General features: G+C 38.0%; 2 protein-coding genes, 1 non-coding gene and 1 pseudogene across 13 annotated transcripts; 2 read left to right on the top strand and 2 right to left on the bottom strand.

The window, feature by feature from the left end:
• Window positions 1–8,547: 8,547 nt before the first annotated feature.
• Window positions 8,548–17,402, bottom strand: MCTS1 (MCTS1 re-initiation and release factor). 2 transcript variants are annotated; one of them, XM_037055547.1, is made up of 6 exons: window positions 17,176–17,402; window positions 15,850–16,002; window positions 14,977–15,074; window positions 11,603–11,736; window positions 9,859–9,926; window positions 8,548–8,756 (listed from the first exon to the last, which is right to left on the bottom strand). In XM_037055547.1, the coding sequence occupies exons 1-6, from the start codon at window positions 17,184–17,186 to the stop codon at window positions 8,675–8,677; spliced, it is 546 nt and encodes a 181-aa protein (XP_036911442.1). In that variant the 5' UTR covers window positions 17,187–17,402; the 3' UTR covers window positions 8,548–8,674. The 2 variants fall into 2 exon arrangements, with proteins under 2 accessions (XP_036911442.1, XP_036911441.1); XM_037055546.1 differs by lacking the exon at window positions 17,176–17,402 and adding an exon at window positions 16,552–17,069.
• Window positions 17,403–36,581: 19,179 nt separating this feature from the next.
• CUL4B (cullin 4B) lies at window positions 36,582–87,874 on the top strand. Of its 10 annotated transcripts, none has more exons than XM_037055535.1 (22): window positions 36,582–36,654; window positions 50,228–50,770; window positions 52,866–52,981; window positions 65,566–65,669; window positions 66,168–66,237; window positions 67,027–67,100; window positions 67,993–68,155; window positions 68,303–68,392; window positions 68,693–68,775; window positions 69,415–69,482; window positions 70,669–70,787; window positions 71,557–71,749; window positions 72,496–72,600; window positions 73,098–73,208; window positions 73,643–73,728; window positions 74,382–74,444; window positions 74,831–74,938; window positions 76,549–76,662; window positions 77,323–77,428; window positions 78,568–78,740; window positions 82,311–82,463; window positions 85,669–87,874. In XM_037055535.1, exons 1-22 carry the CDS (start codon window positions 36,591–36,593, stop codon window positions 85,762–85,764), a joined length of 2,802 nt encoding a protein of 933 aa, XP_036911430.1. In that variant the 5' UTR covers window positions 36,582–36,590; the 3' UTR covers window positions 85,765–87,874. The 10 variants fall into 10 exon arrangements, with proteins under 10 accessions (XP_036911430.1, XP_036911433.1, XP_036911432.1 ...); XM_037055541.1 differs by lacking the exon at window positions 36,582–36,654 and adding an exon at window positions 43,204–43,602; XM_037055542.1 differs by lacking the exon at window positions 36,582–36,654 and adding an exon at window positions 43,334–43,602 and having other exon boundaries at window positions 50,433–50,770.
• Window positions 87,875–103,308: 15,434 nt separating this feature from the next.
• On the bottom strand, window positions 103,309–103,494 carry LOC118993288 (U2 spliceosomal RNA). The gene has a single exon (XR_005067830.1). It is a non-coding gene; the product is annotated as a U2 spliceosomal RNA (small nuclear RNA).
• Window positions 103,495–115,590: 12,096 nt separating this feature from the next.
• On the top strand, window positions 115,591–118,751 carry LOC118993278 (ATP synthase subunit C lysine N-methyltransferase-like; annotated as a pseudogene).
• Window positions 118,752–144,179: the final 25,428 nt, after the last annotated feature.

Raw genomic sequence — 144,179 nt, 5'->3', positions numbered from 1 at the left:
TTTGTGGCTTATTTGTGCCCAAAATCTTCTATTACAAAATCATAAGCACATAATTCTGTAACAACATCACACTCAAGCACACCATATGACATTTTAGGTGAAATGTTCAAATTCAAAACTATAAATCGCTACACCCATATTAATCTACCAACCACACTCAAACAGGCATCACTTCTGCCAAACACTGTATAATGTGAGCCCTGTTTAGTTTTAAAGCCGCATTGGTAGCCACATTAACAAATTAAAAAGACAGAGATGAAATTACTTACAGCATTATCTTTTATTTAACACAGTATATCCAAAGTATTGTTGTTTCAACATGTAATCAACAGAATACAGTTTATTCTTTTTTTAATTAAGTCTGTGAAACCCGTATGTATTTTACAGTTACAGCAAAAGGTCTAAACAATTCCATAAGTATGAGGACCCTACCCCATCCTCGGAGGACATATGAATGGGAGAAAACTTGGTTTCTAGAAGTCCCATTTATTTTTCTGGTTGTCTTGAATGCTATTGAAATTGCAACCTGACTTTTAATAGGTCACAGGCCATCTCCTTGCATGAGTTCAGTCATTGGATCTTCCTTATCAAAATTGAATCATTGGGCCCTGACTGGTGTGGCTCAGTGGACTGAGTGCTGGCCTGCAAACGAAAGAGTTGCTGGTTCGATTCCCAGTGTAAGGCACATGCCTGGGCTGTGAGCCAGGTCCCCCAGTAGGGGGCGCGCGAGAGGCAATCACAAGACGGTTCTTTCTCCCTCCCATCCCCTCTCTAAAAATAAACAAAGTTAAATAATTGGATCTGGAGCAAATTACACATTAGACCCCTTAGCTTTTTTTCTTAGATTATATCTGAATCAAACTGCTCCCGTCATTAATTTTAATACTCGCTAATCCTTCTCTCCATCTGTCTTTTGGATATATTTGTAGTCACAAAGCAGCTGCTAGTCCTTCCTTTGCACATTACATTCAACACTGTCATCTCTCCGGTTCTTAACTAACCCTTCCCCTCTATCCTTTTCTAAATGATCCAGCCATGGCTTCTGAATGCATAACCTCTAAAAAGTCAAAAATCACCTGACTTGAAGGTGACTAATAACAGAAAAGGTTCAGACCTCAGGACTGAGTCCAGTTTCAAAACTTACACCCTGCTGAAGAGGGAAACAAAAACAATCTCTCGGAAGGACAGACACTGTCCAAGCAACAACCCACTCTTACGCAATCACATCTCACACATATTTCCCACTGTGGAGCAGAGGCTTCATAACTTTATTTCTCTCCACTAACCCATAAACAAAGATAGTGATGCTACTGTAGGCTGAGGTTAACATTTTATGAAAAATGAGGGGAGACTGTCTGCAAAACAGGCCCTGCAGTCAGCAGAACTAAGTTCAAATCCCAACTCCGCCACTTATTAATGGGCATCTTCAGAAAAGTTGTATAACCTTCCTGGTGCCTTAGTTTCTTCATCTGTAAAATGAGAATTAAAATCTACCTCACAGACTCATCATAAAAATTAAGCAAGATACAGAAGTAGAACTTCTGCATATTGTAGGTTCCCTGCATATAACTCAGGGAATGTTATTTCTCTCTCCCTCTTACAAGTTTAACTACTACTTTAAACAGTTAAATATGTACCAATCCTTTTCATTAAATATCTTGATGGTAAAATATTAAAATATTGATGTGAATAACAGCTGGTATTGAATATTCAAATTCACAAGGGAATGCCTTAATTAACAGTTTCAGATAACATCTGAACATTTAATCTGTGCCATGTAATAAAATAGCTCTTCCTCAAACATCGTTTTTAATAAAGTAAATCTTTTTAAGGAAAAGTTAAGAAGTTGCTTTTAAGAACATTAACTTAGAACATGTTAAGTTCACAACAAATTAGACATCATGGGAGCAAAAATTGCCCAGATCGGTATGGTTTCTGTCCCCTCACACTTTAATCAAGATGTTTCTCTTTGTATTGGCAAAAAAAAAAAACACAAAAAACACTGGTTGAGTGAGACTCCTGCATCCCAAGTGAATGTACCTGGGCATTTAGTTCCTGAGAGAGCATTGGGATTGACAACACCCGGAAGCTAATGAGGCCAAGTGCCTTCTCTCAGACCTCTGCATTTGGAAGAAGTCAAATTACTCTGTGGACTCCTTTTAAAACATTTTACAAAACAAACATTTTAGCTTGTAAAACACAGCATAAGTACAGGATAAGTGTCCCAGTTTTTACTACATTTTAGCCCCTAACTATTTGTATTCTTACATGTGCTGCTGAAGCAAGCACAAGCCCCTACTATTTTTAAAACAGAACAAAGCATTGCAGTAAAAAATGTTTTCTGGTCATATGCTTTTTCAAAGCTATTGAAGAGATAGATATTAATTTGATGGATTAGAGATTGCTGTAATCCCACTAAATGAAGCTTTTTCTACCTCTATATTCAAATACTTTCCAGGTTGAACTTTGTTAAATATAAAATGCTTACACAAGCAAACTTTAGAACAGTCTTAGTCATGCAAAAGCATACTTTTTCCTCATCTTGGATAAGTCAACTCTAAAAAATCTGTTGAGAGCATACAGGACAAAAAGGACTTCCCCCATCGTTCTTACCTTGCCCAATCTAGTCCAGATGTGTAAGTGAACAGTGGGTTTTGTCTTTAAAACTGAATTTTTAGTGTGGCGGCATTAGAACTGATGAAAACAGTATCCACTGTAACAAGTATATATGAAATCTTTCAGTAAATTTTGTTAAAATGTCAATATGCAGAAATAAAAATTTCAAGCCCCACTGACAGGGAAGCAAAACTAGAAGAAAGTGTATGCACTTCTAAAGGTTTTCTCAGCCCTGGCTGGTGTAGCTCAGTGGATTGAGCACGGGCCTGCGAACCACACAATCGAGGTTCAATTCCCAGTCAGGGCACATGCCTGGGTTGCAGGCCAGTTCCCGGCAGGGGCGAGTTCCCAGCAGGGGATGCATGAGAAGCAACGATACATTGATGTTTCTCTTCCTCTCTCCTTCCCTTCCCCTCTAAAGATAAATAAATAAAACATTTTTTAAAAAAATAAAGGTTTTCTCAAATTTAAGCTCAGTCAAGGACTATTAATAGACAGTATTACTCTAACATGCAGTTTCATCACGAAATCATCTTACTGGTTTTCAAGTCTCCAAGCCTCAGGGCTTCATCATGCATCATTGGCTTAGAAGGACAACCCCGGGATTTAGGGACAAAGAGAGAAAGTATCCAACTTTGAAACAGAAGTTGGCAAGAATAAAAATAAATTCCATGACCTCAAAAGTCTCCCCAATAGCTTTCCCAAGGAAATTTGATTTGTTTTTCAGGCATATGCTTGGAGAAGTGGCACTTTCTCTAAGCAAGTGATTAGTTAAAACAAATGATTTATTGTTTAAAATCCAGTCTTTTCCAGTTATGCTTGTGAAAATCAGAAGATATTATTTCAACATAGAAAAAAGTTAATAGCTATCATTGGTAATCAAGTCTTATGATAAAATAAAATTAGAAGGAATGAAAAGTAAATCTTTGTATGTTTTAAATTTATGGGTATGGTAGAGTTATGAGCTTACAATGAGCTTGAAAGGAGTGAGGTAAATGACTATGCCTTACAAGTCCACTACGAGTAAATTCACATATGTGCTGAAATTAAAGTATTTTAAAATTGGAACAAGAAAAGCAATAAAATTATGGTGTGGAAATCATGATTTGTTTGACTTTTAAAATGCGATTTTTTAAAATGTGTAAGTACTTAGTTAACATTGCACAATAGTGAGAGGCATGTCATTCTCTGTAATAATTAGAGTTTTCAGTAGAAGCTATTTCACTAATTGATTTTTATTTCTCAAAGTGTTTAAGAATAAAATGTGGTGTTCTTTAATTTTTCACTAATCAGTACTAATTAGTACTAATTAGTTTATATGTTTTTATCAATTTTTCTTCCCCGTGACCTGTTCTAATGAATGTGATATTAGGAGAAAATTCCAGTAAGTCATTTCCCATATCTCTTTCCATACATAAATTATATTCTCCAAGGGGGCCAGCCTCTTCAACCAAGCAACCAGCCTGCCTAGTAGTCTCAACAGACTTAAAAACTGGTTTTCAATCTTGTTCATTCACTCCTGTTCTGATGGCATTATAGTCTTTTACAAGTACTTAATTAGTTTAAATACAATAGCAAACAAATCAGTGTTATAGTTCATTATAGCTATTTTTTCACCTGCTATGAAAAGTATGATAAAGTATACAAAGTATAAAAACATATAATACAAAGCATACATTTACATGTGTCAGTCTCCATGTTGACAGGCATCATTTCATCGGGAACTATTGCTAAGAATTGGACATTGAGAATACAATTATATTTAGTCTAATTTTTACTGCCTTAATATAGTTACAAACACACTAAACATAAGTGTTTTGAAGGACTTTAAAATATATATTGCAATGACCCAATTCTTAAAAGTTTTTGAATAACTTAAATAAGTTTCTGATTGCTTGAAACTTCAGAAGTGACAGTTATACTGACATAGGATGCATATGTTTTCATTTTTTCCTTTCATTATAAGTCAGTTTTAGTGGACATTCCCTTAGAAATTGGAACATTTTGAGTTTCCTGAAGTCTTGAGAGATATAGTCTCAACATTAAGGAACTTCGATAAACAAAGTTAACGCATTTACACTTTGTTTGGGTACACATTCATTTATGGTCCCATTAATATTCTCAAAATGAAAAAGTAAAATATTATAATTAAACACCTCTGCAAATTTAGTTATTTGGCATTCTTATATATAGTTTTCTGAAGTACTATGCTTAGAAATATTGTATCCTCAGTAGCTAATGTGTACATAGAGAGGGAACTTGGGTGGATATTATCTGACAAATGCTATGCCCTTGTATTTGGGGGTCTAGCAGATACCTCAAACTGAAATGGTTGTGACTACCCCTGGGATAAATCCAGCTGCCTGTTTTGGGTCCAGAATATTTTTTTTAAAGGAAAAATGCAGCTGCCAACAGAATACCAACAAACCTCGATAGTCTGCTTAGAAAACCATTGATCAGCCCTTTATATTAATGCACAATGGGACAACTGTCTGAGTTGGAATTGTGAAATATTGAAACTCTCCAAGGCATCTGGATTTGTTTTAACCTTCTGACATTGAATACAATTGAAAGATTTTATATTTGGTTTATGTGTAACTTGCAGATTTTGATGACTAAAATTAGAAAACTATTAGTAACTTCCTACTGACTTTATAAATTGGTATTGGTATTGGGCTACCACCACTACCCAGATTTTTTAACATGTAAATTTACTCAGTAGACTTGGAAAATCCTTAAAGGAAAGGGCTGCTTGTATATTATTCAACTTTGTGCCACATCACGTAGAACCTAGGACATATTCAATAAATGTCCATTGAGCTGAACTGACCTTGCCTAAGTAAAAGTGTGTCAGATATAAAGAAATGGCTAGACTGTAGGTTGACTTGACGTAAAATTAATTTTAAGACTAGAAATGAACCGAAGACACATTGCCTGAATGAAAACAGGGTCTCCCTATATTCCTATTCTCAGGAATATGGGTAAACTATATTTCCTTTAAGAAGAGTGCCTAAAGAGGCTTACATATCTGTTAGTTTAACCTATTTGAATTGGGTTCCCTGCGTGACCTACTGTTTAGAAACTGATAAGGCTCCCTAGTTTAACCGGATTAACACCCATGACCTGAGGACTCAAGCCCTGGGGAAGCCAGAAACAATACATATTTAGTCCACATCACCAAGGCAACGCAATGTCCCTCAGCACAATAGAAAAACAAGCACAGATGCTTATGTTGAATATTTAAAAAGTATTCCCTACACCCACCATAACAGTGGTTAGAAATAAGGATAAATTATTTCAGAAACCAAAGCAATAAAATATTTTAATTTCTCTAATATTTGTGTATGCTTTTTTTTTCATTACTAACACTCCATAGGCAATCTTGGTCAATTAAAATGATCTTAGCACCAGAAATAAAGTTTCAAAGTTTAGTTTTGACACAAATGACTCGTATCTTCTCTTTTTAAGAATACAAGGAGCTATAGGCCTCAAATACAGTCCCTCCTCCCCCAAATGGGGAGATCTCTGAATTTCACACTGGTAAATCAGCATAAAGTGAGGTTATCTGTTGAAGAAACCTATCCTGAGAGATAGTTTATAAATGTATTACTAATAACATTATTTATACTTGTATCCACCAGGCATAATAAAATATAACAATATGGAAGGCTATAAAATGTAACTTTCATAACAAAGGAACATATTCAACAGAGAACTTAAAAAGGATAGAGGAAATAAAATATTAGGGTGCCTCTCCAGGCTGGGAAACAGAGTATGGCAGACAAGAATTCTAATTGATGATGAAGCAAGAAAACCTCTCCAAACATTGCCCCAGCCCAGATGAAATACTTCCCCAAATTATCAACCTTCCTTCGCTTTTTGTTCACCCATGTTCACCAAGAAATTTCTAGTATACTAATTGTTTCCCCTTAGCAGACTTATCACTATAAATGAATACATCTACATTCTAACATGAGACTCTTCAAATCTTAACAAATTTCATTAGTGAGAAATCGTTTCTCACTCTGAGAGTCAGACCCTGGAACTATTACCTTCACCTGTGTTACACTTTGGGCGGCCCAGCTACAACAGCCAGCTAAATGCTCTCTCTCTCTTTTTACTGTCCCTCACCTTTCTCACCAACTTCTAACTGTAACACAGGTCACCACAATCTTGTAAGTGTCTTTATCCATCTGAAAAATAAAACCACATGTCACATATTCATAAACAACCAAGTAAAGATGTCTGAGATACTAGAATGGCAGCAAGATTACCAGGAAAAAAAGTCTATTATCACTGTATACATTCACAACTGCTCATATAACTCCCAAAACTGCTTACTGATTTTACTGAGGTAGGTCTATGGTCCTTCTATGCCACTTATGACAGGAGATACACATTCTTTGAAGAATACAATGGAGACCCAAATCTATAAGTTCAGGGCATCTATATACTTTCAAGAGAGAGAACTAAGTGAATGGAACCTGAATCTGACTAAGCTTATCTGTTTACAGACTAAACAAGGGGCAAAAAGACAAGTTAAATTACTTTATGGAGACCCAAATCTATAAGTTCAGGGCATCTATATACTTTCAAGAGAGAGAACTAAGTGAATGGAACCTGAATCTGACTAACCTTATCTGTTTACAGACTAGACAAGGGGCAAAAAGACAAGTTAAATTACTTTAGAGTGATATAATTGACAAAATCCGGAATGTCGGAGAAAATTCTGTAAGAGAAAACAACTTAATATCCTAAAGAGGAAGAGAAGGAGGGAGAGCTTACTAATTAAAAGAGATTTAGCCCTGGCTGGTGTGGATCAGTGGACTGAGCACTGGACTGTGAACCAAAGGGTCAAAGGGTCAATTCCCAGTCAGGGCACATGCCTGGGTTGTGGGCCAGGTCCCCAGCATGGCGTGTGCAAGAGGCAACCACACATTGATATTTCTCTCCCTCTCTTTCTCCTTCCCTTCCCCTCTCATTAAAAACAAATAATTTTTAGCCCTGGCTGGTGTAGCTCAGTGGATTGAGCACGGGCCTGCGAACCAGAGGATCGCCGTTCGATTCCCAGTCAGGGCACATGCCTGGGTTGCAGGCAGGTTCCCTGCAGGCCAACTCCCAGCAGGGGACGCACAAAAGGCAACCATACATTGATGTTTCTCTCCCTGTCTCCTTCCCCTCTAAAGATAAATGAATAAATAAAATCTTTAAAAAAAACAAATAATTTTTTTAAAAAGGAGATTTAAATAAATAACAATCAAATACAATAAATGGACTTTGTCTGGTACCTATTTCAAGCAAACCAAGTTAAAAGAGACAATCAAGTACATCTGCCACATATTTGGACACAGTCCAGATATTTGCTCATAGTTAAAAAATTAACTGTTTAGATGTGATAATGATATTGTGGTTATGTTTTTTATAATAAAGAACCAATTATGTTTTGAAGACATGTATTAAAGTAATTATGGATAAAATTATATATCTGAGATTTTACTCAAAATAATTAAAGAGCAGAGTAGGAAGGAATAAGTGAGATATAGATGAAATAAGACTGGCCATGAACTGAAGCTAGGTGATGGATACGGAAAAGGCACATTATACTATTCTTTCCATACTTTTGTATATGTCTGGAATTTTCTATAATGAAAAATTGAAAAACAACAGCAAACAAACAACACACACAAAAGAAAAGGGGCACTTCTAGGTGTCCTGGAGTAATGGGATAAAAATTCCCCAAAACTTGTCTGAATCTCTGGCGGGGCGGGGGGAGGGTCAGCCATATACTGACAAGTTATTTATCATTAGCCTAAAAAAGGACATGAAGCTGTCTTGAGTTTGGTTACTTACCAGATACCTTTTAATGTCCAAGTTTGTTACCCAATTTGAACTTGAGTTTAAGAAAAACTAAAATAATTTTTGAAGCTAACAGAATTTTAGCATCTGTTGAATTTATTCAGCATAATCACAGAGGCACTGTCTTCATGATGTCATATACAGACACAAACACAGATACAGCACAATATCCATATGAGACAAAGTGCATTCCTTCTGATGCTCATTTATATGTCTTCATATGCCACAGCCCATCATTTAAATAATGGATATTTTCAATGCCAATTCCTTTGTTGACCTTCTCACTATAGATGGAAAAAACACATAAAGATATTGTTATGCATTTTTATAGGCTTAGTCATGGTACATATAATTCAACGTGCATAGCTGTTTTGTAGTCATTGGGTTACATGTAGGGAATTTGTTTATATTACACTCATATTACTGTCTGCATTAAACTACATTACTCTGGGGCAGTTCATATCTTAAAGTGACTCTAGTGATGTAACTAGTGGATCTATAGAAACAGAGTAATAATGTGTCGCCATATCAGAACATCAAAGTGTTATAAGTAAGCCTCAAACAAAATTAATAGGAATAATGTGGTATTCAAATGAGTTTCAAAAATTTTAAATATATTGACTACATTTTGATAATGTGTCCTTAATAGTCCCTTAATTTTATATCACCAGGTCAAAATATAAGAAAAATGTTTTGTAGTGCCACAATGTGTCACCGTTTTAAAAATTAGGGGGTGGAAACCTAAGGGAGGTGGGGAGGGCTGGGAGGGGTGGTCTGGGATGGGAGTAAAAGGCAGGAAACTGTACTTGAACAACAATTAAAATAATTAATTAATAAAAATTAGTAGCAAATGCCCTGGCTGTTGTGGCTTGGAGGACTGAGTGCTGGCCTGCAAAAAGAAAGGTTTCCAGTTCCATTTCTGGCCAGGTCACATGCCTGGGTTGAAGGCCAGGTCCTCAGTTGGCAACCGATCAATGTTCCTCTCAGACATTGATCACAGATTGATGTTTCTTTCTCTTTCTCCCTTCATTTCCCTTTTTAAAAATAAATAAAATCTTTAAAAAATAGTAACAAATAAAAATTAGTAGCAAAACATCTTTTCCTCCACTCAATTTAAATCATACTAAATTAAAAATTCCTAAAATGCCCCATAAATATAAAACAGCTATACTGGCACACGGGGTTCTTTTCAGGGTGTTTAAGAAAGAATTAAAGCAATATGTTTCACTGGCTCCCTAAGTTCTAGGGAAAATCAGAAATACGGCTTCTGGGCTTACATATTTGTAAGATGTGGTTTGAATGTGAGCAAATTTCACCTGTAATTCTGATGCTTCCTGCGTAGGTTACTCATATCTCAAAAGCTAAGGGGGCTAACATGAGACTTACATATCTTCTGCAGACATCTTCATGACTCCAACACACAGAGCATGCTGTTTTCCTTCTGCCATGATGGCCTTAAAACACACAGTTAAGAACTATTTATCAAAATGCCTTGGAGAGGGGGTGTCAAATAGTGATCACATTACTAGTTAAGCCACTTTGAACCCATCTTATATCCCTGCCTACACCATCAACTCCTTGAGGGCAGGGACTTAGCAGAAATATATGGGCATACTGTGAATACTCTCAATAAATGCTAACTGAATGAATCTAATAATCATTCTTGGTTTTTAAGTCAAATGTTAATTCTATAACCCAACGCCAACAAAACCAGATTAAGTCATACAAAAAGGAAATAAAATTTCTTTCATATATTAAAAACTGTGAAATAAATATCCATTTTTCTAGTATTTTAATAACTGAATGGTGGTCTGATCTAAAAGATACAGGAAAACAATGATTATATCTCTCTTTAAGAGCCCAATGTTAATGTCAGCCTGTCTAGAACATTCAGAACATTCTTGGTTATCATTTGACACATCTAGAATGTTACAAAGTGCAGTACATATTTTTAAAAGTAAAGGTTCAAGGATACAGAGTAACTCTCTGTACTAGCTTTGCAACTTTAACAAGTCTACAATGGTTTTAAAATAAAAATTGTTTTAAAAGTAAAGGCTAGGTACTAGAAAAACTTTCCATTTAAAGGAACTTCAGAACTAAAAACTCACAACACTAAGAAAATTCATAAACCTTAAAAGGTAACCTATTTTTACAGAATACATTTCTCCACTGATTTTCAATTCATTCATTCAATATTCCACAAATGAATTTGAGTACCTCGTATGTGACCAGTATCTATGTCAGTACAAAATCTTCCTAAGATATAAACATACAGTTATATCCTAGCCCTTAGATATAACTGCCACAACAGAAGATAGCCTCCTTTTATGCACAGGACACATTCCTGAGCTCGTTCCAACGGCTTTCCACTCCACAGTGATTTCCCCATTCCTACCAAGTATGTTTGTTTGTTTTTTTCTAACCTTTAGGGAAATGGGCACTTTATGACAAATAAGATGGTCTCCTGTCCAAAGTGGTTGGCAAAAACCAACTTAATCTAGAATATAGCTGAAACAGCCCCATAGAAATGGAAATAATGCAGAATTGTTCAGCTATATCACGAGTTGAATAGATCACTAAGGATTATGTGGGACTTTTTAACATTTCTCTTTGAGAAATCATGTTCTGAGGCCCAAACAACCAACTTAAAATGAACTTTATAATAAAGATTTAGAATTGCCAACATTTCCCACTACTCACTCCTAACTCTCTACCCGGTACCCAAGTTCTTTTCCCTTTTGAGTGCTTTTACTCCAATGTATCTGGGTAAGTCACACATAAATGTAGCAAGCTGATGTCCAAAGAAGTTATCCAATCATATCAGATATATCCTCTCTATTAATAACCAAGAGTTTTACACTGTGTCCTGAATTTGATAACATTAGGTCCTAACTGGGCTGAAATGCACCTAGGACTCTTTGATTACTTGTTCTCATTAACTTCTAAGATAGGTCACAATTTAGCCTCAAGAAATGATGTTACTTCCCACATCTTCAAATATAATCAGAAAGGCATGAGACAATAGTGACAGTAACCTCCAAAAAAGTATATCTAATGTTCCTTTGGATCATAGATCTTTCACTAATAACATGAATACATTTTTTTCAGTGTTATAGCCTGACAAGGATACAACGATTGTATCTGCTGCAGCAGGGTAAAGTTTAGCTCCAGGAGAAGTTAAGCCTGGACACATGATATTTGCTCCACTCAGTACAAATTTGATGGCTCCTTTATCAACCTGCTGGTGTGGCAGGATAAAGGGATCTAGAAGAAAAGAAATACATTACATAAATTAGTAAGACTAATGATTCACCAGAACAAAAGGCAAAGAACATGAGTAAATATTTTCTAAAATTACAGTACTCTCACAGATGCAAAATAAAACCCAAATACCATCCTTTACTTATCAAATTAGTAAATATTTTAAGGAAAAGTTCTTTCCAGTGCTAGCAATAGCATAGGAAAACTGCCATTCCCATATACTGCAAGAAGGCTTAGAAGTGAATACAACCTTTCTGTAGGACAACTTGGCAACATGTATCAACAGCCTTGAAAAGTTTTAAACTCTCTGACTCAGTAATTCTACTTTTAAGACTTTATCCTAAGGGAAAAAAATGAAAGACATAATGATATATTTAGGTAGAGCGATATTCAATGCAGCACTAATATTTATAATATAAAAAAAGTGGAATCAACTTAAATGTCTAACAATAAAGTAAGAAGTAAATGACTTAAGGTATATCGACAATATCTATATACTAGAGCCATGTTTTTGAGGAACACATAATTATCCTGGGAAATGTTCATAATCTAATGTTAAGAAAAAACAATAAAAAATAACCAAAAATATCAGTGGTTTCTATGGGTCCGTCAAGGAGAAGGAGATAAATAGGTGAAGCATAGAAGATGTTTAGTGAAGTGAAACTATTCTGTATGATAGTTTAACAGTGAATATTATGCATTTGGTAAAACCCACAGAATGTACAACACAAAAAATGAACCCTAATGTAAACTATGGACTTTGGTTATTAATAATGTATCGATATTGGTTCATCAGTTGTAACAAATATATCACATCAATGCAAGATATTAGTAACAAGGGAATGGTGAGTATATGGGAACTCTTTGCTTTTTGCTCAGTTTTTCTGTAAACCTAAACCTGCTCTAAAACATATCTAATAATTTTTAAAAAAACTATAGACAGCCCAATTGAAAGAGCAAAAATATATACATTTACACAGACATACATAGCACAGGAAAGAATTGGATAGAAGTACACTGATATATTAACAATGGTCAACAATAGGTCAAGGGAATACAGGTGGTTTTATTTCTATATTTTCCAAATCTCTAGAATAAACACATATTCCTTTTGTAATCTTAAAAAATATTTTTGTATGTATGTGTATCTGCAAATAATTCATAACCTAACAATTAAAGGATCCCAGGAGGATTTAAAACAATGCCTGGGGGAAAAAACTTCTTAGGCCTCTCAGGGCTCTCCAGGAATACTGCCAATAACAATTGGTAAAATTTACTCACTTGAATGTTTTACCATTAGCCCTCCAACTCATCAGATAACACATAAGTCTTTTTCCCTACCAAGACTCCGAATTAATTTAAACAACTTACTGTTAAAGAGGAACCTGAATGAATACACTTAATATTCATAAGCCACAATTTGTTTTCTAGATTTCCATCCTCATTAATAGCTGCCTTTTAATAATAATGATGATGACAACAGTGGTACTAGTGGGCACTGTTTAAACAGCTACTACATTATTATAATGGCTATCATCTAGTGAGCACTTACAGTGTTGCAGGCATTGTGTCAGGTACAGTACATGACTATCTCATTTAATCCTCACAACTCTGGGAGACTTAATATACAACTATGTCCATTTTAAAAGATAAAGAAATAAGGTTTAAATTGATTGAATGATCTGACAAAAATGACATGCACTGGGAATTGAACCCAGGTCTGCGTAACTCCAAGTTCATGCTTTTAACCACCATATTATCCTGCTTCTTGTACAAGAATAACTTTAAGATGTTCTAAAAGGTTGGTTCCCAGAAAAAATACTACTAAAGAGGAACGTCTTTTTCTTCTAACTTATTAAGATAATACTTAACATATGGAATAACTGGGAAGAACAGTTCAATGAACACCTTGGACACTATGCACTTAGTTTCAACCATCGTCCATTAACACTTTGTTACATTTGCTTTATCCCCTTCTATTTAAACACACATATTTTTCCTGTACTATTTTAAATTTCAGACATAATGCTTCACCATAATGAGCACACACCACCTGAGAATAAAGTCATTCTCCTAGATAACCACAACAGTATTATCATGTCTACAAATTTAACAACATTTCTACAGTATCATACTATAACCAAACCATATGCTAATTTCCCTCCATAGTTCCAAGAAAGTCTTTATATCTTTTTTGACAGGGAGGAGGAGGGCTTGAATTTTGTTTTTTAAACCAGGATCCAAAGTAGATTCATGCAATACAATAGATTATTTTGTCTCTATTCTTTTAGTTGAGTAGGAATTAATGTCACTAAAATGTCTTAATGTCACCAAAATATTTTTATTTGCACCAGGACTCAGTTTCTGTCCATATCATGGTCTTCTAACTTCATGAAATCAATACTTAATCAAATAATCATAAATATTCCTATAGAAATATTAAAGTGTTTCACATCTTTCAAGACTTGCCTAACAGCTGTAGTGCTCCAAATCTCTACTTCAACAAGTAATTAAAAATGTATCTACTCTTACCAAAAATAAAACTCATTAAGTCACCAATATCACCTACAGAGCCCTCCAGTCACTCCCTGCCATTCTGACTCTTGGGTGGAAGGCCAGATAAACAGACTGGTTTGAGAAGCAGAAGTTCTACTTCACAGTTATAGGTTCTTGGGCACAGGGATTTTTTTCGTCCTTTGGATTTTCTTTTCTAATGTACTCAGTCTAACAACATGCATAAATGGGTACATAATAAACATTATTTTGTTTCATAACACCCGATACTCAACGGACAATAACTGACTTCCACACCCTTACATAGAATTATCTCTGGGAGGCAAATCTAGATATAAATTTAAAAGAATTGCTCACAACACGTGTCACAGTGTGTGAATATATACTTGTGCAATTAACTAACTGTTGTCTACTCTTCCAACTAGACTATTAGTTTCACAGGGACAGGGACCATGTTTTCCATCATATTCTGAGTACCTAGCTCAGTGCCTAGCACATATTAAGTTCAATATTTGTTGAATGAATGAATGAATGAATGAATGTTGTTTCTTGGGCTTTCAGGGATGCATGAGACAATCTGCATTTTTCAGATTTACCACAAAATAGGAATTCATTTTTTATATTCCATATTACCTAGTACTAATAAATAAGTTAATGACGATTTGTCATTTTCAGCTCCTTTTGGGTCTTTCCATATCCTCAAATACATTATTTTCTAACAAGACTTACATTTGTGAAGTAACCTTAGGGTTGGATAAAAAGGCCCTTCTCTTTGTCTAAAAAACAGTAACTCTCCATTTACTGTAAGGATCTCTATATGTTCATGGCTGTAAGACAAATGTCACAAAGTATCAAGTTAGATATTTCCTTTCAAAAATGAATATGCCAAATAGCCTTTAAATAATGTATAATATAAAACATGCATATACAGAGATACAGTAAGCTTTTTAAAAAATTTCATTAAAGCCGTGGCTGATACAGATCAGTGGATTGAGTGCTGGCCTGTGAACCAAAGGGTCCCCCCAGTTTGATTCCTAGTCAGGGCACATGCCTGGGTTGCAGGCCAGGTCTCCAGTGGGGGGCACACCAGATATTGTGACCACACATTGATGTTTTTCTCCCTCTGTTTCTCCCTCACTTCCCCTCTCTCAAAAGAAATAAATAAGTAAATTATTTTTGTAAAATAAAAAATTTCAATAAAGAGCCAGGCCCCCCAAAAAACCCTGTTTAAATGTATCATACTAGTCCAGTAAAGAAAAAAGAAAAAATCTGAGCTGCTACAATCAATTTTACTTTGTATGTTGTTATTTTCATTTCATTGTTACATAATTCAATAGAAGAAATCTCTAAAGTACAATGGAAAGAAATTAATTCTAAATAAAAACATTTAAGTCTGATAAAGCAATCAGTATATAAAGCCATTTTTAAGAAAGAGGAAAACATTTGAAAACAGAAATATTGCTTAATTTTACTTACTCTATCTACTTCCATAATCTATCAACAGTTATTGTGAAAATAGTTCCATTTATTATGAGTGCAGTCTAATTATATGATACTCAGCTACTTACTCTGAGCTTTACATAGAGAAAAATAAAGACTTACCATCGCACTATTTTGACAGGGTCTTTCTTAGGCATGATTTGATTAAGCCATGGTTCAATACCTGGAAATTGCTCTATCAGTTGGTTCTTAATACCCTTTATAACTGAGGTTTTCAACTGGATGCAGTTGGACACATTTTCTTTTTCATCAAATCTACCAAATTATTTTTGGAAGAAAAAAAGGCATTTCTAAGTAGACATATCAGAACAGCTAAAGGTAGTGTTTCCATTAGTCATCTATTCCCAAGCAAGAATTCAGATGCCTAAAATAATAATGAAATAAATTGTTTCTAAAAATACCATTTACCTTTTGTTCTGTCTTGCACAACCAATGTCTTACTACAATATTAAATAAAGTGTCATACATACACAATTAGCTGGGAGGGAGGATATGAGGCATATTTCACATTATAATCTGTAATCAGCTACACAAATGCCTTTTCTGGAAAATCTTATTCGTCCCTACCCAGGAAGAACAGGAAGAAACAGAGATTTGTTCCTATAACAAAACCTGTGTGGAAAACAAAAGCAAGTCAAAACAAAAGAGTTCTCAAGCTGTGAGATACAGAAGACCAACCCAAATATAACACAGAAAATCGGTCCCTGCTAGGCTATGCAATGTACTGAGATGTTTTTTAAGAGATGGTGATGATTTCTAAAGTCCCTACTCATTTTTGCTCAAAATGTCGTGAACGAAACCCACCTTCCTTTGCCCATGTTTCCCCTTTGCTTTTTGCGTCTACCAAATCTGCAAGGAAAACCTACTAGGTAGGTTCCCAAGGAATTTTTGTCTTCTTTACACTGAATAGCCAGCCTATGGGGCAATCACGCTGTTTTAATCTGGCAGCTAGGCAATAGGCTTGACAGCCCGCTTGCTTCCTGTCACCCAGACTCCTTCACTCCCATGACCCAGGAAGTCAAGCCTTCCCTTATTCAGTTCATAACTAATAAACATATGGCAGTGAGTGCAGGGTTCTCCTCTTAGGTAAAGAGGACATACCCCTAAATTACAGTGTAAGGATGTGATTGGTAGAACCCTAGAAATGGAGCTAGGATTGCGGGATCGGAGGCGAGCAAAAGAGAAAGAGGAGTAAAGATACAGAAAATAAAGGTGGTAGAGCCAAAACCCGACCGAGGATTAGGGATGGAAAGCTGAGAGAGGTGCTGCAAGTTGCAAGTGAGAGTATAGTAAGTACTACAGAAAACCTCGGGGAGTAAGGATGGCAGGGGTGGGGGAGAGAAAGAGGATCTTTGCTCTCGCCCTCTTCCCCACCCCCACCCCCACCCCCTTTGTGAGCAGCGGATGGAGGCCACAGCATGTCCTTACTTCTTGAACATGATCCAAGGTGAAGGGGGCGACGATAGGGAAGGGCCTGGAATGGGGAATAACTCGAATTATCAAAGATCCGACAGCTCCCCTTACACGAGGAAGGCCAGCACCGACAAACGGAGATGTAGTCCTCCGGAAAGAGAGACAGGCAGCCGCACTTTACGGTTCTCAGTGAAATTTGACTACTTCCGCTCCTCTGAACACGTCGGCGGTTTTGCTGGCCCTTTTTGGGCAACTGATTGCTCCCCAGAGTGGGTAGCTGAAAGGGCGGGACTTGAGAAGGAAGAAGAAATACAGTAATCATTCTAGATGCAGGAAGAGAAGAATGGAGGGGCGGAGGAATCAAAGTACTATTTATGGCATTGTCGTCATTACGGATTCCTCAAAGGATCAGCATTCTTTCGTGTTTCCTTGAAACCTACTATTCGCCTAAACAGTTTTTTAGTGCAAAGGATATTTGTTCTCTGAGACCACCGAATAGACTGGTGCTTACGGACCAGCATAAACTCAGGCTAACCTTCTATTCTCATGTAAATGTACCACTGGGCTTCTCAAGTGTAGCAAATAAAAACACAGGACATCCAGTTAAATATGAATTTTACACACACGCGGCGAAAAACTTGTTATCTGGATTTAATTAGGATAGCCTGTATTTCCAGCAACCATATTCACTGGCCATAATGAGTGCCCTCATAGAATTATTCTCCAGGTTGCCATCCCCTGCTTCACCCCAATACCTATTAAATAAGCTACAAATCAAGAGCGGCAATGTCCTTGACTGATAGAATGACCGGTAGTCCAGCAATGGAAGACTAATCTGATAGAAGAGATAACAGCTAAAGAAACAGATTTTGCCCATGTGTTGTTTTAGAAAAGAGAGCGAACCAAGGCTTTTCATCAGCAAACAATGCACAGAGGAATGTAAAACGGAAGCAGGCACTGTCCCCAGGTATTGGAGTACATGTGCCCTGATTTATAAAACAAACACAGCAGTCCCCCCAGGGAGCAAATACTCCACTCTCTATTGGAGGGATGGGCCTTGGAGCAATCACAACAAATGCTACTATGCATTTGAATTGTACAACTAACTCCCCTTGCCTTGATTCTATGGTATCAACAATCTTCTGATTGTAATTTAGCTTCCCAAGAAGATCTACTCACAAAGACTTTTCTATTTTTACAATCAGATCCAGTGTACAATTGTTTGTAAATTTATAAATTGACATTCTGGTTTACACATTGAGCTCCTCTGAACAACCTCATCATGACTATGCATTCCCATCATCAATCAACTCCCAGATCTTCAGAATGTTGAGTTTATCAGCATGCAAACCTGAAGCCCAGCCCCCAAACTGTGGTTAGTTGCTACAGTGTCAACCTTGTTGCCAAAGAGCTTTCCTCCCCAGAAAACTCTCACATCACCCTGGGAGCCTGCCACGTAACAATACATTATAACACCAATGAACAGTTGCTATTAAGCAGTTTAAAATGAGTGGAAATAGATCATTTGTTTTAGATCTATACATAACAAGATGTAACAGCTACTAGCTCAGGCAGAACTAACGCCCGCTTAAGTGTGGTTGGTAGGAGAATAATATGAGTGTAATAATTTATAGTTTTAATTTGAACATTTCACCTAAAATCTCATGGTGTGCTTGAGTGCAATGTTGTGTTATGAAATTACATACTTATGATTTTGTAATAAAAGACTTTATAATAAAAAAGGGGCTTATTTGTGGCAGACCCTGTAAATATTCCACTAGTAAAGAAAATTTTTCTGGTGGACCCCAAAATTACTAACACCTACATGGACTTCCTAATCTCTTAAACTTTTGGTTTGAGAAACCTATTTATTTTAAACTTATTAAAAAGTTTTATGCTGAATATTTGCCGTGTCAGAAATGACAACTACCTCTGAGCTACAAAAGGTGTAGCTCCGAGGATTGGGCATCGCCAGTTTGATTCCCATCAGGGTACATGCCTGGGTTGCAGGCCAGGTCACCTGTTGAGGGTGTGTGAGATGCAACCCAATAGTGTTTCTCTCCCTCTCTTCTCCCTCCCCCTCTCTCTAAAAATAAATAAATAAAATATTTTTTAAAGAAACAACAGCTAACTTTTAATTCTATAAAAATTAAATGATATCTGAACTATGACAAATTGCACATGCACAGGAACAGATATACAGTGCATGTACATAAATGTTTCTTAATTTACTCTTTTCCGATTACAGTTGACATTCAATAATATATTAATTTCAGGTTGTATACATACATATTTTAATCAACTTTCTTTTTTTCCTTTTTTTAAAACATTTTACTTATTTATTTTTAAAGAGACAGGAAGGGAGAGAGGGAGGGAGAAAGAGAAGGAGAGAAACATCAATGTGCGGTTACCTCTCACATGGCCCCCACTAGGGACCTGGCCCACAACACCGACATGTGCCCCAACTGGGAACAGAACCAGCGACCTTTGGGTTCACAACCAGTGCTCAATCCACTGAGCTACACCAGCCAGGGCTAATCCACTTTCATACACTCTGATAATCACATAAACTGAATCTGAATTATAACATATATCATTAGGTTATTAGTATTAATGAGGTATTGAACTCTATATGTGTGCATCATTACCTTCATTCATAACCTACCATCATAGACACATAAGTAGGGCCCACTTGTCACTACAATGTGTTTCTGATTTTGTGTTGTAAATGGTATCATCATAAAGTAGATTCTGGTTTTCCAAAGTTGTAATTGGGACTTTGCTCCTGCCAAAGAACTCATCAAATAAATCACCACTACAATAAACAATATGTCACAAAAGAAGAAATACCCATATTTTGTCATGCATAGTGCATACTGTTGGGAACAAGAAAAATGGCCTCAGCCCCAAGGAGCCTGAAACCTTAGCAGACACCCTGTAAGTTGATTGCCATCTGTTTAGTTTCAAAATTTCCCTTTCAGTTGAGTCAGACCCCACCCTTTTTCTCGAGTGTGGGCCCTGTAAGCCAATAATCTGCTTCTGTGCAAATGCTTGTTTGATGGCCTATATATAAGGACTTAGCTGTAAGCGCTAGGCGCGAATCCCAGACGAGCCCCCAGCGGGCACTGTGTCTCCGGACACTTTGAGGGATCGCCCCTGCGCAGGTTAAACTTGCCCAATAAATTAACATCTTTGAATCCCTGAAGGTCTCCAACATTTGTTCTCGCAGCTGGTGGATCAAACACATACCCTTGTTTTTGGCCCAAACTTTGAGGGAAAAAATATTTTGTTTTAATTTTTTATTTCAATTATTTATTTATTTTTATTTAGAAACAAAACTGATTATCATATTCCAGAGTATTTTCTTGCATATGGATATCATTATTGCTTTCTAGAGTTACACTTTTAACACATAAGCATAAATAAAAAATTAAAAATATTTATATAGATACAGAATTTGTACTACTCATGTATAATGTGCATCCTTATTTTTCCCTCAAAAATTTGGGCAAAAAGTGCTCATTATATGGCAAAATGTGGTACCTGAAAATAAACCATTTAAAAATTAAAATAATAAAGTTCATTTATCCATGCAATAAATAGTTATAAGGAACTTTATGTTTTAGACATACATGCTCTGTACCATAATTTGTACATAAGTGTTCTGTGCAATTTATTTTATGAGGGTCCTCGATGTACATGCAGCACAGATCACAGAAAACCAAAGTCTATAATTCATTTTATTAAAATAAGTAATGTAGCTAGAACAAGTAGTAAATATTTAATGATTGTATTTGCCTTAGAATTTTGAAGTCATTTTCATAGGATGATCTTGACATGAGGCTATAAAATGCTGCCCAAAGGGTTTGTAGTAAGGCATCTTCTTCATGGTAAGTTTCCTTGAGCAATAAGCATGACACCAAAACTTTTCAGGGTGTCCAGTGAAGAAAAGTTTCTTTAAGAGCTATACCACAGCTTTAAACTCTGCAAAAGCTGCTTTCACTGCAAGAAGGAATTGGGCAACCTCCAGACTCCTGCAGGGCCTCACATCTCTAAGAATCTACAGCCTGTGGAGTCTTCCATTAGGGTCACTTTTCCCACAAACTGTCAGCTTCACCCCTGCAGCTGGCTTCATATCCCCAAAAGGGCAAGACATAGCTAAGAATTACAGTGCTATCCACACCACCAATTACTCTGGGGAGCACAGGGGAGAAACTACATTGGCCCAGCCCCTTCCTGGATCCTTCCATACTGAGCAATATAAGGAACACCAATGCAACAGCAGCTCCCCACCTCTAGTCCCAAATACAGCTAAACTTGGAGAGTCCTGAGATCTCCCTCTCTCGTTTATCAGAAGACTATCAGTACCAACCATCTTGTCAAACTTGTGATAAGCCAAAGCCACTGTGCCTCACTCACATCCCTGTTTTCCTTTGTCATCACCCAAAATGTAAGCACCCAGTTCAACTAATTTGCTATGTGACCTTGAGCAAGTCACTTAATTCTGTGACTATCTTTAGGTCTATAAAATAAAGGCTCTACTTTATGAGATTATGAAGATTAAATGAGATAATATATGCAAAGCATTGCTGAGGTATATTGTAACTATTAAATTACTATTATTATTGTTGTTGCTATTGCTCTCCTCCAACTTCATTCTCATATTTCTCTGTGCTTCTTCTCCACCCTATCTGACAGCTCATTTCCACCCACCTCAGCTTCCAAGTGCTTCTGCTGTGCCTCCTGGACACCATGATTAATAAGCTCTCCTACCATCCTCTAACTCATCTCTTAATATGCACTGAATATGGCTTTCCCATGAGGATGGAACTTCTCTTACAACCCTTTCAAGTGAAAGCAATTTATACCTACACAATGCATGTACTGTAAAGTCAGGAGGCAAGGCAGGCATCTTCTTACAGCCACACTATAACTTCCAGATAATTCTTCTTCTGCCCTCAGGTAAAAACAATTAATTAATTAATTTTAAGACTGATTCTAGACACTTCTCCAAAGAAGACATACAGATGGTCAATAAGCATATGAAAACATGCTAAATGTCACTAACCATAGTGTATCACACCGGTCAAAATGGCCATAAGCAATAAATAAACAAATAATGAGTGAGGCTGGTGAGGCTGTGGAGAAAAGGGAACCCTAATGCACTGTTGGTGGGAATGCAGACTGGTGTAGCCACTACAGAAAACAGTATGGAATCTCCTCAAAAATATAAAAATGAAACTGCCTTATGACCTGGAAATCCCACTTCTGGGTATATATTCAAACAAACACAAAACACTAATTTGAAATAATATGAGTTATATGTACCCCTATGTTCCTTGCAGCATTATTTTCAATCACCAAGATATGGAAACAACCCAAGTGTCCACCAATAGACGAGTGGATAAAAAAGTGATGGTACACATATACAATGTAATATCACTTAGCCATAAAAAAGAATGAAATCTTACTATTTGCAACAGTATGGATGGACCTAGAGGGCATTATGCTCACTGAAATAAGTCAGTCACAGAAAGACAAATAGCATATGATTTCACTTGTATGTGGAATCTAAAGAACAATATAAATAAGCAAACACAATGGAAACAGACTTATGGACACAGAGAACAGAATGATAGTTGCCAAATTGTAGGGAGGTTCGGGGACTGGGTGAAAAGGGTGAAGGAATTAAGAATACAATGGGAAATTATGGAAACATAAAGTATAGCATTGGGATTATACTCAATAATATAATAAATATATACTGGAAATATTGGTGGGAATACCTTGTAAAGTGTATGATTGTCGAACCACTATGCTGTGTGCCTGAAACCAACACAAAATATTGAATGCAACTGTAATTGAAAAATAAAAGAGCCCTGGTCTGGTGGTTAAAGTAATTGAAGTGTCATCTTGTATACCAGAAGGTTGTGGATTCAGTCCCCTGTTGTGGCGTATACAAGAGGCAACTGACCAATGTTTCTGTCATGGTCCTCAGTTATTGATAACTCCATCCATTCATGTGCTCAAGTCCAAAATTGTAAGAATTTTCTTGACTCATCTCTTTCTTTCACACTCCACAAACAAGATATTGGCAAATCTTATTGACCCTTTAACATATATAAATAATTCAACCACTTCTAATTACCTCCACAGCTACCATCCTGGTTCAAGCCATCATCATCTCTTGCCTGAATTATTTCAATACCTCCAAGCTGGTCTTTTACCTCTTCCTCCCACCACAATCCATTCTCAACACATGCCAGATTTTCCTATTAAAAATGAAAATCAAATTAAAGTCTTCTCTGCTCAAACCTTTTTGATGGCTCCCCATGTCAACCAGAGTAAAACCATTATCTGTATAATAGTTTACATGATCTTTGTCTAGATCACTGTTACTCCTTGGACTTCACTTCCTACTCCCCCTCCTTGCCATTTCTTACTCTTCTCCAGTCACACTGACCTCCTTGTTCTTTTTATAAAACATCAGGCATGCACACACCTTAGCTTCTTTCTACTGGTTGTTCTACCTAGAAAGCTTTACCCCAAATCTCCACATGACCATTTCCCTCACCTCCTTCAGGCCTTTGCTTAAAGGTTACCCTCTTGATAAGATATTGCCCTACTCACCCCATTTAAAAATACCATCTCCACCTATCACTTTACTCAGTTCAATTTTTTCATAGCATACTATAAAATGTATCTGTTAAAAGAGACAATAACAATATGTACTGGAGAGGATATAGAGACACTGGAACCCTCATAAATTGCTGGTGGGAAAATAAAATGATACAATCTCTTTGAAAAACAATTTGGTTATATTTTGCTTGTTTGTTTTATTGATTAGGTTCCACTTATAGGTAAGATCATATGGTATTTGTATTTCATTTCCTGGCTTATTTCACTTAGCATAATGCTCTCCAGTTCCATCCATGCTGTAAAAAAGGGTAGGAGCTCCTTCTTTCTTTCTGCTGTGTAGTATTCCATTGTGTAAATGTATCACAGTTTTTTGATCCACTCATTTACTGATAGGCATCTAGGCTGCTTCCAGCACTTGGCTATTGTAAATTGTGCTGCCATGAACATTGGGGTGCATAGGTACTTTTGAATTGGTGTTTCAGGATTCTTAGCAAAATATAACCAGAGACATTGAAATAAAGAACAAACTGACAGTAACCAGAGGAGAGGAGGGAGGGGACATAATGGGGAAAAGAAGGGGAAGGGTCATCAAGGAACATGTATAAAGGACCCATGGACAAACCAAAGCAGGAAAGGATGGAGGGTGAGAGGTGGGGGTGGGTGGGGTGGGGGAAAGTGGGGGTGGGAAAATGGAGACAATTGTACTTGAACAACAATAAAAAATTATTTAAAAAATAGTTTGGCAGTTCTATGCAATATTAAACATAGAATTATCATATGACTCAGCAATTCCACTCCTCAGTATATACCCGAGAAATAAAAGTAAATGCCCATGAATGTTTATAACAGCATTATTTATGGTAGTTAAAAAGTATAAGCAATCAGCCCTTGCTGGTGTAGCTTAGTAGATTGGGTGCCCGCCTGCGAACCAAAGGGTCACTAGTTCAGTTGCCAGTCAGTATACATGCTTGGGTTGCAGGCCAGGTCCCCAGTAGGGGCACTGAGAGGTAACCACACATTGATGTTTCTCCCCCCTTTCTCCTTCCTACTCCCTCTATAAATAAATAAATAAATAAATAAATAAATAAATAAATAAAATATTTTTTAAAAACTACAGCCGGCCCTGGCCAGGTGGTTTAGTTGGCTTAGTCGGTTGGATTATTGTCATGACATACATCAATCAATGTTTCACACTCTCTCTCCCTTTCTCTCTCTTTAAAATCAATGAATAAAAAACATTAAATAAAAACAACTCAAATGGCCTTCAACTGAAGGTAAATTGGTAAACAAATTGGCATATCAATACAGTGAAATATTATTCAGCCATAAAAAAGGAATAAAGTACTACTGCATGTTACAACGTGGATGAGCCTTGAAATGTCAGGTGAAATAAAAGGAGCCAGACATAAAAGAGCTATATTGTATGAATCCATTTATATGGAATGTCCAGAATAGGCAAATACATAGGGACAGAAAGTAGATTAGTGGTTGCCAGGGGATGTAACGGCTAAGGAATACAGAGTTTCTTCTGTAGGTGGAAAAAATGTTCTAAAATTAGAATATGACAATGGTTCCATAACTCTGTGAATGTGCTAAAACCATTGAATTGTATGCTTTCAAAGGGTGAACTTCATAGTATGCACATTACTATTGAAAAGTAATTTCTGTCAATTATATCTGAAGAAATCTGTTATTAAGGGAATTTAACCAGAAAAAAAATCCTGTATGTTGATATTTTGGGTTGTTTTTCTGTTGTTAATTTTTAAAAATATATTATTTATTTATTACAGAGAGAGGAAGGGAAGGAGAAAGAGTGGGAGAGAAAATTGTACCAGCCACCTCAGAAACCATTTCACTTTCACTAGCTGGTCAAAAATTTCTCACTTTCCTTTCTAAAATAACTTCTATCTTGGTTTTATAGTAACCTTTTCCTTGCATTTATTTAAAGCTGTGTGTACTTTTACAAAATTTGTTATATTTAAAATTTCTCTTAATCTAGTTTTAGATGATCCCCTTGTAACCCATTGTTTTTATTAAAGTTTACTTGATGAAGAACACAATGACTATGTTGCATAAGCATTGTGTAATGCATTTTCCTCTATCCCTAATATTTTCCTTGAACTGTCACCTGGACCTTAAGTCTACATCAAACTAAAGTTTGCTATTTTTTTATTTATTTTTAGAAAGAGTGGGAGAGAAATATCAATGTGTGGTTGCCTCCCATGTGTCCCCCACCCGGGGACCTGGCCTGCAACCCAGGCATGTGCCCTGACTGGGAATCGAACCAGCAAACCCCCACTTCACAGGCCCGTGCTCAATCCACTGAGCCACACCAGCCAGAGCTTGTTTTTCCATTGTTAATTTTTTAATGCTATTCCCCTGTGATCAGAGAATGTTACTTATCTGATTTCTGCATTTGTGAAGAAAATATATTCCATGTTTGTACAGGGTAATTTCTTATATGTAATCAACCTTATTAATTAGTGTTATGAACTTCTCTATATCCTTACTTATTCACTTAATCTGTTGATTTCTGAGAGAAATATTTCACCTCAAATATGCCCGAAAGTCTGCTAGCAATCCTAATACTTACCTCTTGCCAATTTGTTCTGAACTCCTTTTCCACTTTTCCCAAACTTCCACAACCCTCCCCTGCTCCATCATATCCTACTTTATACATAGAAGAGAAGATTGGATTGGCCTCATCTGCCTGCTACCAAACATACAACTTAAAACTGTCTACCCCATCCCATTCAACTTTTCTTATTTGTATAGCTCTCCCTCTTTCTGAAACTGATCTCCCCACCTGACTTTTCAATTCCACAACTTTCACTTTCTTTTTTTTAATTTTGAGGATACATTTATCAAAGCTGGGGACAGTGAAACAAGGAAGGGCTTAGAATACAAGAAGCAACAAGAGAGCCTAGGTGGGGTTGCTTTGGCTCACTGAGAAGTCAGAGAAAAGGGGGCCTTGGAGACAGGTTCAGGGGGTTAGCCTGGGACCAGCTGGCAGTGCCAATTGCTCTCCTGGTTGCAAGCCTTGTGGGGTCCCTTAGAGTTTAGGAGATGCGTGCCTGTGGAGGAGGAAGAGAGGAAGGGAAAGGAGAGTAAGTGCTCCAAGGAGGGAGAGCACACCCTTTTCCACTTTCTCAGAAACATGGCCTTATAAATTTCTCTCTCTCTTTCTCCCCCCACCCAGCACTACCATCCCATTTTACCTCCTGATCTTTATCTGTATCTCTCTCAAGAGGTGAACTTTAATTCCCTTCTCTTTGAAACTGGGTTAGTTTTAATGCCTTGCAGCCCACCTGGGCCTTTTGGAGCACTCACTCTTGGACTTTTGAGGCACCATGTAAGTCTGCCTACTCTGAGTCTATCTTTCTGTGAGGAGACCTAAGCTAGCCATGTGGCGAGACTATCTGGAGAGAAAGATGCCCAACCTGTTCCCAATTTTCTATTTCATAGTAATTCAGGTCATCCTAAGGACCCAGATGTCATGAAGGAGAAACAAGCTATCCTTGATGTTCCTTATCTGAATTTCTGACCCAAATAATCATGAGACGTGATGCTGCTGATGATAATAAAAATAATAACAGTAACAATAATAGTATAGTTTGAAGTCATTAAATTTGGGAGATTGTGTACTATATAGAAATAAATAATTGGACATTAAAAAGAGCCTTCATGTTGCCAAATGTAATAAACACATTCTCATCACTATTTAACCTGTCAGCTGCGCTCTTGTCACAAGTAATCATTCCCTACTTTTGAAACATTCTCTTCTCTTTGTTTATCTGACACATGACTCTCCTGGCTTTTCCCAGACCTCTCTGAATACTTCTTACGCTCCTTTAATTCAACCACTAAATGTTAACATTCAACTTAGTTGTAGACTCTTCTCTCACTTTATAATCTCTCTTTAAGTGGTTTCATTCGTATCTGGGGCTTCAATTATCGCCTCTTGATATAGCTCACAAATTTATATCTCCAGCTTTTTTCTGAGTTCCAAACACTTTTTTATCCAAATGCCAGCTATACGTTTCCTTTTGGATGTCTCAAAAGCCCCTCATATTTAACATATTCAAAACAAAACTCTTCTTTTCCTCTTCCTCATAAAACCCTAAACAATAAATTGGTCCTCTTGCAACATTCTCTCTCTCTCAATGAATGGCACCATCACCCATCCACTTACAAAAGCCCGAGACCAGGCAGGCATTCTTGCTAAGTTCTCACATCATACACAAGCCATCCTGAAGCTGTATCAATTTTGTCAAGTAGATCTCTGTTAAAGTTTTCCTCTATCTCTATGTCTACCACTCTCACCACCTCTATGATATCTTCTTTTCTCACCAAGCATGTAGTTACAGCCATATAATTGAACTCCCTGCTTTGATTTTTGCCCCTCATCCACTATTTTTTTAAGATTTTATTTATTTATTTTTAGAGGGGAAGGGAAGGAGAGAGAGAGAGAAACATCAATGTATGGTTGCCTCTCGTGAGTCCCCTGCTGGGAACTGGCCTGCAACCCAGGCATGTGCCCTGACTGGGAATCGAACCACGATCCTTTGGTTCACAGGCCCACGCTCAATCCACTGAGCTACACCAGCCAAAGCTCATCCAATATTTTTTACAGTCTTTTCACTTTTAATCTTTTCACTAACTCCTATTGTATTTAGGATAGGGACATGAATCATTAATATAGCTTTTGAGGCCCTGCATAACCTGGCCTGTATCTACATCAGCTTCATCTCATAAAACTCTCCACTTGCTGACTGAGCTACAGCTGCACCAGCTCCCTTTCATCCCTCATGTGTACTGAGCTTCCTCCTGCCACAGGACCTTTGGACATGCTTTTCCCCTGCTTGGAATGTCTTTTCTCCCTCTTCACCTAGTTAACTCCAATGCATTCTTCAGATTTCTGGGGAGGTTTCATTTGCTCAGGGAACTTCCTTGACCTCTCATACCTTTGTGTACCACTCTTACAGAGCACTCATTATAGTTGCAATTTTTCATGTATTAGAACAAATATTTAAATGTTTGTCACCCTGACTAGACTGTAAACTTCAGGATGCAGGCACCAGGGTTGTTTTGCTTGCTATTGTACTCTACCTAACACAATGCCTAGCACATATTAGGTACTAAATATATGTTTTTGGAGCAAAGTAGGGGAGAAGGAAAGAATGGGAAAAGGAGAGAAGAGAGGAAGGAGAAAAAGAAGAGGAGGAGGAGGAATCTCCTTCCTCCATGATTAGTTATTTATAAATGTTTATTCTGTTTGTATTTCTAACAGACTTTGCTTCATATATATATATATATATATATATATATATATATTCTGTAATTCATGTTGTTATATGCATAAAGGGCCATGATTATTACGTTCTTAGTGGACTGCACCTTCTATCAATATTTAGTATCCCTTTGTCTCTTTTAATATTTTTAGCTCTGAATTCTGTTTTTGTCTGATTCAAATGGTGGGGTTTTTTGGGGTAGCATTTAGACAACTCAAAGTTTTACTATTTCTTTGCTTACCAGTATTTCTTATATTCCACATGTTCCTCTTTTTAAGTTTCATATTTTACTCTGGTATAATACCTACCTGAGTAATTTAAAGAGGTTCTGAATATGTCTGCAATGTGTTCTGAATTGCAGGAAAGTTAGAATCTGAAAATCAGAGTTTTGTTCTGGGTATTATTTCACTCACCCCCTTCCCCAGTCGCAGTCAATTGTTCTCTTTGTTCTTTTTGGTTCTTCTCTTTTATGTTGTATATTTTATCCAAATATTCCTGGTTATCATTTTTTGTCTATGCATGTGAGTGAATAAGGGACAAGATACATCAACAAAGATAGCTTGTGTGAGTTTATTCTGTAATTATGTGTCCCGAGATGGCCTGCTTCCTGAGCGGGAGAGCTTTGTGTACATGGGTTGCACGTGTTCACCTGTCAGGCTTCACTTTAAAGTGGATGGGTATGCAGGAGATGGAAAGGCCATTTCCTTCCACTCCCTGCAACTTGCCAAAACAGTTTTACTGTCGCAGTGAAGGACTCCGGTGTATTTCTCTCCTGACCAAAGTTCCTTCTCTTCTTTGGTTTTTTCATATATCATGGGGAAGGCCAAATTACACCAAGGTCTGCTCTTTTGTTTTCTAGGATCCTATACTCAGACTAGGAAATATTTGGTAGCAATAGCTCACTTTCTTTCGATGAAATTTTTGTCTTTAACCTTAGGGTGGGTTGGGGGAAGGATGAGAGAGCTAATCACAGTGGGGTCCAACTGGTTCTTTTCTGAATATGATTCTTCATTTGACCAGAGGGAGCCCCTTCCACCCCTACTCTTTGTATTTATTCATTCTGGGGTTTGATTTTCTCTAGTACTTTTCTCTTTCAGGTTTTGGGCTGGATGACTTCTCCTCTCTTATCAATATGATGGTATCTGATTTCTATACTCAAGGAATTAACTTTTTAAAAACTATTTTTATTTATTTATTTTCAGAGAGAGGATAAGGGAGGGAGAAAGAGGGGAGAGAATCACCAATGTGCAAGAGAAATGTCAGCTGGTTGCTTCTCACACACTCCCAACCAGGGACCTGGCCTGCAACCCAGGCATGTGCCCTGACTGGGAATCAAAAGGGCAACCTTTCAGTTCAGAGGCCGGCGCTCAATCCACTGAGCCACACCAGCCAGGGATCCTTAAGGAATTCATCTCAATTTCTGAACTACTGATAGTACATTTTTCTTTAATTAATTAATACTACTCTGGGTCCTTTTGCTATTCTGATGTTTTTTTCTTATTTTTTGTTTTTTCCCCACATATTTTTATTGTTGTTCCAGTATAATTGTCTCCATTTTCTCCCCACCACTTCCCCCCACCCTATTCTGATGTTTTAAGGAATTCAGGGAGGGGAGGATGGGAACAAAGTAACAAGCATTTAGGCTGTCATTTTGATCTAATCTGACCAAAGTCATTGAGGATGGGAACAAAGTAACAAGCATTTAGGCTGTCATTTTGATCTAATCTGACCAAAGTCATTTTCTTACGTCAATTTGCCTGAGGCAGGGAGAATGGCCAGAGCTTGCTCTGGGAGGCAAGTGGAAAGGGCTTCTTCCAGGGATGGCTTCTGATTACTCAGAACTTCCAAAGCAGGACCTTTAGGATTCAGAAATCTAGTATCTGCATACCTGTGCCTCTGAGAGAGTCAAGGCAGCAACTAGCAGGCACCACCCTGGAGCAGAAAAAAACTGTGAAAGAAAAAGTACCCTCTTGGGGTAAATTAATTAGAAAAAGGCACCCCTTTGGGTAGTCCAAGTATAAAAACATTCACCTTTCTCTGATGACAGTGGCATTCCTGCATTAGGGTACAAAGCTTGTTGACAAGCAAAATATAGACTAGATTTAATCCACCCCAACACACAGACAGACCCCTTCAGTCCATACACCCTTGTGCAGGACATATCCTGAAGAACCATATACAGTAAACAATAGCCTCTGCCAGTGTCAATTACAATGCCTGAGATAAGCCTCCACCCTCTGGGGCTTCTCCCAATTCCACACACAGGCCTAAGAGGTCATGCTTTCAAGCTCAGAGAAACTTTGCTCAAGTGAGCCTCCTATGACAGCAGTTTTTGCTCCTTGCCACCCACCCCCCCGAGAGATAGATCTCTGACCTCCCTGAACCCTTGCAGAGCCAACATTATAGACCAGCCCAGAGATCTTGCCTACAGCAACTGGCAAACTGTTGTTTTAAATACTAGGCCCTCCTCACTTCTAATAGAGCCACTCTCAGCACCAAGAGGAAAGGTCTTTAATGCAAATACCACCAACAGCCTGCTCTGAGACCATTAACCATCACTAGGTCTCTCCAACATTCATATACAGGAACTAGGGACAGACTACTGACCTCCCCTTCCAGCCCCAACAATCTACTCCCACTCACCTAACCTGAGTCATCAGCATATCTACCAGAGGTTATTCTTCTGCCAACCCTATAGCAGATGATAGATACACATATAGATATATAGATATGAATGTAGATATAGAAATATATGTGCCCTTCTCTAATACCATCTCCCAGAAAGTCCCTATATCAATAGTTTGCTTCATTGTCTTCTTGACTTGTTACTATGTTTACATGAATATATAAGGCAAATATATCTATTCATAATTTTAAAACCAAAATGGGAATTATTCAATACATATTGGGCTACAACTTATTTCACACTTAATGCATCATACACACCTTTCAGATGTACAATTCCATAACTTTCTTTTTAATGGCTGCATAGTGTTCCAATGCACAGTAGCATGATTAACTTAACACTCTCATCCAAGACTAACCAGTCCCAACCCCACTTAGCTTTCAAGATTAGACTGCCCTGGCTGGCGTAGCTCAGTGGATTGAGCTCGAGCCTGCGAACCACACAATCGCAGTTCAATTCCTAGTCAGGGCACATGCCTGGGTTGCAGGCCAGTTCCCAGCAGGGGACACACAAGAGGCAACTATACATTGATATTTCTCTCTTTCTCTCCTTCCCTTCCTCTATAAAGATAAATAAATAAAATCTTGAAAAAAAAGATTAGACAGGAGTTGGCTTGTTCAGGCTAGTAGGTTTACAGGTTATTTAGCCCTCTTGCCTTTTCCCTATTCTCTCTCCATATTCTCAGTAGAATTATAGCAGCTTTTGGATAAAGGGATCTAATTGTTTACATTACTGTGATAATTTTTGTTTTATTTTTCTCTGTGTGTTCACTACTTCGGGCCAAGTTTCCTTCCTTCAACATTGTTATGATTATGTATAAATAATTTCCTGGTGAGCCAGGTAGTATATTATGATTACATTTCCTTTCTTTTTTTAAAGATTTTATTTATTTATCTTTAGAAGGGAAGGGAAGGAGAAGGGAGAGAAATATCAATGTATGGTTGCTTCTCCTGTGTCCCCTGGAACTGGCCCCCACTGGGAACTGGCCTGCAACCCAGGCATGTGCCCTGACTGGGAATTGAACTGTGATCCTCTGCTTCTCAGACCCGCGCTCAATCCACTAAGCTATACCAGCCAGGACCAAAGTTTTTAATTTTAATTTAGCCTTATCTGTCAACAGATGGCCAAAAGGCACTGGATAGAAATCAGCAGCTATGAAAGAAGCCAGGACAGACAAGGACAAAAACAATATGATTTTACTCATACCTGGAATATAATACTAAAAAGTAAAAAAGGAACAAATGTAATACAACAAAAGCAAATTCACAGATACATACAGAATGGTGGTTACCAGAAGGGAATGGGGGTGGGGATGGGTGAAATGTGTAAAGGAGACCAAATACAGTTATGTGTTGTTAATTGTCAGCTTCAGAACCCATCAAACCCTGTATTCATTGCATTTTGATGAGAAAATGTTTCAGCACTCATTGTTTGCTCACTACTTGGCACCCCTCTCTCCTGATAAAACAGAGGTTGATGGTTCAGTTTCATGGTAGGTTGCAAACAGCTCAGTAGTCATTGGTCTCAGCACTTGTCATGAGTTCTGAAATGAATTAATGATGAGTATGAAGGTAACACTGTATATGCTAATGGATGGAAAGTAAACTTGGTGGTGAGCAGCAATAGAGCATACCATTTCATTTTCAGCCAGTGTGCCTCAAGAATTTTTAGAACATGCACTACCTGACTATTTAGTCAAGGGCACTGACCTCTTTTCCCTTAGATTGTTGAATAAAAAATGACAACAGCCAACACAACAATAGGTGTCCAGTGTGAATGAATCAAAATTATACCTATTTTTGTCAGATCGGCAAAAAATATATATTTTTGGTGTGCCACAAAACTTTAGTAATTTGTTTACATGTGTCATAAGGTGAAAAACGTTGAAAATCACTGGGATATACAGATATTGAATTATTATGTGTACACCTGAAATTTGTTATTAAACAGTGTTACCTAAATAATTAATTAACTAAAATCAGCATTCATTCCTTATGAAACCGTAAGTACAATGGAATAAAGAAAACTTTCTAAAGAGTATCAAAAAGCTATGAGCAAGTATCATAAACAAGTTATTTCCCATGGAATTCAGAAAAAAGGCACAAATGTCCTTCATAGTGTTTTAAAGGTTCTGAAATGTAATAAACCAAGAAAATGAAATAAGATGTATAAATCTAAAAGGAAGAAAGATGAAATGAGGAAAAAGTATAATTATTTGCAGATGGTATGATTATATGCATTGAGAATCCAAGAAATGCAATTTAAAAATTATTAAAACAAAAATATATGTAATGGACATCTGCTGTTTTAGTTTACAAAGTATTCCTTTCTTCCTGCTTCTGGTTATTGCACTCTTCTTCCCTTGGAGGTCTGCTCCTTCTTCACTTTCCTTTCAATGTAGTACTTGTAGGATGGGCAATGAGACTACCCTGCCCTATTCGCCATGTGTACACACACACACAAGCACACACACATACATGGCTGGACACCTAACCCCATGATAGGCTAATCATAATGTCATAATGTTAAGATGCCTGGTAAACACCATGGCCGCTTAGAGGGGGAGACATGTGACCCAGACCTTCCTTAGAATATTCCAAATCACAGATAAAGAAGTAGCTTTCTCTTCTCTTTGGATCTTGAAATGTAAGGACATGACTCCAGAACTCTTGGTAATCCTGTCTCTACCATGCGGAAGAATCTTAGAGAATGAAGCAAAGTAGAAAAGAGAGAAGTCAAGAAGAGAAATAAAGAGATGAGTGAAAGCCTAATTACTGTTTGAGTCTCTGGATTCTGGTCTGATTGAAATCTGCTTGGTCCTTCCCACTTATATAAATGAATAATCTCCATTTTCTTCTTAAGCTTGTTCAAGTTAGGTTTCTGTCACCTGCAAACAAGAGTCCTAACTGATATAAACTGGATGTAAGATAAATATACTGAATCTCATAGCCTTCTCTTTTTAAAAAAGATTATAGAGTAACTTCCTTTTATTTTATTTTCCAACATTTATTATAAAAAATTCAAACATAAAAGTTTAAAGAAATTTATAGCGAACACCAATATACCCACCAGTTAGATTTTACAGTTAACATTCTGTTATTATATTCCAATAGCTTTCTTCTAGCAATAACAAATAGAAGCAAGAAAAAACTATATCCCATTCACAACAGTGGAACATGATATGTGTAAAACACTAACCAGTGAGACATCTAAAGCTCCCATAAAATTCTGCGCTCAGTAGACAAAAGATCAGGAAAACAGCAGCCCAGGAAGACAGAAAATTTTAGGTAACTGATTTACTCTAGCCACTCACCATGGAAAAAAATGTGGCCCCATCCCTACTGACGCCAGAAATAGCCAAGTGGGAAGCCTAGACTTACACCCCTGGCAGTCTTCCATCTTCATTCCCATCCCCCAATTTCCTTCCCCCTCGTCCCTCAGCTGAGACTGGATGGTGGGGGGGAAGGCCTGAAACCCCACCCCTCCGGGCTCACGTGGTGTCACAGAGGGAGGGACTCCGCAGTGGTGTCAGGTAGGAATTGAGCCAGTCTTTGTACAGAACAACCTCGACTGACCTGCCTATGTCCCATAAGTGGTCTTATTAAAGCTAGAATAAACCAGACTTTGGAAAATGTACCTATTTCAGGTCATTTTAAGATTTATCTTTTGCTTTTGAGGCCAACCAGGCCCCCTGTTAAGCTGGTGGAGTTTCCCCTGAAGGGATTGGTCAGATCTACTGTCAATCATCCTTGAAAGGATTAAATATACAGAAAATCATGAGTAGAACTTCACGTGAAGAAAGGGCCCAAGCGTTGCTATGGTGATTATTGTTTACTGAAGCTCTTATTCTAAGCCCTTGGGCTATAGAGCTGACTGGAAGTAGAAGAACAGACAGCAATAAATCCTATTCCTCCTCCTGGGACGGTGAGTTAGGACCCCATTAGGGATGGTAATATACAGGGAGGGTATCCTTTAGGTACTTATTGATCTGCTTTGGGCCGACTCCAAGTGATGTCACATCTTTGGGCAATGTAGTTACACTCATTATTCCCAAACATTTAGAAAAGGTATATTAGAAGTTACGGCCTTTATTCACCTGAAATATGGAGGATTTAGAGAAAAGCATGCTAGAGCCATAGTGATCTGTACACAAAACCCTCCCAAACAAGGTGGTGACCACAAGAGGACCCTCAACAACCACAGCATTGTAGCCTGATGAAAAGGCCAAAATAGAAGACAATTAGAGACCTGGTTCAGATCAGAAGTGAGATTGTACTTTGGAGAACCCTCCAAATAAACTGGAGGACACTTTGAAGGGACACTATTTTTAGGCATTCAAGACTAAAAGAGCTACCAGTTAGATTCCCAGTGAGGGCACATGCTGAGTTGCTGGCTGAGTCCCCAGTAGGGGGTGCATGAGAGGCAACCACACATTGATGTTTCTCTCCCTCTTGTTTTCCCTCCCTTCCCCTCTCTAAAAGTAAATAAAATCTTTTTTTTAAAACTGCGTCAAAAATTAAAAAAAAGGACATGCCATACTTCCAGTTTAAGATGTTGGACTGAACAAATGTGTTTCCCCCCAAATTCACTTTAAAGGAAACAAGAAAAATATTAGAGCCATGACCATAAGGAATAACAGGGAAGGGTGTGATTAGTAAGCCAAAATTGTGAGGATTTTCTTGAAGATCTGAAAGAAATAGGATAAAATTGGTTAAGAAACCCGAGTCAATGAGTCTTTGACACCATACTGATTTGGGAAAGGGCTGCTTGTAAAAGTGAATTCTCTGTTTTCTAACATAGACTCCCAAAGACAGATGATGTCACAGTCATCTGGATCAGGGGATGAGACTGATGTTGAGGCTATGTCAGAAGACAATGGTGAGTCAATGAACTAATAAAACTTAGAGTTAAGTACAACTAATTTTTTTAAGTACAACTAATTTTAAGGACATGTCTAGGACGCTTGAGTAAATTATTAAGAAACTATTCCTAAGAAGATAAAGCATAACAAAACAATTAATAGAAAAATTAATAGCAATGTAGAAATAAATTTCTTGAGAGAGGATTATCATCAGGTGATGGTGGTCAAGAGGGCACTTCTTCTTTTCTTTGCTGTGGTTGTTTTATAGTGAGAATGAATTTGTGTAACATTTTGGCAAAAAACTTTAAAAGTTGATAATATTTAATGTTGCTAATGGTGTGGGCAATAAGCAGTCTTTCTGAAAGTAGGAGTGTATGTACATTTCTGAAGAGTAATATGGTAATCTATCAAAATTTTAAATATCTTCCTGTCGACCCAATACTACTTCTCCAAATATATCCTCAGAAATATTTTTACACATTCACAAAGATCTGTGTTACAGGATGTTTATTGCTTCATGATTATTGTAAGAGAAAAATGGAAATAACCAAATATCCAAAAATAGGGAAATGGTTAAAGAAAATGTGGTATATATTTACCATAAAATATTATGCAGCTCTTAAACAGAATGAAATAGATTTCTGTGTACTGTCATAGAAAGATCTCCAAAGACCTCCAGAGCATATTAAGTTTAAAAAGTAAATGATGGAGCTATGTGTACAGTAATGACAGCATTAAAAATACCAAAGCTTTCTGTCCTGGCTGGGGTGGCTCAGTGGACTGAGCGCCAGCCTGCAAACCAAAGGGTTTCTGGTTCAATTCCCAGTCAGGGCATGTGCCAGGGTTGCAGGCCAAGTCCCTGGTGGGGGCATGTGACAGGCAACCACACATTGATGTTTCTCTTCATCTCTTCTTTCCTCCCTTCCCATCTCTGTAAAAATAAATAAATACATAAAATCTTTTTTAAAATACCAATGCTTCCTATTAGTATATATACAAAATATATATGTACATATATACTAAGGAAGATGATGCACAAAACTTAACAGTGAAGGGACACATCTATGTTTTATCCTATATTCCTCTATATTGTTTTTATAGAAGAATGTGTATGTGTGTCATTTATATAAGTGAATAAAATGGAAAGATAACCATCAATAGAATGTAAATAGTGTATAGAACTTCTGCTAATAGTTGAAAAAAGGGGAAAAAAGAAATTCAGTCAGTCTAGCAAAAGTAAGGAAAGGGAAAAAAGAAACCACAATCAAGTGTGATGATTAGAATTTTTAAAGAACTGACAGGAATATGTACATCTATACATAGTATGCTATGTTGCCCTTAAAAATGGTGAGGTAGATCTATACATGAGTATACAGACTGGGAAAGCTGTCCATACTATGCCATTTAAAAAAGTAAATAAAATCACAGAACAATTCATATAATATGATCTATTTTTTAAACCAAAACTCTGTATCTTGCTAACTGTAATGAAAAAGGCCTTTAATTGCTAAGTTGTTAGCTGTGAGATTACCTTTGGGGAATGGGTTTTGGGGGGGCAATGAGTGGTGGAGATGCCATCTTATTCTGTAGTCAAAGCTTGTGGAGACCTGGACATATTTAAATGTACAGCTGATCATATTATTCCTTTTCCTGCTTGAAGCCCTTAATCCTGGATTGAGTCCAAACGGAAGCACTGCTTACAATTTTTACCTGGACCTGAACCCTACCTACCCTTCTGTCTTATCTCCCATCGCAACCCCCAGAGGCATACCACAAGGCAGTTACACCACACATCAGTCACACAGCATAATACTGCATTTGCTTAAATGGTATGTGATTTTTCTCATACCCTCATGTCTTTGTACACACCGTTTCCTTTTTCAAGTAACCCATAGATCTCCCAATCACACATCTTGATAATACTATACACTAAGTTCAGATTTGTATTATTATGCAAATATATATGCAAATTATAACTTTAAGCCCCCATCTTGTGGACCAAGGCAAGTCTATTCCACCAGGTTGGACAGTGCTTCCCCCAGCTCACTAGTAATCTCAAGGAACCCATAACCAATTCTTAAATGTTCCAAAAATCAGTCCTAGTTGTCTTTGCCATCCCTGCCAGCCATTCTTCCTCCAAACTGCTATGATCCAGGGTTTAACAGGTCACAACTGGCTTTTTAAACTTTTTAAAACTTTTTATTATATAATTTTAATACACACAAAAGAATATTTGTGACGTCATTTATGGAGTATAATAATAAAACAAATATCCATGAACACACCATCAGCTTAAGAGCTAGAACACTATCAATGCTTTTGAATCTACCTAAATTCTCCCCCTTTGCTTCCTCCAGAGCAATCCCCTATCCTGGATTTTGTGTTACTATTTACCTTCTTAATTTTTAAAAAGATTTATGTATTTATTTTTAGAGAGGGGGAGGGAGAAAGAGAGGACAAGAAACACCAACTTGTGCTTGCATTCATGTGCCCCCAAATGGGGACCTGGCCCACAACCCAGGCATGTGCCCTGACTGCGAATTGAACCGGCAACCCTTTGGTTCACAAGCTGGCACTCAATCCACTGAGCCACACCAGCCAGGGCTTCCCTTCTTAATTTTAATATTTTTACCATATACGGCCATAAACTTTCCTTATATTTGAGCTTTATGAGAGAGTTATTAAATTGTATGTGTCCTCCCATGATTTACTTCATGTTATATTATTTCTGTGATTTATGCATGTAGCTGGAATTCTGTTTTTTAAATATAATTTATTGATTATGCTTACAGTTGTCCCAATTTTTCTCCCTTTACCCTCTTCCACACAGTACTACCATTCCCTCCAGCAGTCTCCCACTTAGTTCATGTCTATGGGTCATGCATATAAGTTTTTTGGCTACTCCATTTCCTATACTGTTTTTAACACTGCCCTGTTTATTTTGTAGCCACCATCTATGCTTCATATTCCTTGTACCTTTTCCCCCAGTCTCCTCCTCCCTCCTCCCAGCTGATGACCCTCCAAATGACCTCCATATCTATGATTCTTTCCTGTTCTGCTTATTTGCGTAGTTTGTTATTTGGATTCAATTATTGATAGTTGTGAATTTATTGCCATTTTAATGTTCATCATTTTGGTCTTCTTTTTCTTATATAATTCCCTTTATCATTTCATATAGTAAGGGCTTGGTGATGATGAACTCCTTTAACTTGACCTTATTTGAGAAGCACTTGATCTGTCCTTCCATTCTAAATGAAAGCTTTGCTGGATAGAGTAATCTAGGCTTTAGGCCCTTGATTTTCGTCACTTTGGATACTTCTTGCCAGTCCCTTCTTGCCCACAGTTTCTTTTGAGAAATCAGCTGAAAGTTTTATGGGAACTCCTTTGTAGGCAGCTATCTGCTTTTCTCTTGTTGTTTTTAAGATTCTCTCTTTATCTATAACCTTTGCCATTTTAATCATGATGTGTCTTGGTGTGGGCCTGTTTGTGTCCCTCTTGTTTGGGACTTTTTGTCCTTCCTGAACTTCTATGCCTATTTCATTCACTAAATCAGGGAAGTTTTCTTTCATTATTTTTTCAGGTAAGTGTTCAAGTTCTTGCTCTTCCTCTTCTCCTGGCATCCCTATGATTCCGATGTTGGTGCATTTAAAGATGTCCCTGAAGCTCATTCACCTGTCCTTGTGTTTTTTTTAATTATTTTTCTTCTTGCTGTTCTGATTGAATGCTTTTTTTCTTCTTTTTGTTCCAAATCATTGATTTGATTCCCAGTTTCATTTCCTCTACTGTTAGTTTCCTATAGATTTTTTTTTTTCTGCTGCAGTACCCAATGATTTTCTGGAGCATCCTAATAACCAGTCTTTTGAACACTACACCTGATAGGCTGCTTATCTCCATTTTGTTTACTCCTTTATCTGGAGTTTTTTCTGTTCTTTCATTTGGGCCATATTTCTTTTCTCCTCATTTTGGCAGCCTCCCCATGTTTGTTTCTATGTATTAAGTAGAGCTGCTTTGACTCCCTTAGTAGCACTGCCTATTGTAGAAAAGTGCACCTGTAAGTTGTATGGGGTGGAGCCTTAGGTAATCACCAGGGCAGAGCAACCCATGTTGCGGCTCTGTGACTCTGCGTGGGGGAGGGCTTAGACAGGGGACAATGCCACTGCCTGGCCTCTGGAGTTTTATCTAGGAGGAAGCTGTCTCCTGGCACTGTCCCCATTGCCAGTCACATCACTTTCTCTCTGTATGCCACTGGTGTCCTTCCAGCTGTTGCCCTGGTGCTAAATCACAGAGGGGATGCATCTGTGTGAGTCCTAAGTCCACTTTGGGCCCTTTAAGAGGAATCCCTTGAGAATTCCAAAGTTTCTTCTGCTACCCCAACCCCCATTGATTTTTATAGCCAGAAGTTATGTGGACTTACCTTCCTGGTGCTGGAACCCTAGGCTGTGTGATCTGGTCTGGGGCTGGGATCCTGCACCCCTGAGCTATCCCTCCCAATTTAGATGTGGGACAGCCTGCTCCACATCTCCATACCCCTCCACCCTCTGCACCTCTCCATGCCTCCACCCTTCCTACCTGTCTGGATGAATGTGGCTTAAATTCTTAGTTGTCGGAATTCCATACAGCTCAATTTTCTGACAAATCTGGGTGATATTTGTTTTGTAGTCTTGCTATAGTTGTGTGAGGAGGGAAGGCATGTTTAACTATGTCTCCATCTTCTGGAATTCATTTTTTAATGCTGGGTAATATTTTGTTGTGTGAATTTATCATGATTTATTTAGGCATTCTATCAAAGAATATTCTCTTGTCATTCTTTGTAGAATCAAAGGTGATGCAGTCTAGGAACAGAAAATTCTTAGCATGTTTTGAATTTTTTCTCCTTTGTGTTTCGTTATATTTTTAATAATTTAAATATTCTTTATTTGTACCACCACTAGACATTCTCCATATCTCTATTTTTACCTCTTACTATGTTCAAGGGCAAGGGTCAGCCTTTTTGTTTCTATAAAGGACTAGATAGGAAATATTTTTGGCCTTGTGCCTTCAGGTCTCTGGCAACTACTGAACTCTGTTGTTTTAGCACAAAAACAGCCACAGACAATATATGGATGAATGAGGATGGCAGTGTTCCAGTAAAATATCCTTTATCAAAACAGGCAACTGGCTGGATTTAGTCTAGTGGCCATCATTTTCCAAAACCTGCTGTCATTCATCTGCATTCCTATAGCATTGTTCAATCTTGTGATCATAGGAGTATTTCTCTTTTTTTTTTATACAGAGAAAGAAGAATGGTGTTGGAGAAAAATTCTCTTTGAAAGTGGCCACACATTTTTTTAAAGATTTTATTTATTTATCTTTAGAGGGGAAGGGAAGGAGAGAAATATCAATGTATGGTTGCCTCTTATGCATCCCCCACCGGGAACTGGCCCCTGTGGGGAACTTGCCTGCAACCCAGGCCTATGCCCTGACTGGGAATCGAACCATGATCGTCTGGTTCGCAGGCCCATGCTCAATCCACTGAGCTACACCAGCCAGGGCAGGAGTATTTCTATTATCCCATTTTTTCCCCATTGTCTTATTTCCAATGCTTCATCAGGCCCTCCCACCTTTGTGATTCTGAGCTCCTATATACAAGGATAAGCCCAACTGTAAGTCTAATTCCTGAACTAATGTGGATCGAAGCAAGAATTACTACCAGTAGCCACAGCTCCAACAGCAAGTAAGGTATAGGAGTAAGGCCTCATGTTATGAGGCCTAGGAAGTGCTTTATGGCAGTGATTTTCAACCTGTGTGCCGCAAGAATTCTTAAAACATGTAGTACCTATTTAGTCAGAGCACTGACCTGTTTTCCCTTAGATTATCAAATTTAAAAAAAAAATGACAACAGCCAATACAACCATAGCCATCTAGTATGAATGCTCCGTCTTGAACCATAAATATACAGGTCATATAATAGAGTTGCACTTTATTGGTCATGTTACATAAGGTTGCATCTGATTGGTTAATTCTTGGCACCAGAAGTCTTTATATACAAGTATAGGCACCTGATTTTTTTAAGTCACTTTAGAGCAAAAAGAGTAGGTAATAACTATTATTACTGCTTTTTGTAAATCAAACAAAATTATACCTGTTCTTTGTAGATTAGCAAAATAATATAATTTTTGTGTGCTGCAGAATTTTAGTAATTAGTTTATGTGTGCCATGAGACAAAAAAATGTTGAAAATCGCTGCTTTACGGGATTTGAGATTGGGATGCTGTCTTGATTTCCTTCCTTAGCACTCCAGAGTTTCTGGTTAGGAATAAAACTATTCCCTGAGAACTAGTCTTGCAATTTCCTGAATATGCTTTATTCTCTCTCACCTTAAGGATTTAAATGTGCTCCTTTTTCCTCCTCTTTGTGCCCCCTGCTCCCTCCTACTCCCTTTACATGGCTAATTCTCACTTACACTCAGGAATTTAAGTTGAATCACTCTTTCTGGAAGCTCTTCTTAACTTCCCACCCTCGCCCTTCCTCCACCCTTCCTTCCTACAGCACCTTATCCTCCTGGGCTGTTCAGGTATCTCTCTGTGTTCCTCTAGCAACCTTTTATCTCGGTCCTATAATTGTCTTCCTCACCAACTAGGCCAGTTGAGAACTGTTTGAGGGCAAAGGTTGTCTTTGTATACTCAGTGACTGGATCATAACGGGCCCTATGGCAAGGTTTATTCAGTGTTTGCCTGGATTTGGCTAGCAGGAGCTGGTTTCTACTTCCGGTGAAGATCAGCTACTGGCTGAGGGTCCAGCCAGAGAACAAACGGATTCACTAGAGCCAAATTGCCATTGTCTCCTTGAATGTACCCTGCTTGCTGCTGTGTCCTGTCTGCTTAATGATAGCCTGAACCAAATCCAAGCTTGGCCTCCTTCTGGACACTGTGATTTGGCTAACCTCAATAAAGAAGTTAGTTTTACTATTTCTCATATTTTCTTCTGGTAAGTGGGACTCTGAATGTCTTTTCATAACTTGTCTATTACTTGAGATTATGTTATAGCATGTCTCTTTACTACATTGTAAACTATGGGAAATTACTGTATTTGGAATTAGAAAAAAAGTAGGTTTGGTTTAACTCTGTGGACTTTGTGATTTTGACAAGTCATTTTGATCTCCTTCCCTGAGCCTGTTTCTCATCTGTGAAATGGGGATGGCTCTGACGTATCTCACACTGTGGCTATGAGGACAGAATAAGATTGCATGTAAAAGTGCCCTGAAAAGCTATAAAATCAATTGCAAATGGAATTTTGTGTTAGCTTTGTATTCTAGCACCGCCATGCCTTGCCCCAAGTAGTTAGTTGCTCAATACATTTTTGTTGAATGACCAAATGAACTGGCAAGAGAAATAATGCTATTGGTGGGAATAAAGAACATTTAATGAAATCAGGAAACACAGATGACTTGGCAATAGAAACATCCATATGGTGAATGATAATTCAGAAGTTGGGCATTTATGAATAGTTCCAACTAAACCTACATTCCTAATGTCTGCTCTTTTTTGCTTATTAAAATTATTTAAGTTTTTAACATGATTTCTTAGATAAAATAAGTAGTTAAATTTGGCTATACTTTAAATATTTAGTTCACAAAGCCGGCCCGGCCCCAGGCAATACTGGGAGGTCAGCAAAAATGTCCTCTGTGAAACCTTTCCTCCTTTGATGGTAACTTTACACCCCCAAATGCACCCCCCCCCATTGCAAAGCCTATTCCTGTTCTGTTTACCTCCATGCACTTTGTATTTTATTATTCTTAGTTCCCAAGAACCATTCACTTTAAAGACAGTCTGGCTAATGTGCACTTGAAAAAAAGAATTCCTAGAGAAAAGGGCTATTTTATTTTTTTCCTCTCTTTTTTATGGTTCAAGGAAGCTATTTTTTAATCAAAAGGAATTAACAATTGCAATTTCAGGCACTAAAAGGAGTACAAAGGCTTATCAGCCCCATTCAAATCACAATGGTACCTACTTCACCTACAGTTGTGGTCTCAACCCTGGAGGTATGTAGAAACATCCAGAGAACTTAAGAATACTGAAAGCTGAGACCCTAACTCACAGAGATTCTGCTTTAGTTGGACTAGGTTCAAACCTGAGCAAAGGGGTTTTTTTGTAAAAGCTACCCAGACAATTCTGTTGTGCAGTCAGAGTGGGGAACCATGGATTTAACCCTACATTGGCCCTTCCCTGACTGGTGTGGCTTGGTTGGGCTTCCTCCCACAAAGCACATGCCAGGATTGCAGGCTCAGTCTCAGGTTGGGGTGCTTACAAGAGACAACCAATCAATGCTTCTCACATCGATGATTCTCTCCCTTTTTTTCTCTCTCCCTTCCCTTCTCTCTAAAACTAAATAAAAAACAAACCTACAATGGTCTTGCTCTTGAGAAAAAGAAAAGCTGAATATGCCATTTGAAGAATAAACCCAAAAGCATGGTGAGGGTGGAAGGACTGTGAGAGTCATTGATAAAGTGAACAGAAGGATAAAAATAGGCCCAGCAATTCCATAATAAGCAAGTGCTTGGCAGCACCAAAAGAAGTAATATACGGGGCTGATTCAGTTCCCCACACCCAACCCCCCAAGGCAAATGGCCTGGCCCTGTTAGTCTTTAAATCTGCTTTCCAGATGGTTCAGGGTATGACAGTAGATAAAATCTCTGAGCGACAGAGCTATGTCCAAATGGTTGTTGATATACCTGAGTCAGTAATTCTTCAGTAGATAAGATAATTTTACATAGAAGATAAATGACTTTGTTACAAATGAGATCTGTTATTTGCATTTTACTGAGCACTGTGGGTTCAGCATTTGTGACTAACTTGCTTGTTTTATAGAACAACTCCAGGATGGGCAAAGCGTGAGTTCACATTGTACAGCTGGATAATCTTTGCTTAAGCTCTGGCCTCCTCAGTGATCCCATAGCAGCACCTTGCTATTGATAACAAAGCGATCATTATGATATAACATTTCAAATCACTGCTAGGTTTGCCTTTGCTGTATTTCCCTGCTTCAAAGGTGGTCTTTCAGGAAAGTGGATAGAGAACATGGGCCACATTTTATCCAGCAGTTTTTATTTTTTCTTGACACATTCTTAAAACAAAGTGTGCTGCAGAAACATCTTTGGTATTTTGAGCAAGCAGTGTCTCCTATTTTTAGGGAAAATTGCACCCACAGATAACAAGACTTGGGGGGTGTCTATCTATTGACAAGCCTCTGCTCTGGGATGTCTGGAGAAAAATCAAGCGTAGGGGAAACCCTTTGATCAAAAAAAGGGAAACAAGTTACATTCTTCCCCTTTAGAGAAATGCCTACAGAAATAAGGGAGTGGAATTTAGAAACACTAGTCCTCATTGTTTGTATTTCTTCCTTTATGCATATATTTACCCTTATAAATACCTACAGATTCATTTATTTACTTGATTAAAAGGCCAATCATAACTATACCTCACTTGGAAACATTGTAAAGTTTAGTGTTTCTAATGTATGAATTGAAATCACAAGATGAAAGATTCTAATACAGTATATAGAGTATGTGTTAAGTATCCAATCTGATTTAGTCTAATAATGGCCATAATTCTATAGTGTCCTACACTGCATGTCTTGATTATTGTGGTTTCAGTGACTTCGACCTTGAAAAATGTATTTTTATGTTGAGAATGTGTTTAATGTTTGCGTGTATAAAAATATGTTTATGTTCTAGCTAGTCCCAATTGGTTGCTTCTTGATGTAAATGACATTTTACAAAGCAATATGGGAGGTTTTTCATCTTGTAAATTGGCCCAAGGGGCCAAGAAGTCACACAGTTATGGTCCTCACATGTCATATGATATTTAAGCTGGTGTGTGCCACAAAATGTAAATGTTAAATTTTAAAAATCACTATTAAAATCATATATTCATATTAAGATATGCTATTTAGTGAGGACTGACCTGGCACAAAGTAAAATGGGGTTGTAAAATATCAAAAGGAAGATCATTAAACATTTATACACATATATACATATTTCCACAAAACTCACTTGAGGATGTTTTGTAGAAAACTTAAATCGTAGATTGTACTGGGCCATCAAAAGTGAGCTAGAGCCCAAGAACCAAGGGTCTTTTAGAACTAACAAGTCTCAGTAGAATGAAGGGTTTAGATAACCATGTCATCAGATTTGGGGCTATTATTACTAGAATGTAGTTGAATATTAACAGGACTTGGCTATCCCTTATGTTACTTACAAAAGTTTATCTTTTTATGGCAAAGCATCACCATCCTGTTACACTAATATTTGTAATTCCAAAAATAGCTAGCATTCCCATACATCATTCTAAAGAATATAATTCATGAATTAGAATTGGGCCCACATTTTCTTTTGAAAAGTCCTTGGTTAAAGTGCAAATCCTCCTAGAAGAGGTACCATTATCAGCTGGCCCATCCATACACCCTTCTTAGGAATATAACTACATGCATTAGAACAACCTTGTTCATAACCCTGAAAAATTGGCCAGTTAATCCTTCTTTATAAAGATATGGCATTATTTTATTCTTATTCAATGAAATATTCAACTCAGTATTTACTCTGCATTTACACAGTTGTTCAGCATCTTGTGAAAATGTGAGACACAATAAAAGAGGGTTTAATGTTTTAGGATACCTTCCTTGGTCTTACGAGCTTACAGACTCATATTAGGCAGCAAGGATAATACGCTACAACCAAACAGGCAGGAATCCATCTGCCCCCTTTTCAGGTCTCTATCTCCATTTTTTGTGTCCCTGGAGCCTAAGTACCACTACAGCCTTGCTCTCAGCAGGCTCATCAAACAGCACAAAGCTGATAGAGTCCTAAGATGGCACCTCCTCTAGGAGGATTTGCACTTTAACCAAGGAACTTTCAAGACAAAAAAAACAAAGTGAGCCTGTGTAAATAAAGTTAGAAAATTGGTTTATTCTTAGGGTTCTAACTGGTATATGTCAAGGTAGGATACAAACTGCTTTTACTCCACCTACAATCCTGTCATTCCCTTGCTTTTATTTTATTTCCTTTTTTACTAAATTTATTGGGGTGATACTATTTAACAAAATTATACAGGTTTCAAGCGCACAATTCCACAATGCGTCATCTGTACACTGTACGGTGTGTTCACCACCCCAAGTCAAGGTTCCGTACATCACCATTTATACTCTGGTTTCTCATCAGACTGTACAAATCTTTTGCCTTTCACACCCCCACTTTGAAAAGTTCAGCTTACTTGCTGGTTTCCATGTCGCCTACCCTAGCCTACAAGGTAGACTAAAAATCTTGGCTTTTTGTGCCAGATACTCTTGAACCTCATCTTCCGTATTTTCAACAAGACATCCTACTTTTCCTATGGAAAGGCCCACTGCACCTTCCAAATTTCTATAAACAGGCCAAGCCCTTTCAAAACTCTCTGTTTCCACTGCTCAGAATGCCTTTTACCCCCTCTCCTCTTTTTGGTTATTCTCCCTTTGAGACCCAGCATAAACTTCAATTCCTCTGTGAAACTCTATTACAAAATTCTCCCAAATTTCTTGTTTCACCTCTTTCCACAGCACTTTGTACATCTGTTAATAGTACTGTTATGGAAGTTAGTTTTGAAACTATCTTCCCCCACTGGCTTTTCAATGGCGGGGACCTGGGGTAGTTTGTGGCATATGTCTTTCAATACATCCTCGTTCAATGTTTCTATGGTTAGAATGGTCAACAGGTTGGCAAATTTAGGTTTTTTTTATTGTTGTTCAATTACAGTTGTCCCTCTTTTTCCCATTGCTCTGCCCTGCCAGTGTTCCCTGCACCCCCTTCCAATGACCTCGAGTTAAATACAAACTCCCAACAGGAAGTTTACAAGGTTTATTGTTGCTAATTTAACCAGATTTAGGTTTGTTCTCATGAGAAATCCATTTTAAAATTTTGGCTCATGTAATATGTTGGTAGAAAACATTGACTTTTGGCAATATCCTCCTGAAATTTATTCTTTGAGACAGTGTATGAGCCGAGATTTGGTAAAATAAGTGGCGTTTAGTATATAAACTACTAGGTTAATGACTGATGGGGTGGGGGGTTGGTCCTGGGAATTGTGTTGTAGGTGTGTGTGTGTTGGGGGGGGGGTGTTACCTTCCTGTTTCTTGGCCTTAGAATGCACCCTTAACTCTAGCTATCTTAGAAAATGCTCCTGGTAGGAAATTAAAAGGGTCTGTATCTGCATTACTGAGGAAGGGATCAAAATTCAGGCCCTATTCAGTCTTGGGTCATTGGTGTCCTTGACATAAAAGAGAAGCAATTTATAGCTCAACCGAATCAAAAACTGTTTTTTCTTTCTATATAAACTGTTTCTTTTCCTTTCCTATCTTAACCTCATGATATTCCTCCCTAGCAGTACACAGAATGGCATGATTATGTTTTTCTCCACTTGGGGGGTTACTCCCTCCTTGGCCTTGCTACCCCTCCTTATTCCTTTATCTTTCAAAGTTTCTATTCTCCCTTACTTTTTACTTCCTCCCTTCCTCCATCCCTCTCTCCCTCCTCCCCTATTTTCCCAGCTAGCTCACCCCACCCCTCACCGTCACCACCTTCCCTCCCCTTCAGGCTCCTTCCCGCTCCATCTCTCACCACCTTTCCCCCCCACCCCCCCCCCCTCTATCCTCCCCCCCCCCGCCCCCGCTGGCCTCGCGTTCAGAAAGCTCCAATCAGGGGCTCCGAAGGTGTCTCGGAGGCCCGTCCCTCCTCCCGGTCCACTTCTCTTACCCCCTTTTCCCCCCTCCCCCCCAGTCCTGCGGACCTGGGGGCTTCAGGATCTGGGCGCTATGAAAAGTGTCTCCTCAGTCACTTCCGGTAAGGGACCTGCGGCGCGAAGCTTCCCGCGGGACCGTAAAGGAGGGGGTGGGAGTTATCCATGGGATGGGGGAGGACAGCACTGCCTGAGAAGGGGGCGCCAGACCAAGAGCAGAGAGCAAGCGGGAGCCCCAGAGCCAGACCATCTCAGGCGCCTCTGCCGCCGCTTTCCCGCCGCCTCGCAGTCAACCAGCTCCCCGCCCCCCTGGATCCCGCAGTGCTTTTCTCCACCCCCCTCCCACCCCCGTCAGATACCGCCCCGCCCTCGCTGCCGCGTGACCGGAAGTGGCGCCATCTTTAGCTTCTTGTGCTATTGACAATAACAAGCCTTGGCTCTCTTCCCCCCTCCCCCCAGCCACGGCTTCTCCCCTCCCAAACAGAGGGAGAAAAGGAGGAGGAGCCGCAGCCTCACAGACTCACTGAGTCGCTCCAGCTGAAAGGGGGGAGAGAGACCGAAAAGCAGGAAAGGGGGACGGCACGGCCGTTTACCTGTCTGCCTTCTCATTCGTTCTCCCCCCTTGTTCTGCTCACTCCTGGTGTTAGCCTATCCGCCTTCCCAAACCCTCCCATTCCCCCGGTGTAGCCCCCCCTTCACTTTCCTTCTCGTCCTCTGTGTTTCTCCTCTCTTTCTTCCCTTCCCCTTCGAGCATTGCCACCTTCTCTCCTACACACACGCAGACATATAAACGTAGGTTTTTGATGCTCCTCTGCCTGTTGACCCCGCTATTTTCATGTTTCCAACAGGTTTTTCTTCCCCCAATCCCTCAGCTGCTGCTGCTGCTCAGGAGGTCAGATCTGCCACTGATGGTAATACCAGCACCACTCCGCCCACCTCTGCCAAGAAGAGAAAGTTAAACAGCAGCAGCAGTAGCAGCAGTAACAGTAGTAACGAGAGAGAAGACTTTGATTCCACCTCTCCCTCCACTTCCACTCCTCCTTTACAACCTAGGGATTCGGCATCCCCTTCAACCTCGTCTTTCTGCGTGGGGGTTTCGTTGGCTGCTTCCAGCCACGTACCGATACAGAAGAAGCTGCGTTTTGAAGACACCCTGGAGTTTGTAGGGTTTGATGCGAAGATGGCTGAGGAATCCTCCTCTTCCTCCTCCTCATCTTCACCAACTGCTGCAACATCTCAGCAGCAGCAACTTAAAAATAAGAGTATACTAATCTCTTCTGTGGCTTCGGTGCATCACGCAAACGGCCTGGCTAAATCTTCTACCACCGTCTCTAGCTTTGCAAACAGCAAGCCTGGCTCTGCTAAGAAGTTAGTGATCAAGAACTTTAAAGGTAACCAAAGCCAAAATCCATAATCACCTACTAAGGATTTGACACTTGAGCAGTCACGTGCTCTATTTATGTTAATTTATTAAACAGTATAGAGGTGGCCTAATGTGTTATGCATAATCAATGAGGTGGAGGGAGGTCCTTTTTGGGGTGGAGGGTTCATTTTCCGGGGGTGGTTGGTATCCTTGTGCTGAAGCATACAGCGGGTGTTTCTATGCAGGCTTTTGAGGTCTGTCTCAGCCTATTGTATCTAATCTGTTACTCTTTACAACATTGACAATCGGTATGAGTGACCCGGATTTTACAGGTGAGAAATTTCTATTCTAAAGAGCTTTATTTATTTCAGGTGCATAGTTAGTCTTGGCACTGCTGGGATTTTTATTTTTGTGCTCCAGTAGGCCACATTCTCCAATCCCTAAAAATGCAGGTAGCAGTGATGATCTTTTCATGCTCAAAGATGTATAATGTTGAATACTATGTTCTTGAAACTCATTGTGAAAACAATATTTGGAGAAAAATATTTATGAGCTCTGCATTTCTTTCCAAAGGTAGGGTTTGGAAGTGAAAAATACTGTGTATACACAGAAGTAGTAACTCTGTGTGGCACTAGTGTAAAGATTACTACATCTATATTTTACCATTAAAATGGGTTTTAAAGTACTGACTACATCTTTTCAGAAAATTTGTTCGTTCTTGTGTTTGAGATATGTGATTGAGAGAACTATGGATGCAACATTTTACATTGATACAAATATAAAATGAGCAATTTAAAAAATGTCAACTTGAGCTGAATTACTTTATGTCTGTTGACTGTGTTTCCAGTTTTCTGACTGACTTTTTCAACACTCTTAACTGGCAGGTAATAGATGCTAAACTGTTTGTTAAGTGGGGAAGTAAATGAATGAACTGAAGTAACATTTACCAGATTAAGTGCCTTGTGACTAAATGTCAGTAATGAGAAAATTAGCTTTTCCATGCTTGTGTTTTCGATATAAGTGTGGAAACCAGGAATATGCTTTATTTTGTCTCAAGCAGAGGGTTATAGTGTTGCTTATTTTTAACCTTTTCTTTTCTCTATTACTCTTTTCCCATTCCCAGGCACTCAAGAGTGTTGTAATCTTCTTGATTTAATAGTAGACCTTTCTGAAGTAAATATAAGTTGTAATTGACTAATGTGTTCACTATTTCACTTAAAATATATAAATTTGATATCTGAGAATTTTTAAACAGATGCTCTATGATCCTAATTGCATTTGCATACTGGTTTTGGAGATTTTGTTAGGATTTTTTGTCTCCCTCATAAACTAAACAGTCATTATTAAGGCATTTGGATGTTTTAATTAAACAGAATACTCATTGCTGGTAAAGGAAATTTAAAGCCATTCTGAAAGTATTACATAGGTTCTGGAGTCATTTGGGTGTTTTAATATTTAAAAAAATTCCCTGTGCTCATAGATGTAGTTTAAATTCAAACCTGAATTAAAAATGGTTCTCTCCATTTCTATAGATGCTGCATAACTGTGGGAGTCAAAGAGACTTGGGTTAGAATCCTGATTTTGCCACTGACTGGCTGTGGTGACCTTGGGCAAACTTTACTAAATGAATCTTCCAGCCTCAGTTTTCTCAGTTGCCAAATAGGGATAATAATAACTTGCTCAGGGCACTATTAAGAAAATTAAGATGTTTGTAAAGTACCTTGTACATAATAGGTACTTAATATTATTTTAAATCTCAGGTACAAAATTCATGTTGACTGACTTGAGTTTTACACATGATGGAATAAGATCAGAATTGCTATTTTTCATCTTCCATTCTTGAATTTTTATTTTTTGAAGCAATAAAATCAATAGGAGAGGAAAAAAACCCTTACCTTCCATTTTAATAGGTGAGTCAAAATGACTAATACAGTATTCTGGCATTTTAATTTTACCCTCTCTATTATGCCTAAATAAAGTAGTTACTTTAATATTTAAGGAGAACAATTATAAAGATCATAATTTACCCTTAAAAAGTAGTAATATTATTATTGTATTTTTGGACCCTTCTGTTGCTCTGTTCTACATATTATTCTGATATCGACCTTTTACATCCTATGTAGATAAGCCTAAATTACCAGAAAACTACACAGATGAGACATGGCAGAAACTGAAGGAAGCAGTGGAAGCTATCCAGAATAGTACTTCAATTAAGTACAATTTAGAAGAACTCTATCAGGTATGTACTAATGTGGATAACCAGATTTGGTCTGCATAAATGGAGGTGGATATATATGGTTTTTACTTTCTTCTTTAACATTTTTTACATTTTTAAATATTTTTCAATTACAGTCTACACTTAATATTATTTTGTATTAGTTTCAGGTATATACATAGTGGTTAGGCTGTCATATACTTTACAAGATGATCCCGGATCAGGGTTCTTATGTCGTCTTTTGGTTCTCTAATTACAATTTCTTGATTCATTTATGCACACTTTAATAAACTATGGGTACAGTCATATTGGTATAAATTGGGCTTATCTTGGATCCTTCTGATTAGGATTTACAATTTGGAGTACTTTGGCATAATAGGGGTTTTACCTATGCCTCAATCCCAAAGATGATTTTGGATGACGTATTCTGTTGTGGTACTTCTTGCTAAGTTGTGTTACTTACCTACAAGAAAGGCCTCAAGAAATGCAACTATTTAGAAATGGGACTAATAGTCTTGTGACTATTAGCCTTTTGCCACTTCTTTTTCTTTTTATGTTCATCTTACCTCCTGGGCTACGAGACACACCTTAGCCAAAAAATGAGCTGCAGGTTGTAACCCAGCAACTTGGTGTGAGGTTCAGTTTTGTTTCTTTTGCTTAACAAATGGGCCTATACTTAAACTGTTTAATTTAAATATACTATTAAGGACAATTACTGATTTACACTTCTTGCTACCAAGAAGTATATTTTACCCTACTATATATTTTTAAAGACTTTATTTATTTAATTTTTAGAGAAGGGAAGGGAGAGAGGGAGAGAAACATCAATATGTGGTTGCCTCTTGCGTGCCCCCTACTGGGGACCTGGCCCACAACCCAGGCATGTGCCCTAGATTGGGAATCAAACCAGTGACCCTTTGATTGGCAGGCAGACACTCAACCACTGAGCCAATCCAGCCAGGTCTATCTTACTGTATTTTTGACACAAGCAATTCAAGAAGTTACTTTCCTTTATTGCATCTGCAGTTTCACATAAAAAAATATCTCGGAGTCCGGTAGGATGCTTTTTTTTAAGTCCTTACCAAAACCAAGGATATGTTTATTGGTTTTAGAGAGAGAGGAAGGGAGGAGAGAGTGAGAGAGAAACATCAATCAGTTGCCTCCCATATGCTCCCCTACTGGGGATGGAACCTGCGACCTAGGTATGTGCCCTGGCCAGGAATTGAACCTTCAACCCTTTGGTACATGAGGACAATGCTCCAGTCAGCTGAACCACCCTGCCAGGGCAGTAGCTTGAGTTTTCGTATTAATAAGTACCTTGTAAGAATTTATGTTGTTCACTTTATCAGAATTCGTAGTTTTCATCTGTTTTAGTTGTGAGGTAGTATGGTGATGGACATACCTTGAATTAGAAGTAAGAAGACAGAGGTTTGTGATCTAGTTTTGACTACTCTTACCCTTTGGATCTTGGGCAAGGAACGAAACCTTCCTCAGCTTCAGATTTCTCCTCTGTAAAATAGAGGAGAGGATCCCTGTCCCATTTACCTCATGGGGTTGCTTATGAGAATAAGATAAAATGTGAAAAACACCTTGATGCACTGTGATACAGAAATATAAGTCACTTTGTCATAAACCACAGTGTGGCTTTTTCATTTGTAATTTGTTAATTGAGGTCACCAGTTTCTGTTGCTGTAAAAATTAAATGAGTCAATGCACACAAAACACTCAGAACAATGCCCAACATGGTAATATTGCTGTGTAATACCACAAGCATTACAATGTTAATGATATCATAAGTATAATGCTGTGTCAGGTAGAAGTAGTACCTAAGCTATTACTTCAGGATAAACACACCTCACTTGGCTACGTTGGTATATTACATGGCTCCCAAGTTGTACAATAATAAAAGTAGAATTACAGAATTAGACTTGGAAAGGCCTTAAGAGATCACGTGGTCCAATATCTTTGTATTGTGTGCATGGCAGCCTACAAAAATTCATTTTATATTATCTAATTTAAGCATTATAGAAACTCTTTTTGAAGTAGATAGGGTAGTAATTATTATCCATATTCTACCAGTGATGAAACTGAATTGCAAGGAAGTTAAATAATGTGCCTAGAGGCATATATCACCAGAGTAGTGAACTCAAACTAAGATGCCCAAGTTTCTAATTCAGTGCTTTTTCTCTACCATGCTGCCTCACTAATATACCACAGCACTTCAAATGCTTCTGTAGCACAGTGTTTAAAGGAAATAGTTTTGCTTAAGGAGAAAAAAACGTCATCAAAGAAGGTTATTTTTTATTTGTGCATACATAGAATGTTTATTTGAATATACTGTGTATAGTATCTTTTCTAAAAGTTTTTATTTATTTTTAGAGAGGGGGGAAGTGAGAGAGAAAGAGAGGGAGAGAAACATCAATGTGTGGTTGCCTCTCACGTGCCCACTACTGGGGACCTGGCCTGCAACCCAGGCATGTGCCCTCCCTGACTGGGAATCAAATGGATCACCCTTTGGTTCCCAGGCCAATGCTCAATCCACTGAGCCACACCAGCCAGGATTGTGTACAGTATCTTTAATTTTAATAATGCATTGCTTTGTGTAGTTCATATTTATGATGTATGGATTGTGGTGGTTGTTTTACCTTGAATATTTTCTTAGAGCTTCAGGATTAAAAATATTTTTCCTGATAAATTGATTCTGTCAAATCCATTTATGTTTCAAGTGCTCATAACTTATCTTTTTTCCTAGTTTTTCTTTTTTGTATTTTAGAAATATTACCTGCTGTTGCTTAATTGCATTTATGTAGCCTAAAATCAGCATTATAACTTTTCAACATTTGCATTTTACATAGTAATTTACTACTTCTGCAATAATAAATTCAAAAGCATTTGTGTCTAGCTCTTTTGTTGTTTTTTATCATAATTTATAAATACTCTTTTTGGATTCTCAGAAAGATTAGTTTGAGATGTTCAAGTTCAAAAACAAGGATAAAAGGATAAAGGGGGTAAAATTACTTCATACCATCTGGATTTCAGGTGTGTGATTTTGACTGGCTGAAATGTAATTTAATAATACTCTCCTAAAATTGAAACACTATACAAGTATGTAGTATACCAAAAAAAAGTTCTTTAAACCTCTCATTTTCCATCTGAGCCTCTCTTTGTCCCTAATGTAGCCACTTATTTGGCATATATTTACGCAGAACTTTTTTTCTGTGTATGCAAAACCATTTTACTTTAAAGCTTATGCATGAAAGTCCTTAGTGTGGATTGCACGCACTGCTTCCTGAGTTTTTAATTTCTGGAAAAGAATATGCTCTTATGAGTGCATTTGCAGTAAGCAAAGATTGTCTTTTAAAAGTGGTTTTTAAATGAGAATTCTACCTGAGTATAAAAATTATCTTTCACTGACAACCTTGAACCCTGCAAGAATGAGGCAGTGGTTAATATTGTTTTGGTTTGGATTTTTTTCTTTGTTTGTTTTTAATCATCTACAGATAGGAGTATGGTTAAATGCACTGCTTTTGAGGTGATAAGCCTACTTTAGATTACAGATATGACACTCATACTTCCCTGAGCCTTGGTTTCCATATTTGAAAAAGGGGGAAAACTAAAAGAGCCTATATGCAAGGGTTGTTTAATAATAAATACTGAAAAAAAGTACTTACTACAGTGCCTGCTATATATACTGGTATCATTGATGATGATGATGATAAATATATAAGTCTGTTTTAAATATAACTTTATCTTAGATTGCATTTTATGATGCAATTCTAAAGCCACACATGTTTTCAAATTCTAAATCCACGCTGAGGCAGAACAGCTGGCTGCTACATAGCTTACATTATAAATATGTATTGGTGGACACCATTAGCCAAATTGGAAAAATAATAGGAAAGGAGAGGAGCTCTCTAGGAACAGTGTCCCCTCTGCACTTTCTGAAGAACATATCTTGGCCATGGCAGGGTGGCTTGGTTGGTTGGAGCACTGTCTTGTGCACTGATAGGTTGCAAGTTTAGGTAGCATGTTTGTTCTCCATCAGAGCATGTGCAGGAAGCAACTGATTGATATTTCTCTCGGGCATGAATGTTTCTTTCTCTCTCTCTAAAATTAATGTAAATGTCCTTGGGTGAGGATAAAAATGGATCTTGTTTTTACATGTGGTAGCTTAATAATTAAAATTTTGGTATTGGCATGTGACTTTTTTACTAAGTAATCTTTTTATTAAAAAAATTTTATTTTTCAATATTTTAAAATTATATTTTATTGATTGTTGCTATTACAGTTGTCCCTATTCCCCCCACCCTTTTCTGTAACTACCCATTTGTACTTCTTAATCCCCTGGTCTCTTTACCTATTCCCCTATACCCCATCTGACAGCCATCAAAATGCTCTTCATATCAGTGATTTTGTGTCTGTTCTTGTTTGCTTTGTTTTTTAGATGCAGTTGTTGATAGGTATGTATTTATTGCCATCTTTCTGTTCATAGTTGTGATCTTTTTCTTAAATAAGTCCTTTAAATATGTCTTAACATTTCATATAATAATGGCTTGGTGAGGTGATGATGAACTCCTTTAGTTTTTTCTTCTCTGGGGTCTCTTTATGTGCCCTTCAATTTTAGATGATAGCTTTGCTGGGTAAAGCAATATTGCCTGTGGTTCCCTGCTTTTCAAGACTTTGAGTATTTCTTGCCAATCTTTGTCTAGCCTGCAAAGTTTCTTTTGAGAAATCACTGACAGTCTTACAGGGATTCCCCTGAAGGTAACTAAGTGCTTTTCTCATGCTGCCTTTAGATTCTTTATCTTTAACCTTTGGCACATTAATGTGTCTTGGAGTGGGCCTCTTTGCATCCATCCTGTTTGGAACTCTCTCTGTGCTTCCTGGACTTGCATGTCGATTTCCTTCACCAATTAGGGAAGTTTTCCTTCATTATGTTTTCAAATAGTTTTCCAATTTTTTACCCTTTCTATTTTCCTTCTGGCACCCCTATGATGCAGATGTTGGAATGCCTGAAGTCATCCCATCCCACAGGCTGCTTACACTATCCTTGTATTCTTGGATTCTTTTCTCTTCTTGTTCTGATTGGTTGTTCTTGGCTTCTTTATGTCTCAAATCATTGATTTGATTCTTGGCTTCATCCCCTCTATTATGAGATCCTTCCAGAAAATCAAATGAATTCCAACAAGTACTGTTCCCAATTAGACCAGTTAAAAGCAGCACTCCATGAAAAGCACCCAGAATTAGTCAACAGAAAATAATCTTTTATCAGGATAATGCAAGACCGTGTGTTTCTTTGGTGGTCAGGCAAAAACTGTTAGAGGTGGCTGGGAAGTTGTGATTCATCTGCCATATTCCCCAGGCATTGCACCTTCAGATTTCCATTTATTTCGTCTTTACAAAATTCTTTCAATGAAAAAATTTTAGTTTCCTGGAGAACTTCAAAAGGTACCTGGAACAGTTCTTTGCTCAAAAAGATAAAAAGTTTTGGGAAGGTGGAATTATGAAGTTGCCTGAAAGATGACAGAAGGTAGTGGAACAAAATGGTGAATATGCTGTTAAATGAAGTTATTGATGAAAGTGAAAAATGTACCTTTTCACTGCGATTTCAACATGAGTCTCAGCTTCTTGCCTTCCTCTCTGAACAACATGAGCTTCAGCACATACTCCAGCTTCTCCACAAGCTACCAGACCCTGGGCTTGCTGCACTTGCCCAGCCATCATGTCTGGCCGACCAGCAGTGTGTCTAGCATCTATGCAGGCACCAGGGTCTCAGGCTCCCATATCTCAGTGTCCCACTCCACCAGTGTGCAGGGCAGGTGGGGATCTGGGGGCCTGGCTGCAGGGATGGCCAGGGGTCTGATGGGCATAGGGGGCATCCAGAGTGAGAAGGAGACCATGCAATGCCTAAATGACTGCCTGGCCTCTTACCTGGAGAGAGTGAGAAGTATGGAGGCCGATAATCAGAGACCAGAGAGTAAAATCTTGAAACATCTAGAGAAGAAGGTCAGGTCATTCTCAGGTCATTCTCTGACCTATTCTCCAGGTCAGAGAATAGGGGCATTATTTCAAGATCATCATGGTCCTGAGGGCTCAGATCTTTGCAAATTCCATGGACAGTGCCCGCATCATTCTGCTGATTGACAATGCCTGTCCTGCTGCTGATGACCTCAGAGTCAAGTACGAGATGGAGTTGGCTGTGGGCCAGTCTGGAGGATGACATCAATGGGCTTCAAAAGGTCATTGATGACGCCAGTATCACTTGGCTGCAGCCGGAGGCAGAGATCAAGGCTCTCAAGGAGGAGCTGCTTTTCATGAAGAAGAAAAAAGAAAGGAAGTAAATGGTCCACAAAATCAAATTGCCAGCTCTGGGTTGACTATGTAGTTGGATGCCCCCAAATCTCAGGACCTCAGCAAAATTATGGTGGGCATCCAGGCCCAGTATGATGAGCTGACTCAGAAGAACTTCAAGGAGCTAGACAAGTACTGGTCCCATCAGACTGAGGAGAGCACCATAGTGGTCACCTCACAGACCACTGAGATAGGCACTGCTGAGATGACACTCATGGACCTAAAACATATGATCCATTCTTTGGAGATTGACCTGGATTCAATGATAAATCTGAAGGTCAGAATGGAGAACAGCCTGAGGGAGGTGGAAAAGCACTATGCCATGGAGATGGAACGACTCAATGAGATCCTGCTGCATCTGGAGTCAGAGCTGGCCCAGACCTGGGCAGAGGGGCAGTTCCAGGCCCAGGAGTATGAGGCCCTGCTGAACATCAAGGTCAAGCTGGAGGCTGAGGTTGCCACCTACCACAGCCTACTGGAAGAAGGGGAAGACTTCAATCTTGCCGATGCCCTGGACAAGAACCACTCTTTACAAACCATCCAGAAGACCATGACCTACAAGACTGGACAGCAGAATGGTGTCTGAGGTCAACGACACCAGTTTTGAGGCATTAAAGGCAGCAGAAGTGGGGCATCCCTTGGCAGGGCAGAAAGCCAATAAAAAGTTCAGAGTTCATTTTTAAAAAAATGTATCTTTGCCCTGGCTGGTGTAGCTCAGTGGATTGAGTGCAGGCCTGCGAACCACACGATCACGGTTCGATTCCCAGTCAGGGCACATGCCTGGGTTGCAGGCCAGTTCCCAGTGGGGGACTCATGAGAGGCAACCATACATTGTTATTTCTCTCCTTCTCTCCTTCCCTTCCTCTCTAAAGATAAATAAATTAAAAATCTTTAAAAAATGTATCTTTTATTTTTACTTTAAAACCAAATTAATTTTTTGGCCAACTCGGTATTTTCTTTTCCAAGCAAACATGTTTTTGGTGTGACGTGTGGATTTTGGAGGAGCGGGACTAGAATTTGGAGGAATAAGGGTCAAAACCTTGTTACAGTACTCTTCTTTTATACTTGATTACCTTCAAAAAGGACTTAAGATAACATTTTTACCAGTAATCATTGTGAGCTTAAGTGAAAAGATAATTTTTAAGGGACTTTTATAACTCTATAATCTGTTTAATATAAATAGTTGCTGGTGAACTGAGGTTAGTTTTGTAATAATTATACTAGATCAAACTCCCAAGGATTTCCATAGTTTTAGTGAAATGTAAAATAATTAGTAAACTTCTAAAAGGGCATTTCAAAGGTTTTTTTGTAAAGTATATTTTATTGATTATGCTATTATAGCTGTCCCATTTTTCCCCTTTGTTCCCTTCCGCCCTCCTACCCACCAGCATTCCCTGTCCCCTCAGTTCATGTCCATGGGTCCTACTTATAAGTTCTTTGGCTTTTCCATTTCCTATACTGTTCTTAACCTCCCCCTGTCTATTTCGTACATACCAATTATACTTCTTATTCCCTGTACCTTTTCCCTCATTACCCCCTTGCCCTCCCCACTGATAACCTTCCATGTGATCTCCATTTCTGTGATTCTGTTCTTGTTCTAGTAGTTTGCTTAGTTTTTGTTTTTGTTTTTATGTTCAGTTGTTGATAGTTGTGAGTTTGTTCTCATTTTATTGTTCATAGTTTTGATCATCTCCTTTTTCTTAGATAAGTCCCTTTAACATTTCATATAATAAGGGTTTGGTGATGATAAACTCCTTTAACTTGACTTTATCTGAGAAGCACTTCATCTGCCCTTCCATTCTAAATAATAGCTTTGCTGGATAGAGTCATCTTGGCTGTACATCTTTGCCTTTCATGATTTTGAATACTTCTTTCCAGCCCCTTCTTGCCTACAAGGTTTCTTTGGAGAAATCATCTGATAGTCTGATGGGAAGTCCTCTGTAGGTAACTGTCTCCTTTTCTCTTTCTGCTTTAAAATTCTGTCCTAATCTTTCATCTTGGCTAATGTAATTATGATGTGCCTTGGTGTGTGCTTCCTTGGGCCCATCTTCTTTGGGACTCTGAGCTTCCTGTATTCCCTGAACGTCTATTTCCTTTGCCAGATCGGGGAAGTTTACCATCATTATTTTTTCAAGTAAGTTGAAAAATTTTGATTTCTTGCTCTTTCTCTTCTGGCACCCCTATGATTCAGGTCTTGGAATGTTTAAAGTTGTCTTGGAGGTTCCTGAGCTTCTCCTTATTTTTTGAATTGTTTCTTCATTCTGTTCTGGTTAAATGTTTACTTCTTCCTTCTGCCCCAAATTGTTGATTTGAGTCCCAGTTTCCTTCCCTTCATTGTTGGTTCCCCGTGTATTTTTCTTTATTTCACTTTTCATAGCCTTCGCCTTTTCCTGTATTTTGTGACTATACTCAGCCATTTCTGTGAGCATCCTGATTACCAGTGTTTTGAACTCTGCATCTGATAGGTTGGCTATCTCTTTGTCACTTAGTTCTTTTTCTCGAGTTTTGATCTGTCCATTCATTTGGGTAATATTTATTTGTCTTGGCACACCAGTCTGGATGAATATTTCTTCTTTAACTCCTTGGTTGTTGGACTTCCATACAGTTCCAATTTTCTGGCAGTTCTGGTTGGTTTTTGTTTTTGAATTTGTTGTCCTTCTTTTTGGTTGTGCAAGGAGGCAATGTTTATCTACCTACCTACGCCTCCATCTTGGCCGGAAGTCTCAAAGGTCTTGAAGTAAAATAGAACTCATCTCAAACTTCTAAGTAGTGGTTTACCTTGCTTATTCATATTTCTATCCCAGCACCCAACAGGATGCAGAGTACATAGTAAACATTCAATCCTTGTTGAATCAGTGACTGCTTATTGTATGCAAAGCTGGACAGAAGCCATGGGCATATAGAAATCACTTAGTTCTTATCCCTAAGGTGCTTATATTGTAGTAGGTTCATGAAATTAATTAGTAGTTTGTGACTAGCAGTTTTTGAAGAAATAAAATAGAAAATATCAGAGTACATCACACATAGAAATGATTAAGTGTAATTTCATGAAAATTTTTTTGAATTACATACATTTACTTTATGTACAATGGATTATGACACAAAATGTATTTTTTCCTGTGGCTCCTCAAAAATATTTAGAAGCCAGTGTTTCAGGAACACATGACTGCCCCAAACAAACCTTGCTTAAAAGTGAGGAGAGTGTAGGTCACAGGGTATATAGAAGGTAATAAACAGACATGAAACTAAAATGGTAAGATTTAGGCCTTGAATGTCAGGCTAAAGTAAAAAATGTGGTGTGTGAAGGGAAATTAAAAGGGCTTTATTGGGCAAGGTAAGTTTTTAAGCATTTTGAATACTTAATACGTTTACCTGGTTCAAAGACCAAAAAGTATTATAGAATGTATAGTGGAAAGTTCCACTTCTACCCCATCCTCCAACTCCCACCTAGTTTCCCTCTCCACAAACATTACTAGATGGAGGGTATCTTTCCAGAGATGCTTTATGTATGTGAAATCAACTGTGTGTGTTTTTATTTATTTTTTATTTTTTAAAACTTTTTATTTATTTATCTTTAGAGGGGAAGGGAAGGAGAGAGGGAGAGAAACACCAGTGCATGGTTGCCTCTTGTGTGTCCCCTGCTGGGAACTGGCCTGCAACCCAGGCATGTGCCCCGACTGGGAATCAAACCGCGACCCTTCGGTTCGCAGGCCTGCGCTCAATCCACTGAGCTACACCAGCCAGGGCTGTGTGTGTTTTTATTAATTTTCTTTTTTTTTTTACGTAAATGATAGTAGGCCATGAACCATACTACAAAGTTCAGTTCTTTGTATTTTTTATACCTATTAGGGAATTTCTCCATATGGTACTTGAAGAGATTGATGGAAGGTTGTTGAGAAAGGGAATTACTAGATCTCATCTATATGTTAGGCATTCAAGGCTAAATTAGAGAAGCAAAGTGTTCTCTTTCAAATTGACTTTCAAATTTCAGTTTAGATTTTCCTACCTTACTTGCCTCTAACATCTTAAACCATCTTCCAGCTAAATACAGGTGAGGCAGTATGCATATAAGGCCCTGCTTACTTCTCTGTTTTTCACTAATCTCACCAGTTCTCTATCCATTTCCTTCTTGGTCTTTGGGAATTCACTTCTTTACCTCTGCTCAGGAAGCGTTTTCTAACCTGCCCCTCCCCTAAAAACTGGATTAGGGGCCTCACCTCTGTGCTTATCCCCATCACAGCACTTAGCACAGTGTATTATAGTTGTGTATTTTCTGGCCAGTTTTCTCCTTACACTATAAAAGCCTCTTCTTCTATATGCAGGACATGTTGCTACTTACACATGTGTTAGGTGTTTTTTGTGTGCATGTGGGTTTCTTTTTTTTTTTTTTAGTATTTACTATATTCACCAGGTTCAAAGCCCCAAAAGTATTAAAGAACATAAAGAGATTGGAGCACATGGTCTCTTTCTGTCACTGAGGAGAATTGAGAGACAGGATATATATACATAAAAGCATATAGTATTGGCTTAGTGACAAGTCGGTATGGTATGATTGGTGATAGGGCCAGGTGAGTCACTTGTTGGTGAGGCAATTAAGGAAAGTTTTATTAGGAGAAGTAGCACCTAGATAAGTGTTAAGGGAATATGGTATCTTGTGTGGGAAGGTAAATAGATATTTGTGTTGAACTACTATATGGGAAAAAGAGGAACACATCATGAGGGAATAGCGGAAGTACTGGAAGTGGGAAATGTGGAGAAGATGAAGTAGGAAGAGAGCTGAATCTAAGCAGGGAAATGAGAAAGAAGTGCTGAGAAAATGTGTCGTTCAAAAGGAACATCTAGATACAATGAGAAGACTACTATAGGAGGAAGGGGAGAGTCCACAGAGGACCAATATGAACATAAAGGAACATGAATAAATAAGACATCCTTTAGGCATTTGTAGCCTAACCCAAGGCCGCATGGAAAGTAGCCAGTGGAGACTCAGTCTCCTTATTCCTCCTTAGCTGCAGGATCTGGTGTTTCCTGGTGATGTGTAGTAACTCCTTTCCCCCAATGATGTAAGTGGTTTTCTTTAAGCTTTCTTTTCATTTGCTAATGCATTTATTGGACATGCATGCTGGCAATATGACTTGCAACCACATATTTATAAAATTCCACTCCAACCAACAGAACTTGGATGCTCCCTTAGAGTCAATTTTAATGGAATTTTTGCCTTCTGTTGTGGTAAGAAAGGAATCCTGGTGTTATACTTAAGTCATTATTGGAATTGTAGATTATATTAGAGCTCATCTAAAGAGTTTTACCATGGGTATTGTTTTAAACTTGAGAGTCTTTTTATATACATAACAAGAAACTCACTGAAATCTGAACTTTGTCCTTTTAGTATCTGAGTATAAAAGAAGACCAATTTAATTATTAGAATGAAGTAAAAATAGAGCCATTTCTTTTGTAATTAATGTTTATTCAGTTGCTCAAATTTTATTTTTTTAAAGATTTCATTTACTTGTTTTTGAGAGAGAAGGGAAGAGAGAGAGAAAGAGAGGGAGAGAAATATCAATGTGTGGTTATCTTTCATGTGCCCCTCCACTGAGAACCGAGCCCACAACCCAGGCATGTGCCCTGAATGGGAATCAAACCAGTGACCCTTTGGTTCGCAGGCCAGTGCTCAATCCACTGAGCCACACCAGTCAGGGCCTAGTTGTTCAAATTTAAAAACCTACATTTGTTGAAATATTTTAAAATTAAAATGTTGGAGAAAATTTTTAGTATACTTACATAATACTGCTAGCAGTAATTTCTGCATTGTTCTATTCAGGCAAACCAAAGTATAAATAAATTTTTATTAAATGGTAGTCAGACTGCTCCAACCCTTCTAATAAGCAATTGGTGAAATTATTTTTTAAACTCAAAATGGTTGTGAAATCAATGGATATTTTAAAGAATAAAACAGCATTTGTATGTAGCAGTTGTTTTAAGTCAAATGTCTTCATGGGCGGAACTTGGCTTGATTCCCCCTATTTTTAAGCTTTACAGCCATAATCAATATATTTATTTGTGTTTTTAGGTACAATACACTGATTATGAAAAATTCACCACCACATTTATATTGTTGTTTTACTTTTTTTTAGAATAGATGCACAATCCTTTCTAATAAGCTTATGTGGAGAAATATCAAAATAATGAGAACTTTAGGTAAATAAATGAGAACCTTCCCCCCATTCTTTTCTTAATCAAGTATGTGTTTAATCTTACAGGCTGTAGAAAATCTCTGTTCTTACAAGATATCTGCAAATTTATACAAACAGCTGAGACAGATTTGTGAAGATCACATCAAAGCGCAAATTCATCAGTTCAGAGAATATCCTTTTAAAAACAAAACATGTTGTATTTTATCTTCATCTCTCTTCCTATCCCTCACTATTTAATCAAATTTGAAATGGAATACCTGTGTTTTTAGATTTGTTATTTTAGTTTATTTTGCTTCTAGAGAAAAAAGAAACAAATTTTTGATTTTTCAGCTTTAAGTGGGGCCTAAATCTACTTTGTGGTATTAGTATAAATAAACTGTCCTTACATCTTTATCCTTTTTGCACTAACAAATTTCCATTTGAGGAAAGATAATCTAAGGAAATCATAAACTGAAGACACAGTTATGTCTAAGACTTGTTTTTAAGGGTATTTTTAGTGAGATCTAATTTCTTTGTAATTTAAGAAATGGCATTTGTCCTATAATTAAGTGCTATTTAGTTTCATTTATTAGGTAGGGTCTTCCATATTTAAGACAAATGTGTTCTTACATTGCATACCTATATTACTTGTACTAAGCACTTTTAAATATCCTTGACATACATCCCATGGATTCATTGGATAGTGTTCTTTTTCTGAAGAAGATTGATAGATGCTGGCAGAACCACTGTAGACAAATGGTAAGCTGGAAAAAGCTAAATATTGTAGTGACATAAATTTCTTTGAATACAGGAATGTTAATTTTAAAGGCTTTGCCATAGGGGCCTACCTCAACATCTGCTCTTGTTCTGAATTGGAAACTAATTTTGATTTAGTTTTCTGTTTTAAAATTGCAAGTTACAAGTACACAAGCATTTTAGAATGAGTCTCACCTCAGGATCATTTTTATTTTTGTCACACTTAACCAAAAAGTATTTATCTCATAAAAACAGTACTTGCTATCAGTCTTGATGGATATCCTGTGCAAAAGTAGATTACCTGTGAATATGCTTAATGGTCTTATATTTTAGCTTATTCACATCACCTTTTACTTTTTCCCTAATCTGGTGTTATTTTATATCTTATGTTCTGCAAATTAAAAATCTTAAAACCCACCCTCCCTCCCCAAACCCCATGAGTATAATTTAACACAGGTTTACCCTGAATACTGCTGCTGAGGAAGAAGCATTCTATGCATGTCCCCTTGATTTCCTGACTTTATTTTCAGTCACTTCTTAGGTTGCAAAGAAGTCATAGGGCCATTTTAAGTCTCCCTTTTCTGGAAACTACAAGGATTAAGACAATAGAGTCGTTTAATAAAAATGGTGTGAGCATGTTCTCAGATAGATCTGTTTATCTGTGTGTTTGATCCTAAGCTGTCTAGGATATATTCAAGCAAATCCTGAAATTTTATTCTTATTTTATTGAGAGCAAATATTTCAACTTCACAAAATATAAAAATTGCTTTCCTTTTTTTTTTATATTGGCAGATCATGATCAGGAGCATTTTTTTGTTTCTGGATAGAACTTACGTTCTTCAGAATTCAATGCTACCCTCCATTTGGTAAGGATGCTAGAAAAAAATACGCAAAGATCTGTTACAAATCATAGTTGAATCTTAATTTACACTAATTGAAGAGAGTAAGTGATACTGTGAATAATCTCCTAAAAACTCACATTTGGCTTCTAAACTTGTATTTTTACCCGTTTTACCTTCTTAATTATGTTTTACTTATGCTAATATTGGAAACAGCTAAAATTCCCCGAGCCTGTAATACCTTCTGAAGAAGTATTTTTTAAGGGAATTAAAGGTTGCTCTGAACTATTTATGAATGTGTATTATTTGTTGCTGATCAAGTGTTTGCTCATTATCTTTTAACATTAATATTATGAAAATTCCATGTATAAATGAAAATAGAATAGTGCTGTATAATGAGCTCTTCCCCCAGTCATGTACCTTGTTGCATCTGCCTATAGTGATTTTCAGAGTTTGCTGATTTTTGAATCCTAAAGCCAGATGCCAAATGACCAACTAAGCCCTCATTATAATTTTGAACTAATTTTGTCTCTTAATTTGACTGAGGAAAAAATTTATCAAAGAAGATCACAAAACTCAGTTATGGAAAAAAGACAGGAGTTTAGCTTTAGTTCTCATTAAAGGCAAAATGAGTTTCTCATGTATTTTAGTTTAATAATGTTATTTAAAATTAAATGTGTGGATTTTATCCATTTACGGTTGCTGCTTCAAAGCCTGAAGCCCTAATTAACATGGGGCTTAACAATATATATACATTGTATTAACAATATATATATATAAATGTATGAATATATATATATATCTAAATTAGCAATGATTAACTTAACATTAAGTTATATAAATGTATGTATATGTGTGTGTGTGTATATGTGTGTGTATGTGTATATATATATATTCTTTTTAATTTTTTTTATTTTAGGGACATGGGACTGGAGTTATTTAGGGCCCACATTATAAGTGATCAGAAAGTCCAAAATAAGACCATTGATGGCATTCTTCTGCTGATTGAAAGGGAAAGGAATGGCGAAGCAATTGATAGAAGTTTACTCCGAAGCCTCTTAAGCATGCTATCTGATTTGCAAGTAAGTTAACTTTTTCACTTATTACTACAGAGCTGATGGCTGTCCCTAGTTTGATGTGTAAAAACCAAATCCAGAGTGCTGTTCACATAGCGGGCATTCAATAAATAATGAATAAATGAGCTCCTTTGTCTTGTTTTCCCCTCCCAGATTTATCAGGATTCTTTTGAACAACGATTTTTGGAAGAAACTAACCGGCTTTATGCAGCCGAAGGCCAAAAATTAATGCAGGAAAGAGAGGTATTTAAAAATCATGATTAATAAATACACTGTGCCTCACAATTAGATCATACTTATAGAACATAAACTGCCCTTTTCATTTATCTTCCCAACATTGTGATACTTTTCTCTCATGTAGGTGCTTCTTTTCTCTCTCTTCTTAAAGGCCAAAATTCTGGATCATAAACTCTACCTATAATTTTACATATGAGTCAACCCTGTCACATTTGATAGGGCTGCTCCCAGGATTTTTTGGACTTGACATTTTCTGAATGATTTATGGGGAGGAAAACAATAATATAAAAAAAACTATCTTTATAGGTTCCTGAATATCTTCATCATGTTAACAAACGTCTAGAAGAAGAAGCAGACAGACTTATTACTTACTTAGATCAGACCACCCAGTAAGTATGACATGCTCTGCCTGATAGCCTTAACCTGTGTTGTTGACTCACTTAAGGCACTTTAGGCATAGGCATCCCTGAACATGTTAGTAACTGATTTCAGGTGTGATTTTTTAACAGTTGTTTTCATGACCCAAACTTCAAGGTGTTATCTTCCCTAGTTAATTAGATTTGATTAAGGATATGATTATTGGTTGTATTTGTGTGCTTATTATTGAAGCAGATGTTATCTTTAAAATCTTCAGGCCGATTAAAATTTAGTGGGTATTCATAGGACAAACTGTTTCTGTGCTTCCTTAAATATTACCAAACAAGGAGCTCCTGTAAACAGCATAGATAATTTCTGTACCTTTCAAATAAAAGCAGAGAAACTTGGAAAAACCCAGCCACATCAAGACCTTGGAAATATTTATTTCAAAATGTAAATCAGGTTTTTAAAAAATCAGGTTTTAAAAAAAATCAGTCTTTTCCTTCTTTTAGGCATAAAGTAGAGTAACTCTGAGCAGCGATAAATTTATACATAGGATAGGAATATTAAAATGAAAATAAAATGAGCTATTTGATTTTTCGTGCCCAGAAGAGGCTTTAAATTTTTGGCAAAGTCAAAACTCAATAATTCTAAACTTTTTTTCTTTGTAGGAAGTCATTAATTGCTACTGTAGAAAAACAACTTCTAGGTGAACACTTAACAGCAATTCTTCAGAAAGGTAATTGGCAATTTGTAAATCAGATGACTTTTAAAGTGGTAGCAGGAAACAGAAACAAATTTAAAGATTGCCCTTTTAAAAGCTTGATAGCATATGGTAGCTGCATTTCTAGGTATGGACACAACCCTTTTTTCCTATTCCTCACAGTAAACTTTCAAGAGGTGCCTCTTTCCTTAACTTAAAAGATACAGGAACTGAGATGAAAGGGGTCCACCAATACTGGTAAAAAAACTGGGCATTTGTGAATTCTTAATTTATAACATAGAGTAAGGAAAGGCATTCCTTTTTGCATTAAAGTGTTTTTGTTCATAGCGTATAAAACCAAGCACTTCTACCAAGCACTGTTAAGTTATCTTAGAGCATACCCAGCATTTGCTTTGGCAGTGCCGCAGGTAGGCAAACGTCTTACTTTTCTCTCTGATCATCTTTTTTTTTTTTTGTATGAAGTGGGTACATTTTAGAACTTTCATGCAGTTACGCTTTACTTCATTCTGAAAATCAAATACATTAGAACCTCATTTAAACTTGGCCTATTAAGGTATGGTTTTGATACACTACAGGCCATATACAATACTCTGAAATATAGCTGTATACTAATGCCAGATATAATATGTATACTGCACATATGAAGTATTTTTAATGTGCATTTATGTAAACCAGTTTTTATAAATTGTTTTATACATCTGATCTACCATGCTAAATGCTATAAGCCATTAAACAATTAATTTTATTTTTATTTTTATTTTAGGCTAAAGTTTCATTCGGAAAGGAGATTGTCTATTTTGATTTAATTCAGAGCAAATGTCTGTATTAAAGTTCACGGACTAGTCATAGTCTGCTCAGAACAGTATTGCAATAATAATTTAACTTAATTTTCATTAAAATATCTTACATTTCCCTGACTGGTGGGGATCAGTTGGTTGGGCTTTGTCCCTCAAAGTGAAAGGTTGTCAGTTTGATTCCCAGTCAGGGCACATGCCTGGGTTGTGGGTTTGGTCCCTGGTTGGGGCACATATGAGAGGCAACTAATAGATGTTTTTCTCTTGCATCAATGTCTCTCTCCCTCATTTTCCCTTCCCTTCTCTCTAAAAATAAATAAATAAAACATTTTTAAGAAGATAATATAATATTAACATAAGATATCTGATGTTTTTGTTTACATTTTTCAAAATGTTTCAAATTTCAGGTTTAAATAACCTTCTTGATGAAAACCGAATTCAAGATTTATCTCTTCTGTATCAGCTCTTCAGTAGAGTTCGAGGTGGAGTTCAGGTTCTCCTGCAACAGTGGATAGAGTACATTAAGGTATTAACAATTAACCGGTGATTTTTTCCTCTGTCATGGTTTATAATCTATACACCTAGAGTGTATATCAGCAAGCATTTCTTATTTATTAGAGCCAATTTTTTTTAAGTAATGGGAGTTTTGAGAACAGTCAGCATGAGAATGATAGCCATGTGGCAGATCAGCAATAAAACATTTACTTTTCTTGATATCTGCCATGATTTCTTAGCTCCAATGATTATGGCAGTGAATATGAAAAGGGCTTTTTAGGACCCCAAATTTCTTACCTTTCTTAAATTGTACACTGAAGCCAGACTATCATTTAAAAAAAATTAAAAGTAGGGAAAAGAGCCTGGAGGCTCTTTTATACCCTATTATGATATTGTATACCCAGTGGTCATCCCTTATTTCATGATACAAACAAATGGTGTCAGTCTGGGTGTTTTATAACTTCATTTTTTCTTTTCCTGACTTCAAAAACAGCTTTATGCCCTGGCTGGTGTGTGGCTCAGTGGATTGAATGCTGGCCTACAAACTGAAAGGTAGCCAGTTCGATTCCCAGTCAGGTCACTTGCCTGGGTTGCAGGCCAGGTCCCTGGTTTATGAGCCTGCAAGAAGCAACCAATTGATGTTTCTCTTCCTTTCTCCCTCCCTCCCTTCACTTCTCTTTGAAAAATAAAATCTTTTTTAAAAAGCAGCTTTGTTTATACCTACTTAAAATAAGATTTTAGGATTGTTTTCACTGTGGATAATTCAGTTCTAGTAAAAAGTGGTAATTTTTGTTGTTTAGGCATTTGGCAGCACTATTGTAATTAATCCTGAAAAAGATAAAACCATGGTTCAGGAATTGCTGGATTTTAAAGATAAGGTTGACCATATAATAGATATCTGTTTTCTGAAGAATGAAAAATTTATCAACGCCATGAAAGAAGCATTTGAAACATTCATTAACAAGAGACCAAACAAACCTGCTGAACTTATAGGTATTTTTCCAATCATTTAATGTTCTTCTTTTATTCATAAATCTTCAGGTTGTAGTGTATTAACACCATTCATTTGTTGTTGTTTAGCTGGTAGTTTCTAAGAACCTGGATGTAAGGAATAAGTCCTTGAAGGAAAAGAATGGCTCAGAGACAACCTGTTAGGACATAATGTTCTTTCATTATAAGACAGTACTTTGGACCCTATTTGCTTTTATTTGTAATATGCTTGAGATCTGTTTCATAAGCCCACAGCAATTTAGAGGTGGGGCTGTTTTTAGAGGCCCACAGTTAGGGGTACAAGAAAGGATAGCAGACACTATAGTTGCCAGTGAAAAAAGGAAAATGTCCAGGACAAAAACAAACCTCATAATCTGGGCCCATTTGGTATGGAGTCCTCTGTGAAAAAAAATGAAATTTCATTGGTCTGCTACTTTTACTTAGAATTTTTGCAAATTTTGCCCCCAACTCTGTAATGTATCTGGTTTGTTTTAATAAAAACATAGTGTTTAAATTGCTTACCATCACTGTAAAATAGACACTCTAGTGGAAAGTACAGTAGATCTGGAGCCAGAACACTTGAGTTTGAATTAAGGCTATGGTATTTATGAACTGTGACATTGTTTTTAAAAATGCATGTATACCTCTGAAGCATTGAAAAACTCAATATATCCTGTAATACTCCTGTAATACCCAGTACCTTATGGATACCCATGATCACTAAACAACAAACTTTCCCCCCATTTTAGCTAAATATGTAGATTCAAAACTTCGTGCTGGCAACAAAGAAGCTACGGATGAAGAACTTGAAAAAATGTTGGATAAAATTATGATCATATTTAGATTTATCTATGGTAAGTTTATTTTTGTTTTAAAGCAAAGCACTCAACAGATAAACTAGCAAGTATAATCTGCCTGGAGGAAGTATTATTTGGGAATTAATGTAAAATTCTGTTGGGGATATTTAAAATTTTATGAAGTTCCTTGCATTTAATTCATTGGCATACTTGAGGAATGTTATTTAATTTCCCTGTGTTTTGACTTTTTCATTATTAGGAGCCTTGAGTTTTGGTACTTGTTTTAAATTTAGAGTATTGATACTAAAGCTTACTGATTAACTAAAGCTATTCTTAAAAAAGTTTGTGCAGTCTTAATTCTTTGTAGGAAAGAACTTTAGAAATGTCTGATACAAATGTCTACCTCTGATGTTTCTTGCATTTAACAAACTTGAATAAATGTATAAATTTAAATAACTTGGAGTAATAGTGTGATTTATTAAATACTTCACAGCAGTTTGGTCAGAACTTTTTATTGAAATATTATAAGAGTTGTATTTTATTATTTAACATAGGCAAGGATGTTTTTGAGGCCTTCTATAAGAAAGATTTAGCCAAACGTCTGTTAGTTGGGAAGAGTGCATCTGTAGATGCTGAAAAATCAATGCTGTCCAAACTTAAACATGGTATGTTTGTCATTTTTTCTGCTCATTTTCTTCTTTGATTTCTAGGGGGAAATGTTAGCATAATTTTTACTGTTTTGTCATTCTCTGTTCATATGATGAAGATGTAAATTGAGTAAGCTCATGAGTTTTCCAGTCTGTTGTTGGAAAGGTACAAAGCTGTTGCAATTTTTAAAAAATAAAACATTGTTCTTGTTTTTATTACTTGTATAAAATTTCCCATTTGTTTTATGCCTAAATAGGAGATAGAGTCACTACAGGTTTAAAGAGTTTAATTCTCAGTTAGTGGGCATACACTTTGGGGTAGGGATTTTTCTATTATGAATAGTTACAGATCCTGTTTCATGCTAAAGTGAGTTTTATATTCATGTTTTCAATTTTAAATTCTTTGCTTTTAACAACTTTGAAATATTACTAATATATAAACATTTTAATAGAATGTGGAGCTGCTTTCACCAGCAAACTTGAAGGAATGTTTAAAGACATGGAACTTTCTAAAGACATCATGATTCAGTTCAAACAGGTAAAAGTGAGTTAAACTCTTACTAAATTCCTTGAACTTAAATATAGTTACTTATCTGCTGTGGTTTGTACTGAAAAGAATAAATAGAAACATGTTTTGTTGTAAATATGTCATAGCAATTTAAATGATATTCGTGGTAGAGAAAAAAATCACCAATGAAATATATGTGACCTACTTCAGTATTCTCAGTGTACACTCAAGATAACACCAAAATAGAAATAAAATGTATTGAGCTTAAGTCAGGACTAGAAAAGCTGCAGCTGGATAGTGAGAACAAGACTTTCTCTAGCATCTAATAATCACTGTTGAAGACTCTCATGTTCAAAGCTGGCAGTGGAGAGGGAGAGGTGACAGAGGGTTTGTGTAAGGCCTTTGGGGACATTGGCAATGAAAAGCTAGAGCCACAGTTTCACATGTTGTTAGAAGTGGTTTTGAAATATTTAAGAGCATAGATATGGTGACAGCAAACTAGATTTTCCTCTCAGGGTTTTAATAATGATGTCTTTACCACTAACTATATCACTACAGTGGGAAGTGAGAGTTGAAGGCTCAAGAGAAAGAGCAGGGTCAGTAGGATCATGTGTCCTACAGTAGCTACAGAATAGGGTTTATCTGCTTTGCCCTTTCCCCTTTTTCTTCCTTCCCCACTTCAGGTCATCCCCTGCAAACAGGCAGTGGAGCAAGTGAAAAACCGGAGACTTGGGCTGGCTGGTGGGGTGAGGAATGGGGGTTGCTGCAAGGTGTTCCAAGCCACATAGGGGTCTCCGAAGGTGGGGACTGCTGGCGGTATGGGGAAAACAATGGAGAGACAGTCTATAACTGCCCAGCTGTATGTGCAAAACTGCTTTAGTTGATAATGCCTCTAACGAGGTCACATGATCCTTGTGTGCCATTGTAACAAAATGTTAACCAATGCACTTTTGTAGTGCATTTAACATAGGCTTCATTTGTAATCCTTTAATAGTTGTCTTTTATTTTAGAGATGGTCAGTATTTGCATGGAATTTTAATGGGGAACTTCTGGAGTGGGTTGTTATCATGACATGACATGTATGAACTTTCAGTTTTAAGAACTCAGTATGTGTGTTTGATCTTAATTGTAGTATATGCAGAACCAGAATGTACCTGGGAATATTGAATTAACTGTGAATATCCTGACAATGGGTTACTGGCCAACATATGTGCCTATGGAAGTGCATTTACCGCCAGAGGTAAGAGTTGCTGCTTAGGACTTAAGTTTTAAGCATAGAAATACATGACACTTCTATTTTGCTTGTTATTGAAAAATAAGTACTTTTTTTAAAGTTTGTGTCAGTAAGCACACTGATACCAAGTGCTAATTGTTTTAATATTTCACTCTATTTATATATATATTTTAATATTTTATTATTTATTTATCTTTAGAGGGGAAGGGAAGGAGAGAGGAAGAGAAACATCAATGTATGGTTGCTTCTTGTGCATCCCCTGCTGGGAACTGGCCCCTGCCGGGAACTGGCCTGCAACCCAGGCATGTGCCCTGACTGGGAATTGAACCGCGATCATCTGGTTCGCAGGCCCGCACTCTGTTTATATTACTTTTATATCAGTATTCCCCAACCTTTTTGGCACCAGGGACCCATTTCGTGGAAGGCAATTTTTCCATGGATGGGACAGGGGATGGTTTCAGGATGATTCAAGTGCATTACACTTATTGTGCATTTTACTTATATTATTATCACATTGTAACATATAATGAGATGATTATACAACTCACCATAGTACAGAATCAGTGGGATTCTGCCCTGAGCTTGCTTTCCTGAAACTAAATGGTCCCATCTGGGGGTGATGGGAGACAGTGAATACCCTATGTGTGTTGCTTATGTCCAGTCTACTCTGTAATCTCGTTTTGGTTGTTGTCACTGCAGAAAACCCTGCTTCACAAAGATAGGAAGGTGGAAATGGAAGCAGGCTTTTCAGTGCTTTTGTGGCAGTCTCAGGATATTCTACCTTGACTTTAATCTAGAATTAATGGAGATGAAGCTTCACGCACCCACTGCTTACCTCCTGCTGTGCTGCCTGGTTCCTAACTGGCCACAAATCCATACCAGTCCATCGCCCAGGGGCTAGGGACCCTGTCTTACATTAATAATAGAGCATAGCTAAAGGTGCCAAGTTTTGGGGTTTAGGGCCAATATCCCCAACTCTTCTTTCAGTTCCCCAGATTGCACTCACCACTCTTTCCAGCTCTCAAAAAGTCTTGCCCATATGTCACCTGGAGGTTGGATTGCTGAGTGACGGGGTGCTTGAGTAAATCCATCCTAACTCCTTGGAGAAATTTCTGACTTAGGGCTGTAGATTAGAAAAGGGGTTAAGGCAACAGAAATAGACACTGAGAATCCTCCATGGAGGTAATCTTGGACATCCAGGGAGTAGACCTCCCTCATTACAAAGGAGAATGTAGAAACAGGAAGAAAAAAGCTGAGACAGAACTTTGGGAAGGGCTTGTATTGGGCAGGTGGTCAGAAAAGGAACCTGTGAAGGAAACCAGTGAAGAAGCAATAGTGAGATAAAGGAGCCAGCATGGTATAGAGGCACAAAAGGCATTAGAGGTGAATGTTTCAAAAGAGAAGATAATTAAATGTTGCAGAGAAAACAAGAGTGTGAAGACTGATAAATGCCATTAGATTTGGTAGTTGGGGGATCATTGCCTTATATCAGTTAGCAGTGGACCTACTGGATAGTCTAAAACATCCAGAAATTATTATACATGAGGTAAATCTAAAGAGTGGAGAATGTGTGAGATTGGAAACAGCTTAAATAAACTTTATTTTATTTTCTGTAGATGGTAAAACTTCAGGAGATTTTCAAGACATTTTACCTAGGCAAACATAGTGGCAGGAAACTTCAGTGGCAGTCAACCCTAGGACACTGTGTGCTAAAGGCTGAATTTAAAGAAGTAAGTGAATGTTCCCCAAACTCAGTTTTTACCCTTGGATGTTGAGGTCATCCCTCTTAATTTGTTTATAAATGTATCCTTAAAATATGCGTGTCAAGGATAGCTTATCACAGTTTTGTGAGTATGATAAGAGTGGTTTTTTTTCCATATTTGATTTTACCCTGCCGCAAAACCAAAAGCAATAACCCTTTCTTCTCTTCTTCTCACCTGTGTATGCAAAATTCACTGCCACTTCTTGACAAGAAACTTCTTTTCTTGTTGTTGGGAGCTAGAGAATAGATTTCCTGCAGCTTTTCACGAATTACTTGAATCAAAAAAGTAAAAAATGCATTTGAAACAGTGATTTCTTGCTGCTCATGATAAATATCTGTAATGACCCATAAGGAGGCTAAGTTATTAATTTTCCTTACTTTATTGTTTAGTTTTAATGATAAGACTTTAAAAAAGGACCTGTAGAAAGGTCACCCAATCCTTCCTCCTGTTTTAGGTAGGATGATATGTAAGCGCTGCACTGAACATAATGGCTTTTCTGGATACTGTTAAGCCATGTGTCTAAGTCCATTAATTGAAAAAGGTGCTTTCCTGTAAGAGATTAGTTATTTGATTAATTTTTGATGTGTTTTTTTAAATGATGGCTAAACACTGCTATTTCTCCAACAGGGTAAAAAAGAACTCCAGGTCTCTCTTTTTCAAACACTGGTGCTGCTAATGTTTAATGAAGGAGAGGAGTTCAGTTTAGAAGAGATCAAGCAGGCTACCGGAATAGGTTTGTACTGACTCAGTTGATTAGCAAGTATTATTCAGTGTCCACCTATGTGCACTCCACAAGGTTCAGAGCTCAGGCAGGGGGTGGATGCAAAGGAATAATCCTGTTCCTCAGCACTCAGAATATGACCACTGGGAAAGGGGGAAATGACACTTGAACTAATTTACAACTATTTAGTTCCAATCTGGTGCAGACTAGGAGTGTTAAGAATTTGGTGAAGCAAGAGATCACTGTAGATAGGTACAATTGGGAAAGCTTTCATAAATGGGGTGGAACTTGAGCTGGGCCTTAAAGTTTGAGTTAGGGACGAAAGCACATGCTGCAAGGGGAAATATTGTGAGAAAAAGCTTGGAAGTAGATATGAGCACAGTGTGGGCAGGAGTCATGAAGTGTTTAACTGCAGCACAGAATAGAGAGATAAAAATGTAGGTAAGATGGGTGGAGCATGATCATGGAGAACCTCACAAATCTAGCAAATGAAACCTACATGTAGGCTTGCAAGTGTTTGATGTAATGGAAGTGAATTATATGGACAACTTACCTGGACTTAGTAGACAATAGGGCAGCTTGAGGATGAAGAAGTTCCAGTCCAGAAACTAGTGGGGTAATTTGGGCATAAAGTGGTAAGAGGCTTGGACTAGGATGAGGCCATTGAGAATGGAGAAGAGGCATCTCTAAGGAAGCAGCAACTTACTAGATAACTGGAGAATAAAGGAGAAGGAAGAGTCAAAGGTGATTCCAGGATTTCTTTCCTAAATAGATTGGTAGCTTCACAGCTAATAGTTGGAAAGAGGACCCAGTTTTATGGGGAAGATTAATAAAATTTTGAATATACTGGAGTTGATGATAGTAAAAACAAACAGCCCGGTGGAGATATCCTTTAAATGTGGGACTGGAAAGAAGTGAGGTGTCATTTTTGAAGATTTGGTAGTTACCCTCATGGAATGATGATTGAAGTCTTTAAAGGATGACCAGGAGAAAACCCATTGGATAGAACAGAGAGGGAGTTGTCAGTAACCTTGGGATAAAAAGGAAACAATTTTAATTGCAGGATGGGGTAGAAGCTAGGCTGAGATTGAATGTAGCTGTTCATGTTGATAAGCTACTAATAAATGACTAAGCCATTATTTCTTCTTCAGAGGATGGCGAGTTAAGGAGAACACTGCAGTCTTTGGCCTGTGGCAAAGCTAGAGTTCTGGCAAAAAATCCAAAGGGCAAAGATATTGAAGATGGTGACAAGTTCATTTGTAATGATGATTTCAAACACAAACTCTTCAGGATAAAGATCAATCAAATTCAGATGAAAGAAACGGTATTTCTTTTGCATTCTCCTTTTCCTAATACACTGGGATTAAATGTGTTCATAATAAAAATTTATACAGAAAATTTTATAACACCACCACTAACATTAACGTTTTCTATGCCTATATCTAGCTCAGTGTATTTCAGTATTTGATTTTGTGATTTTTTTATGGAGAGATGCATATAGTTGGACCTAATACTCAATGTAGTTTTCTGTACTGCTTTTTTTGTTTAACATAAAACCTTTAGACTTTTCCCATGCCATCAAATATCTTTATAAAATGGCAGTTGGCCATAAAATATTCTTTTACATGTCTATTATAATTTATTTAACCAATGTACATTATTGGGCAATTAAATTAATAGCTTTTTAGTGTTGTAAATAAAGCTGTAATAAACCTCTTTAGACTTAAAATCTTAATCTCTGAGACTTCCCTTGTGATAAACTCATGGAAATAGATATTTTGGGTCAAAGAGTATGAATGTTTTTGGTCTTAATACATTATGTTATACTGTATTCCAGAAAGGCTGCACCAGTTTACACTCTGTCTAGCACAGGGGTGTCAAACTCATTTTCACCAAGGGCCACATCAGCCTCTCAGTTACCTTCGGAGGGCCGAATGTAATTTGAGGATTGTATAAATGTAACTGCTCTTTAACAGTTAAGAGAGAGCTCCACGCTGCCGCCAGGTAGAAGCAAGGTGTGGGCGGAAGAAACAAGGCAGAGGGGCAGATTCAGCCCACGGGCCTTGTGTTTGCCACCTGTGGTGTAGCAGTATGACAGCCTGTCTGAACAGTGCCCTTGCATCAGCACTCAAGATTGTATTTTCATTTTTAAATCTTTGCAAACTTGCTCAGTGAAAAATATGAGTGATTTAGTATTTCTTTGATTAACAGTGAAAATTTCGGTGTTTGCCTTTTGAATTCGTAACAGACGTTTATTAAGGAAACCAACAACCACAGCATTTCTTTTTTAAAAATATATTTTATTGATTATGCCATTACAGTTGTCCCATTCCCCCCTTCATTCCCCTCCACCCTGCACACCCCCCCACCATTCCCCCCCTTACTTTATGTCCATGTGTCACAAGTTCTTTAGCTTCTACATTTCCCATACTATTCTTGCCCTCCCCCCTGCCTATTTTCTACCTGTCGTCTATGCTACTTATTCTCTGTACCTTCTCCCCACTTCTCCTCCTCCCACTCCCCTGTTGCTAACCCTTCCTGTGATCTTCATTTCTATGGTTCTGCTCCTGATCTAGCTGTCCTCTTGGTTTGCTTTTTTTTTAGGTGTGGTTGTTAATAACTGTGAGTTGGCTGTCCTTTCACTGTTCATATTTTGTATCTTCTTTTCCTTAGATAACTCCCTTTAACATTTCATATGATAAGGGCTTGGGGATGATGAACTCCTTAAATTTGACCTTATCTGAGAAGCACTTTATCTGCCCTTCCATTCTAAATGAAAGTTTTGCTAGATAGAGCAATCTTGGATGTAGGTCTTTGGATTTCATGACTTGGAGTATTTCTTTCCAGCCCCTTCTTGCCTGTAAGGTCTCTTTTGAGAAGTCAGCTGACAGTCTGATGGGAACTCCTTTGTAGGTGACTGTCCCCTTATCTCTTGCTGCTTCTAGGATTCTCTCCTTCATTTTAATCTTGGCTAATGTAATGATGATGTGCCTTGGTGTGTTCCTTCTTGGGTCCAACTTCTTTGGGACTCTCTGAGCTTCCTGGATTTCCTGGAAGTGTATTTCCTTTGCCAGACTGGGGAAGTTCTCCTTTATTATTTGTTCAAATAAGTTTTCCACTCGTGGCTGTTCCTCTTCCCCTTCTGGTATTCCTATAATTTGGATGCTGGAATGGTTAAAGATGTCCTGAAGGTTCCTAAGCCTCTCCTCATTTTTTTGAATTCTTGTTTCTTCATTCTTTTCTGTTTGGTCATTTTTTTCTTCCTTCTGGTCTACTTCCTTGATTTGAGTCCCAGTTTCCTTTCCATCACTACTGGTTTCCTGTGCATTTCCCTTTATTTCAATTAGTTTAGCCTTCATTTGTTCCTCTAATTTGTGACTAAAATCAACCAGTTTTGTGAGCATCCTGATCACCAGTGTTTTGAACTGTGCATCTGATAGGTTGGCTATCTCTTGGTCACAAATACCCACCTGAGTATTAGAAGTATTGGCTCTGGGGCTTTGAGTTGTTCTTGAGCCGTAATGTTTTGGTCTGTTCATGCCTGTTACATATGAGGGGCGGAGCCTTAGGTGTTCACCACGGCGGGGGGACCCAGTTGCTGGGTTGTGATGCAGTATGTGGGGTCGGGGTCAGATAGGGGCAATGGCGTTTGTTCCGTTCTCTCTCTCAGATTTTGGTCCCTTCTGTTGCTTACCGCAATCAAATTGGCCCTTTTAGTCCTGGTTCCCATGTGTGGGGGCTTGTGCACCCTCCAGGACCCTGTGGGTCTTTCCAATTAACTCTTTGTGAGCCTGGGAGCTTCTCCCAGCACCTTGACCCCGAAAGTTTTTCCAATCAGTACCTTTAGGCTTTATTTCCTATCGCTGGGGCCCTGGTTTGCGCTGTCTCACTGCTCACTCCTTCGCCTGGTTTACTGGTCTAGCTGAATGGTTCATTGTTGTCGGACATCCGTACAGATCAATTTTCTGAGTTTTGGTTGCATTTTTGTTACTAAAACTTTGTTGTCTTTAAACTTGGTTGTGTGAGGAGGCACAGTGTTTCCACCTATGCCTCTGTCTTAGCCAGAGGTCAGCATTTCTTGAAACCAGTTGGTTTCAGTTCCAGCAGGTTTAATGCAAGGCTTGAGAAAAGGTTTTGGTGTGGGACAGAGGTCAGTATCTCAAACAAGTTCCTGTCTTGTTCACATTCACATCAAAGGTTATCGTATCCCTTAGAAGGTTACTGTGTTCTTTTGAAACAGTTCTGTATCAGAATGAAACTGCCGGCAAAAAGCTCAAACCATTCTTTTGATTTAGGTGCTAAAGATAAACATTTTTGCTTTAGCAATAACATTGGTAAACTGACCCCTAAACTCCAAAATTTTTTAGTCCTGCATGAATGTAAGCACTAACAGTGTGTATTTCTGATTTATATATTTAAAAAATTATTTTTGTAAAAATTTGACTGTGTGAGCTTAGCTAGTTGGTGCCATACTTTGAGTCAGAGGTCAGGGTCAATCATTTTAACAGAGAAGCTAATGTCATACAGAAATTTACTCAACTATCCCTGTGACACTTTTAGAAGAATTCAGGGGCAGAGTAAAAGAAAATGATAAATTCATTATCAACAGGTCTCTACTTCTAGAAAAGCAACTCCAAGGTGGTACTTTTCTGATAATTGTCATTACTTCATAGGTGCAGGGCAATGTAATTAGGACAGAAAGGAGTTATGTTTGTTGGGCTTTTCCTGTGATTTTCTGTATTTGTAACATTTCTTTAGATAATTCAGTGTATTTAACACATTAGCAGTGTGTCATGTTTCTAAAATGTACAATTCGTATAAGGATTAATCAAGTTTTACTTCAGATACAATTCCTAAGTTTAAAAGTTTCTTTCATTAATAAAACTTTTTTTAGGTTGAGGAACAAGCAAGCACTACAGAAAGAGTATTTCAAGACAGACAATATCAAATTGATGCTGCAATTGTTCGAATTATGAAGATGAGGAAGACACTTAGCCACAATCTCCTGGTTTCAGAAGTGTACAACCAGTTGAAATTTCCAGTAAAGGTAGGTACTTCTGTGTTTTCATATTGAGCTTGTTATATATAAAAGAGAACACATTAGATTTTCAAATACAAACCCTTTTAAAAGATTCCATTTATTTATCTTTAAACAGAGGGAAAGGGAGGGAGAAAGAAAGGGAGAGGAACATCAATGTGTGGTTGTCTCTCGCCTGTCCCTCACTGGGGACCCAGCCTGCAATGTGCCCTGACAGAGAATCAAACCTGCAACCTTTCCGTTTGTGGGACGATCCCAACCCACTCAGCCACACCAGCCAGGGCTCAAACATGAATCTTCTAAACACAGATTAAAAGTCTTAAGATCATGTGGAGGGTCAAAAGTTTTAAAATTATTCTATTTTATTGGAGAGAAGGGAAGGCAGGGAGAAAGACAAGGAGAGAAACATCAGTCAGTTGCCTTCTGCAAGTGCCCAACTGGGGACAGGCTATGGAGCTTGCAGCCTCTAACCCAGGCATGTGCCCTGACAGGGAATCAAACCAGTGACCTTTGGTTTTCAGGATGATGCCCAACTGACGGAGCCATGCTGGCCAGGGCTAGAGGGTCAAAACTTTTTAATTTCTCATGTTCATATACATAATTCCAAAAACCAATTGTTGCCCCATGTGGACAGCTGTGACCAAAGAGGGAAAACAATTTATAAAAGGTCTTACACCTAAAAGTTTAGCTGCCAAACAGGTCTTTGAATTTTTCAGATTCATTCACTATATTTCTTTTGAGCTATTTTGTTTTTTTTTCCTCCTTGAAAAAGTACAGCATAGGGAATATAATCAATTATATTGTAGTAACTGTATATGGCTCAGGTGGGTATTAGAATTATTAGGGGTATCACTTTGTAAATTATACAATTGTCTAACCACTATGCTGTACATCTGAAACTAATGTAAAATAATGAATATCAACTGTAATTGAAATATACACACACGTGTGTATGCACACATATACACACACAGCTTGGTATTTGACAGATCTTTTATTTTTTTAAGATATTATTCATTTATTTTCAGAGAGAGGAAAAGGGACAGAGAGAGGGAGAGAAATATCAGTGTGTGGTTGCTTCTCGTGCACCCCTCTCTGGGGACCTGACCTGCAACCCAGGCATGTGCCCTAGACTGGGAATCGAACCGGCAATCCCTTGTTTTGCAGGCTGACACTCAGTCCACTGAGCCACATCAGCCAGGGCAAAACTGTTATTTTTAAATTAAATCTTTTGTTTAGTTAGCTTATGAGTGGCCATTAGAAACTCTACAGATAACTAGCCATCATTAATCATCCTTTTTAAAAGTTTAGCAATAGTTCTGGCAAATTGAAATTGGTTATTAAATGGGCGTTCCAGTGTTAATTCCCAATAAAAAAGAGGCTTAGACAATGTGGTGGTGCACTGCACTGTTTTCCAAGTTTTTGAAGACTTCCAAATGAGATAATATACGACATCTGTCTGGAAAAAGTCCAACCATTATTAATATAATGAGAACTGTTTGCACGACACTGATGTAACCTGGCAGCCAAGGAGAGTGGACTGGAATGCGCATGCGTGAACAATGAGAACTTCACTGTACTAGTCAGTGAGGGCAGTAACGCCATTGAGTGAGCATGTGTGCTGTGTGGCCGTCGCATTCAAAGTGACTGAGTAGAGCAACGAATCTGCATCAAATTTTGTGTTAAGCTTCAACATTCCTCCTTGGAACCTATTCGGATGATTCAGAAGGCTGCATCTATGGGCCTTCATCATGACAACATGCCTGCTCATGCATCACGTCTTGTGCAGAGTTTTTTTGCGAAATATCAAATCACCCAGATGACTCAGCCTCCCTACAGCCCAAATTTGTTGCCCTGCGACTTCTGGTTTTCCCCAAAACTAAAATCACCTTTGAAAAGGAAGAGATTTCAGATCGTCGATGAGATTCAGAAAAACGTGACGGGGCAGCTGATGACGACTGGGAGAACTGTGTGAGGTCCCAAGGTGCCTGCTTGGAAGGGGACTAAGGCATCACTGTCCTGTGTACAATGTTTTGTTGTATCTTATCATCTTTAATAAATGTCTCTATTTTTCATATTACATGGCTGGATACTTTCTGGACAGACCTCGTGTGTAAAAAACTTAGCACTGGGCCTGGCATATAATAGCTGCTCATTAGCTGTTAATGCTAATAAGGTAGGCTTTCTCTCTTCTTCAAACCTAACACTGCCTCCTCATTACCACACTGTCACCCTCATGGTCTGCCTAACAACCATTTCACCTCCAGCCAGAAAGATTACTGATGCTAGAGAAGGTAAGAGGAAGTTGTGCTGATATTCTAGGCTCACCATAATTAAGAAAAAGTCATTTTGATTTTCAAACCTTGGAATTACTGTGCTTATTGCGCCTGAAATTTTTGGCTGCCCCATCAAAATTTCCTTTTTTAACCCTGTTGATCAAGTGGCCACTTTACACAGTCTGAAAAACTCACTAATAGCAAGCAAGATTATATTTTTATAGGCTAGATACAAAAGAATGGAATTTGTCATCTAAGAGCTAAGAATACAATCATAAAAACTTAATAAGCTTTCTCAATCTTTTTAAACCACAAGTAGGATTAAGAAATCCAAATTATTTATGGTAGGTAACAGTTAAATCTTACATCGAACCTGGAATATGAAGATCTGAATTATTTGAATATACTTACACACCATTTGTATTCTTATAAATAGTGATTTCTGCAGTGATTTTTTGTTCTTTAATACATTTTTTATGTAATAGAAATGCAACCTGACTTTGAGAACTAGCTCTTGCCCAAATTTAAGGTCTACCTATCTTCACAAACTGTCTTAGCAAAATTAGATAGCCTTCTGTCTCCCTAATCTCACAGTGTTTTTTCATGTGAAGTTATGAGTTCATCTTTTGTATTTGTGTAGAGAATAGCCTGGTTCTTAGAAGACCTCTTTAAAATAGAAAAGTAATAGAACGTTTTGTATAATAATATGACAAGGTGTGACACTCTGTGTATAGTTTAAAACATTTCTTAACCTGGTTTATTTTCGTTATACTTTATCTTTTAAAAACTTTGATTTTATTAAAAACTAAAAATAAAAAATAAAGAGATTAAATACATTGACAGTGAGCCAGAACTGTTCTTTTTTTAATGGTATATTGGTAAATGGACTTGAGCCAATGCATATGAGCTTTGCACTGAAAATTTGCCTTCTCTTACAGCCTGCTGATCTTAAGAAGAGAATAGAATCTTTAATTGACCGGGACTACATGGAGAGAGATAAAGAAAATCCAAATCAGTACAACTACATTGCATAAAATTTTGGCCTTGGAGCATTTTGTGTCTCATGCTGTAGCCAGTGGATAAACCTAACTTGTTGATCCTATATTGTTTGACTTCTTTTATACTACCAATGACCAAATGAAGCAGTGTAATGGAAATAGTTGAATGGACATTTTCATTGGTTAACATGCCCATTAAAAGAGTAATACTTAAAGAAGAATGTTGTTGAACTCTTTGCATGTTATTTAGTATGATATGCAGAAAACTCTTAAGAAAGTACTCGGTCTTCATGATTCCTCTTTGGAACTGGGGAAGCGGTCCCTGTGGCTATTAAAAATGTGGGATTCTTATACACCATTAATTATGAAGCAAAGGTTCATTTGCTTAAAATGTCATTTAAAGATACTTAAACTGCATGCAAGCTTTATTTACTGTACAGAGTTCTGGATGTATTTATCAAATAGAAAAACCACCCTGGACTTGGCTGTTCACCTGTTTTGTGATTTCCCTTGAAAAGAAAAATAAGTTGTCATAGCTATCGATATTTTACTAAGTAATGTTCTGTTACACTCAAAGGGGATGTTTTGAAAAAATTTATTTGAAAACAAAGTTTTTGAGTAGAGGGCCAGTTGTTTATATAATCTCTTGTGTATACACATCCTCAAATGCTCCATTTATGGTTATGGGATGTGTGTATACGACTTAGCCCTGAGTTTACTGTGCTGATTAACAGGTACTTATAAAAATAGCTGAAATAAAAAATTGCTGATCATTTGTACTAGAATAACACAATAGGAGAGAAAAATCCAACTCTTTCTTCATATTAAAAATGAATACAACATAAACATTGCAAAGGAGACCAAAATCCACATATTTTATAAGTTTTTACACAACTAAAAATTCCATCAACTTGTTTTCAACTTCCTTTAGACTTTAATGTTATTTGAACAGTTTTGTCTTTAACTTGGACCAATTATGGATTGTTACAGGCTAGAGCATTCCTATTTTTTCTACTAAAGTTCTTTTGGAAGTACCCCAATTCTTTGTTGGTAAATAAGCCTTTCCTATCATTTTTATTCTAACTTCCTAATGCCCTACATGTAAAGGTCCTCCCTCGTTTTCTCCACACATCCCCTAGTTGGAATTTTGAATTCTATGTCATGTTAATCTTAATTCCTTTCAAAATTGAAGAGTTCTCATAATGATTGGACACCTACTTTTCAGGGGTGTTGCTCAGACATAGAAAATAGCAAAAGTATTGTTCTTCAAGTTGATAATGTAAGTAAAAGGCCTCTCTTTACCACCAGTGGGGGTTTTTTTTGTAGGTTTCTTGTTTTGGGTTTTTTTTTTTCTTAATTTGTTTTTCCTTAAAGCTTTGAAATGAGCTGATCATGAAGGAAAAGCAGAACATTTGTTTTTTTTAAATCAGAACTGCTTTAAATGCTTTTTGCACCAATATATTTCCTGACTCTTTGGAGCCACGAGGAAGAATACCTAGAACCTAGCCAGAGACTTGGTTTTTTCTGTCTGCTATTGATGTTTTCTTGAGTTCTCAAAGACCCATAAACAGCTATTTGAACAAAGTTGTCTGTGTCTGATTGCACCAACGTGCACACTGTTGTGTAACAATATGTGGTATTTCGAATGCCTTCCTAATTTCTTTTGAATAGCCATTACCTATATTTTCTCAGCTCTTTTGGTTTCCTTATATGAGCTCATCTGACAAGGAAATGCAACTATTTTGTGTGCCTTTCTCCATACTGGGCCATCTACGTCAGTGTTCTAACTCATCTCTGATGGTATCTGAGATAGGTAGACCATTCCAGAAGACTTGGTAGTAACTCTTAAGGAATTTTTATGTAGAATTTTTCCTGTTAGGAGGAGACTCTTGGCGTCACCTTTATCATCTTGAGAGGTGGTCCCTTCCCTCGGGCTCTTAATTTTTTGAAAAGTTGATGCTAGTGCAGCTGAAAAATTGGTTACATTAAAAAACAAGTTGAAGGGGGCTGTTTAAGAACTTGAAAGATAATTACAAACATTGAGTAATTGTGACTTTTCAGTTATTCTGTATCAGATGAATTTTTGTGCTCTTCCCTGTGTACGTGGTGGTTCTATTTTTCTCCAATAAAACTTTTATTTAAAAAAGTTTGTAGAGAAGACCTTTAAAATTCAAATGTTGAAGAAAGTCATAAAACCACAGACCTTAAAATCTTTCTAGTGATTTCTTTTTGCTGGATTCATATCTGTCAATTTTGTTATTTTTAAAATTTGTTTTATTTTTGTGGTGATCTAGTAATAATGCCATAAGACTGTAGGAGAGGGGAGAAGGTATGGTAAAGGGTGAGTAAAATTCCCAGAAATCCTCAAGGTGGCTATATATTGTTAAATTTCATTCTAGAAAAATCAAGTAGAAGTATAAACACTATTTCATTCAAATCCTCTAAGTCAAATAGTTACATAAAGTCAATATGAAACTAGTCTAAATGTACATTGAGAGGAGAATAAAAGATTAAATACTTTGGTTTTAGTTATGGCTCTTGATGGGCCTTTTCTGTTATGAGTTCTGGGCTATATACTCTCACAGTATTGTGATCCTCAAATATTTTACCAAACCAAGAATCCTTTTTGAACCCAGTTCCTGAGTCTGCTGAAAGGCTTCAACATGGTGTCTCACCATACTCTTGAAATTATGATCTTGTACCTGTGTGTTCATTTCAGGAAATCAGTTTATTCTATTTTGGCATGTGCATTTCAAGGATTTCAGAGGTTGTTTGTTTTTTAATTTTAGCATTCATGAGTATTTTTTTACAGTAGCTGAGGGTTTTTTGTTTGTTTTAAAGACCATTCTGTTTAAAGCTGTGAATGGCAAGAGTGTTAAAAACATGTTCTGTTCTCGTCTACATAAGATTGCCAAAACAAATTGCTCATTAAAAAGAAAAATGCATTACTAATGGGAATTTGGATAGTTATGCTTTATATGGTATTCATGCTAGTGCTGCAGTAATATTTTTCAGGTTCCTACAAAATTTTTGCTTTGTATTTGAATGATGAAGAGATTTGTTCACCTGGAAACACTTGGTTCAAATTTAACACTTTGTTCAATTATTTTCCTTGATATTAAAACGGATAATTCATTTTGATCAGATATATGATATACTTTTATATTTAGCAGTCCTATGAATTTTTGTCTAGCATGGTAAAAAAATTAAATCTAACCTTTTTTGTAAAACCTTTTTTGATGTAGGATATAAAAAGGTGCTACAGAGACACATTAGAACTTACAGGTTTGCAAACTATGAAAACATCCTCATATCCTCTAATTCTTGTAATAAAATCTTTTTTAAAAGAAATTTTTTAATTTTTAATTTATTTTTAGAGAGGGGAGGGGAGGGAAAAAGAGGGAGAGAAACATCAATGTGTGTTTGTCTCTCACACCCCAACCTGGGGACCTGGCCCACAACCCAGGCATGTGCCCTGACTGGGAATCAAATCGGTGACCCTTTGCTTCACAGTCCCATGCTCAATCCACTGAGCCACACCAGCCAGGGCTAATTCTTGTAATAAAATCTTTTAAAACCATTCTTTAATTTAAAACTAACTTTTACTGTAAAATAAATCTAATATAAACTTTACCATTTTAACCATTTTAAAATGTACAATGACATTTACTACACTCACCATTTCATGCAACCATCTGCATTCTCTAGTTCCAGAATATTTTCTTCATTTTAAAAGGAAACCTTTTATTCATTAAGCAGTAACTCCCCATTACCACTCTACCCAGCCTCTGGAAAAAACTAATGTGCTTTCTATCCCTGTGAGTTTGCCTAATCTGGGTATTTTACATCAATGGGACCATACAATATATGACCTTTTGTGTCTGGTTTTGCCTAGCTAGCATGTTGTTTTCAAGTGTCCTCCATGATGTAGCATGTTTCAGTACTTAATGCTATTTTATGGCTGAATAATAGTATGTATATACCATGTTTTGTTCATTCCGTTGTTGATGGACATTTGGGTTGCTTCCTCCTTTTGACAATTGTGAATAGTGCTGTTATGAGGATTTGTATAAAATATCTATTTAACTCCCTGTTTTCAAGTTTGAAGTGTACATCCAGGAGTGCAATTTTTGGGTTATGTGGTAATTCTGTGCTTCACTTATTGAAGAACCACCAAACTTTCCGCAGGAGCAGGAGCAGTAGCATTTTCACATTCCCACAAGCAATGTACAAGGGTTTCAATTTTTCCACACCTTCTATAACACTTGTTATTTTCTGTTTTTCCTATTACAGCTATCCCAGTGGCTATAAAGTATTATCTGAATTTCATTTCCTTAATGATTAATGATGTTGAACCTTGTTTCATGTACTTGTTGACCATTTGTACATTTTCTTTGGAGAAGTATCTGTTCAAATTTTTGGCTATTTTTTGAATGGTTGGTTTGTTTTTATGTTGTTGAGTTGTAAGAGTTCTTTATAAATTAGGGATACTAGACCCTTAGCAGATATAATGGTTTGCTAATATTTTCTGCTGTGGATTGTTTTTTCACTCATGTGATAGTGCCTTTTTCAAATTTATTTTTTAGTTATAGTTGACTTGATAGTGTCTTAATGAACAAAGCTTTTCATTTTAATGAATTCCAATTAACCTATTTTCTTTGGTGCCTTGTGCTTTTGGTGTCGTAGCTAAGAAACCATCACCTCACCTGAATTCATGATAATTTACACCTATATGTTCTTGTAAGAGTTTTTGGTTTTATTTTTTACATTTAGGTCTTCAGTCTCACTTGAGTTAATTTTTGCATATGGTATCATAAAAGCATCCAAATTGATTCCTTTGTATGTCGCTATCCAGTTGTTCCAGCACCATTTGTTGAAGAGACCATTTTTTTCCTCATTGAATGGTCTTGTCACCCTTGTTGAAATCAATTGACCATCTTTCTGTGGTTTTATGCCTGAGCGCTCAATTCTATTCCATTGATTTATATATTTATCGCTAAGTCATTACTACAGATTTGATTACTGCTTACTTTCAGTAAGTTTTGAAATTAGAAAATGTGAGTCTTCCACTTCTTTTTCAAGATTGTCTTTAGCTATTCGGGACCCTTGTTATTCCACATGTATTTCAGGATCAACTTTTATGTTTTTAAATGTCTTTTCAGTTTTTAAACCATTTGTTTTAACTCTTTAAAAAAGATGTTTCAATAATATTTTGTGCCTTCACTGTACATGCCTTACATTTCTCTGGTTGAATACATTCCTAAGTATTTTGTTCTTTTGCTGCTATTGTAAATGGATTTTTTTCACCTACTTTTCACGGTGTTCATTGTAATGTATACAATTTTGGTGTGTTAATCTTGTACCCTGCAGGTTAGCTGAACCTGTTTACTAGCTCTAATGTGTTATTGTGGATTTTTAAGGGTTCTCTATATAAAACATCTGTGTTGTCTATGACAGCAATTTTCAATCAGTGTGCTATGGCACAAGAATTTTTAAAACATGCAATTACTAAGGGAAAAAAGTTGAAAATCACTGGTCCATGAATAGAGATAGTTTTACTTCTTCCTTTCCAGTTGAGTTATGTTTTATTTCTCTGGCTGGAGCTTCCAATGCAATATTGAATAGAAATGGCTAAAGCAGGCATTCCTGTCTTGTTCCTCATCTTAGGGGGAAAGCTTTCAATCTTTTGCAATTTAGTATATTAGCTGTAGGTGTTTCGTAAATGTCCTTTATCATGTTGAGGAAGATGTCTTTCTATTAGTAGTTTTCTGAGTGTTTCTACAACTAAAGAATTGCATTTTGTCAAATGTTTTTTCTGCACCAATTGAGATGATCATATATTTTCCCCTTAAGTCTATTACATTGGTGTACAGTAGCCCCCACCATTATCCACAGATTCACTTTCCACAGTTTCAGTTATCCAGAGTCAACCACAGTTTGAAAATGTTAATTGGAAAATTTCAGGAAAAAATGTATAAGTTTTAAATTGTGTACCTTTCTAAGCAGCATGATGAAATCTTGCACCATCCCACTCCCTCCCACCAAGGACATAAATCATCCCTTTGTCTGGTGTATCCACCCTTGTCTACACTATTTGCCTCTCAGTCACTTAATAGCTGCCCATGTTATGAGAACCACTGTCATGATATCATAGTGCTTGTGTTCAAGTAAACCTTATTTTACTTAATAATTAACCCAAAGTGCATGACTAGTGATGCTGTTAATTTGGATATGCCAAAGAGAAGCCATAAAGTGCTCCTTTTAAAGTGAAAAGGTTTGTTTATAGAAAAAAAAGCATAGTACATACAGGGTTTGATACTTAATGATTTCAGGCATCCAGTGGGGGTCTTAGAACACATTCCCCATGAATAAGGGGGCACTACCTTATTACATTGATTGGTTTTCATGTTGAACCATCTTTGCATTCCTCACATAAGTCTGATTTGATCATGGTGAGTAACCCTTTTGGTATGTTGCTGGCTTTGGTCTGCTGGTATTGAGGATTTTTGCATCTCTTTTCATAAGGAATATTGGTATGTAGTATTCTTGTGGCATCTTTGGCTTTGCTATCACAGTAGTGTTGGCCTCATAGAATGAGTTGGAAAGTATTTGTTCCCCCCTTTTTTTGGAAGATTTTGAGAAGCATTGGTGTTAATTCTTCTTTAAATATTTAATAGAAGCCACCAGTAAAGCCATCTGGTCCTGGGCTTTATGGGGAAGTTGGTGATTATTGGTACAATCTCTTATAGGTCTGTTCAGACATTCTATTCTTCAATAAGTTTTAGTATTTCATTTCTAGGAATTTGTCAATTTCATCTTTAATGTCAATTTGAAATTTGTCAATTTCATCGTTATCTAATGTATTGGTATACAGTTGTTCATCACATTCTTTTATACTTTTTTTCATTTCTTTAAGGTTGATAGCAGTGTCCTGCTTTCATTTTGGATTTTAGTAATTTGGGGCTACCTTTTTTTCCCTTAATCTAGCTAAAGTTTTGTCAGTTTCATTGATCTTTTTTAAATTTGTTTTTTAATTACCATTTACTTTCCATATTATTTTGTATTGGTTTCAGGTGTAATACATAGTGGTTAGACAATTACATACTTTACAAAGCATTTTCCCCCTATATTGCCAGTACCTACCTGGCCCCATACATAGTCCTCACAATATTATTGACTATATTCCCTATGCTCTACTTTACATCCCTGTCACTATTTCAAAACTATCAATTTATAACTCTTAATCCTTTCATCTCTTTCACCTAGTACCCCAATCTACCTCCCCTCTGGCAACTGTTAATCTGTTCACTGTGTCTATGAGTCTGTTTCAATTTTGTTTGTTTATTTGGTTCTTTAGATTCTACATATATCTGCATTCCCACCAAAAGTGCACAAGGGTTTCCTTTTCTCTGTGTCTTTGCCAACACTTGCCATTTGTGGATTTATTTAATGATAGATTATTGATCTTTTTAAAAAACCAACTTTTGACTTTGTTGCTTTTTCTGTTCTATATTTCATTTATTTTCATTCTGATCTTTATTATTACATCCCTTTGCTAGCTCTTGGTTTATTTTGCTCTTTTTGTCATTTCTTAAGGTATAAAGTTAGTCCGTTAATTTGGAATCCTTTCTTTTTTAGTGTAGGCATTTATACCTATACATTTTCCTCTGGGCACTGCTTTTGCTGCATTCTATAAGTTTTGGTATGTTGTTTTTATTTTTTCTAATCTGTACTGTGATTTGTTTTTCTTTAATTCATTGGTTAAGAGTTGTTTGTTTAATTTCCACATATTGTGAAATTTTCAGATTCTTCTCTTAGTGATTTCTAATTATGCCCTATTGTGGTCAGAGAAAGTACTATATATGATTTCATTTTTTTTTAATTTACTGAGACTTGTTTCGTGGTCTAACATATGATTTATCCTGGAGAATGTTTGATGTGGATTTAAGAATAATGTGTATTCTGCAATTTTGTGTGGAGTGTGCTATATATGTTTGCTAAATCAAATAGGCTTATGGTGTTAAGTTCTCTATTTCCTTATTGATAGTCTTTCCAGTTGTTCTATCCATTATTGAAAGGTGGAGTATTGAATTTTCCAACTCTTATTGTAGAACTATTTTCCTTTTAAATTCTGTCTACTTTCATTTCATATATATTGGGATTCTGTTTGGTATGTAAATATTCACATGTGGCCCTGGCTGGTGTAGCTCAGTGGGTTGAGTGCGGGGCTGCAAATCAGATGATCGCAGTTCGATTCCCAGTCAGGGCACATGCCTGGGTTGCAGGCCAGTTCCCGGTAGGAGACACACCAGAGGCAACCATACATTGATATTTCTCTCCCTGTCTCCTTCCCATCCCCTCTAGAAGATAAATAAATAAAATCTTAAAAAGAAAAAGTAAATGCCTTTAAAAAATAAATAAATATTCACATGTGGCAAACACAAGGCCTGTGGGCCAAATCTGGCCCTCTACCTTGTTTTATCTGGCTCAGCACCTTGTTTCTACCTGGCAAGCTCTTGCTTAACTGTTGAGCAGTAGTTATACTTATACAGTCCTAAAATTACATTCGGCCCTTTGAAAGCAATTGTGAGGCTAATGTGGCCCCTGGTGAAAATGAGTTTGACACCCCTGATATATATGAGAGTTGTTTCTTCTTGGCAGATTGGCCTTTAATTTACAGGGGTGAGCAAAAGTAGGTTCATATAGGCTGGCTGGCATGGCTCAGTGCATTGAGTGGCAGCCTGTGAACTAAAGGGTCACCAGTTCAATCCCCAATTAGGGCACACACCTGCATTGCGGGCCAGGTCCCCAGTAGGGGGTGCGAGAGGCAACCACACATTGATGTTTCCCTTCCTTTCTCCCTAAAAATAAATAAAATCTTTAAAAAAAATAGGTTTGGGAGGAACTTACAGCCAAGATGGAGGCATAGGTGAAAACACTGTGCCTCCTTACACAACCAAGTTTAAAGACAACAAAGTTTTAGTAACAAAAATGCAACCAAAACACAGAAAATTGAAATATACGAAAGTCCGACAACAGTGAACTGTTTAGCCAGACCAATAAGAGGGGCGGAGCCAGCAACTGGCAGAGCTGGGTTAGAGCGGGGTCAAGCAGGAAAACTCGGCCAAACTGACCTAGCCTTCTGGGCAGTGGTTGCCAGATCCCAGGCATGGGGTAGTGACAAGCAGACCCAGTGAGAGTGCAATGCAGCAGGCTGACTGCAGCCCCACAGTCGTGTGCAGATAAACCAGGCAAAGGGGTGAGGACTGAGATGGACTGTGCAGGCCCCAGTGGCGGGAAGCAGCTGACCTCACCCCCACATACAGAGTCACAACCCAGTGACTGAATTGCGCCCCCTGCTGAACACCTAGGGCTCCGCTCCTCATACATAACAGGCATGAACAGACCAAAACATGGCTCAAGAACTCAAAGCCCCAGAGCCAATAACTCTAAGCAACCAAGAAATAGCCAACCTCTCAGATGCACAGTTCAAAACACTGGTGATCAGGATGCTCACAGAACTGGTCGATTTTAGTCACAAATTAGAGGAACAAATGAAGGCTAAACTAATTGGAATGAAGGGAAATGCACAGGAAACCAATAGTGATGTAAAGAAAACTGGGACTCAAATCAAGGGAGTGGACCAGAAGGAAGAAAACAACCAAACAGAAAAGAATGAAGAAACAAGAATTCAAAAAAATGAGGAGAGGCTTAGGAACCTCCAGGACATCTTTAAACATTCCAACATCTGAATTATAGGGGTACCAGAAGGAAAGAGGAACAGCCATGAGTGGAAAACTTATTTGAACAAATAATAAAGGAGAACTTCCCCAGTCTGGCAAAGGAAATACACTTCCAGGAAATCCAGGAAGCTCAGAGAGTCCCAAAGAAGTTGGACCCAAGAAGGAACACACCAAGACACATCATCATTACATTAGCCAAGATTAAAATGAAGGAGAGAATCCTAGAAGCAGCAAGAGATAAGGGGACAGTCACCTACAAAGGAGTTCCCATCAGACTGTCATCGGATTTCTCAAAAGAGACTTTACAGGCAAGAAGGGGCTGGAAAGAAGTATTCCAAGTCATGAAATCCAAAGACCTACAGCCAAGATTGCTCTATCCAGCAAAGCTTTCATTTAGAATGGAAGGACAGATAAAGTGCTTCTCAGATAAGATCAAATTGAAGGAGTTCATCATCCCCAAGCCCTTATTATATGAAATGTTAAAAGGACTTATCTAAGAAAAAGAAGATACAAAATATGAACAGTGAAAGGACAGCCAACTCACAGTGATTAACAACCACACCTAAAACAAAAGCAAACTAAGAGGACAGCTAGATCAGGAGCAGAACCATAGAAATGAAGATCACAGGAAGGGTTAGCAACAGGGGAGTGGGAGGAGGAGAAGTGGGGAGAAGGTACAGAAAATAAGTAGCATAGACAGTAGGTAGAAAATAGGCAGGGGGAGGGCAAGAATAGTAGGGGAAATGTAGAAGCTAAAGAACTTGTTACACATGGACATAAACCAAAGGGGGGAATGGTGGGGGAGGGGGTGTACAGGGTGGAGGGGAATGAAGGGGGGAAATAGGACAACTGTAATGGCATAATCAATAAAAAATATTTTAAAAAATAGGTTTATAGTTGTTAGTATGGTAAATAATATAATAGTAAATAATTGTACAAGAATAAGCTGTTTTGAGTACTCACAACTATAAACCTACTTTTGCTCACCCTGTGTATTGTTCTTTGTCTCTTGTAATAATACAGGTTTTTACTTAAAACTTTATTTTGTATGGTATTAGTAGAACCAGACGAGTTTTCTTTTGGGTACTATTTGCATGAAATGTCTTTCCATTCTTTCTCTTTCAACTTATTAGTGTCTTGGGATCTAAAGTGAGTCTTTGATGGATGGCCTATAGTTAATGTTTTTTAAATACATTCTTTCAACCTCTGCCTTTTTAAATTTGAGACTTTAATCCATTTACATTTAAAATAACTGAAAAGAAAAAACTGTCATTTTGCTCTCTGTTTGCTATCTATCTTGTCTTTTGTTTCTCAGTACCTTTATTACTGCTTTTTTGTGTGTTTCTTTTTTGAAGTATACATTTTGATTTCCTTTCAGTCCTTTGTCTGTATATCTTTTAGTTGTTTTCTTAGTGGTCACCCTGGGGATTGCAAATGTTATCTTAAATTTACAATGAATAGTATGAATTAATACCATCTTAGCTTTAATTACATTTAAAAAGTCTGCTCCTATACATCTCCACTATGCTTCCTTTATGTAGTTATGGTCACAAATTACATCTTTATACATTGTATATTCATTATCATAGAAACTAAATATTTTTCATGTTTCTTGATCAGCCTTAAGTAGCCAATGAGGCATTACATTGAAAACAATATAAATATCAAAGAGTGAGTTTTTAGGTATTCAACCATTTTATTTTGACTATGTTCTTGCTATGCATAAAATATTTTCTTATTTTTCATCACTATATGTTATAAGTTATTTTTAAAACATTTTGCAGATAGTAAGAAAGTTTTTAAGTATAAAGACATCTATTCCATTGTTGATTTCTTTAAATCATTGGTGTGTTTATATCTTATACAAATATTTTAAAAAGATCCTTAGTTGTCTGAAAAATTTTCACAATGGTTAACATCATAACTAAAAGGGAATTATGAAATATGCTAGATTTTTAAAGACAACACAAAAGCAAAGGCAAATTTTCTTAGAATCAGACCTACATGGTGAATGAGACTTCTGTCCTAAAACACTAACTGCAATACAGGCTGTGGAGTTGACATCTTTCAAAGATGTTTTTCTAGTTCCTCTATGAGTTACGGTGCTCGGATTATGAGGCAGAAAGATACTGCACAAACATTTTCCCCTTTTATATAACTTTCAAAAATATCAAATTCTTAATATACTTTGTATTTATAAAATGTCTAAGAATATCATGTCTTGCTTAACATGGTTTTGCATTTGATTATTTTAAGAGGAAATTAGGAGTAAATAGGTAGGCTGTTTTAACCAAAGGCAAGGGTAGCATGAAAGCCTCAAGGCTCTTAAATACATGGGGCCTGTGTTAACCTTCTCACCATACTTTTATGTAGGCAGTAATAAATAGAGGGTCATCTCCTTTACAACTGAAGTGGACTAGAAAAGTTCCTTGTTCCTTGATTATGTGCATATAAACCAGCATATATGCACATAATCCCCACATAGAACAGATCATTAGGTTCTATCATCTAAGAATGTGTATTTTGGGCCTATCAATTTTTAGTATAATACTAGAGCATACTATTCACTTAATTTCTAATTCATTGATCCAAAGCAGACCATTAAAATGTGCTATTTAGATTAAAGGAGTGGGGTGCAAGAAGCAATGATGACCAAAGTAATTGTCATCTTCAGAATAATTTTGTTGGAGAAGGTAAAAATAATATTGGCACTTAAATACTAATAAAGCTACTGTGGAAAATAGAAAGGGCATTTGGAATTTAAATGTATTACAGTCTTTGTTTTGTGCAGAGGGAGGATAAAGATACTATGCATATTAAAATTTAAGGATAACTAGAAATCCCACTCCTAATTTACCAAAGAGGAATGTAAACTTGTTCATATAGATGTCTTTATGTAAATATTTACAAAATTTTTATAATTACCAAAAACTTAAAACAACCAATATGTCCTTCAACTGGTGAATAGTTAAACAGTAGTATGTCTGTCCAATGGAAAGTTGCTACTTGGCAACTTAAAGGAATGGGGTATTGATACATTCAACAACATGAATAAATCCCCAGTGCATTATGCTAAGTAAAAGAAGCCAGAATCAAAAGGCTGCATATAGTACAATTCCATTTACATTACATTATGCAAAAGACAAAAACAGGAGTAGGAAACAGATCAACTAATTAGCATGGTTGGCATGGGGGAGGGGCTAACTAAAACGGGACAGTAAGAGGGAATTTGGGGAAGCAATGGAACTACTCTGGTTCTTACTTGTGGTTATTACACTATACATTTGTCAAAACTTTCAAGTGTACACCAAAAAATCAATTTTAGTATATAAATTTAATTTTTTAACATTTTAAGGGTGACCAAATAAGAAGCAAAATGTATAACAGCCAAACCAGTAAGGGGAGAAATGTGATCAGTCCAAAAGAGTCAAGAGAAAGGGGGCAGGAAATTAAGCTTAGAAAAAAACAAAGTTAATACAAAGCTCAAAATAATGTGGTTGAGATAGTTCTAATATAATTTAACTGAAAGGCCCCATAAACAATGGAAATGACAATCCAGACTTGGAGAAGATATTCATAGTGCTGATAACCAACACAAGATTACTATTAAGAAAATATAAGTAACTTTTATAAGTTACTGATCTCAAAGATTTCTGCAGCAAAAATGGGTTTATTCAGGAACAAAAAATAACTGCAATTTGGGACATAAGGTCTAATGGTGAATGAGGCACAAGCACAGAGAAACAGGAGAGGAAGGCTCTTTTTTGGACTTGGTAGGAGCTGTGGCAAATAAAGACTATCCATTGCAGGAAAGTGAAAGTTCAGAGTATAGTGAAGTGACTTCATTGCCTGAGTTATGGCAGTCTCCCTTTGGCTGACCTGTTACTGAACAAAGAGAAATCTTTTCTTCCTCATGTTGATGTTGTAAAGTAGTATCACCTCCTGTGAGAGATACAAGGGATGTCTCTTCCTGTTGGGGTCAGTAGTGTGCATTGAGTGACACATGGGTGTCACTCTTTTAGCCTCCTGGCACCATTAAGTGAAGTTTCCTTTTATTAATTTTTACAAAGTCAGTAAGAAACACAGGCAACTCAAAATTAGAAAATAATATGAACTGGCAAATCACAGAAGAGGAAACCCAAATGTCTAGAATCAAAAGGCTGCATATCGTATATTTCTGTAACGGAGAATGCAAAATAAAACAATGAAGTACTATTTCATATGTACTTTATCAGGTTGACTAAAATAAATAGGAAAGTCACAGCACTAGATGGTGGTGATAAGTAATGTCAACTCATCCATGGTGAGGATATAAACTGACACAAGTACTTTGAAAAGCAATATGGTGATGTTTTGTAAAGTGGAAAGTGTCCATATCACCATGGCTGGTATGGCTCAGTGGACTGAGCACAGGCCTGCAAACTGAAGGGTCACCAGTTCGATCCCTAGCCAGGGCACATGCCTGGGCTGAGGGCCAGATCCCTGGTAGGGGGCGTGAAAGAGATAACCACACATTGATGTTTCTCTTCCTCTCTTTCTCCCTCCTTCCCCTCTCTAAAAATAAATAATCTTTTAAAAAAAGGTGTCCAAGTTGGTCCAAAGGTTGTGGGTTATAGCCAAGCTGATTTAAAAAAGGTATCCATATCTTATTTGAGCAATTCTATTCTTAGATATATATCTGAGAGAAATTCTCTCATTGTGTACAAGGAGAAATATACAAGAATGTTTATCCCTATAATATCAGGAATTAGTAAAAAAAAAGTTGAAACTGTTTTGTTTTTTAAAAAATATATTTTATTGATTATGCCATTACAGTTGTCCTATTTCCCCCCTTCACTCCACTCCACCCTGCACACCCCTCCCCCACCATTTCCCCTTTATTTTATGTCCATGTATCACAGTTCTTTAGATTCTACATTTCCCATACTATTCTTGCCCTCCCCCTGTCTATTTTCTACCTATCGTCTATGCTACTTATTCTCTGTACCTTCTCCCCCTTTCTCCTCCTCCCACTCCCCTGTTGCTAACCCTCCATGTGATCTTCATTTCTATGGTTCTGCTCCTGATCTAGCTGTCCTCTTAGTTTGCTTTTGTTTTAGGTGTGGTTGTTAATCACTGTGAGTTGGCTGTCCTTTCACTGTTCATATTTTGTATCTTCTTTTTCTTAGATAAGTCCCTTTAACATTTCATATAATAAGGGCTTGGTGATGATGAACTCTTTGAGCTTGACCTTATCTGAGAAGCACTTTATCTGCCCTTCCATTCTAAATGAAACTGTCCCCTTATCTCTTGCTGCTTCTAGGATTCTCTCCTTCATTTTCATCTTAGCTAATTTAATGATGATGTGTCTTGGTGTGTTCCTTCTTGGGTCCAACTTCTTTGGGACTCTCTGAGCTTCCTGGATTTCCTGGAAGTGTATTTCCTTTGCCAGACTGGGGAAGTTCTCCTTTATTATTTGTTCAAATAAGTTTTCCACTCATGGCTGTTCCTCTTCCCCTTCTGGTACCCCTATAATTCAGATGTTGGAATGGTTAAAGATGTCCTGAAGGTTCCTAAGCCTCTCCTCATTTTTTTGAATTCTTGTTTCTTCATTCTTTTGTTTGATCGTTTCTTTTTTCCTTCTGGTCCACTCCCTTGATTTGAGTCCCAGTTTTCTTTACATCACTATTGGTGTCCTGTGCATTTCCCTTCATTTCAATTAGTTTAGCCTTCATTTGTTCCTCTAATTTGTGACTAAAATCAACCAGTTCTGTGAGCATCCTGATCACCAGTGTTTTGAACTGTGCATCTGAGAGGTTGGCTATTTCTTGGTTGCTTAGAGTTATTGGCTTGGGGCTTTGCGTTCTTGAGCCATGTTTTGGTCTGTTCATGCCTGTTATGTATGAGGAGTGGAGCCCTAGGTGTTCAGCAGGGGGGGCAACTCAGTCACTGGGTTGTGACTCTGTATGTGGGGGCGGGGTCAGAGAGGGGCAATGATGGTCCCCTCTGCTGCTTCCCGCCACTGGGGCCTGCAGAGTCCATCTCAGTGCTCCGCTCCTTTGCGTGGTTTATCTGTGCACGAATGTGGGACTGCAGTCAGCCTGCCACCTTGCGCCCTTGCTGGGTCTGCCCATTGCCATCCCACACCTGGGATCAGCCCACAGCTGCCTGTGCAGGTGGGTCCGGGGATCTTTCCTGCCTGACCCTGCTCTGCTGCTGGCTCCACCCCTCTTACCAGTCTTGCTGAATGGTTCGTTGTTGTCGGACTTCCGTATAGTTCAATTTTCTGCATTTTGGCTGCATTTTTGTTTACTAAAACTTTGTTGTCTTTAAACTTGGTTGTGGGAGAAGGCACAGTGTTTCCACCTACACCTCCATCTTGGCGGCAGTCTAATAATGCATTTTAATTCTATTTTGTCTTATGTTAATATAACCATGCTTGTTTTTGGTTACTGTTCGCTTGGTATAATTCTTCATTGCTTAACTGTCAGCAATCTGTATTCTTATGTTTTAGGTGTGTCTCATCCATATTAGCTGGATTTTCCTTTTTTCTCCTTAACTGACTAATATGTCCTTTACCTGGCAAGTTAAGTACATTTGCATTTATTGTGGTTATATTTATTTGTATTTGTTTCTTCCATCTTACTAGTTGCTCTGTATCTGTTCCAATTTTGTTTTTATCTCCTTCCTCAGCTTAAAAAATTGAATTTTTTGTTTTTTATTCCATTTCCCCACTAATTATTTGTAAATTATATATTCAATTTCTATTCTTTTACTGATTATCTTTTATTTGCTAGCATATATGTTTAACAAAGTTGAAAATTAATATCTAAGTTCTCACAATTAATATACAGATGTTAGAACACTTTTATTCTAATCACCTCTCTCCCAACTTACACAGTATTGTTGTCCAACATTTTAATTTTGCCCTCTTTTTAAAATGTAGCCCTGGCTGGTGTGGCTCAGTGGACTGAGTGCTGGCTTGCCAACCAAAGGGTCTCCGGTTTGATTCCTGGTCAGGGCACATGCCTGGGTTGCAGGCCAGGCCCCCAGTGGGGGTTGTGTGAGAGGCAACCACACATTGATGTTTCTCTCCATCTCTTGCTCTGTCTCTTCTCCCTCTCTAAAAATAAATAAATAAAATCTTTTAAAAAATGTAAATGCCTAATCAACTTGGAATAGATTTTGCATGTCAAATTAGAACATTAGTGTTTGCTCAAACACCACCTTCTCAATGAGGCTTACCATAGCCACTCTATTTAAAATATCAACCTGCGCCCTGACCAGTGTGTGTGTGGCTCAGTTGGTTCGGCCTTGTCCCCCAAAAGCAAAAGGTTGCTGGTTCAATGCCAAGTAGGGGAACACGCCTGGGTTGCGGGTTTGGTTCCCAGTTGGGGTGCATACAAGAGAAAATCTATTGATGTATCTCTCACACATCGATGTTTCTCTCTCTCTTTCTCCCTCCCTTCCCCTCTCTTTAAAAATAAATAAATAAAATCTTAAAATAAATAAATAAAATACTAACTTGCTTGCCAACCCCATGACATATATACTCCTGATTCCTCACTTGCCCTGCTCTTCTTTTTCCTTTTTCACGTATAACATGTTGCCTTTTAGCATACTATGCAATCTGTTTGTGTTATATGGAGCTTAAGCTCTGTTAGTGCGGAGACCTTTGTTTTCTTGATTTATATATCTCAAACACTTAGATCAATGTCCAGCCATTGTAGGTACATTTACTTTCCTGTGGCTGCCATAACAAATTACCACAAATTTAGTAACTTAAAACTGCAGAAATGTTCTCACAGTTCTACCGGCCAGAAGTCAGAAATCAGTTTCACAGGGCTGAAATCAATATGTTGGCAGGGCCACAGTCCCTGTAGTGGTGTCCAACCTGTGACCCATGGGCCGCACACAGTCAAGGATGGCTGTAATATGGCACAACACAAAATCATAAATTTACTTAAAACATTATGAGATACTTTTGTGATTATGTGTCACAATGTATTTACACTTGATCTTAGCCAAAAGGCCAAGAAGCAATGTCACATTGTATTTAATATAGCCTAAGACAACTCTTCTTTTTCAAGTGTGATCCAGAGATGCCGAAAGGTTGGACACCCCTGCAGAAGCTCTAGGGGAGAACTGGTTTCCTTGTCTTTTCCAATATCCAGATCTGTGTTTCTTGCATTTCTTGGTTCCTGTCTCCTTTCTTCATCTCTGAAGCCAGCAATGTAGCATCTACTCTCTCTGAGTCTGCTTTCCATTATATGGTTTTCCTCTCTTTTGTCTAATCTCTCTCTGCCTTTCTCCTATAAGGACACTTGTGATAGCATTTGGGCCCACCCAAATAATCCAAGATATTTCATCTCAAAATCCTTAATCACATCTGCAACCCCTGCTTCTTTTCTAAAAATAAAATGGGATTTTACTGGCTTCAAGGGTTGAGACCTGGTATCTTCAGCTGAATATTAGTCAGCCTACTATAGCAAATGGTAAATACATGCTGACTAAATGAACAAATTATTTTATACAAGATCTAGATTAATTTACATATTTGCAAATTTTTCCTCACTATTCCTTTTGGCATCTCAGAGCTTCTCCCTCAGTTAACTTACTTTCCTTCTGAAGTACATCTCTCAGAAATTTACTTGGTGTAGGTCTATTGGTATAAATTTGTTTTCATAACTGAGAATGTTTTTGTTTTAACTCTGTCTGTCTTAAAGTATTTTTTTTAGTGGAGAAAAAAACAAATTCTAAAAAAAAGTATTTTTTTAGTCACACAATTCTTAGTTGCCTGGTTAGTTTTTCCTTAACACTTCAAAAATTAAGCTAACATTAATACACTGTCTTCCAGCTTCCATTATTACACCAAAAAATCTGCTGTTAGCTTATTTTTTGTTTCATTACAGATGATCTGATTTACCACTCTTATTTATATATAAGAATGCCTCTTTGCAGCAGATGTTCTGCAGTTTCAATATGGAGAGGTGTGGATTTGTTTTTATTTGTCCTGCTTGGTAGTAAATAGTACTTCATTTGCATGAGCATTCATGTCTTTCATTAGTTCTGGAAAATTCTTGGCCATTATTTGTTTTTCAAATATTGACTCTCCTCCATGCTTTCTCTTCTCTGCCCCTTGAAACTAAATTTAACATGTTAGAGCTTCTCAATGTATCCTCTATGCCTCTTATCTCTCTTTTTAATTTTTAAAAAAGATTTTTATTTATTTACTTTCAGAGAGAAGGGAAGGAAAGAAGAGAGAAAAAGAAACATCAGTGTGAGAGAGAAACATCAATTGGTCACCTCCTTCTATGCTCCCTACTTAGGAATGGGACAGAATCCGCAACTCAGGCACCTGCCCTGCCCAAGGAATCAAGCCTCCCTTTGCCTTGCAGGAGGATGCCCAACCAACTGAGTCACATTGTCCAGGGCTCTCTTATTTCTCTGTAATGTTTTCCATCTTTAAGGCTGCATTCTGGATCATTAATTTAGACCTGTTTTCCAATAAACTAATTCTGTGTTCAGTGTCCAATTTTCTGATTAATTTATTTAATGAATTTATTGAATTTTAAATTTCAGTAATATATATTTTTATTTCTAAAAGTCCCATTTGCTTCTTATGTGGGTCTACCTGGTCATTTTGATTGTCTGTTGTTGCTTGCTCATTTTTGTAGTTATTTCTTTTAATTAAATATTTTTCTTATATTAATAACTTTATATCCTGCATCAGATAATTCCAATATCCAAATGTTTGGGGGGTATTAGTTTGTTCTTTATTATTTCTGCTCACCCATTCATGGTGGTTTGTTTCCTTATATGCTTGTCATTTTTTGTCATTGTCATTGTCATTTTAATTTCCATTTCCTTGATTACTAAGATTGAGCATCTTTTTCATATTTTATTTGGCCATTTGGATTTCTTCTTTTGTGTTGTTCCTGTTCAAGTATTTTGCCATTTATCTTATGGGTAATCTGTCTTTTTCTTACTGTTTTATATATTTTATTTTATTTTTTAAAGGCTTTTTATTTTTTTAAAATATCTTTTATTTATTTACCTTTAGAGGGGAAGGGAAGGAGAGAAGGAGAGAAACATCAATGTATGGTTGCCTCTGGTGCGTCCCCTGCTGGGAACTAGCCTGCAACCCAGGCATGTACCCTGACTGGGAATCGAACCACGATCATGTAGTTTGCAGGCCCGTGCTCAATCCACTGAGCTACACCAGCCAGGGCCTGTTTTATATATTTTAGATTAGCTTTGGTCAATAGAAATAAAGTGTGAGCCACGTGTGTAATTTTAAAATTTCTGGTAGCCATTTTAAAAAAGCCAAATATGAACAGGTAAAATTAATTTTAATATATTTTATTTAACCAAATGTATTAATATTTGTCAGAGTCTTCAGAGAAACAGACAGAAATATATATATATGGAGAAAGAGACAGACAGACCAAAAGAGAGAGAGAGAGAGGGTTTATTATGAGAAATTGGCTCACATGATGATGGAGGCTGAGAAGTCCCAAGATCTCCGGTTAGCAAACAGGAGACTCACAAGAGCTGATGGTGTAGTTCCAGTCCATAAAACCAGCAGAAGTGAGACTACAAAAGAGCTGATGTTTCAGTTAGTGTCCAAAGGAAGGAAAATGCTGATGTCCTACCCTAGCAGTCAGGCAAGAGGAAATTACAACTCACTCTTGGAAGGATCAGCCTTTTAGTTCAGGACTTCAACTGATTGGATGCAGCCCATCCACATTAGGAAGAGCAATCTGCTTGACTCAGTCTCCTAATTCAAATGTTAGTTTCATCAAAAAAACTCCTTCACAGACCTATTCAGAATAATATTTGACCAAATATCTGGGCACCCCATTACCCAGTTAAGCTCACACATAAAATTAACCATCATATGCAATGTGTCCAAAATATTTTCATTTCAACATATAATTAATATAAAATATTAATGAGATATTTTTACATTTTTATGCTAGGTCCTCAAAATCCAGAGCGTAGCCTTGGCTGGTATGGTTCAGTTGGTTGGAGCATCATCCCATACACCAAAAGGTTGGAGGTTCCATTCCCAGTCAGTGTACATAACCTCATTTGTGGGTTTGATCCCCAGGTGGGATGAGTGTGGGAGGTAACTGATCAATGTCTCTCTCTCTCTCTCTCATCAATAAACATGTTTTTAAAAACTGGAAAAAAACAGTGTATTTTACACATAGAGCCCATCTCTATTTGGATGTGCCACATTTCTTGTGTTCAGTAGCCACATAAGGCTAATGGCTATCGTATTAATTGCATTATACATATAGCTTGCCTTTTCACAGTCTTAATTGTATCTTTTGATGAAGTTCTTATTTTTTTTAATTTTTTTAAAACATTTTATTTATTTATCTTTAGAGGGGAAGGGAAGGAGAGAGGAAGGAAAATCAATGTATGGTTGCTTCTCGTGCATCCCCTGCAGGGAACTGGCCCCTGCCGGAAACTGGCCTGCAACCCAAGCATGTGCCCTGACTGGGAATTGAACCGCGATCATCTGGTTCACAGGCCCGCATTCAATCCACTGAGCTACACCAGCCAGGGTTTGAAGTTCTTAATTTACTTCAGTCAAATTTATCCATCTTTTCCATGATGGTTAGAGCTTTTTGTATATTAAGAAATATTTCCTTACCATAAGATCTGAAGAATATTTTCTTCTCAGAAGATTTATTGTTATAACCTTCACATTTAGATTTATAATCAATCAACTTGGAATAGATTTTGTAGGTATAGAATGAGGTTCAGGTCAGGTTTCATATTTTTCAATATTGAAATCCATTTGAGCACCATTTATTGGAAAAAAACTGTGTTTCTCCCTCAATCTGCAGGGCCAACTCAGCATATTTCAAGTGTCCATATACATGTAGGTCTATTTCTACATGTTCATTAGTATATTTGCTATCTATGAACAAATAATATCTGAGTTACTAATCATATGGTAAATCATGATTTTGGGTAAAGCACATCCTCTCATTCTGTTCTTCTACAGAATTGATTCTCAAAGTGTGACATTAGTACCAACTAGAAATTTATTAGAAATGCAAATTTCAGGCTCCATTTCAAACCTACTAAATTTGAAAGTCTGAGGGTACAGCTAAGAAATTTGTGTTCTAAAAAGCACTCCTGTACACCTGAAGTGTACACTCTAAAGTTTGAAAACCACTGTTCTGGAACAGGGATTAAGAAGCTATGACTTGCAGTTCGAGTATGGCCAGCCATCTGTTTTTGTACTTTAAGCTAAGACCTTTTCAAATGACTGTTAATAGATTTTTATGAATAAAAATAAATTTTTATGATTTTCCATAAAGATTATATACATCATTACTTAGATTTAATCTTTTCAATGATTTTTATTGCATTTGTCTATTACCCTTTAATCCCTTTATACCCTCCTCTCCCCCACAATCAACACCCTGTTGTCCATGTCTATGAGTCCTTTTTGTTTTTTGATCAATGCCTCCACCCCCTACCCACCCCCTCTTAGCTGTTATCTTGCTCTCTATCTATGAGCCTGTTTATTTTGCTTGTCACTTCAGTTTGTTCATGAGATTCCACATATGAGGGAAATCATGTATTTTTCTTTTCTCTGACTGGCTTATTTCACATAGCATAATGTTCTCCAGGTCCATCCATGCTGTCACTAAGGGGAAAACTTTCTCTTTTTTATGGCTGAGTAGTATGCCATTGTGTAAATGTCCCATAGTTGTTTCATTCACTCATCTATTGATGGACACTTGGGCTGCTTCCATATCTTGGTGACTGTAAATAACACTGCAATGAACACAGGGGTGCTTGTGTTCTTTTGAATTAGTGTTTTGGGTTCCTTCGGATATATTTCCAGAAGTGGATCACTGCATCAAAAAGCAGATCCATTTTTATTTTTTTGAGGTATCTCCATACCGCCTTCCACAGTGGCTGCACCAGTCTGCATTCCCACCAAGAGTGCAAAAGGGCTCCCCTTTCTCCACATCCTCACTGGCACTTGTTGTTTGTTGATTTATTGATGATGGCCATTCTGATCTATGTAAGGTGATATCTCATTATGGTTTTAGTTTGCATGTCTCTGGTGATTACTGAAATTGAGCATCTTTTCATATGTCTATTGGCCATATGTATGTCTTCTTTGTAGAAGTGTCTATTCAGGTCATTTGTCCATTTTTAAATTGGGGTGTTGGGTTTTTTGGTGTTGAGTTTTTTAAGTTCTTTATAGACTTTGCATACTAACCCCTTATGAGGTGTATCAGTAAATATGTTCTCTCATTATTCAGGTTGTATTTATTTTATTAATGTTTTCCTTGGCTGCACAAAAATGCTTTAATTTGATATAGTACAATTTATTTATTGTTTCTTTTGTTTCCCTTGCCTAGGGAAATATATCTTATAAAATATTGCTATGGGCTACATCTGAGATTTTGCTGCCTATATTTTCTTCTATGATTTTTATGGTTTTGGGTCTAACATTTAACTCTTTGATACATTTTGAATGTATTATTCTGTGTGGTGTACAAAGGTGGTCTAGTTTCATTTTCTACATATAACTGTCTGATTCTGCCAATGCCATTTATAGAATAAACTATCTTTAGCCCATTGTATGTGCTTGCTTCCTCTGTCAAATATTAATTGACTATAAAGTTGTGGGTTTATTTCTCGGCTCTCTATTCTGTTCCATTGATCTATGTCTCAGTTTTTATGTTGTTTTGACTACTGTGGCCTTATAGTATAGTTTGATATTAGGTAGAGTGGAATAGAATTTCTTCTATTCCTCCAACTTTATTCTTCTTTCTCAAGATTGCTATAGATATACAAGGCCTTTTGTGGTTCCATATAAAGTTTTGAAATATTTGTTCTAGTTCTATGAAATATGTCTTCAGAATCCTGATAAGGATTGCATTGAATCTATAGATTACTTAGGGCAGTATAGACAGTTTAATTATGTTAACTCTTTCTGTTCATGAACATGTATGTGCTGCCACTTATTTGTACCTTCTTCAATTTCTTTCTTCAGTGCTTTATAATTTTCCAAGTACAGGTCTTTTACACCCTTCTTTAGATTTATTCCTAGGTATTTTGTTCTTTTTGAGGCACTTGTAAATAATTTTTTTTTAATTTCCCTTTCTGTTAATGGAAGAATTAACATCATTAACATGCTCATACTACCAAAAGCAATCTATAGATTCAACACAATCTCTATCAAAATACCAATAACAAATTTCACAGATATAGAACAAATCTTTCAAGAAATTATATGGAACCATAAATGACCTCCAATAGCCTCAGAAATTTTAAGAAAGAAGAACAAAGTAGGAGGGATCACAATACCTAATATCAAACTATACTACAAGGACACTGTGAAAAAAACATCCTGGTACTGGCATAAGAACAGACATATAGATCAATGGAACAGAACAGAGAGCCCAGAAATAAACCCAAGTCTCTATGGTCAATTAATATTCAACAAATGAGTAGGAGCATAAAATGGAGTAAAAATAACATCTTCAATAAATGGTGTTGGGAGATCTGGACAGCTACACGAAAAAAATGAAACTTGACCACCAACTTACTCTATACACAAAAATGAACTCAAGATGAACTTATACTTAAATATAAGTAGTGACACCAAAAAAGTTCTAGAGGACAACACAGGGAGGAAAATCTCAGATATTCCACATAGCAATATTTTCACTAATATATCCCCTAAGGAAAGGAATATAAAAGAAAGAATGAACAAATGGGACTACATCAAATTAAAAAGCTTCTGCATGGCTAAAGAAAACATCAGGAAAATAAAAAGGGAATCAACCACAAGGGAAAACATTTGCCTGTGATACCTCAGACAAGGGTTTGATCTTCAAAATATATAAAGAAGTCACACAACTCCACTCCAGGAAAACAAACAATCCAATTAAAAAATGGGCAAAGAACCTGTACAGACACTTTTCCAAAAAGGACATACAGATAGTCCATAGGCATCTGGAAGGATATTCAACATCACTACTCATTAGAGAGATGCAAATTAAAATCACAAGGAAGAGTTCTGGCCAACATGGTGGTGTCGGTAGAAACACTTTTCTTTCTCACACAACCAAAAGAAGGATAACAAACAGTTTAAAAACAATAAACAACCATAACTGCCAAAAAATCAAACTGCATGGGACTCTGACAACGAAGGAGTTAAAGAAACATTCATCCAGACTGGTAGAAGGGGTGGAGATGGGCAGCTAGGTGGGCAGAGAGGATCCACAGCAAGGTGGTGGACCATGTAGGTGAGGCAGGGTTGGCTGACTGGGACACTAAAGACTCAAAACCTATAGCTGTAAAATACTGTGGGGGTTGTGAAGGCAGGAGAAATTCCCACTCTCACAGGAGAGTTCATTGGAAAGTGGGGCTAGAGGGGAGCTAGCAAGTGGCATTGTTCCCTTTCTGACCCCTCCCCCACAGACAGTGCCACAGAGCAGCAATGAGGGTTGCCCCACTCTGGCAAATACCTAAGGTTCCACCCCTTACAATGTAACAGATGTGCCAAAACAAAGAAATATGGCCAAAATGAAAGAACAGACCAAAACTCCAGAAAAAGAGCTAAGCAACAAGGAGATAGAAAGCCTATCTGATGCAGAGTTCAAAACACTGATAATCAAGATGCTCACAAAATTGATTGAGCTCAGTCACAAAATGAAGGAAGGAATGAAGGCTACAAAAAGAAAAATAAAGTAAAATATACAGAGAACCAACAGTGAAGGAAAGGAAACCAGGACTCTAATCAAGATTTAGAACAAAAGGAAGAAATATCCAATCAGAACAGAATGAAAAACAAAAATTTTTCAAAATGAGGAGAGGCTTAGGAACCTCTGGGACAACTTTAAGTGCTCCAAAATCTGAATCATAGGGGTGCCAGAAGGAAAAGAAGAAGATCAAGAAATTGAAAACTTATTTGAAAAAATAATGAAGGTAAACTTCCCCAGTCTGGTGAAGGAAATAGACTTCCAGGAAATCCAAGAAGCCCAGAGAGTCCAAAAAAAAGTGGACCCAAGGAGGAACACACCAAGGCACATCATAATTACATTAGCCGAGATGAAAGATAAGGAAAGAATTTTAAAAGCAGCAAGAGAAAAGGAGACAGTTACCTACAAAGGAGTTCCCATAAGACTATCAGCTGATTTCTCAAAAGAAAACTTACAGGCAAGAAGGGGCTGGAAAGAAGTATTTGAAGTCATGAAAGGCAAGGACCTACATTCAAGATTGCTCTATCCAGCAAAGCTATCATTTAGAATGGGAGGGAAGATAAAGTGCTTTCCAGATAAGATCAAAATAAAGGAATTCATCATCAGCAATCCCTTATTATATGAAATGTTAAACAGATTTATCTAAGAAATAGGAGATCAAAAACTATGAACAGTAAAAAAAACAACAAACTCACAACTATCAACAACTGAACCTAAAAAACAAAAGCAAAAATTAAGCAAACAACTAGAATAAGAACAGAAGCATGGAAATGGAGATCACATGGAGGCTTATCAGTGGGGAAGAGGAAGGGAGAATGGGGGGAAAGGTATGGGGAATAAGAAGCATAAACGGTAAGCATAAAATAGTGGGAGGTTAAGAATAGCATAAGAAATGGAGAAGCCAAAGAATTTATATGTACAATCCATGGACATAAACTAACGTGGTGAAATGCTGGTGGGTCGGGGGTTCAGGGTAGAGGTGGGTAAAGGGGAGAAAAATCTGGGACAACTGTAATATCATGATCAATAAAATATACTTAAAAAGTAAAATTTATATATATATATATGTGTGTGTTTTTAAAAAGCACAATTAGACACCACTTTATACCAGTAAGAATGGCCATCATTAGCAAATCAAAAAACAAGTGGTGACGAGGTTGTAGAGAAAAGGGAACCCTTGTGCACTGCTGGTGGGAATGCAGACTGGTGCAGCCATGTGGAGAACAGTAAGAAATTTCCTCAGGAAACTTAAAATGGAACTGCCTTTTGACCCAGCAATTCTGCTGTTGGAATTAGACCCTAAGAGCCCTGAAACACCAATCCAAAAGAAACTATGCACCCCAATGTTCATAGCAGCATTATTTACAATAGCCAAGTGCTGGGAACAGCCTAAGTGCTCATTGTAAGTGAGTGGATCAAAAAACTGTGGTAAATTTATGTAATGCAATACTACACAGCAGAAAGAAAGAAGCAGCTCATATCCTTTCCAACAGTGTGGATGGAACTGGAGAGCATTATGCTAAGTGAAATAAGCCAGGCAGTGAAAGACAAATACCATGTGATGTCATCTATAAGTAGAACCTAATCAACAAAATAAACAAATGAGCAAAATGGAATGAGAGACATGGAAATAAAGAACAAACTGATAGTGATCAGAGGGGAGGGGTGAGGTGGATGACAGCGGAAAGAAGGGGAATGGTCACGTCAAGGAACATGTAAAAAGGAACCAGGGTCAAGGACCATGGGATAGGAATTGTCTTTGGAAGCAGGGGTTGGACAAGGCAGGGGAGAGCAACAGGGGAAAATTTGGGACAAGTGTAACTGAACAAAACTTTTTTAAAAAGTGGTGGTACAATTGTACAATGGAATACAACACAGCTATTAAAAAAAGAGGAAATCTTACCTTTTGTGACAGCATTATGTTAGGTGAAATAAGCCAGTCAGTGAAAGACAAATATCATATGATCTCACTTATATGTGGAATCTAATGAAAAAAATCAACAAAATAGAAACAGAGACATGGATACATGGAAAAGACTGACAACTGTCAGAGGGGAGGGATGATTGTGGACCTAGATAAAGAAGGTGAAGGGATTAAACATATATATATATATATATATATATATATATATATATATATATATATCACATGACACATAGACACAGAGTGATGATAGCCAGAGGAAAAGGGGGGTGGGAGGAGGAGGAGGTGGGCAAAGACAGGGAAATGGGGGCAGAAAGAGACTTTGCTTAGGGCAATGGGCACACAATGCAGTGTGCAGATGATGTTTTGTTGAGTTTTAAACTTGAAATTTGAATGATTTTGTGAACCTATGTCACCCCGATAAATTCAATTTAAAAAAAGAATAATGCTCTCAAGGTCCATCCCTGTTGTCACAAATGACAGGATTTTCTTCTTAATCATGGCTGAATAACATTCCATGGATTTCATCTCAAGACTAAAGGTCAGCAATGAGCAATTTCCATGGACAGATTAGTAATGTTAACTAAGTCCAGAGCAATGGGAAGGGCCCGGTAGCTAGGGGACAAAATCCAAGAGCTCGGCCAATGCTGCTTTTTCTCTTCCTCATCCCACCAACAGAGCAAGCAAGCCCTTCCTTTACCACTTTCCCAGGCACATACACCTGGGCCATTAAGAATGTCCAACCCTTGCCAAGAATCCAACCATTATCCTTAAAGAAATCAATGTGGGAGGTATGATGACATGGACAGAGCACTGGACTTAGAGACACAAGATCTTAGTTTATTTCTATCTCCATCACTATCTAGTGGTGAGACCTTGAGCATTTCTGGGTTGTACTGTTTTTATCTGGAAATGGGGGAAATAATTTTCTTACTTTCATGCATATGATTGTTGCGAAGATGAAATTAAATAATAAGGAAGGCACACGGTGTTGAGTAACAAGCATGTTGGACCCCACAGAATGACACTTCCAATTCCAACATAAATACTTCATGGTTGTGTGACATTGGGGAAGATACTTAACTTTTCAGAGCCTTTGTTTCTTAACCTGTAGATTGTATAAGTAATATCAGTCTCACAGGGACATTGTGAGGATTAAATGGCATACTGTTTAGAAGTGCCTGGCCTCTAATAGTCACTCAAGCAGTGGTAATTATATTACCAAATATAGGTGATAATATTTTATAAAATTATGTACAAATAGACTAAGGGGGTGCACAATGGGAGGAATTCACTGCTTTTTTTATTTTCAAAGAATGTGGCCCTTCTTTATAAGGACTGATTATCCTGGCTCTTTGCCATTACACCTTTAAATTCAAGATTTCACAATAATAATTTTCAGAGAAGCTCAGGATGGCAGTGTGCTATAAAAGAGTTGAAAAGAGAAGTCTGCAAAGTGGGCAAAAACCTCTAGCTCTACACTGTACTCCACCCTGCAAATAAGGTTCTTTAGGAATTAGCTTAGGACTCTCAATTCCTCAATCAAAATACATGGTTCTTTTTTAAAGATTCTATTTATTTATTTTTAGAGAGGGGATGGGAGGACAAAAGAAAGGGAGAGAAACATCGATGTGCAAGAGAATCAGCTGTCTTTTGCCTGTGCCCCAATGGGGGACCTGGAAAACAACTGAGGCATGTGCCCTGACCAGGAATTGAACGGGGCGACCTTTCAGTTGTGGGCAGATGTTCAACCCACCGAGCCACACTGGTCAGGGCATGGTCTTTATTTTTTTTACCTTCATATGCACGGCATTCTTCACATGTTGCATGATCCAGTGTGCCTATTAGAATGTTTACTACTCTTCAATTACCCATGTATATTTTTGTGAAACACTGGTAATTTTCATACATATTTATTTTAATTTAATTTCTATTATGACTCTATGTTCCTTCTTAGTGGAACTTTCAACATTCTCACTGCTTTTACATGTAACAGATATATGTTAATATCCCTTAACTGCTCAAACCTAAGCAAAATCACTGCAAATAGGCCTGATGAGCACCATTGCCAGAAACCGAAATGATAGTCAATAATCATCTGCTTGTGGCTGAGAGTTGATGACATTTGGCGTCCATATAAGTTTGTAGCTCTAAGAAATGTCTCAAGTGGAGGAGTTTTTGCATATCTAGGGAAATGACTATATGCCAAGCACTGTGCTAGGGTCCAGGAGTGCAGTGGGGGGCAAGACACACCTACTCTCCCCAAATTTTCAATGTAACAAAGGGCATAGATCAGGAAATGGGCTCCTGCCATGCAGAGTGATGAAATGATGGGGAGCTATAGAAGCACAGAAGCAGGTCATCTACCCAGACTTGGAAAGCAGAGGAGGCTTCTGGAGGAAGTGATATCTAAGCTGAGACTAGAATGAGTAGAATTAACAGGTAAAGATGGAGAGAAGATCCTATGCAGGGAACACAGACTGTTCAAGGAACTGAAAGTACTTCCATCCTGTTGGATACAAATTGTGATGAGGAAGACTGGAGAGGTAAGTGGAACCTAGGTTTCACTGGACCTTAACAGCCATGGGAACGAACTAAAGAGTAGTTGAGTGCTCTGGAGGGTGACACTTAAGGATTTCAACTGTTTATTTTGCTTATTAGTGTGAATTTGGGCCAATTACCTAAGATTTTAAGCCTTTGCATTCTCATGTCTAAAATGAGGACAGTACTCTAATCATACCTACCTCATAGGCTTAAGTATTAATGAGGTAGGGCACATAAGATACCAAACACATAGAAGGTGCTCAATAAATATTAGCAATCATCATTTGTATATTATTTCATCTAATATGAACTTAATACACTTTGGGTCTTGGAGATTTGGTGGTCTCATAGATTTGTATAGGATATACATATGTATGTATGTGTGTATGTATATATATATATATATATATATATATATATATATATATATACATACATACACACATTTTTCACATTATTTTTATCTTAGTTTTATTGATTATAAAACAGAGACTTTATACTGTAATATAGTTTTATTTGGCCTCCTTTTTTTTCTGATTTGTCTTCCATGCCTATAATACCATTATCATTACCTTCACAGTGACAGTGTCTTTTCTTTTTCTGTCTTATGTTTAGTTTTTAATTTTATTTGATCTAAAAAAAGATTTTATATATTTATTTTTAGGAAGAGGGGAAGGGAAGGAGAATAAAAGGGACAGAAACAGCAATGTGTGGTTGTCTTTCACTTGCCCCCCTCACTGGGGACCTGGCCTGCAACCCAAGTATGTGCCCTGATTGGGAATTGAACCAGCGACTCTTTGCTCCACAGTTCAGCACTCAATCCACTGAGCCACACCAGCCAGGGTTATGTTTATTTTTTATTGAATTTATTGGACTGACATTGGTTAATAAAATTATAGAGGTTTCGGGTGTATAATTCTATAACACATCATCTGTATGCTGTATTGTGTGTTCCCCACTCCAAGTTAAATCTCCTTCCATTACCATTTACCCCCCTTTTCCCTCTCGTAATTACCTTACCGATGTCTATACGTTTTTTCTTAATTCCTTAACCTTTTCCACCCAGTCCCCAAGTCTCCTACCCCCTGACAGCTGTCAGTTTGTTCTCTGTATCTATGAATCTGTTTATATTTTGTTTGTTAGCTTATTTTGTTCATTAGATTCCACATATAAGTGAAATCATACTGCACTTGTCTTTCTCTGACTGGCTTATTCACTCAGCATAATACTCTCTAGATCCATCCATGATGTTGCAAAGGGTAGGAGCTCCTTCTTTGTTATGGCCATTATGCAAATGTACCATAGTTTGTTTTTATCCATTCATCTACTGATGGGCGCTTAGGCTGCTTCTAAACCTTGGCTATTGTAAATAATGCTGCAATAAACACAGGAGTGCATATGTTCTTTTAGAATTAGTGTTTTGGGTTCCTTTGTACATATTTACAGAAGTGGAGTTACCTCAAAAAATTAAAAATGGAACTGAGTTAGGACCCAAGGATCCAGTCTTCTGAAAGGTGCTGCTTTGGTGTCTTCCCGCTTCTTGAATCTTAATTGATATACTGAGGAATGAGCGCCCTCTGGTGTTCAACATTCATCACTCCAAAAGAATGTCCCATTAATTGTGGTCTGTGGTCCCTGCCTATTAGCTATGAATAGAAACCCTCAGTTCCGGAGAGGGTGGGGGCTCATAAAACTGTAGGCTTCAAAATATAAAATTCTGGCAGTTATAAAATGTCCTTCTCTTTGAACTTTCAAATGTATCACACTCTTATACTAATTAATATACAGCCCACAAAAATGTATCTGTGCACAAAGATGATTACACACAGAGAGACTTTTCTAAAAAAAAAAAAGTCACAAGGATATGAAGGCCTGGAATCAAGGCCTATGTATCCACTATTACTATGTCTTGGGAAAGTCCTCTTCCCATTTGGGCCTCCCATTTTTAAACTGAAAAAGTTAGATTAGATCTATGTTTCACAAAATATGTTTTGTAGAATACTCTGTTAAAATTTTGAGGTATCATATACACACAAATGAGAAAGGAGAAGCTGCATTATCATGTAAATTTGCAAAGCAAGGGTTCAACAAAATAAAAATATTGTTTTTTTTAACTACAGGACTTTGCAGAGCATAGGCAGTGCTAATACAAGATCATGAATTTGCAAGCCATGGCTATGGCTTCCCAGTATCGGTTGACTGCAGACCCTTTGCTGGCAGAGCATATTGCAGTGCCAATATATTAGGGAAAATACTCTTGAAAATGCTGGTCAGTACCATAATTTCCATAATTTTATTTGGTGAATCTTCCTGATCACTGAGTCTTGTTTTCCAGATAAAGTCAAGATCAGGAAACCATTCTGCTTATGTTATTTAGGACACCAAGTCATTGATAAGGAAAATATGACACCAGAGGAGGAGGTACACTTCCAGAAACACTTTAAAGAAGAAAGTCAGTCAGGATAGTACCACCTACAAGTCTTGAAGCCAGTGGTTTGAAGAAAAGCTTTTGGGGCTTCTTATTTACTGGGGTTGTTGCTGGGACTCTAGTGGCTGTGTATGCCTATGGCCACTGCATTTATAACACCAGCCCTCTGAAAAATTTGTTTGCCTTTTACACAGGCAATTGCAAAGCAGATCGAAAATGTGAAAATGCTGCGAAGCATAAGAGGACCTCTGGTGGACATTTGAGGTGATGACAGATGGATTGTGATAGCAAAGAGGAAGGATTCAGAGTTGTTGGTTATGAATTAAACTCATGGCTAGTTTGTACTCTAGATACCATGCTTGGCGAGAAGGGGTACAAGACTCATCCAAATCTTATATTTCAGATTTGTGGGAGGTTACTTTTTCATGGTACTCAAATGTCATTTGGGGGGTGATTCACATGATGCTGCAGTTGGAAAAGAAACTTGAGCTCAGCCTTGAGGATGACCCTAGAGTCAATGCTTGCCGGTTCTATTCCCATCTCCTCCACCTCACCCCGTCACTAGACCCTGGACTAGGTCACTGGGAGTGGGGATAGCCAGTGTGTGGGCGTACAACGTGAGCACTTTTACAGGGAGTGAAAAGCGGTCCTGAAGCTCGATCAGTTGAACATAAAATTTATTGAGAGTGTTTTTCTGTAAAAGAAAAGAAACAGAAAAGAAAAAACATCTAACAACAATCATGACCATAACTTCTTAATAATAATAACAATAGCAATAATAATAATTCATGTTTATTGGGAACACTATATGCCAAGGCGCTGTGCTAAGTGTCTTTATACATGTTCTTATTTCATGTTCACAACAACCCAATAAGCAAGTTGCTATTTTTATCATCTCCATTTTAAAGATGAAGAAACCAAGTCTGAAAGAGATTGAACAATGTACTTATGGTTACATAGCTACTAGTCATAGAGCAGGGATTAAAACTCTGGCCAGCTACTGCCAAAGCTAATGTGCTAAGTATGCCAAAATTAGGGTTATCAATTATCCAAACTGAGATACTTGAGAGTGAAGATGGCTTTAAAAATACTACATGGTTTTAGATATTCATTTTTTCCACCAAAAATTAGTTTTACTATATTGGTGTGCAAAAGCCATGGTCAAAAGTAATAGCTGTCATTTAAAAACCATCTGTGTATATTTAAGCAAGAGATAAGTTATTCACAATATATTGATTATCTAAACATTTTAAAATATCATAAGCAAAGTAATTATTGTTGGTATATATTCATATAGTCTGATCAATTTCTTAGCCCTTCTTTTTATAATAATCACTGATATTTTTAAAACAATGTATTTTTCACATTATGGAAAACAGAATGGAATTTTCTCAGAAAACTAAAATTGGACCTGCCTTTTGACCCAGCAATTCCACTGCTAGGATTGTATCCTGAGAACCCTAAAACACCAATCCCAAAGAACATATGCACCCCAATGTTCATAGCAGCACAATTTACAATAGCCAAGAGTTGGAAGCAACCTAGGTGTCTGTCAGTAAATGAATGGATAAAAAAACTATGGTACATATACACAATGGAATCTATTCAGCAGAAAGAAAGAAGGAGCTCCTGCCCTTTGCAACAGCATGGATGGAACTGGAAAGCATTATGTTGAGTGAAATAAGCCAGGCAGTGAAAGACAAATACCATATGATCTCACCTTTAACAGGAAGGTAAACAACAAAACAAACAAGCAAGCAAATTATAACCAAAGACACTGAAATAGAGAACAGGCTGACAGTGACCAGAGGGGAGAGGGGAGGGAATTTCAGAAGAAATAGGGGAGGGATTTAGAGGAACATATATAAAGGATACATGGACAACAACTGAGAAGGGTGGAAATGGGAGGGAGGGGGGAGCACAGGGTGGGTGGAATGGGATGGGAGTAACAGACAGAAAACTGTACTTGAAAAATAATTAAATAAATTTAAAAAGAAAAAATGTATTTTTCGATATGATTTTATTGTTCTTAAATTTTTTTAAATGAAATTGCTGGCAATCATTTTCAAACTTTCATTTTAGGGCTAATATATTTGAAGTTGTTCACACCTCCAATTGGTTCAAATCTGTAAATCACAAAGTATTTTCAACTGAGAAAATACTATGTCTGCAGGTGCTGAAGTACCCTGCATATCATCAAGACTACTAAATAGAGGACATTTACAATTATATATTTAAAATTCCTGAAATGTGTCCTGGCTGGTTTAGCTCAGTGGATTGAGCGCTGGCCTGTGAAATAAGGGATCACGGTTCAATTCCCAGTCAGGGCACATGCCTGGGTTGTGGGCCAGTACGCAGTGGGGGACTCACAAGAGGCAACCATACATTGATATTTATCTCTCTCTCCTTCCCTTCCCCTCTAATGATAAATGAATAAAATATTTTTAAAAATACTGAAATGTGTAAATATTTAATCTCAGATCTTCTCACAGAAATTGTCTATTTAATGTGCCATTCTTCAACAAATATTTTCACAAGACAAAACTCATTTAAAACTTGTTTCTGAAAGGAACCCTCATATACTGCTGGTGGGAATATAAACAGGTGCAGCCACTATGGGAAATGGTATGGAGTTTCCTTAAAAAATTAAGAATAGTTACCATATGACGCATCAATCTCTCTTCTGGGTATCTACCCCCCCAAATTTTAAACATATTTGTAAAGATATATGCATCCCTAAGTTCATTGCAACATTATTCACAGTATCTGAGACAGGGAGACAACCTGTGTCCTTTGAAGAATGATTGGATAGAGAAGATGAGGTACATATATACAATGAAATACTTCTCAGGCATAAGAAAAGATTAAATACTGCCATTTCTGACATCACAGATGGATCTTGAGAGTATCACATTGTGAAATAAGTCAGATGTGAAAGCACAAGAACCATATGATTTCATTCCTATGTGGGATATAAAACAGAAATCAAAAAACAAAACTCATAAACACTGGCAACAGTATGGTGGTTACCAGAGGGAAAAAGAATGGGGGCAGGATGAGGAGGATAAAGGGAGTCAAATATATGGTGATGGAGGACTTCCGCCAAGATGGAGGCATAGGTGGAAACACTGTGCCTTCTCCCACAACCAAGTTTGGATACAACAAAAGTTCTGGAGAACTAAGACACACCCAGAGACCAGAAAATGGAATTATATGGAAGTCCGACAGCTACGAACCGTTCGACAAGGACGGTAGAGAGGTGGAGCCAGCAGCGGAGCTGGGTCGGGCAGGACAGACCTAGGAGCGCAGGCAGCCCAGAACTAGTCAGGGTGCGGGGCAGACTGACCAAGGTCGCACATTCGCGTGCAGTGAGACGGACCACGCAGGCCCCAGGGGGCGAACCCAGTGGTGGAGGGCTGACAGCGGTGGCACACTCGTGTGCCGTGGAGCGAGGCGCGTGGGCCTGGTGACGGTGGTGGCTGCGGTGCTGGTGGGGGTTGCGGCAGCAGGCGACGGAGGGAAGCCATTGTCCCTCTTTGACCCTGCCCCCACATAAAACGTCACAACTCAGTGACTGAGTTGCCCTGCTCTGGTGAAAACCTAGGGCTCCAATCCTGCTACTTAACAGGCACGAACAGCCCAAAAGATGGCGCAAGAAGAACTCAAAGCCCCAGAGCCAATAACTCTAAGCGACCAACAGATTGCCAGCCTCTCAGAAGCCCAATTTAAGACACTATTTATCAGGATGCTCACAGAATTGGTAGAGTACAGTCACAAATTAGAGGAACATATGAAGGCTAAACTAATTGAAATGAAGGGAGATGTCCCGGAAACCAATAGCAATGGAAAGGAAACTGGGACTCAAATCAATGGAGTGGACCAGAAGAAGGAAACATCCGACCAGAAAGGAATGAAGAAATGAGAATTCAAAAAAATGAGGAGAGGCTTAGGAACCTCCAGGACATCTTTAAACGTTCCAACATCCAGATTATAGGGGTACCAGAAAGGGGAAAGAAACAGCCACGAGTGGAAAATGTATTTGAACAAATAATAAAGGAGAACTTCCCCAGTCTGGCAAAGGAAATACACTTCCAGGAAATCCGGGAAGCTCAGAGAGTCCCAAAGAAGTTGGACCCAAGAAGGAACACACCAAGGCACATCAGAATTACAGTAGCCAAGACCAAAATGAAGGGGAGAATCCTAGAAGCATCAAGGGATAAGGGGGCAGTCACCTACAAAGGAGTTCCCATCAGACTGTCAGCTGATTTCTCAAAAGAGACCTTACAGGCAAGAAGGGGCTGGAAAGAAGTATTCCAAGTCATGAAATCCAAAGACCTACAGCCAAGATTGCTCTATCCAGCAAAGCTTTCATTTAGAATGGAAGGACAGATAAAGTGCTTCTCAGATAAGGTCAAGTTCAAGGAGTTCATCATCACCAAGCCCTTATTATATGAAATGCTAAAGGGACTTATATAAGAAAGAGATGATGAAAAATATTAACAGTGGAAGGACAGCAAACACACAGTTATTAACAACCACACCTAAAACAAAAGCAAACCAAGAAGACAGCTAGATCAGGAGTGGAACCATAGAAATGAAGAACACATGGGGGGTTAGAAACAGGGGGGTGGGAGGAGGAGAAGGGGGGAGAAGGCATAGAAAATAGCATAGATGGTAGGTAGAAAATAGGCAGGGGGGAGGGCGAGAATAGTGGGGGAAATATAGAATCTAAAGAAATTGAGACACGTGGTTATAAACTAAGGGGGGGAGAATAGTGGGGGCGGGAGTGTGCGGGTGGAGGGGAATGAAGGGGGGAATAGAACAACTGTAATGGTATAATCAATAAAATATATTTTTAAAAAAAGAAAATAGAAAAAAAAAGACAGGGTCTTGCAGTGGGGCTCCTGTATCCCTGACGTATGTGTATGAGAATCCCTTTGGGTACTTATTAAAAATGTAGATTCCAAAAAAAACCCCAAAAAACAAAAAACAAAAAAACCCAAATATATGGTGATGGAAGGAGACTTAACTTTGTGTGGCGAGCATACAATGCAATATACAGGTGATGTATTACAGAGTTGTACACTTGAAAGCTATATAATTTTATTAACTAATGTCACCTAAATCAATTTAATTTAAAAAAAGACTCTGTTTCTTTAAAAAACTTCACTGAATTTGAGAGTACTGGCCAAGATGAAGGCATAAGTGGATACACTGTGCCTCCTCACATTACCAAAAGAAGAACAACAAATTTAAAAATAAAAGCAACCAGAATGGCCAGAAAAATTGAACTGCATGGAAGTCTGACAACCAAGGAGTTAAAGAAGAAACATTCATCCAGACAGGTGGGAGGGGCAGAGATGGGCAGCCAGGCAGAGAGGACTTGCGGCAGGGCAGTGACTGGAGGACCGGTGTAGGAAAGTTGGTGGCTGGCATATGAGAAACAACTGGGGAGCAAGACAGACCATGCAACCCAGGGTTCCTGTGTGGTGAAATAAAGCTTCAAAACCTCTGACTGAAAAAATATGTGGGGGTGGTGGTGGTGGGAGAAACTCCCAGCCTCACAGGAAAGTTCCTTGGAGACACCCACCAGGGTCCTAGAACATGCACAAACTTACCTAGCCGGGAATCAGCACCAGAAGGGTCCAATTTGCTTGTGGGTAGCAGAGGAAGTGACTGAAAGCTGGCAGAGAGCAGAGCAAGCAGCATTGTTCCCTCTCAGACCCCTCCCTCACAGACAGTGCCACAATGTAGCAATGAGGATTGCCCCACCCTGGCGAATACCTAAGGCTCTGCCCCTTACTACATAACAGGTGTACTGAGGCAAAAAAAAAAAATATGGCCCAAACAAAAGAACAGATCAAAGATCCTGAAAAAAATACAACTAAGAGATGAAGAGATAGCCAACCTATCAGATGTACAGGTCAAAACACTGGTAATTGGGATGCTCACAGAAATGGTTGAGTATGGTTGCAAAATAGAGGAAAAAGTGAAAGCTGTGAAAGGTGAAATAAAGGAAAATGTACAGGGAACCAACAGTGAAGGGAAGGAAACCAGGACTCAAATCAATTGTTTAGAGCAGAAGGAAGAAAAAAACATCCACCCAGAAAAGAATGAAGAAACAAGAATTCAAAAAAATTAGCAAAGGCTTAGGAACCTCTGGGTCAACTTTAAACATTCCAACATTTGAACCATAAGGGTGCCAGAAGGAGAAGAGGAAGCACAGGAAATTGAAAACTTATTTGAACAAATAATCAAGGAGAACTTCCCTGATCTTCAAAGGAAATACACTTTCAGGAAGTCCAAGAAACTCAGAGAGTCCCAAAGAAGTAGGACCCAAGGAAGCACACACCAAGGTACATCATAATTAAGTTACCCAAGATTAAAGATTGGGAGAGAATCTTAAAAGCAGCAAGAGAAAAGGAGACAGTTACCTACAGAGGAGTTCCCATAAGACTATCAGCTGATTTCTCAAAAGAAAACTTACAGGCAAGAAGGGGCTGGAAAGAAGTATTCCAAGTCATGAAAGGCAAGGACTTATATTCAAGATTACTCTATCCAGCAAAGCTATCATTTAGAATGGAAGGGTGGATAAAATGCTTCCCAGATAAGGTCAAGTTAAAGGAGTTCATCATCACCAAGCCCTTATTATCTGAAATGTTAAAGGGACTTATCTAAGAAAAAGATGATCAAAACTGTGAGCTGTAAAATGACAACAAATTCACAACTATCAATACTGAACCTAAAAAACAAAAACAAACTAAGCAAACAACTAGGACAGGAACAGAACCAGAGAAACGGACATCACATGGTTAATAGTGGGGAGCAGGAGGAGGAAGACTGGGGGAAAAGGTACAGGGAATAAGAAGCATAAATGGTAGGTACAAAATAGACAGGGGGTGGTTAAGAGTAGTATAGGAAATGGAGAAGCCAAAGAACTTACATGTATGACCCATGGACATGAACTAAGGAGGTGGGGGAATGTGGGTGGGAGGGCATGTGTAGGGCAGAAAGAAATAAAGTGGGGGAATGGGACAAGTGTAATAGTATCACCAATAAAATATATGGAAAATCATAAGCCTTCTTAATTTTATTCCACTTGGATACAGAATAAAAATGTACCCAATTAAAATTTTATCCAATTAAGAAATATGAACTTGGCCCTGGCTGATATAGTTCAGCTGGTTGGAGCATTATCCGTAGACTGAAAGATGGTGGATTTGATTCCTGCTCAGGGCACATACCCAGGTTTCAGGTTCTATCCCTAGCAGGCACCTATGAGAAGGCAACCAATCAATGTTTCTTTCCTACCTTGGTATTTTTCTCTCTTTCCCTCCCTCTCTCTTCCTTCCTCTCTCTCTAAAAGCAATGAAAAAATGTCATTGGGTGAGGATAAAAAAGAAAAAAATAGGAGCTCAATCAAAATGTCAAGTGTTTTCCCAGAAGTCAAGATATTCCAAAGCACAACTATATAATTTCACAATTAAATCCCATCCATCATTCACCATAATTTGTTCCAAACCTTTTTTCTTTTTATGTTTTTATTTAATTATTGTTCAAGTACAATTTTCTATCTTTTACTTCCATCCCAGCCCACCCCCCCAGTGCTCCCCACCTCCCTCCCATTTCCACCCCTGTCCAAACCTTTTTTAAAGATACATTTTAATGCCTCCCTGAGTTTTTAAAAGGAAAACATTTTAATGTTTTCATTAACTACAATTTGCTAAAAGCTTTAAAAGCCAAAGAGATTTTTTAGCACTCTATTTGTTGAACATTTTGATTAAATATTTCCAACTGATGTTGAACAGAATAACCGAAAATTTAGAGAATTCTTTAAAAAAAAAGTCCAGTACCACTGTAGGACACTTACGTGAACTAAAAATAGTTCTTCAAAAACTCAAATATTTGTAGAATCTGATGATGCACAGCAAAGAGAGAAAGCACATGCTGCCATGCTGAGTTTTTATTTCTTATTTTTTGTCTATTCAACATGAACTTTGTCACATCCAAAAATATAGTTCAGATACTAATTGTGTCTATAGAAAAATATATTTGTAAAATTGACACTATAGCTCCTCTCGCAATTGGAGTAATATTGCAGTTGGTTTGGATGCACATATCAATTATATGTGCACTATAAGCAATCTCAAGGATAGTCCTTTTGTATAGATTTCTTAATTGAGTAATAACATTTTTTAATCCTCACCTGAGGAAATGCTTATTGATTTTAGAGAGAAAAGAAGGGAAAGAGCGAGGGAGAGAAATATCATTGTGAGAGAGAAACATCGGTTGCCTCATACTGTGCCCTGACCTGGGACCAAACCCAAACCTAAGCATGTGCACAGACTGGGAATCGAAACCATGACCTTTTGGTTTATGGGATTATGCTCCAATCAACTGAGCCACATTGACCAGAGCAAGAACATTATTTTTATATAAAAAATTTCCTCTGCTCCTGGCTGGTGTAGCTCAGTGGATTGAGTGCAGGCCTGCGAACCACATGATCACGGTTTGATTCCCAGTCAGGGTACATGCCTGGGTTGCAGGCCAGTTCCCAGCACAGGACGCATAAGAGGCAACCATACATTGATATTTCTCTCCTTCTCTCCTTCCCTTCCCCTCTAAAGATAAATAAATGAAATCTTTAAAATTTTTCTTCTGCTAAAATTTGTGTTCCTATTATCACTGAAAAAAGACAAATATTGCCCTGACTTGTGTGGCTCAGTTGGTTGGGCACTATCCAGTAAAATGAAAGGTTACTGGTTCGATTCCCAGTCAGAGCACATGCCTGGGTTATGGATTCAGTCTCTGGTATGGGTGCATACAAGAGGCAACCAACTGATGTTTCTCTCTCACATCAATGTTTCTCTCCTTCTCTTTCCTTTCTCTTTTTCTCTAAAATAAATAAATACAATCTTTGAAAAAACAAATATTTTTATCTTCAATGATGACTTTTGTTACTGAACTCAGTGTTTTTGTATCACCTTCATCTGAATTAACTTCCAAAGTTGTTATTTGATTTCCCACATTGGATATAATAATTAATCCATTATTAATTTCACTTCTCATCTATTTGAAGCACTTGAAGACACTGATATAAAGTTGGTGTCATGGAGACATTTGTTTGGCTAATTCAGCCAACACTTTAAGAGCTACTGCTTCACTTTTCTTTATTATCAAGAAAATTGATAATAAAACTGAGAAAAATAAATTTAGAAGAACAACCATTTGATTTATATGACAAGTTATGCTTCATAGAGTTATATGTAAACTTTCTGTATCTGCATGTGTGTTCCTTGAGCACAGGAAAATACCATCTTCTGAAGTAGATGCTTATGATTCTTCAGCAAATAGGTGTCTCCTGATTTTTGTGTGGTCAGTTATATCACTGTAGTCTTCATGGGTGTTAGACAGCAATAGACATTTTCATGAGTTCCATGTACATCATCAAATTTAGTATCTAAATTTTTGTAAACACATGTCTTCATTTATTTGTGCTCATTACTGCTAAAAGGATTTATTGCAAAACAGAAAGGCATTATCAAACAATAAATAAATAGTTGTGGATTTACCACATGCATAATTACACAACCACTTTTGCAAGAATGTTCAGAATGCTCTCTGTCTATACTGTATGCAGGACTGCTTAGCCTGCACACATTTCATGTACATCTAACCTGTAATTCTCCACAGCTCCCATTAACCCTGCCAACTGGCAATGCAACCACCTCTGCAACTTACATCTGGAACTTGCAGGCCAAAAAACAACTGGCCAATATACCAAGTGGCAGGCAGCTGGACAATGTCAAATTCCTTCTCCACCACTACCTGAGAACTGAGGTTAGTAGCTGTCCCTAGCTGCTGTTATCTGGACACTAGTCCTTTTATCAGTGAGCTCCCTGCCTGCTTTCTACCATGAGGAGGTTAATTATGTTATATCGGGAAAGGGTTAGGAAAAGAGAATTATCACTGATTCTCTTTCAGGTTTAATCATGTAAGAACCAAAGAGAAAACAAATTCTGTAGAAACTGTAAGTTCAAGGAGACCTATTAAACCCAAACAACATTATTTTAGCACAACTGTCAATTGTAATAGTTAGTTCTACCTTTTCCCACAGCATGGATGGAACTGGAGAATATTATGCTTAATGAAATAAGCCAGGCAGTAAAAGACAAATACCATATGATCTCATCTGTAAGTGGAACTTAGTGAACAAAATAAATTAACAAAGAAAATAGAACCACAGGCATGGAAACATGGAATAGACTGGCAGTAACCAGAGGGGCAGAGAGAAGGGGGAAATGGTAGAAAGAAAGGGAAGGAACTAGTCAAAGAACATGTGTGAATGACCCATGGACATGTGCAAGAGGGTGGGAATTGACTGTGGGAGCAGGGGTGGAATGCGCAGAGGAATGCAAAGGGGGGAAATTTGGGACAACTGTAACAGAATAACAATAAAAAATGAAAAACAAATGTGAGTCTTGACTGGTGTGACTCAGTTGGTTGGGTGTCGTCCTGTAATCTGAATCGTCATGGGTTCAATTCCTGGTCAGGGCACATGCCTAGGTTGCAGGTTCAGTGTCCGGTCTGGACACATATGAAAGGCAACAAATTAATGTTTTTCTCTTAAATCTATGTTTCTCTCTCTTTCTCCTTCCCCCCCTCTCTAAAAATAAGGAAAATATTTTAAAACATAAAAATAAAATAAATTGTAAAATGTGAGACAAATGCTAAATTGGATGAGATGCAGGAAAATGGTGTAAACTAAGACTGTCCAGAAACCAAGAATGTATAGTCATCCTGGTTACACTACTCACTGCATTATCATTTCTTAAACTGTGTTGCCTTTAATAACTCCACATGGTCTTAACCAGTGTCCTAGAGCAGTAATATCATGATGCTGAAGAACTCTGCACCCAGTTGATTACACTTTCCTCTTTTAAATATCCTTCCCTGTCATGGATTCTGGGGAGTTTTTTAATCTTTACTCTGATGTTCCCCCTCCTCTACCCAAGCTCAAAATGTTAAAGTGCTTCAGGGCTCAATCCTGGGCTTGCCTCTCTTCTCTACTCATATTCTCTCCCTAGGGGACCAGTTCCATGGCTCTAAAAACCAATTCTATGCTTATGGCTCTTGAGTCTATATCTGCAGTTAGGGCTGCTTTATAACCACACTCATATTCCCACTTACTTAATCAACATATCCAACTTGGATATTTTATAAATATTTCAAACTTAACATGCCTAAAAATGAACTACTGCCTGGGTTTGAATCCTGCCTTTGTCATTTACTAGTTGTTGCAGCATTGGTTCTTCTATGTGCCTAAATTTCCTTATCTCTAAAATGGGAACATTAAACCTATGGGAACCATATAGAGTTGTGCTAGTCAGTATAAAGCTTAGAATATTTGGCATGTATTAAACATTCCACTCAATAAATGTTGACTATTATTACCTCTGACTTGTTTTTTTCATAAAGCAATAAAACTTGAAATTTTGCTGTTTATTTGCTTCTCACCAGTCTCCCTTTCCAGAATGTAAACTCCTTGAGGATAAGGACAATATCTATCTTGTTCATCACTGTATCCTCAGTACCCACCATAGTGCCTGGCTCATAACAGATGTTCAATGAGTATTTGTTGAATTGAATGAATGAATGAAATAATAACTAATAATAATAATGGCCCAAATTAAAAACCCTGAAGCTACATTTTCTGTCTCTCCTTTCTAATGTGTCTAATCCAGGAAATAACTGGTATAAATGTTGGATGTAGTTGTGTTGCATCACAGGGGTGTCAAACTCATTTTCACCAGGAGCCACATCAGCTTCACGGTTGCCTTCAAAGGGCAGAATGTAGCTTTAGGACTGTATAAATGTAACTACTCCTTAACTAGGGGCAAGTAGCTTGGCACTGTCGCTGGGTAGAAACAAGGTGCTGGGCCAGATAAAATAAGGTGGAGAGCCACATTTAGCACGTGGGCCTTGTGTTTGCCACCTGTGTTGTATGGGATTGGGAAGTGGTTGAGGTATAAATGACCTAATGTAGGAGACCACTAGCTACACAGACTTCAACTATAGGAATTCATAAATTTTTGTGTACTATGCACCTCTTTAAGAATTTGATTAGGCCTATAGACCCTGGCACAGGATAATGTTTAAAGGCACAAAATTGTATATATGTGAATACGAAGGAAACATTTATATTAAAATGAAATTATCAAAATAATTCAAAGAAATTTGGCATAATACATGCACTTTCCTATTAACACATTAAATATTGAGATCTAGAGATGTAAAAGCAACAGTATTGAAGTACTGGTGATTAAACCATGTTTCAAGTCATATTTTAAGTGATACCTGCAATAATAGTAAAGTGGTATAAAACCATATCCATGGTTTCTATTGGTGACCAAGTCATAGGTATTGCTGATTCTACTGTGGTTTGTTGCCTGTATCTGTGATTTTAGGAAACTCCGAATTTCAGTGAAAGGCTGGTTATCATAACAATGCTACATTTTTCCCCATCTTAGTTCATGAACCCCTCTGAACTCTATCTATGGGTGCTGGCTTAAGGACTCCTGCCTTGGAGCCAGGGAATTCAGGACACTGACTAGAGAGAGATTTCACTATTTCTGTAACTCAGGATTCCATTCAGATTGCTTTTTCTTTACCACATCTCTTCAACATTTATGGACGATGCTATGACGGCAATTGGTTGATAAGTTCAATAACAGAATCTTACATATGCCTGCATGGCCTGTGCCATTAGTTCTTTTCCCATTTTGCCACTTCTGCCATTAGAGTCTTGTGATTGAGGATGTGGACGGATCATCTGTTCTTACAGACTCTAACAGTGAAAGTACTCTGTGCAATCTCGTGGAGTGTATTCCATGGAGCTGATCGCCCTTTTCATCCTTTTCAGGGTTCTCAAATTCTGACATGCAGAAGCACTGGAAATGTCTATTAAACACGCTGATTCTTAGTTCTAACCCGATATTATTTTTTTTGCTTAAGATGCCATATTTATTATGTTACATTTCTCTTTTGTTTATGCCAGAAAATTTTTTAACTAATATAAAGCTTAAGTAAGTGAAATTTGGAAGATGATGGGATCTAATTGGTTACTTCCTTACTGATTTGTTTACATTCAACATTATTTTGTATTAGTTTCAGGTGTAGAACATAGTGGCTAGACAATCACATACTTTACAAAGTGTTCCCTTGCATTTCTAGTACCCACCTGGTATCACATATAGTTATTGCAATATTATTAAGTCTATTCCCTATGCTGTGCTTTACATCTCCATGACTATTTTGTAGCTAACAATCTGTACTTCTCAATCCCTTCATCTTTTTCACCCAGTATCCCAACTCCCCCCGCCCCCAGCAACCATCAGTATGTTCTTTGTATCTATGTACCTGTTTCTCCTTGTTTTTCATTTATATTGCTCTTTAGACTCCACATATAAGTGAAATCATATAGTATTTGTCTGTATCTGACTGATTTATTTCATTGAGTATAATACCTTCTAGGTCAATCTATGCTGTCAAAAATGGTTAGACTTGATTATTTTTTGTGGCTAATATGTCATGGTATATATTTACCACTTCTTTATCCACTCATCTATTGATGGGCACTGAGGTTACTTCTATATCTTGGCTATTTAAACAACTCTGAAATAAACATAGGGGTGCATATATTCTTTCAAATTTGTGTTTTGAATTTCTTCCAACCCCAGAGATTATAATTGTGTAGATTGGTGTGGGGTGGTGAGTCTGGGACTCTAACAAGCATCATAAGGGAAGAGGAACATTGTTGTGAGGCTATATAGATTTCTGGGACAGCCCTGGACTAAGATTTATTCTATCTCTAGTCCTCACCTCTCCTCATCCTAAATTCTCCCTGTTTCCTGCTTTATAAAACCCTACCTATTGCATATGATTCATTTGACAATAACCTGGTCTCCTTCCTTCTTGAGCAGAGCAAACTTTTCTCAGTGAAAGCTGCTCTTACTGCACATGGAAAATTTTCTGGTGCACAGACATTTCAGCTCATTTTTCCTACTATCCTTTATCAGGAGATGATTATCAATTTTCTTCCTTAATGTATTGAGATATTATTGGAATTCACTATTCTGAACAATCAACAGTTTGGTATGTTGATTTACCAACCATCATCGTTGGTTTACCACCATGAGTGGTGGACACAGAGGATACACCATCCTGATCCCCATTCAAGGAATGACCTGCTGCCCAGCTGTGGAGAGTGTGCTCACACACCTGCTACCAGTCACTATAGGGCCAGCCTCCATGTCTGGTCATGAGGCCATGCTCTTCCTGGGGCAGCCAGTTTCCAGTGATTGAAAAGAGAGGTAGGCCTGACCTTGTCAACTTATTGTGGAATACTCTTATAGGCAATTCTCACTCCAGACTTTCCTGCTAGGTTAGCCAAGGCTTTGTTAGGCTGGTATCACCATTTCACTCCTTTGCCCAATCTTGCCTCCCACTTGTTCCTTTCAAAGATATTGATATCTACACCTTTTGTTCCCCAAATTTCACCCCAGCATATGCTTCTGGAAAACCCAACCAGTGACACCCCATTTCCTGCCCTGTAGCAACTACAACTAAAGTCCACAGTCTGAGGAATCGAAGATAGTGGCAGAGTAGGTAGAAATTACACTCACCTTCTCCCAGGACCAAACTGAAATTACAACTAAATTATAGAACAATCATCCTGAATAGCCAGCTGAAGACTACTTGAACAGAAGTCTTATGACCAAGGATTAAGATTAACAGAAGAAGCCACATTGAGACTAGTAGAAAAGGTGAAGTCACAAAGAAGGCTGGCCCTGTTCCCATGGACAGCAGCTGAGATTCTGACAGGATATCTCAGTGGTGGAGATTTCCTCTGAGAAATGAGGAGTCTCAACCCCATGCCAGAACCCCCAGTCCAGAGCAGCAGTGCAGGTAAGAGGCACCCACATAACATTCTGGTTGTAAAGATCAGTGGGGATTCTGTCCACCAGAGAGAGATGGAGTTTATTAGAAATCCAGCACTCTCTTAAAGGGCCAATGCACACATCTTGTTCACAGCCACTCACCCTGGGCTCAGGCAGAGGGAGGGCCACTTGGAACAAATTAGAGACCTGTGAAGAGAGCCTGGGGTTTGTGGCTCCAGGGAGAGAGCCGAAGGGACAATAGACAGTGTCCCTGCACTGAGTCACTCTCCCATACTACAGATACCATCTTTCTTGGATGTAGTGCTTTCCTTCATAGGGCATCATTACATCCCTATGGAAGGAATGTAATAACCCCACCCATTCAGACTCCCTGTTATCTGTCCTGCAGAGTTTACACCCTCTGGATGAGTCAGCTGCCCAGGCTCAAGGTGTAGAGGTCTGGGTGGACACAGAGGATACAGAGGATATCATTGACTGATTTGCATTGCTCTGGGGGTGAGGCCATTCCCCCTACTTTCCTGTAAGACTGACCTACATCACCTCCTCATGGGAGATCCACTAGCTCCACCTTTCTAACTCGTAGTGACCCTGCCCAGCTGAGCTTGGGCTTTCCAGGTTGTCCAGGCAGAATTCTGGAGAGACTGATTGGGTGGCTCTAGGGTGGGGGACATTTTCCCTCACATGCCTGACCAGTGCAGAGCCTTCCCTCCACAACTCTTGGTCTGCTTGGGCCTGATAAGCTCTGCTGGCCTCACCCTAACAACCTTCTGAGACCCCACCCCACCACAAAGGTCTGTGGCCACCTAGACCACAGCAGCTAGACTCGGTATACCCCAGGACATTTGCTGAGTAGCCTCAGACCTGGCACTGGCACCAAGGTTGAACCTGTATCATTGTGGTGAACATCACTTGCCCCTACCTCATGCAACCTGTGTACTGCAAAAGGCTCTTTCAGTGGCTGAGCATAACAGGCAGCTGGCAGGTAGAAGCAGGTGGAGGTGGATTTCAGGGTGCCTTGTGCCTTTTGTTCACCTGTCCTGGGGCTCAGTGTGCAGCTTGGCCCTTCCCACACACACCAAGGCCCAGCAGGAAAAGCCACAAATTGTGGATCCTTTTGCAGCTCAAAACAGGTAACCTAGGGCCAGTCACAGGCAGTGTTTGACATTGAATTGCACCAGCAACCCTCCAAAGAGACGCCAGAACCAACACACCCAGTGACAAGCTTCAGACAACGCCAGAGCAGGATCTAATTAGCTCCACAAGTGGCACATCCAAAGGGAGATCTCAGCAGGCACCAGATCTTTCTGGGGTAAATTCCATTTCATGTGCTCAGCACCCACACAGCAGCTCATACAGTGTGGTTGGGGTCAACCCTCACAATCACCTAGCCTGAGGGTCAACCCCATGCATGGCAAGGCCAACAGCAATCAAAACTCAACTACATCTAGAGAGCTCAAATAATCCACACAAGGGACATTCCTGGAGCATCTTGCTCTGGTGATAAGAAAGACTGTGCTATATGAAGCCACCACACCAAGATTGGGAGACATGGAAAATCTACCAATCTACCTCATACATGGAAACAAATACAGAAAAAATGGGCAACCAAAATGGGAAGACAAAGAAACATACCCCAACTGTAAGAATAGAAAAAATCCCTGGAAAAAGAAATAAATGAAATAGAGGCAGGCAATCAACAGATACAGAGTTCCAAACAATAGTTTATAAGGATGTTCAAGGAACTTAAGGGAAGAATGAATGAACTCAGTGAGACCTTAAATAAGGAGATAGTAAATGTAAAAGAGGACATAGAAACCCTAAAAAAAAAAACAATCAGAAATGAACACACTATCTGAAATGAAGAATACACTAAAAGGTATCAAAAATAGGTTAGATGAAGCAGAAGATCAAATTACTGAATTGGAAGTAAATATAGCAGAAAACACCCAATCAGAGCAACAAAAAAGAAACAAAATTAAAAATAATGAGGATAAAATGGCCAACAAGGCATCTGCTTTTCAGTGTAGCCAACGGAAATTGAAATCACCTTTTGGACACTTGGTAGACTCATCCTCAGTCAACTACACTGTTCTGAATAATGTTTCAGAAGTTGCAGCCTATTCAAGGCCAAGGAGGAGAAGATGGCAGCCAAGTAGGTGGAAACTGACTCTACTTGCTCTTATCCGCAATGCATATACTTGGCTGATCTTCAGAAAAATAAACTGAACATTGAAGGAAATCTTAGCTGATATGAAGTTTGGAAGCCAAGGAGAACAGAAGATGCTTCACAACAGTCAGCAAGGAGATTTTATAGGTTGAAGGGGAAATACCCAGTGCGTGGTGCCTGAAGCTGTGGACAGCCTGGTCAGAGATGGCAGCTTTGCAGCTCCCCTTCTTCCCAGAGCAGGGAACTCCAGACCTAGGCCATGACACACTTTGATACACAAAGTCTGGGAGATCCAGGCTACACATGCACACAGCAAGCAGCATGCCCACAGCTGCAGTGGCAAATGCCAACCAGGAGAGTGCCAGAGAGAAAGAAATGGATTCTATCTGCACCTGGGTTTGATGGAGGAGGCAGGCTGGGGCCAGGCTGGGTTTGGAGAGGTGGTGTGCACAGAAAGTGGGACAGTGACTCAGTGCTGCACTAGAAGTGCCTGGAGAGACTTTTAAAAAGGGGAGCTGAGAGGTGCTGGGCAAGGACCCCGTGTGCAGCTGCCCTGCCAGCAAGGGGAAAGGACTGAGGGTGCAGCTTGCTCTCACTGAGTGCAGCACAGCAGAGATCAGAAAGGTGCAAAGCAAGGGGACTTCTTGGCCCCAGCCTAGCAGTGCAGCTGGCAGGGCAGAGGCTGTGCAGAGTGTATAGTTTGGGACTCTGTCTGCTGTGAGGGCAGTGGGCTTGGAACTGGATGGGCAAAGATTGGGCACCTGAGATTATTCACAGCCAGGCAGAGCCCCCTTCCCCAGCAGAGAGCAAACCTCCATGAAGGGAAGGATGCACTTGGCCCCCATCTCCTGCAGGATCACAAGCAACATTTATGGGAAAATCTGAAAAACAGACAGGACAGACTCAAGAACCCCATGCAGGGTGAATATCTGTGAAGGAAAGAGAAAGAGAAATACCTAATGGGCTCATTTCGAACTTCTCACAGGGAGACAAAATACACTGGTTCCTAGGGCCCTATTTCACTAAAACCAACAAGGCAGGGAGCTCAGAAATCAGTGCAGCAAAGGGGAATCAGGGCCCTGCCCAGCCTTGGCTCACACATAGAGCTCCCATCAGCACCAAGCAAGAATGAGCTGACCCTCTTAGACAGATTGGCCCCTCCCTTGAAACAGACAGCTAATCATCAGAAACTATACAGTATTGGAAATAAGCTGGGACAGACCAAGATGAGTGGTGTAGGGGCAGAGGGAACACACACACAATTTTCCCAGAATACTGAACAGTGCCTCCCAGGGGGAGACTCAGGGGTCCCACCCTCCCAGTTGCAACAGAAGCCTGCTCATGAGGCAGGTGAAAGTAATACAGGTAACACTGCCAGAAGTTGGATGACCCACCTCGGGTCCTTGAGCTGATAAAAAGACAGAAGCAAATCCAGAAAGAGAAGACAGAAGACAAACACTAAACTCTGCTGAGATGAATTCCACCTCATCCTTCTTCAGAATTTGCGTTATTTTTTTCCTTCTTTTGCATAGCCTTTTAATATTTCTTCTTTTGCTTCAATTGTATTCCAACTAATTCACTATTCTTTGTGTTTTATTTTTATTATTTTAGATTTTATATTTTTTACTTTTTGTTTTTAAGATTTTATGTATGTATGTATTTATGATGTTCCCAATAATTTTTTCAATTCAGATTTATTAATACTTTATTTATGTTGCCTCTGTATTTTTTAAAATATATTTTATTGATTATGCTATTACAGTTGTCCCATTTTCTCCCTTCACTCCCCTCCACCCTGCAGACGCCCTCCCACCCACATTCCCCCCTTTTAGTTCATGTCCATGGGTCATAAGTATAAGTTCTTTGGCTTCCACATTTCCTACACTACTCTTACCCTCCTCCTTTCAATTTTCTACCTACCTTCTGTGCTACTTATTCTCTGTACCTTTTCCCTCTCTCTCCCACTCCCTCTCCCATCGATAGCCCTCCATATGATCTCCATTTCTGTGTTTCTGTTCCTGTTTTACTTGTTTGCTTAGTTTGCTTTTGTTTTTGTTTTAGGTGTGGTTGTTAATTATTGTGAGCTTCTTGTCATTTTACTGTTCATGTTTTTTATCTTCTTTTTCTTAGATAAGTCCCTTCAACATTTCATATAATAAGGGCTTGGTGATGATGAATTCCTTTAACTTGACCTTATCAGAGAAGCACTTTATCTGCCCTTCCATTCTAAATGAAAGCTTTGCTGGATAGAGCAATCTTTGGATGTAGGTCTTTGCCTTTCATGACTTGGAATACTTCTTTCCAGCCCCTTCTCACCTGTAAGGTCTCTTTTGAGAAATCAGCTGACAGTCTGATGGGAACTCCTTTGTAGGTCACTGTCCCCTTATCTCTTGCTGCTTCTAGGATTCTCTCCTTCATTTTCATCTTGGCTAATGTAATTATGATGTGCCTTGGTGTGTTCCTTCTTGGGTCCAACGTTTTTGGGAGTCTCTGAGCTTCCTGGATTTCCTGGAAGTGTATTTCCTTTGCCAGACTGGGGAAGTTCTCCTTTATTATTTGTTCAAATAAGTTTTCCACTCGTGGCTGTTCCTCTTTCCTTCTGGTACCCCTGTAATTCAGATGTTGGAATGGTTAAAGATATCCTGGAGGTTCCTAAGCCTCTCCTCATTTTTTAAAATTCTTGTTTCTTCATTCTCTTCTGGCTGGATGTTTCTTTCTTCCTTCTGGTCCACACCATTGATTTCAGTCCCAGTTTCCTTCCCATCACTATTGGTTCCCTGTACATTTTCCTTTATTTCACTTAGCATAGCCTTCATTTTCCTCTAGTTTGCAAACAAATTCAACCAATTCTGTGAGCATCCTGATTAGCAGTGTTTTGAACTGTACATCTGATAGGTTGGCTATCTCTTCATCACTTAGTTGTATTTTTTCTGGAGCTTTGATCTGTTCTTTCATTTGGACCATTTTTTTTTGTCCTGACGTGCCATTTACATAGTGAGGGGCAGAGGCTTAGGTGTTCACCCAGGCAGGGCAACCCATGTGGCTGTGTTGTGACGCTGCATGTGGGGAAGGGGTCTGAGAGAGAGCAATGGTGCATGCTCTGCTCTCTGTCGGATTTCAGTCACTTCCCCCACTTCCCACAAGAAAATTGCGCCCTTCTGGTGCTGATTCCCAGGTGGTTGGATTTGTGTACATTCTAGGACCCTGTGAGTCTCTCCAACAAACTCTCCTGTGAGGCTGGAAGTTTCTCCCACAGCCTCAACCCCCACAAGTGTTTTTAATCAGTGGTTTGAGGCTTTATTTCCCCACACTGGGGCCCCAGGATTCCCAGTCTATCCCGCTTCCCAGTTGTTTCTCCTGGTTTATCGAATGTGGGACCACCCAGTCCGCAATCCACCCATCTCACTGGGTCTGCCGGCTGCTGCCTTGCTGTGAGTCCTCTCTGCCTGCCTGCCTGTCTCCACCCCTCCTACCTGTCTGGATGAATGTGTCTTCTTTAACTCCTTTGTTGTTGGATTGTCATACAGTTTGGTTTTCTGTCAGTTCTGATTGTTTTTTGTTTTTAAATTATTGTTGTCCTTTTTTGTTGTGTGAGGAGGTACAGTGGGCCTACCTACACCTCTATCTTGGCCGGAAGTCTGTCCTATTTATTTATTTTTAGAGAGAGGGGAAGGGAAGGAGAAAGAGAGGGAGAGAAACAGCAATAAGTGGCTACTTCTTACGCAACCTTACTGGAAACCTGGCCTGCAACCCAGGCATGTGCCCTGACTAGGAACTGAACAGGTGACCCCTTGGTTCACAGGCCCATGTAGGCACGTGTCTTAACCAGGAATCAAGCCAGTGACCCTTTAGTTCAAAGGCTGGCACTCAATCCACTGAGCCACACAAGCCAAGGGTGTTTACTATTTTTTTAATTTCAAATGTCAGAGGTTACTCTTCCCCGGTCTTACTCCATCTTGCCTTCCACCTGCCCTTGCTTATTTGCGTTTGAGATTTTATTTTCTCTCTTTCTTAGCCTCAATTCTATTCTTTAGTCTTTTTGTTGTTCTTGTTTTTTTATTTTTATTTTAAAATATATTTTACTGATTATACCATTACAGTTGTTCTATTCCGCCCCTTCATTCCCCTCCACCCTGCACACCACCTCTCCCACCATTCCCCCCTTTAGTTTATGACCACGTATCTCAAGTTCTTTAGATTCTATATTTCCCCTACTATTCTTGCCCTCCCCCTATCTATTTTCTACCTACCATCTATGTTACTTATTCTCTTTACCTCCTGCCCCCTTCTCCTCCTCCCACTCCCTTGTTGCTAACCCTCCATGTGATCTTCATTTCTATGGTTCCGCTCCTGATCTAGCTGTCCTCTTAGTTTGCTTTTCTTTTTGGTGTGGTTGTTAATAACTATGAGTTTGCTGTCCTTTCACTGTTCATATTTTGTATCTTCTTTTTCTTAGATAAGTCCTTTTAACATTTCATATAATAAGGGCTTGGTGATGATGAACTCCTTCAATTTGATCTTATCTGAGAAGCACTTTATCTGTCCTTCCATTCTAAATGAAAGCTTTGTTGGATACAGCAATCTTGGCTGTAGGTTTTTGGATTTCATGACTTGGAATACTTCTTTCCAGCCCCTTCTTGCCTGTAAGGTCTCTTTTGAGAAACCCGCTGACAGTCTGATGGGAACTCCTTTGTAGGTCACTGTCCCCTTATCTCTTGCTGCTTCTAGGATTCTCTCCTTCATTTTCATCTTGGCTAATGTAATTATGATGTGCCTTGGTGTGTTCCTTCTTGGGTCCAACGTTTTTGGGAGTCTCTGAGCTTCCTGGATTTCCTGGAAGTGTATTTCCTTTGCCAGACTGGGGAAGTTCTCCTTTATTATTTGTTCAAATAAGTTTTCCACTCATGGCTGTTTCTTTCCCCCTTCTGGTGCCCCTATAATCTGGATGTTGGAATGTTTAAAGATGTCCTGAAGGTTCCTAAGCCTCTCCTCATTTTTTTGAAATCTTGTTTCTTCCTTCTTTTCTGGTTGGATGTTTCGTTCTTCCTTCTGGTCTACTCCATTGATCTGAGTCCCAGTTTCCTTTCCATCACTATTGGTTTCCTGTGCATTTCCCTTCATTTCAATTAGTTTAGCCTTCATATGTTCCTCTAATTTGTGACTAAAATCAACCAGTTCTGTGAGCATCCTGATCACCAGTGCTTTGAACTGTGCATCTGAGAGGCTTGTTATTTCTTGGTTGCTTAGAATTATTGGCTCTGGGGCTTTGAGTTCTTCTTGAGCCATGTTTTGGACTGTTCGTGCCTGTTATGTATGAGGAGCAGAGCCCTAGGTGTTCACCAGGGCAGGGCAACTCAGGCGCTGGGTTGTGACACTGTATGTGGTGGCGGGGTCAAAGGGGAGCAATGGCGGTCCCCTCTGCTGCTTCCCACTGCTGGGGCCTGCGTGGTCTGTCTCACTGCTCACTGCTCACTCCTTTGCTGGTTTATCTGTGTGCAAATGTGTGACCATGGCCAGCCTGCCACCCTGCACCCTCACTGGGTCCACCCAATGCTACCCCAGCTGCCTGGGCGCTGGTGGTTGGGGGATCCTTCCTGCCCGACACTGCTCCACTGCTGGCTCCGCCCCTCTTACCGGTCTGGTTAAATGGTTTGTTGTTGTTGGCCTTCCATATAGTTCAATTTTCTGTTCTTTGGTTGCGTCTTGTGTACTAATCCTTTGTTGTATTCAAACTTGGTTGTGGGAGAAGACTCAGTGTTTCCACCTACACCTCCACCTTGGTGGAAGTCCTCTTTAGTCTTATTATTTCTCCTGTACTTATCCTCTCAAAATCATTTTTTTACTGCACATATTTCATAGTCCCTTTTCTCTCTCATATAATATTCTTATTCTTTTTCCACCTTTATTAATCTGCTCAGCTCTTTGTTATTGACCCTGTTGTGGTTCTTCTGTAATTTTTTTCCCTTTGGCTCAATACCATTTTAATTTTACTTCAAACTTCATATTGTACTCTTTCCTTTTCTTACTTCATTTTGCCATCACCCTTCCCTGTTTTATTTACATTTGAAATTTTATTTCCCCCCATTCTTCACCTTGTTTTTATTCCTTACTCTTATTATTTCTCCTTCTTCCCAAAGTCATTTCTCTCTCCTTTAGTTATCACACATTCCCTTTCTCATATCTTATAATATTCTTAATCTCTCTCCATTTTATTAATCTTTGCTTAATTGCTGTTGATATTGCTGATGTGGTATGGGGGTATTTTTGCTAGCATGGGTTTGGATTCTCTGAGCAGTATTGCTTTGTTAACTAGCACCTGTATAACAGCATAAAAGATGTTGCAAGGGTTGTGACTACCAGTCGGCTAGCTGGAGGGGAAAACCCACTAGCGAATGAGCCATCAGTAATCAAAGCCCAGTATAACAAGAGAGCCCAAATAAACTAAATAAAGGGCAAACCTAGAGCATCCAGATCAGGAGATCAAAGAGATTGAACCACTGAGTCCACAGAACTCCTACCACTACAGTCCACCACATGAAGACAGGCGGGAAAAGCAGAGCAACCTGGATGCAGAAACAAACAAAAAAAGAAAACTAACATGAGGAGACAAAGAAATAATCCCCAATCAAAAGGAAAGGAGGTACACCCAGGGAAATATGTAAATGAAATTGAAGCAAGCAATCTATCAGACATAGAATTCAAAATAATGGTTGTAAGGATGCTCAAGGAACTCAATGAAAAATACAAGAAACTTAGTGGGAAATACAGTAGCATGAAAAAGGACATGGAAACTATGAATAAGAACCAGGAATAAATGAGGAATACAATATCTGAAATGAAAAATACACTAGAAGGAATTAAAAACAGGCTAGATGAAGCAGAGTTACAAATCAGTGAGCTGGAAGACAAGACAGAAAGAAATATGCAGAGTAACAACAACAACAACAACAACAACAACAAGAAAACCCTCAAAAAGAATGAGTGTATTTTAAGGAAGCTTTAGGACCACATGAAACAGAAAAACATTCACATCATAGGAATATCACAAAAAGAAGAAAAGGAACAAGGCTTAAAAAACCTATTTGAAAAAATAATGACAGAAAACTTCCTTAATCTGATGAGAGAAAAACTGATACAAGTTCAGGGAGCACAGAGGGTCCCAATGAAGATGAACCCAAAGAGGCCCACTCCAAGACACATCATAATTAAAATGCCAAGTTTTAAAGACAAAGAAAATCTTAAAAGCAGCAAGGGGTAAAAAGCAAGTAACATACAATTAAACTCTAATAAGCCTATCAACTGATTTCTTAATGGAAACACTACAAGCAAGAAGGAACTGGCACAAATATTCCAGGTAATGAAAAGCAAGGACCTGCAAACAAATCTACTCTATCCAGCAAAGCTCTTATTTAAAATGGGAGGAGAGAGGGGGGAAAGGTACAGAGAATAAGAAGCATAAATGGTAGGTAGAAAATAGACAGAGGGAGGTTAAGAATAGTATAAGAAATGTAGGAGCCAAGAACTTAAATGAATGGACGTGAACTAAGATGGGGAAGAAATGCAAGTGGGAGGGGGTGTAAAGGGCAGAAGAGAATAAAGGGAGGGAAATAGGACAGCTGTAATAGCATAATCAATAAAATATATTTAAAAATAAAACAAAATGAAGGAGAAATAAAAAGCTTTCCAGACAAAAGAACATTAAGAGAGTACATCTCTACCAAGCCAGCACTGCAAGAGATGCCAAAGGGACTGCTATAAAAAGGAGAGAGAGAGGGAGAGAAAGAGAAGGATACAGGTACAGAAAAAATGTCAATGAATAAGTATCTATCAATAACAACCTTAAATGAGAGTAGATTAAAGCCTACAACAAAAAACATAGGGTAGCTGAATGGATGAGAAAACACAACCTGCACATATGCTGCCTACAAGAGACCCACCTCAGAACAAAAGACCTACCCAGACTGAAAGTGAAGTCATGGAAAAAATATTCCAAGCAAACATACACAAAAAGAAAGTTGGGGTAGCAATACTTAAGTCAGACAAAACAGACTCCAAAACAAAAGCCATAAAAAGATACAAAGAAGGGAGTTCCTTCTAAATAATACATAAGGGAGTAGTCTAACAGGAGGATATAACCCTTGTAAGCATATTGCACCCAACATAGGAGGACCTAAACATATAAAGAATGTCTTGCAGGACTTCAAGTAAGATATTGACAACAACACAGTCATCATAGGGGATTTTAACACTCCACTGTCAACAATGGATATATCTTTCAAACAAAGAATCAACAAGGATATTGTGGCACTGAACAACACTCTAGATCAAATGAACTTAATTAGTATATAAAAAAAACCTTTCACCCCCAAAAAGCAAAATATACATTCTTGTCAAATGCACATGAAACATTTTCAAAGACAGACCACATGGTAGGACACAAAATAAGCCTCAGAAATTCAAGAAAACTGAAATCATATCAAGCATGGGTTTAGATCACAATGGATTGAAAGTAGAAACCAATGTCAAGTATAAACTCAAAAACATTTAAATACATGGAGACTGAATAACATGTTATCAAATAATGAATGTACTGTCAGCAATGCAGTCAAGGAAGAAATAAAAAAGTGTAGGGGCAACTTTGCCTGCAAAGTCCTCCCATGCACCACAGATGAAAGTGAAACTACCAAGACATGATCTGCTTGGGGAGGAAAGGTGGCCAATCCCTCCAAGGAGAAGGGCCAAGAGCCTTTTCCTCAAAGGGCTTCTATTGGGTTCCTTTGCACAAGAATACAGGTAAAGATCAAACAATAGATAGCATTCAAAGAACTATAAGGGCTTGTTCTCAGTCAGGGTCAAACAGCTAAAGAGCCATAAAACTTTGAGGAACAAACTTCTTGCTTGGACCCTTATCATTTAAATGAGATCATTCTAAACAAAGCAGGTTTCATGGGATT

The sequence above is a fragment of the Sturnira hondurensis genome, unplaced genomic scaffold, assembly GCF_014824575.4.
Source record: "Sturnira hondurensis isolate 20B ecotype Veracruz unplaced genomic scaffold, ASM1482457v3 Scaffold0008671, whole genome shotgun sequence".
Lineage (NCBI taxonomy): Eukaryota > Metazoa > Chordata > Mammalia > Chiroptera > Phyllostomidae > Sturnira > Sturnira hondurensis.
Note: the sequence above shows the minus strand (reverse complement) of the source record. Positions and strands in the feature narration are given on the sequence as shown.

Excerpts from the sequence above, each read along its gene's own strand:
- MCTS1 (XM_037055546.1), bottom strand. Across the intron at positions 15,075-15,849 it reads CCTGTCAAAATAGTGCGATG|CCATGAACATATAGAGATCC; the intron begins GTAAGTCTTTAT and ends TTTGTCTTACAG. Across the intron at positions 11,737-14,976 it reads CCTAAGGTTACTTCACAAAT|ATCCCTTTATCCTGCCACAC; the intron begins GTAAGTCTTGTT and ends CTTTTCTTCTAG.
- CUL4B (XM_037055535.1), top strand. The coding sequence starts at position 36,591 with ATGATGTCACAGTCATCTGGATCAGGGGATGAGACTGATGTTGAGGCT. Across the intron at positions 72,601-73,097 it reads CATATTTAGATTTATCTATG|GCAAGGATGTTTTTGAGGCC; the intron begins GTAAGTTTATTT and ends TATTTAACATAG. Across the intron at positions 74,445-74,830 it reads GACTTGGGCTGGCTGGTGGG|TATATGCAGAACCAGAATGT; the intron begins GTGAGGAATGGG and ends TCTTAATTGTAG.